At 38.1% G+C, this 119482-nt stretch overlaps 7 protein-coding genes, 4 long non-coding RNA genes and 1 pseudogene across 15 annotated transcripts; 7 read left to right on the top strand and 5 right to left on the bottom strand.

The window, feature by feature from the left end:
* Nucleotides 1–5723: 5723 nt before the first annotated feature.
* On the top strand, nt 5724–19104 carry LOC139194266 (uncharacterized). Its single transcript, XR_011579027.1, has 3 exons — nt 5724–5837; nt 5913–5992; nt 19001–19104. It is a non-coding gene; the product is annotated as an uncharacterized lncRNA (long non-coding RNA).
* LOC139194265 (uncharacterized) lies at nt 10157–10615 on the top strand. Its single transcript, XR_011579026.1, has 3 exons — nt 10157–10267; nt 10351–10448; nt 10532–10615. It is a non-coding gene; the product is annotated as an uncharacterized lncRNA (long non-coding RNA).
* Nucleotides 19105–19348: 244 nt separating the features above from the next.
* LOC103408012 ((-)-germacrene D synthase-like) lies at nt 19349–33554 on the top strand (annotated as a pseudogene).
* A 13121-nt stretch (nt 33555–46675) lies between these two features.
* LOC103430037 (double-strand break repair protein MRE11) lies at nt 46676–54916 on the bottom strand. Of its 5 annotated transcripts, XR_001789594.3 has the most exons (24): nt 54787–54916; nt 54230–54270; nt 54014–54149; nt 53652–53809; nt 53284–53374; nt 52480–52599; nt 52301–52369; nt 52125–52216; nt 51885–51987; nt 51610–51717; nt 51443–51505; nt 51297–51368; nt 51096–51173; nt 50838–50900; nt 50687–50747; nt 50176–50258; nt 49666–49779; nt 49499–49576; nt 49016–49087; nt 48650–48891; nt 47905–48022; nt 47445–47642; nt 47097–47316; nt 46676–47010 (listed from the first exon to the last, which is right to left on the bottom strand). XR_001789594.3 is itself a non-coding variant. In XM_017331316.3 (23 exons), exons 2-23 carry the CDS (start codon nt 54244–54246, stop codon nt 47284–47286), a joined length of 2169 nt encoding a protein of 722 aa, XP_017186805.1. In that variant the 5' UTR covers nt 54247–54270; nt 54787–54916; the 3' UTR covers nt 46676–47283. The 5 variants fall into 5 exon arrangements, 3 of the variants coding, with proteins under 3 accessions (XP_017186805.1, XP_070675393.1, XP_008366397.1); XR_011579446.1 differs by lacking the exon at nt 54230–54270 and having other exon boundaries at nt 54787–54901; XM_017331316.3 differs by having other exon boundaries at nt 46676–47316.
* Nucleotides 54917–59186: 4270 nt separating this feature from the next.
* Nucleotides 59187–67440, top strand: LOC103430048 (cyclic nucleotide-gated ion channel 4). Its single transcript, XM_008368183.4, has 7 exons — nt 59187–59999; nt 62979–63191; nt 65212–65525; nt 65649–65757; nt 65869–66105; nt 66298–66384; nt 66746–67440. The coding sequence occupies exons 1-7, from the start codon at nt 59406–59408 to the stop codon at nt 67262–67264; spliced, it is 2073 nt and encodes a 690-aa protein (XP_008366405.1). The 5' UTR covers nt 59187–59405; the 3' UTR covers nt 67265–67440.
* An 8142-nt stretch (nt 67441–75582) lies between these two features.
* LOC139194514 (uncharacterized) lies at nt 75583–77041 on the bottom strand. The gene is made up of 2 exons (XR_011579445.1): nt 76755–77041; nt 75583–76384 (listed from the first exon to the last, which is right to left on the bottom strand). It is a non-coding gene; the product is annotated as an uncharacterized lncRNA (long non-coding RNA).
* A 2192-nt stretch (nt 77042–79233) lies between these two features.
* On the top strand, nt 79234–81496 carry LOC103429950 (uncharacterized). Its single transcript, XM_008368083.4, has 2 exons — nt 79234–80015; nt 80911–81496. The coding sequence occupies exons 1-2, from the start codon at nt 79554–79556 to the stop codon at nt 81265–81267; spliced, it is 819 nt and encodes a 272-aa protein (XP_008366305.1). The 5' UTR covers nt 79234–79553; the 3' UTR covers nt 81268–81496.
* A 144-nt stretch (nt 81497–81640) lies between these two features.
* Nucleotides 81641–84315, bottom strand: LOC103429960 (vesicle-associated protein 4-1-like). The gene is made up of 7 exons (XM_008368094.4): nt 83623–84315; nt 83453–83523; nt 83158–83239; nt 82705–82823; nt 82305–82382; nt 82092–82214; nt 81641–81993 (listed from the first exon to the last, which is right to left on the bottom strand). Exons 1-7 carry the CDS (start codon nt 83861–83863, stop codon nt 81934–81936), a joined length of 774 nt encoding a protein of 257 aa, XP_008366316.1. The 5' UTR covers nt 83864–84315; the 3' UTR covers nt 81641–81933.
* A 12679-nt stretch (nt 84316–96994) lies between these two features.
* Nucleotides 96995–97929, bottom strand: LOC139194264 (uncharacterized). Its single transcript, XR_011579024.1, has 2 exons — nt 97630–97929; nt 96995–97497 (listed from the first exon to the last, which is right to left on the bottom strand). It is a non-coding gene; the product is annotated as an uncharacterized lncRNA (long non-coding RNA).
* A 214-nt stretch (nt 97930–98143) lies between these two features.
* Nucleotides 98144–99130, top strand: LOC114824215 (uncharacterized). The gene has a single exon (XM_029100649.2). The coding sequence runs from the start codon at nt 98144–98146 to the stop codon at nt 99128–99130; it is 987 nt and encodes a 328-aa protein (XP_028956482.2).
* On the top strand, nt 99023–100543 carry LOC103430918 (uncharacterized). Its single transcript, XM_008369064.3, has 3 exons — nt 99023–99222; nt 99297–99713; nt 99806–100543. Exons 1-3 carry the CDS (start codon nt 99149–99151, stop codon nt 100404–100406), a joined length of 1092 nt encoding a protein of 363 aa, XP_008367286.3. The 5' UTR covers nt 99023–99148; the 3' UTR covers nt 100407–100543.
* Nucleotides 100544–100737: 194 nt separating this feature from the next.
* On the bottom strand, nt 100738–102726 carry LOC103430927 (uncharacterized). The gene is made up of 2 exons (XM_029100209.2): nt 102688–102726; nt 100738–101106 (listed from the first exon to the last, which is right to left on the bottom strand). Exons 1-2 carry the CDS (start codon nt 102724–102726, stop codon nt 100840–100842), a joined length of 306 nt encoding a protein of 101 aa, XP_028956042.2. The 3' UTR covers nt 100738–100839.
* Nucleotides 102727–119482: the final 16756 nt, after the last annotated feature.

Raw genomic sequence — 119482 nt, 5'->3', positions numbered from 1 at the left:
GGGTGATTTAATTTGGTGATTTAATGGATTAATTGGGAATTAATCCATTAATTTGCCTAATTAATTTATATGGGAGGTTATGGAATAATTTCTTTGTAGAAGATATAGAGTAAAGATGGATGAGATAAATTTGAACTTGTTACCTATTTTTTGGTTGATTCTCCACTGCTTGCGTGTAGGAAACCTGGTATGTCTCAGGGGTAACTTTGTCCTTTTTTCCCAAAAATCCACGTGTCGCCTCTTGTTTATTTTTGGCTCCACAACATGGATATGCCATAATGCAAATCTAAAACTCAACCATATCATAGTATGTTTCCAATAATACATACATACATACATACATACATACATACATACATACATACATACATATATACATACATATATATATATATATATATATATATAACGTGGCGTAAAATGCACAATTTATAACGCCCTACTCCCGAATTATTTATTTTCAGAAATAATTATCGGGGATAAATCCAACTAAACACTAGTTTAATTAACTATCATTACTTACGTTTACTTATTTCAATTTCTTGATTCCTTCCACAGTGAATTATGACCAACATCCAATCACTAAAAACATAAGGTTAAATCTCATGTTTTCATCAATTTCCTTCACATTGCTCAATTCCCAAACAAGGTTTTTGTTTCAAATATTGTATGTCTGCATCTAACGTCTCGTTAGACTGCATACGTACCCTAAACAGGGATCAAGCCATTCGTAGTTCACATTAGTACTTCAAAGCATTCACAATAATTATACACAATAAGCAATTTTATAAACATTGTGGAATTGTCAATCACATATATATATAATGTATGATTAAAAAAAAAAGACCCACTTACCTAAGGTCCGCGCTACGACTCCCTAGCAAGCATATCGAGACATCACAAACCATCGTCGCATATGACCAATTATCAAATCACATCTCAGAGTTCGTACCGATAAAATACACAATTTACATAAAACACATCCCTACGTAATTCAATTCGGAAGATCTGTATCACGGATTTCCAATCCGTTGCTTCCAAAGATCCACATTATACTTCTAGAACAACATCCTAAAGTCCCATTACGATCTAACAGTCAGATCTCCGCCAATTGTCAAAACCAAGTGGCGGTTAACCTTATATTTTATGAACTTACAATTCCAATTTCGGGAAGATCCGTATATCGGATTCCCTATCCGTAAGTTCCAATGGTCCTCAAATATTATAACGTATTAAAGTTTGGTGACGATCCAACGGTCGAATCACTGATTCATACAATGACCTATTAACATAACGTAGAGAATTTAGATTCCAACAATCAACCTACGTCATGCAACTACCAAAACTGAACTCAAGGCATCTAATTAGCCTAAGAATAACATTGACGGTCCCCTGGCCACGCGCTGCCGCACCAGGCACCGAGGGTGGTGGTCGGCCGCCCCGGCTTGCCGGAAAACTCAACTCAAAAATGAAGATCTCAAAGAGTAGAGCAAACTTTATACCTGTGACTAAGGCTAATTTGGTCGAGAAACATCTCAAATCACCATGAACTGTACGGAACCCTTGAATTTAGGTGTGCTCCATTCGACCTCAAACGAACTTTGACGCCCCAAAAATTGTTTGGGCTTTATTCCAGACCTCATGAGGATGCTATAGGTGGTGGTAATTGGTGAAAATCATTTCAATAATAGAAGAATCGACGGTAAAGGTTTCCCGCACCCACCGGTGTGATTTTCATACCTTCATGGCTAAATTTCTACAATTTTGGGTTGTAATGGGTAGAGGGAAGGTCGTGGAACATTTTCCAGGGGGTTAGATAACGTGGTTTGTCGGAAAAACCGACGAAAAACCATCGGAGAAGATGAAAAGGACCGTGTCGGGTCAGAAAAATGGAACCAAGTCGACGGGATCCCCCGCTCCCCTCTTCTCTCATTTTTTCTCATTTCCTTTGTTTCTGATTGGGCCATCCTAACTCTCTCCACTCCCTATTAGTCACACACATCCTCTCATTTTTCTTTTATCTTCTTTCCTTTACATCCCCACCATCCATTCCTCATTTCCTTTATTCTGGGCCACCCACGTGGCACTCCAAATTTTCCCCTCAACAAGATATGAAATTAATTAATTTACTAAAATGTCCTTAACTTTAAATATTAATAACTTTTTCGTTATAGCTCCAAATCACATTTCGTTTGCGCCCACATGTCCGTAGTGACGAGTAAAACAAGAATACGCCAAGAAGATGAGTCTCACATGACACGACTTGATAGTCAACACAAGTCAACACTTTGCCTCGAAGGGCATCTTCATAACTCACATATTAAAATTATAAAATCACCATTTTTAGGGACGGGCTGTTACATTTCTTGTTACAAACGTTTAAAATTTGAAGTCTATGGGTCGATTATGTTGGGGATGGAAGAAGACTACACTAATACAATGCAGTTGTCATTCCTCTAGTAGGTGGCGCTTTGCTGCTTTCACAATCCTTACAAAGTTGCATTTGCTGTGGCATATTGCATTTTAGAACAATTATTTTCTTTGATTGGGTCCTCCTGTATGTTATGTTAGTTCCTGTGGAGTTCATATAATGCACACTGCACAACCAAATATTATAGCCTAAAAGCCGAAAAGCCCAAAAATATTTCGGGATTCCCAAAAATTTGGTTTGGGATCGATCTTGAAATTGGGAATACCGAAAATTTTAGTTTGGGAATCGGGACTAAGGTTTTGGTTTGGTATCCTATACCGAACCACCCTTAATGGTTTTTGGGCTTTGGTGGGATTGTGTAGTAAATTGTCTATTTTTTCCCTTTTTTCATTTTTGTTTGCAGCTGTTGCTTCCGTTTGAAAGGTGCTTTTTGGTGTTTTTGGTTGAGCTTTGGCCACGTTGCGTTTTGTAGGAAAGATACTGGAAACATCTTCCACCTTTACTTCCACCTCCAACATCTTCCACCTTTACTTCCACTTCCAGCATCTGGAGAAATTTTTCGGGGTGACGGGAACCTTACATCACCATGGACAGTTGGTGTACCCATCCAATTGGAGGATGCCACGTTTCCCATTAAAGAATCCATCTGATTTAGTTTTTAAGAAAATCAATTAAACTAAAACTAAAACATCTCCATGGCCTAGCCAAAACAACCCACAGCGCCCTTCCCAGGCGTCCGATCTGTCTTCCTCCCAAATTTTCATCCTTCTTTTGTAGAGACGGGAGAAGAAGAACTCAATTTTGGTCACATATTCTTGGAAAAAAAATTGAGTCATTCAACTCCCACTACAATCTCTAACTCGCGCCGCTATTAACTCAGTGAGTCAACTTCTGTGTTGGTTCGCCTCGCAGTTTCATGCCCTTCATAAAAAACCCAGCAAGGAGCAAAGATTGCCTGTTAAAGAAAAACTCGAACATCAAGCCGATGAAGATGACGACGAGGAAGATGGGTTCGGCACATAGCTTCGGCGGGTTATCAATTGGAGGAACTCCATCTGCCACTCTTGCATGTTGTTGTTTGTCTATAAGGAAGAGGAAGAGAGGGAGGTGGTGTGGTACCAAATTTCAACAGGATTAGGGTGGCGTGTTTTGCTGGAGTGGGGGTTGTATGGCCTGGAGAATTTGTATTTGAATTTTTCTGTTTTAGTTTTTATCTAATTAATTTTTTAAAAGATAAACCTTGTGGATTTATAAATAGAACAAGTGGAGTAACTTCATTGAAGAAGTATTCCAGCTGTCAGCTATCCATGGTGATGTTAGCTCGGTTGTCAAGATGTTCTACTTTTTGGGTTTAGTGTTTGTTTAATTGATTTTCTTAAAAACTAAATCAGAAATATTTTTTAATGGGGAATGTGGCATCCTCCCATTGGATGGGTACACCAACGTCCATGGTGATGTGGGGTTCCCGTCACCCTGAAAAATTTCTCCAGCATCTGCCACTTTTTCTTTTCCTCTTCTTTTCTTCTCTCTGTTTTTTCATCTCTCTTTGCGTTTCTCTCATTCTTTGTGTGTGTCTCGCTGTTTTCATCGCGATCTGATCGTTTAGAAGGGTGGTTGGCCTGTTTTTTCCAGCTGTTTTCTGCGAAGGAATCGAAATGGTTTGGGTGCTTTGGTTGCTGTGTGCCGTTATTTTGTGCTTGGTTGGTTAGAAATTTTTTTAATTGATTATTGTAAAATTTGATTCCTACTTAGGGTTGGGTTGTGGGAGTTTGCAAACCCTTTCTGGGCCAAGTATATAATTCGATACTTTGGATGCGGTTCCTAATTCTTAACATTCTTTGACTAAAACCTTAATGGTATTCAAAGTTTGATCAAAGTCCCTTGACTTTGTACACCTCATTATATTACAATTAATATTTATATTTTTATAGTTTTGACATTAATTGTTTGATATTTTATGAGATTTATAATCCTATAAATTTCAAACCCCTCATTATAATACTATTAGAAATAGTTACAATAAAAAAATTCAAATATTTTGATTGAATAAATGGATAAAAACTATGTAAAAATAATAAATAATAAATGGCAAAAGAATGTATCCATAGTGTTAAAAAAAATTGGTACATTTTACAAAAAATTGGTACATTTCACATGTAACAAAGTGGTACATTAATAAAGAAGAATAGGTAGATTATAAATAAATTAGGGTATAGATAAAAGATTAAAAAATTATGAGTACAAATGAATTTTTTAAAAATATAGGCGCTAAAAGAAATCAATACATGGGTACAAAATAAAACTAAAAAGAAAATACTACAAATTAAAAAAAAATGTTGCAAATTAAAAGTGGGTACAAACTAAAAATATAAATATATGAAACAAAGTTTAGGCATAAAACATAAATATACCATTGTAATTTTTTATCATTGATTAAATATACAATGTCACGTGATGATATACACATAGGTACAAACACAAATAAAACTTTAAAAAAAATATGGGCACAAAAAGAAACTAAATTATGGGTACAAATTAAAAATGAAAAGAAAATTGGTACAAATTAAAAATAGGTACAAACTAAAAATAAAAATATATGATAAAAAATTTAGCCATAAATATAAATATACTAATTGTAACATTTTTAACACTAAAGGAATATATTTAAAAATAAAAATATTTAATAATTAATGATATTATTAATACCTAAGGACTTTGATAAAAAATTAAAAATGAATAAGATTTTAATCAATGGAGTAGCAAAAACAAGAATGTAAACCTAATTTCTCTTTTATCTTTGCACTGTGCTTTTTTTGGGCTAATTTTTTTATTTGGGCCTTTTGATGGTTTGTGCTTTGATTTTTCTCTGAATGTTTAAAAAGTCAGAGATGACCATGGTTAGTTTTTGGGTTTCCTTTGCCGCCAGAAGCATTCGGCTCGACGATAAGGTCGTGAAGGCCGAGATTTGGGACACCACCAGCCAGGAAAGGTTCGGATCCACATTCTCTGTTTTTTTTTTTTTTTTTTTTTTAAATTTTTAATCTTGAGTTTTTTTATTAGATCTTGGAATTCACATTTTCGTTTTTTTTTTCTTGGGTTTTCTTGGTTTCCTGAGAAAATTGGGGTTGTTTGGCTTATATTATATTGCACGAATTTGAGCTGAATCTTACTGGGTTTGTATTTGTTTTTGGAATCGGTCTCGAACAATCTTCGTGACCTTCTCGTTTTTTTCTTTTTAAAGTAATTTTTCCACCCCTTAAGAATGTAAAATTTTATTTTCTTTTGTTCTTGATGGATATGCTTTTGTTTGTAGGTTGATCATGTTGTTTCATTTTGTGAAACAGTGTAGCCTTTGTCAATCAAATGCTTTGCTGAAACATCCAATAAGAAGAATAAAATAACTATGGTAAGAAGCAACCTAATTTCAGAAATTTTATGTGATTCAGCTTTTAAATTATAATCTTCTAAAAACCTTTTGTAGATTGCAGAGCCATTGGAGAGAGGACTTGCTGAGGACATTGAGAATGTATATAAGCTACAGTGTTCGTTTTTGCAATGCAGGTTGACTGGTTGAGTATAATTTCCTAGATTTGATTTATGCCTTCCATCGTGTTAAGTCGGTTAAATGTACTATTTGGTTTTTGGGGTTGAATAATGCGATTTGAATCTTGGGTTTTGTTGATGCACAAAATCTGCGAAGACTTTGGTACAACAGAAAGTGTCAGGTTTTGTGACCTTCGCTTGGTTGCTTGGTTGCTTGGTTGCTTCAGTCACTAGTGAGGATAAGTACGTAAATGAATAGAGACAGAGAAGCAAACACAGGATGTACGTGGTTCACCCAGATTGGCTACGTCCACGGAGTAGAGGAGTTCTTATTAGTAGTGAAGGGCTTACACAAGTACAAAGGATCAAGCTCTCAATTTAGTGAGTTCTTGTGAATGATTTAACACAAAATGGCATTTGGCAATATTGTGGGGGAATGACCCCTATTTATAGAAAAACTTGTAGCTTTGTCACATTGACATGTGTCATGTTATGATTGGTTCTTGATGTCGACACGTGCTGCGCTCTGATTGGCTTCTAATCTTGACACGTGTCGAGTAGTGATTGGCCTCCTGGTCGGAGGGGAACTCTTCTGGGTCCTTGACAGTATAGCGTTGGCCGGTGCTCGGTAGTTTCGGGATTGGTCAAGTATGGTACAAACAGTGCTCCCCTAAGTTCCCGAGTGAGGGAAACTCCTCGGTTGGGGACTTGCAAGATCCAATCCCTTGAGTAATCACGAAACTTCTAAGTACCGAAGTGTGGTCTGATCTTCATCTGCCCTTCTCTGGAAGTACCTTTCCTCCATCCGGGAATGGTGTACTTAGCTGATGTTGACGCACAAGGTAATGTATCAATTTCACTTGAAGCTTAGTTGTAGTTTCGGGCTTAGTCAAGTGTGATACAAACCCTATAGTAGGAGTCCCCCAAGTCGCCGAGCTAGGAGATCTGCCGAAAGAGGTGACAGACAAGGTAAGCAGTCAAACTTCCAAGTAAGCAACCCAGGATCAGAGGTTTGACGTCGGCTTCCGGTTGATTGTTCTCATTCTCCTTGTCTCTCATTCAACTGCCAGGATAAGGAGAAGCAAATGGATAAGAGATGATATGAGATACTTTTGCTTTTGAAGAAGTAACTTTCCACAGGCTTATTCTTGAACTGTGCTGGAGGGTTTTCTGGTGCCCTTCAGAGTATAAGGCCGACTCAAAAATTTGAGGGTCAAAACAAGTCCATCAAATCTAGAGTACGTTCGACCTTGATGATATGGGATACTTTTGCTGTTGACGGAATAATGAATGTGGTATGGAAAGGTGTCGTGCTGTAGTGATCTGTTTCAGCTCACCGTTGAACCTTCTGCTTCAATCTTTTGCATGGCAGAAGTGGTGTGCAACCTTTGCATTTAAATGGTCCTTCAGAACATTCCTTCATAGTGACTCATCCACGCTTGGCAGCTTCAGTGTAAAGAGCCAATATCTGATCAACTGTCATGAGGTATTTGCCGGTGGAATTCGTGACCTTGACAGCAGTTGAGGATGAGTACTCGAGAGCAATGCTAAGTAAGCAACCAGGCAAAGGCTCCAGGCAGTCAGTTCCAAATTGGAGGTTTGATTTCAGGTTCCGACTGACTGCTCTCTTTCTCCTTGTCCTGCAGGTGTGGACAAGGACAAAGACAAAGACAGGGAGAAAGCATGATATGGGATACTCTTGCTTTCGACCCTGATGATATGAGATACTCTTGTTCTTGGTGTGGCTTATTTGCTGAGGTATTATCGGGGGGAAATAAAGCTGAGTATTTCGAGAGGTTATGTTGAGGGTGCCTTTTCGAATGTGAGAAAGGGTTGAGCATTTTTGCAGGTTTGCCTGTCCGTTGAGGAGGGAGGTCAATGTATATAGGGATTTCCCAATAACAAGTAGTAATGCTATTCCTTTACCCTTCTTGGTCACAGCAATGTAGTGGGAGCTGCCAGCTTCACGTGTTTTAATTTTGTCAGAGCACTTTGAAAAAGTGGTATGTGGTATCTGGAAAGCTGATATTACGTGTGGAGATTACAGACAAGCTTTATCTAAGGAAATCTGGCTCTCGAAGTTCTGAGAGTTGTGCCTCTTCGGTTTTCGAACAAGCAATCCCGTCGAGGATCTGACTCTCGAGATTCGGAAAGCGGTGCTACTCCGGTTTTTGAGAAAGTAATTATGTTGGGAGTCTTTTCTCGAATGTGAGTAAAGGTTGGTCGTTCTTGCCAACCTGTCTTGCCACAAAACACGGAGGTCGACACACATAGGGACTTTCCAGTTGTCAAGCAGTGGTGCTGTTCCTTTACCCTTATGGGTAATAGTAGGGTAGCTGGCACTTCGAAATTCTCGTGCCTAAACTTTGTCAGAGATCTTTGACAAAGTTATATGTGGTACCCGAGGAGTTGATGGTGCATATGGAGAGCGATGATTGATCAGTAAGATTCACGTGCTTTCTACTTCACCAGAAATCTTCGACAGATTGCCCGTAATTTCCGCAAAGCTGATTGTGCATGTGACAGGTGCTGACGAGGCTGCAAAAGCAGGTGCTTCTTCGATTTCTGAGATCGGCCCTCGTGGTCTCTGAGCAGCCCAGCTTTTGAGAAAGCATTCGCCTCTTCGATTTCTGAGATCGGCCCTCGTGGTCTCTGAGCAGCCCAGCTTTTGAGAAAGCAAACGCCTCTTCGATTTCTGAAGCTCCGTCGAGTGCAGATTTTTATAGAGGCTGGCATTAAGTTCCACAGCACACTTGAATCTCTACCAGTAGAAGCTCATTTCTTGCACTTCTACGATCTTGATTTGTCTGACCTCTTCCTTCTTCAACACATTTGAAAATGTCTGGACCCTCCGACCGTCGTTTTGACTTGAACCTTGGAGAAGAGACAGCCACGCCTTCTCCAGACAACATATGGCGCCCATCCTTCATATCCCCTACTGGTCCTCTTACCGTTGGGGATTCTGTGATGAAGAATGATATGACCGCTGCAGTGGTGGCCAGGAACCTTCTCACTCCCAAAGATAACAGACTACTTTCCAAACGGTCTGATGAGTTGGCTGTTAAGGACTCTCTGGCTCTTAGTGTTCAGTGTGCAGGTTCTGTGTCTAATATGGCCCAACGCCTATTTGCTAGAACCCGCCAAGTTGAATCATTGGCTGCTGAAGTGATGAGTCTCAAACAGGAGATTAGAGGGCTCAAGCATGAGAATAAGCAGTTGCACCAGCTCGCCCATGACTATGCTACAAACATGAAGAGGAAGCTTGACCAGATGAAGGAATCTGATGGTAAGGTTTTACTTGATCATCAGCGGTTTGTGGGTTTGTTCCAAAGGCATTTATTGCCTTCGTCCTCTGGGGCTGTACCTGGTAATGAAGCTTCAAATGATGAACCTCAAATGCCTCATCCTTCTGGGGTTTTGTCAAGTACTGAGGTTCCGGATAACCATCCTCCGGTGCTTTCTCTTTCTGGGGCTCTACCGACTGCTGAGACTTCCCCTAAGCAACCTTTGTGAAGGCTCCCTTTTGTTTGTTTATTTTGACTCATGTATATGTACATATTTGTGGCTTATCGAAAATATTAATAAATAAGCTTTGCTTCATTTCAACATATTGTGTTAAATACACCAAAGCCTTCTTCATAAAGTTCTTTGAATTTTTGCTTTTGTTGAAACCTGTATTGTTGAAGCTTTGTGAGTGAAGCATGTAGTTTGAGGTAGTGTTCCCTTAATTTCCCGAGTGAGGAAAACTTCTCGGTTGGAGACTTGAAAAATCCAAGTCACTGAGTAGTCACGAACTTTTGAGTACCAAGGCGTAGTAGCATATGGTGGGAGTCCCCCAAGTCTCTAGTCGAGGGAGTTGACGAATGAGGTGTCTTGCTAATAGTCCATGTCGTAAGTACCAAAACTTCATTCTTTTGTTTTCTAAGTGGTAGCCCCGGACTTTTTCTTCATAGATTTTGTTGATGAAGGTTGCTAGGCCCGAATAAGTGGAATTGCAGAAGGTGTAACCGTTGGTGCATTAACATCATAATGGAAGCATCACAATGATGGAAGCATCACAATGATGAAAGCATCATAATGATGAAAACACCATAATGATGAAACATCATAATGATGTTTCTTTGGTGGAATTGTTTTTCATTTCCCCTAACAACCGGAATTGTTTTTCAACATAACACCATCATCTGTAGGTCGAATCACAAAGTTGTCTTCATAAAAGTTGTTCGTTAATTCCTTAACTACAACATATCCAAATTGGAGAGCCATCGGAGCAGTACAACTCCAGAAATCCAGGTATGATGAGTGACTGTTTATCATTTGTCTGTCAACCCGTCAGATTTGTTGTGAGCTTTGAAACTCTATTTTCTCTTGCTCAGATCAGCATGCTTTCTTCATTGAAGTTGTTCCTCAGCTTGTGAACTACAACATATCCAAATTTGAGATCCCTCGGAGCTGTATAACTCAAGAAACTCAGGTATGATGAATGACTGGTTATTATTTTTCTGTCAACCCGTCAGATTTGTTGTGAGCTTCGAAACTCCATTTTCTCTTGTTCAGATCGGTATGCTTTCTTCATTGAAGTTGTTCCTCAGCTTGTGAACTACAACATATCCAAATTTGAGATCCCTCGGAGCTGTATAACTCAATAAACTCAGGTATGATGAATGACTGGTTATTATTTTTCTGTCAACCCGTCAGATTTGTTGTGAGCTTCGAAACTCCATTTTCTCTTGTTCAGATCGGTATGCTTTCTTCATTGAAGTTGTTCCTCAGCTTGTGAACTACAACATATCCAAATTTGAGATCCCTCGGAGCTGTATAACTCAAGAAATTCAGGTATGATGAATGACTGGTTATTATTTGTCTGTCAACCCGTCAGATTTGTTGTGAGCTTCGAAACTCCATTTTCTCTTGTTCAGATCGGTATGCTTTCTTCATTGAAGTTGTTCCTCATCGACTCTTTCATAACATATCAAAAATGCAGGATGAACTAACGGTTAAATATTTCCAGATCTTCGAAACATCACAACAGCTTCGAAATCTGCAAGAAGCCGACTATCATGTTTGGAGCTTCAACACTTTAATTTCCGTCGCTCAAACAGAAATGGTTCCTTCTTGAAAGTTGTTCATATGCTCAAGAACTATAGGGTGTCCAAAATTCAGCTCCATTGGAGAAGAGAAGAGGTTGCAGAAATTTGATAGATGAAAGGAGGCGGAAGAGGGAGAGAGAGAAAAAGTCTCTTGGGTTGGATTTCTATTTTGGGGCAGATTCCAATTTTTGTAGCACCTTCATTATTGATGAATTGCTTGTACTTTTGTCCATTATGAAATTTGGGACTTTGGCTTGTTGTTGGATCTATTATAATATGTTTGGGAACATATATAAGTGAATAAATAAGAAGGAAAATTTTGGGCCCTTGTGGGTGTAAAACAAAAAATGTTTATGTTTACCCAAGTGTTTTTGTACAAGTTCAAGGGCATCTTGGGTTTTGTGAACAAAATTTGTTTATTTGGAGCAAGGTTTTGTGTTGAAGCTTTGTAGGTGAAGCTTTGGTGTTGAAGCTTTGTGGGTGAAGTTTTGGAGGTGAAGCTTTTCGGGTGAAGCTTGTTGGATGAAGCTTTTTAGGTGAAGCTTTGTGGGTGAAGCTTTTTAGGTGAAGCTTTTCGGGTGAAGCTTTTTGGGTGAAGCTTTTTAGGTGAAGCTTTTCAGGTGAAGCTTTTTGGGTGAAGCTTTTTTAGGTGAAGCTTTGATGGTGAAGCTTTGTGGGTGAAGCTTTTTAGGTGAAGCTTTTTGGGTGAAGCTTTTTAGGTGAAGCTTTGATGGTGAAGCTTTTTGGGTGAAGCTTTTTAGGTGAAGCTTTGTGGGTGAAGCTTTGGAGGTGAAGCTTTTCGGGTGAAGCTTTTTGGATGAAGTTGTTTTTTTTTTTTTTTTTGGCGCTTGACACGGTCTTCATTTGCTTGTTTTGTAGTGACTGTGGAAGACGGATTGCTTTCTGATTGAGAAGGGTTCCGGCATCGCTTGCTATGAATGTAAAAGAGTGAGGGCTGAGTTGGCTAAATTACCTCTTTATTGAATTCATTGCCAAATGGCCTTCATTACATAGGATGCCGAACGGCTATAGCTCAACACTTGTACATCGTGAGTCTATTTGTAGTAGTACTTCAAGTGATCAGCGTTCCATGGATGGCCAAGGGTCTTGCCATCGGAGCTTCTAAGTGTGTAAGAGCCAGGGCGACTGATGCCAATGACTTCATACGGTCCATCCCAGTTTGGACTAAGTGTGCCTTCACTCGGGACTCTGTCGCAGAGTAATCTTTTCTTTAAGACCCAGTCTCCTATTTTGAAAGAACGAGGCTTGACCCTAGAGTCATAATAGTTGGAGATGCGCTGCTTGTAGGCGACATTCCTCAAGTGAGCTTGGTTTCTGTGTTCCTCGACTAAATCCAAGTTGAGGGTGAGTTGTTTGTCATTTTCACTTTGAATGTAGTTCTGGACTCGGAATGTTGCTTGCTCGAGCTCAACAGGGACAACCGCCTCTGTGCCAAAGGCAAGTGAGAATGGAGTTTCTCCTGTTGAAGTCCGATATGAAGTGCGATATGACCAAAGAACTTGGGGTACAAATTCTGGCCAACAGCCTTTAGCTTTGTCCAAGCTGGTTTTCAAAGTGCGCTTGATTATTTTGTTGATGGCCTCAACTTGTCCATTAGACTGGGGATGAGCTGGAGAGGCAAAGCATAAGTTGATGTTGAACTTAGAGCAGAACAACCTGAACTTCTTGTTGTCAAACTGTCGCCCATTGTCAGTGACTATCGCATTGGGAATGCCGAATCTACAAAGGATGTTCTTCCACACGAAGTCTTCTATCTTTGCCTCAGTAATGGTTGCCAAGGGTTCTACTTCGGCCCACTTTGTGAAGTAGTCCACTGCAACGACTGCGTAACAGACTTTGCCCTTCCCTGCCGGCATTGGGCCGATCAAATCAAGTCCCCACTGGGCGAAGGGCCAAGGGCTGATCATAGGAGTAAGAGGCTCTGGAGGGGAATGAGGAATAGTTGCATATCGTTGACATTTGTCACATGAGCGGGATACTTTGATGGCATCCTGGTGGAGTGTTGGCCAGTAATATCCTTGGCGAAAAGTCTTGTGTGCTAGGGACCGAGATCCAGCATGATCTCCACAGACTCCCTCATGTATTTCCCGAAGGACGATTTCCGCCTCGGCAGGCGTAAGACACCTTAAGTATGGCAGGCTAAAACCTCGCTTATAGAGTTCATCATTGATGATCAGGTAGCGGGTAGACTTGTATCGAATTTGCTTAGCCTGGACTTTATCATTTGGGAGGGTGCCATGAGCAAGGAAATTATAGATCGGGGTGATCCAACTATCCCCCCGTTGTAAGTTGCATACTTCTGCGGCCATGGTGCTTGGTGTTGCCAACAGTTCGACATGAATTTTTCTTCCAATCTTGTCTTCCACAGCTGAGGCAAGGCGAGCCAGGGCGTCTGCATGACTGTTTGCCGCTCGAGGAACTTGGGTGATCTGGTAGTGGAAGTGCTTGAGCAAAAGTTGTGTTTGCGCAAGATATGCTGCCATGGAGCTGTCCTTAGCATCAAAGTTGTTGGTAACCTGGTTGACCACTAATTGGGAGTCACTGAAAATATCAATTTGTTTAACCCCGAGGTGTTTGGCCAAACGTAATCCTGCTAGAAGGGCTTCATACTCGGCCTCATTGTTTGATGCCTTGAATTTGAAACGAAGAGCATACTCCATTGCTACTTTGTCGGGCGTAGTCAAGACTAGTCCCGCTCCACAGCCCTGTTGGTTGGATGAGCCATCAACATACAGACTCCATGCTGGGGTTGTTGGTTCTATCTTCTGAGCTTCCGGGGGTAATGAAGCCACTGCTTCAGGTGTAGAAGCAATGTCAACCGGATATGTGAAGTCGGCAATGAAGTCTGCCACTGCTTGGCCCTTCTCAGCTGGCTTTGGTTGGTAGGAGATGTCAAACTCACCCAACGCTATTGCCCATTTGATCATTCGCCCTGAAGTGTCAGGACTTTGGAGTATCTGTCGAAGAGGATAATTGGTAAGCACAATGATGGAGTGTGCTTGGAAGTAAGGGCGGAGTTTTCGAGCAGACATGACCAATGCCAGAGCCAATTTCTCAATGTTAGAGTACCGTGTCTCCGCATCTTGTAAGGCTTTGCTAGCGTAGTAGACAGGTCGCTCAATATTCCCATCCTTTCGAATGAGAACGGAACTTACGGCTGAAGCTGATACCGATAGGTAGATAATGAGAATGTCTCCTACCTCGGGCTTGGAGAGTAGAGGGGCTTTACTCATGTACTCCTTGAGGTTTTTGAATGCCTCGGCACATTCATCAGTCCATGTAATGTACTTCCTACTTCCCTTAAGTGCTTTAAAAAAGGGAGCACATTTGTCTGTGGCCTTAGAAATGAACCTGGTTAAGGCTGCCACCTTGCCAGTAAGGTTCTGGATGTCCTTTGAAGTTACCGGTTCCTTCATGTCGAGGATTGCTTTGATCTTCTCGGGATTAGCTTCAATGCCTCGTTGGCTAATCATGAAACCTAAGAATTTGCCAGAGCCTACGCCGAAGGCACATTTGTTGGGGTTTAACCTCATTCGATACCTCTTCAAAATAGTGAAAGTTTCATATAGGTTGGTGATGTGTTGGTCAGCATGTTTGCTCTTGACTAACATATCATCAACGTAAACTTCCATGCTCTTCCCAATCTGCTCGGCGAACATTGAGTTGACTAGTCTCTGATAAGTCGCTCCTGCATTCTTTAGGCCGAAAGGCATGACTTTGTAGCAGTATAGTCCTCTGTCGGTAGTGAAGGCTGTGTGTTCTTGATCCGAAGGGTTCATGAGGATTTGGTTGTATCCTGAGTAAGCATCCATGAAGCTCAGGAGTTCACACCCGGCCGTAGAGTCTATAAGTCTGTCAATAAGAGGAAGAGGGAAGCTATCTTTCGGACACCCTTTGTTTAGGTCGGTGTAGTCAACACACATTCTCCACAAGACCTTTTGAAGCAAAAGACTTTCTTTGGTCGGATTTTTCTTAACAAGGACCACATTTGCTACCCATGTCGGGTAATTGACTTCGCGGACAAAGCCTATGCCTTTGAGTTTTTCAACTTCTGCTTTCATTGCCTCGTATCGTTCAGTGTCATAAGATCTTCGCTTCTGTCTCACCGGCTTGATCTTGGGGTCAATACTCAAACGATGACAGATGACATCGGGAGAAATGCCTGGCATGTCCTCGTATGACCAGGCGAAGACTTCAGTGTTCTCTTTCAAAAAAGATATCAATGCTAACCGAAGGGGTGGTGACAATGTGGTGCCAATCTTCACCATGCGATCTGGATAATCTCTTGAGATAGGTACCTTCTCCAACTCTTCAGCAGGTTGGGCTTGCTGGGTGAAAGAGTCATCTCGAGGATCATCGGGTTGATTGTTGCTATCAGGAAGATCCAAGTTCGCTTCATCTAGGCTGGTCTTTGTGACTTGGTCATGTACAGACAGGGTTTCCTTGGGTCCGGGCAAGTGTTGTTGCTTAACTGAAGTGTTGTAACATGATCGTGCACTAAGCTGATCTCCTCTGATGTAGCCGTTGCCATGGGGGGTTGGAAATTTCATCAACAGCATATGCGTGGATACCATAGCCTTGAGATCATTGATGCCTGTGCGCCCAAAGATGACATTGTATGCCGTTGGGCAGTCAACCACTAGGAAGTTAGTGGTAATGGTAGCCGTGTAAGGGCCTGTACCAATAGTAAAGGGTAAATGTATGCTCCCTAAGGGTTGCACGATATCACCGGAGAAGCTTATCAGAGGAGAAATCGAGCGATCGAGCAAGTGTTCAGCTACACTGAGTGCCCTGAAAGCTTCGGCAAACATGATATTGACCGAAGCCCCTGTGTCTACGAGGATTCGTCGAACATCAAAGTTGGCTATGTGAGCCTCCACGATCAATGGGTCGTTATGAGGGTAGATGATGCCTCTTTCTTCCTCAGGGTAGAAACATATCGGATCCCAGTTAGGCTTTTGATACTTCCCTCCCCTGATGTCTTCCACGTGAAACACTTGGTGACCAGGCCTCAGAATTCGTTCACTGTTTTTCATGGCCCTATTGGAAGATTCAGATATGGGTGTGCCGCCGCTTATGGAATATATGACATTCACCTGGCGTTGGTTACGGTTATCCCTTTGAGGGTGAAGGAGGAATTGATCAATTTTTCCTTCTCGTGCCAAAGCTTCAATACGATCACGGAGGATGATACATTTCTCGCTATCATGGCCGTTATGCTCATGGTAGCAACAAAGCATGCCCGCGTTATTCGGGGGCGTGTAATCTGGGTGCCTCGGCTTTGGCTTTGGTATCAGGTGAGCTATGCTGGGGTAAATGGCCGCGCATGTGGCATTCAAGGGCGTGTATGTCTCATACCTTGGGGTAGGGGGTATCTTGACGCGGGTTTGACCCACTGCATTGACTGCCTGGGGGCGAGCGTTATTGTGGCGATACCCTTGGTTATCGGGATAGTGTCCCTTACTCTTTTTACTGAAATGAGAGTGGTGAGGATGGAAATCCTTCCTCTTGCCTTGAAATTGATATGTCTGTTGATTCGGCGAAGCATTATGCAAGGCATGGGGAGGTGCCACTGCTGTTTGGAAAGTCGAGGTCTTCTCATTTAGGTGAGTCTGGCTTCCACCTCCCACTTGTTGATAAAGGATGGTTGTAGGGGGTTTCTCCTGATATGTCTTTGCCTCGGCGGAGGCATGGTTATAAGCCTGCGCCATCACCTCAGAGTAAGTCTTCCAAGTATTGGCATTGATCATGTATTTAAAGAAACAATCACGTAGGCCTGCCGTGAAGGCTTTGAGGGCAGTCTTGTCGTCTGCCTCGGCACACCGGGAGTATTCATGGCTGAAGCGGCCAGCATACATACGTAATGACTCGTCTGGCTTCTGGCGGATAGTGTACAGGTCATCTGCAGAGTGCAAGCGATCGGTTTGGAAAATGTGTTGGGAAACAAATAGTTTCCTCAATTCCTCAAATGAGTCTACCGTCTCAGGTGTAAGACGACAATACCAATTTAGAGCTCCGCCAGAGAGGGTGGAGGGGAAGAGAAGACATCGCTCTTCGTCGGTGTGCATCCGGTATGCCATGGTGGACTCAAAGAGGTTAAGGTGCTCAATCGGGTCCTCTTTTCCAGTATAAAGTTGCAAGCCAAGCTTCTGCTTTGTCTTTGCTTGAAGGGGGGTGTTGAGGATCCTCCTTGTAAGAGGGCCAGGCCTGGGTTGGTTCCAGTCAGGTATTTTAGCCTGACGTTCAGCCTTCAACTTGTTTACTTCCTCAAGAAGTTGTAGGACAAGGGGGTCCTGAGCGGAGTTATGTGCCACTGGAGCTTTCTTTCGTAAATCTCCATCTCCTCTTGGAATTAGGAAGGTTTGATCAAGGGCATGTGATTTTTCCCTGGACTCGCTGTACTGGCTTCCAGGGTATGTCTGTCGGAACACCTCTGAGTCCCCTGTACCCTCATGTCTCTCTAGGACTTGTTGCCCCTTCCCCAAATTGGTGGCCGGCTTGGGCCGTGGCAGGGGACCGAGTCTCTCAGAAATCCTTGGGTCATTAATCTTTGAGCTTATATGGATGGAATTCTCTCGACGTTGCTTCAGGAAATCCCGACAATCGCGAAAGACGGCTTTCGATCCTTCTGCCCCTTCAGCAAAGAGGTGTCTCCCTCCACTTCTCATGGTTCGGGTCGAAGCAACTGGGTTAAGAGAAGCCTCATGTTGATTATCAAGTCGAGGGGTAATCTGTTCCCTATCAGGGATATCTATGTCGAATGCATGTGACCCTCCATGTTGGAGGGCACCCAGTTGATGGTTGACTTCCACGGGGGCAACAAGCTCGCGTGTCTGAGCTTGCCTAGCTTCGTGGAGTGTCTCGAAGAGCTTCTCATATTGCTCCTGGAGGACCTCATTCCTCATTGCTATCTTGTTGTTCTGAGCTTCCAACTCATCGACTTTAGCTTGAAGAATAACTCGTTTTCCTTCCTTCTTTCGTTGTTTCGCACTATGTGCAAGGGGGGTGTCATTCTGTGTGCTGTGGCTTCCTTCGCTTCCCATGTTGGAGAGGGATGCCTGATCAAAAGAAAGTGTACGAATGATAGAAACCAGCTTGACACAGCTGAAGAGAGTAGGAATAAGTGTCGTTTCCCACAGACGGCGCCAAATGTTGATGCACAAAATCTGCGAAGACTTTGGTACAACAGAAAGTGTCAGGTTTTGTGACCTTCGCTTGGTTGCTTGGTTGCTTCAGTCACTAGTGAGGATAAGTACGTAAATGAATAGAGACAGAGAAGCAAACACAGGATGTACGTGGTTCACCCAGATTGGCTACGTCCACGGAGTAGAGGAGTTCTTATTAGTAGTGAAGGGCTTACACAAGTACAAAGGATCAAGCTCTCAATTTAGTGAGTTCTTGTGAATGATTTAACACAAAATGGCATTTGGCAATATTGTGGGGGAATGACCCCTATTTATAGAAAAACTTGTAGCTTTGTCACATTGACATGTGTCATGTTATGATTGGTTCTTGATGTCGACACGTGCTGCGCTCTGATTGGCTTCTAATCTTGACACGTGTCGAGTAGTGATTGGCCTCCTGGTCGGAGGGGAACTCTTCTGGGTCCTTGACAGTATAGCGTTGGCCGGTGCTCGGTAGTTTCGGGATTGGTCAAGTATGGTACAAACAGGTTTAAAATTTTTGTAGCCTTGAGTTGAACTTGATCCAGAGCTAATGCAAATGAATTTTTATTATTTCTATATATAAATGATGGTTGTTGAAATGTTTTTTCATTTATTGATATCATAGTTTGTCATCGTCTGTCTGATTCATTCATGTAAAGTATTACTGCTAATTAATTACAACTGTATTAACATTTTGTTTCAGTTGTAACTTTTTTTTTTCTTGATGATCCAAATTGTTTTATTTGCAGTGACTGCTTCAAGGAAAATGTGCTCCTATGGGATATTCTATGTTCAAGTAATTATACAAATGAAACACTAGGATGACTATCAATGGGGAATAACTAGACTAGCCATTTTTGTATATCAATGACAAGGCATTTGACAATGTCTTTTCTGTAAGTTACATAAACTTATACAACTTTGTAAAAATATTTGCTCCATTTTCAACTTAATGTTTATTTTAGTCTTTGGTTATTTATACGTTAAAAATATAGTCTATAGTTACATTTTCGCTCCAGCAACAACGTGCAGGTAAAATTTACTAGTATATAACTAAAATTGTAAGATTTTACCCTGCTCGACGGGCATTGGGAGCCATGCCGGCTGAGACTCCCTTGGCTTACGGGAGAGTAGACGTCAGGAGAAGTACTCCGCGGGGGAGCAATACTCCGTGGTCTCATTCACCTTGCCGTTAGTGGATCCGACGGAGAAGAAACGAGCGTCAATGAGCTTGTGGTTGCAGAGGTTGGCTTGAGAGTGGATTCGAAGCTGGCGGAGAAGAAACTTGGTGGCAACATCATAGGAGGGATGAAGCTATGAAGGCTAAAAAGGGGGCTGGGAATAGGGATGGGCAACGGTTATGACGGGCGGGTAACCGCGGTTATTTACCCATAACCGCATACCCATTTAACCGTAACCGTTTAATACCCGTTTACCCATTTATCCTTTTTAACCCGTTTATCTTTTTTTTTTTTTTTTTTTACCATTACCCCTTTTTCACCTGTCTACATGTTTTTTAACAACTTGAAAATTAAAAAAAAAAAATTGTCATAATTTTCTTTTTTTTTGACAATTAAACACCGTTATATGTACATTCATCATACATTTTCATATTTTAATTTTTTAAGTCCTTATACCATTCCAATAATTGAAATAATAGTTTACGGACGATATTTTTAACTGTTACCAATGAAGGTAAATATAATATTTGCTAAGTATTATTGGGTTACAAAAATTGTTTAGAAGACATTTCTGTCAAAGCATTTATGTCAATTTCACGGTTATCCGTAAGGAATTTAAATAAATTTGGCCAATTCCTTGATGATGAGAATCATCATTCCTGTAGCAGTGTTATTGAGAGAAGGACCGATGAATTCCTTGCTAATTTATTGGGTGCTAAGTATTATTGGATCAAGAACATGGTTTGTGTTAGTTTTACATATATAAAATAAATGGGTAAACGGTTACCCGTTTATAACCGCGGTTAATACCCATAACCACCCATTTAAATTTCGCTGGTAAATTGTTATACCCATAACCATTTATTTATCTAAACGGTTACCCATAACCGTAACCATTTAATTTAAATGGGCGGGTAACCGCGGTTATCCATAACCAATGGATATTTGCCCATCCCTAGCTGGGAATCATCGGGGAGGGAGGTGGTTATTAGGTTTTTTCTCAATTTTTATTTTCTTTTAAATTTTATTTTTTATATTAATTAAGCTTTTAAGTCCAACTGTATAATAATAGAAGATGTATCAAATTTGAAGTGGAAGTACTAAGGCAGATTGTCTGCCCTCTATTTTCCATACATTTCCCACCCCTTTTTATTTGTGCGGTCACAGTTAAGTTACATCAACATGTTATATTCCTATTACTTTTTGTTTTATTATCTTTATTAAAAAATTAATATAAAATGTTGATGTGTCTTAATCGTAACCGCACAAATATGAGGGGATAAGAAGGACATGGGAAAGAGGGGCAGACAATCTGCCTCCTAAACGCCATACCAATATGGTACAACTAATTAATATGACCAACTCTTATTTATATCAATTATTTTAATTTGGGGATGCTATGCCATGCTCCGGCCCACCCATTGTGCCACCCTTTGAACTGCCCCCTCGCAAGTCGCAACTGTATAAAAATATCAAAGAACCACACACCTTCAACTTCCGCCAGCCTTCTACAATTGAGGAAAATTAATTAGAATAGGCTTTTTAGCCAATATGGTCTTTGAGATTTGCTTAACTCATCATTTTGGTTTCTAAGATTTGAAATTGATAGAATTGGTCATTGAGTTTGTTCACAATCAATCATTTTGGTTATTATGTGAAAAATCTCCATAAAATAAGGGTCAAATGACAAAAATACCCTCAACTTTTGTCAAATCATTTTGGTTTATTGTTTATTATATTGAGGGCAGTTTTATTATTTGGTTTCTTGTTTAACATAATTTTTTTACGGAATGATCAAAATGATTGATAATGGACAATCTCAAGGACCACTTCCATTGATTTCAAATTTCAGGGACCAAAGTGAAGAGTTAGGCAAATCTCAAGAACCATTTAAGCTAAAAAGCCATTAGAATAAAGTGTACGCATCTCAAGCAAATCAAACCCCAAAAACTATTACTAATAATGTTAATCGGCGTTCAGCAAATTTCTCTCCTACTATTTGGGGCCATCATTTCTTATCTTATGCTTCTATCATACGAAATTCACTTAGACTGATAATTTGTCAAATATATGTGTTTGGGCCCAAAATATTGGTGTGGGCCGAGCTATGAGTTATTCTCGGGCATACAGTATGTTTCTAAAATCATTGCGAATTTTAGTTATTATCAGCCGCTTGGTTAAGTTCGGCCGAGTCCTAGTATGAGGCAGATTGCTGGGGTAAGTTGAATCCTAGTATAACAAGAAGTCTCAATGGGATGAGGATGCTGAGATTTGAGAAGTGAATGTGGCTGGATGAAGTGGTTGGTTCAAAGCCCTAATGCAGGCAGGATTGGTTGAGACCTGGTTGGATTAAGTTAAGGAATCCTAATCCGAGTATAGTTTTGGTTCGGCCATGATAAGATTGGCTACTATAAATAAGAAGGGGGTGCATCATTCTAAAGCCGTCAACTCAACACACAAACTGTCATGCGCAAACTCTCGCTCAACGCGAAACCTCTCAACAACCTTGAGATTTTTATTTTCTTTTTCGCCAACACATCTTTAATTTGGATAAATAGCACTGTGAAGGCAACCGGTGAACACCTTCAATTTGGATAAACAGCATTGTTGCCGTAGAATCAGTCGACCGTGGAGCACCTTTAGTTTGGATAAACAGCAATGCGTCGAGGATTATCTATCCAAGTCTCGGTCGAGAAGGATTTTCGAATCCTTATTGGCAGAGGTCATCTCATTAGCCTTCTCGGCAAAGTGAGGTGTTACAGATTATTGGGCTTGGCCCATTGAACGTCGATTTGTTTTATGATTGGATCTTCACAAGTAAGTTTTAGAGTTCGGCATTCTGACGGTCAAACCACATTCGCCATCAAGGCATATATCTCTTTTGAGTACTTGTGTCCGTATAGTTTGAAGCCAGTTCGGCGTACTTATACTCTTACAAATATAATCACCGTGATCGAACCAGGGGCCAATGATCTGTGAACTTTGTCAGACTAGCAACCTTGTCTTCAAGCTTTAAAACCCAAAGGCCGAGACATGTTCCTTCATTGGCCACAGTTGCAAGATCAAGAAGTCAGCAGCGCGCTCAAGGCAACATCAACAAATTTTACTCACCGGCCGAGCTCGGCCGTCGAGTTGGCACGCCTCGCACACAACCGAATAAACTCGACCTGCGTGCCACGTATGTTTGGTAGTTTTTAGGGTCAACAATATGTTACCAATTTTCCTTTCTTTCTAATTCCCTTGCATTTTGTCTTTTTAGGAAACAAATATAGAAAAAGAGCAACATGTTCAAGAACTGAAAGTGAAGAGGATGATATAATGGCTCAAATACCTAGTAATCCTTTGAAAAAAATGGAATTGATTAATGCCATTCAACGCTTAGGCATGTCCCGTCATTTCGAAAATGAGATTGATCAAGTTTTGCTCCAAATTCACAACAACTCTTATGAATGTTACCACCACAGAACTGAAGGACGTGATGACGATGATCTTCACATTGCTGCTCTCTATTTTCGATCGCTTAGACAACAAGGTTATTATATTTCATGTGGCAAGTTCTCAGTGTTCATGGCTTGTTGATAGCATTGTGTGGATTAAATTTCTTCCTCTAATTAAGCACGTAATGCATGCATTAATTAATTGTTTTTGAAGAAGACATGTTCAACAAGTTCAAGGACGTCAATGATGCGAAATTTAAGGAATCACTCACGAATGATGTCGTGGGACTACTAAGCTTGTACGAAGCTACACATCTGAGGGTACACGGAGAGGATATACTAGAAAAGGTATTAAGCTTTACCACCACTCATCTCGAGTTAGCAGCACATCGTTTAAGCCCCAGGCCACTTTTGAAAGAAGTAAAGCATGCATTGTACCAGCCATTCTGGAAGGGCAACCCAAGGCTAGAAGCAAGGCATTACGTGTCCATCTACCACGAACATAATTCACCTAATGAGACTCTCCTAACTTTTGCAAAGTTGGATTTCAACTTCTTGCAGAAAGTCCATCAGAAGGAACTAAGTGAAATTTCAAGGTTATTATATATATAATTGGTACCTAATATCATCAACTTCATGCAAAACTAATTAACTAATCAAATTCTACCTAAATTAATTAATGCATGTGATGGAAGGAGTTGGACTTTGTAAACAAGTTACCGTTTGCAAGGGACAGAGTAGTTGAGTGCTACCTTTGGGGTTTTGGGTGCTACTATGAACCTGAATACTCCTTTGCTAGAATGATATTTGGCAAAGTTACTGCCATCGCAGTCGTTATTGATGATATTTATGACGTGTACGGCACATTTGAAGAACTATAGCTGTTTACTGAAGTTGTTGAAAGGTTTGAAAAAAAACGTATTAATAATCCTTTAATTTGCACATCTCACAATTTACTGTAGTTAATTAGTGTTGGATTTTTGGATCGGTGGGCCCGTGGGGCCCACTCTAACAACACTACTAGAACTTGTGTAATTCGTCAAGTGTTGAGTTTTATCACAAAAAATCTTGATATTAGTGTTTGGACCCGATTTTACACCATTGGCCTGAGTAATCAAGGCCGTTGAGTGAGCATGGTTCTTAACCGTTGGATAAAAAAGTTAAGATAATTTTGTTATGGTTAAGAGATAATATTATTGTTTTTTAATCATAATAATTATCTTTTAATAATGAATTATCTTGACGCATTCAAACGTATGGATTGGAGCATCAGAGCATTATGTGAAGAGTCCTAACACGTGATGGCAAACGATTTTTATTGATTGGTGATTATTCATCTAAACCACACTGCAATCTTTATTGCAGGAAGATAAGGGGGAGTCCAATGTGAAGGATTAGCCATGTTTTTTTTGGATTAATTTGGTGCCAGCTATGTTGGTTGAAAAGAAAATGAGTTCTAGTTGGATTGTGTTTGGGCCATATACTCCCCTATCTAATTGTAAAGTCTGATGGATGGAGTTTGACAAGATATTTAATGGAAGACTACCTTCCATGCATGCCTACACGTGGACTTTCTGGATGCTGACGATGATAATGCAACTTGAAAGGTCTGGGAGGTCCACATGAAATTGTTGGGTGATTTGAATAACAAGATAAGTATCGAATCCAGCAACCAGATTAATGATGTCCTATTTAAAATAGGATTATACCGCAAGGGTTGACTGACGGGATAAGGAGATTTTCAAGCACAAAAGATGGGATTGCATGCAAATCGGATGGTCAGAAGATAATATTCATAAGAATATTATTGGCAATTTACACGGTGAATAGTTTTACAAAGCCATCAAACAGACTGCACTGCTATAAATACAAGAGCATCAGCAGCATGGAGGGGATTTTCAACACAACACACAAACTGCCTTGCGTAAACCCTCGCTCTACACGAAACCTCTCAAACATCTTGAGATTTTTTTATTTTCTTTTTCGCCAACACATCTTCAGTTTGGATAAACAGCACTGTGAAGGCAACCGGCGAACATCTTCAGTTTGGATAAACATCACTGTCGCCGTAGAATCAGCCAACCGCAGAGCACCTTCAGTTTGGATAAACAGCACTGCGTCGAGGCCGACTGGTTATCTATCCAAGTCTCGATCAGGAAAGACTTTTTCCTTATTGGTAGAGGTCATCTCATTAGTCTTTTCGGCGAAGTGATGTGTTACAAGTTATTATATTCACCACATTGAAAGCCAAATTTGATATTGAACTTCGCAGAACTAGCAGCTTTGTCTTCAAGCTTTAGAACCCGAAGGCCGAGAGTGTTCCTTCCTCGGCCGCAGTAGCGAGATTCAGAAGTCAGTAGCGCACCCAACGCAACGTCAACAAATTTACTCCTTGGCCGACGAGTTGGCACGCCCCGCATACAACCGAATGATGTAGTTAGCTTATTAATTACTCGGCCTGCGCGCCACGTAGGCTTGGTAGTTTTTAAGGTCAACAATTAGTTAAAGTGGAGTAACCATATTTAAATCCTATTATTTTCTTTTAAACCACCCACCGATGTGGGATTCCAACAATTAGCAAGTTTTTATTTTTTCTATTTTTTTCTTTCATTGGACGTCGACAGTACGTGATGAAGCAAGAAAAGAATTTATGCAGCTATTGGAGCTTTCCAAACTTAACAACAGCTATTGGCTAATATTGCATAGGGAGTTGGCGGAAGAAGAAATCTTGCAAATATTAATAAGGGCCCCGGGCCAGTTGCGAGTGATAGCTTACCTTATCACGGGTATTCTGCTAGCATGCAAAACTAAAAATTTAAATTATAAAATAAATTATAATTTGCACTCTTAAATTTTGGTGCAATTGTGAGCTCATACATCATCTTTCTATACAATTTCATACAAGGAATTACCCAAAATTGTAAAGATTTTACGCAGTGAGCCGGGCCTTGGAAGCCTTGCTGGTGGCGACTCCCTTGGCGTGCGAGAGAGTAGACGCCGGGAGAAATACCGTGCGAAAGAGTAGATCCCCGACAGTATTGCTTGTTCAAAAATCGAAGAGGCACCGCTCTCCGAATTTAAAGAGCCAGATTTCCTTGGATAAAGCTTATCTGCAATCTTCACACGCAACATCAGCTTTCCAGATACCACAAACCACTTTTTCAAAGTGCACTGACAAAGTTAAAACACTTGAATCTTGCAGCTCCCACTACATTGCTATGACCGAGAAGGGTAAAAGAATAGCGTTACTACTCACTGTTGGGACAATTCCTATATATGTCGACCTTCATCCTCCACAGCCAGGCAGACTTGCAAATAAAAAAAATGCTCAACTTTTCTTCATATCCGAGAGGGCACTCTCAGCAGAGTCTCTTGAAATACTTAGCTTCTTTTCCCCCCAATAATACCTCTGCAAACAAGCCACACTAGAGCAAGAGTATCTCATATCATTAGGGTTAAAAGCAAGAGTATCACATATCATGCTTTTTCCCTGTCTTTTCATTTGCCTTTACTCTTCATTGCAGGACAAAGAGAAAGAACGCAATAAGTCAGAACCTGAAATCAAACTTTCGATCTGGAACTGATTGCCCGGAACCTTTGCATGGTTGCTTACCTAACATTGCTCTCGAGTACTCCTCCTCAACTGTTGTCAAGGTCACGAAGTCCTTCGGCAAATACCTCAGAACAGTTGATACGATATTGATGCTTTACACTGAAGCTGCCACGCATGGATGAGTCGATGAGGGGTAGTGCTCTGAAGGACCATTTAAATGCAAAGGTAGCGCACCACTTCTATGATGCAAAAGATTGAAGCAGAAGGTTCAACGATGAGCAAAAACAGATCATTATAGCACGACACCCTCCTTGCAGAACCACATAATCCAGACGGAGGAGTCTAAGTCAAAGCCAAGCTCGACATCGTTGCCCTATCCGAATAGCTTGAAAAGCTTCAACAACCTTTCGCTGACACCATCACCAAAGAGCAAAGCATCGCCATGCCACATCCACTACTTTATTAACAGCAAAAGTATCCCATATCATTAGGGTCGAACGTACTCTAGATTTGATGGACTTGTTTTGACCCTCAAATTCTTGAGTCGGCCTTATACTTTGGAGGAAATCAAAAAACCCTCCAGCCCAGTTCAAGAATAAGTATGTGGAAAGTTACTTCTTCAAAATCAAAAGTATCTCATATCATATCTTCTCATTTTTCTTCTCTTTATCCTTCTTGCTGCCTGCAAGATATGGAGAATGAGAACAATCAGCCGGAGCTTGAAATCAAACTTTTGATTTGGGACTGATTGCTTGGAACTCTGATTGTTTACCTTATCTGTCACCTCTTTCGGCAGATCTTCTCGCTCAGTGACTCGAGGGACTCCTACTACATGGTTTGTATCGCGTTTGCCCAAGCCTGAAACTACAAGTAAGCTTCAAGTGAAATTGATACATTACCTTGTGCGTCTCCACCAGTTAAAGATACCACCCTTGGATAGAGGAAAAGTACTTCCAGAGAAGATGCCACATCTACCTATGAGACAGATAAGGTAAGTGAAAACGATACCACACTTCGGTACTTAGAAGTTTCGTGATTACTCAGCGGCTTAGATCTTGCAAGTCCCCAACCGAAGAGCTTCCATCACTCGGGAACTTAGGGCAGCACTGTTTGTACCATACTTGACCAATCACAAAACTACTGAGCACCGGTCAACGTTATACCGTCAAGGATCCAGAAGAGTTTCCCTCCAACCAGGAGGCCAATCACAGCGCGACACGTATCGACATCAGAAGCAATCATAGCGCGACACGTGTCAACATCAGAAGCCAATCACAGCATGACACGTGTCAATGTCAGAACAAAGCTAGAAACTCTCTTCTATAAAAAGAGATCATTCTCCCACAAAATTTCCGAATGTCATTTGTACTAAATCATTCACTATTACTCACTAAAAGAGAGCTTGAACCTATGTACTTGTGTAAACCCTTCATAATTAATGAGAACTCCTCTACTCCGGGAACGTAGCCAATCTGGGTGAACCATGTACATCTTGTGTTTGCTTCTCTGTCTCTATCCATTTACATACTTATCCATACTAGTGACCAGAGCAATCTAGCGAATGTCACAAACTTAACACTTTCTGTTGTACCAAAGTCCTCATCGATTTTGTGCATCAACAATAATTATTTGTTTGCATTATTTATTTGTTACCTACTTTCATTATAATTATTTGTCGTATTATTTATTTGTTACCTACTTTCATTATAATTATTTGTTTGTATTATTTATTTGTTACCTACTTTTATTAAAATTATTTCTTCTCCCGCATTGTGTAGGAACTTCAAGCACAAGCTTGGTATAATGCCAAAATAACCTACTTTCATTATAATTATTTATTTGTTACCTACTTTCATTATAATTATTTATTTGTTACCTACTTTCATTATAATTATTTGTTTGTATTATTTATTTGTTACCTACTTTCATTACAATTATTTCTTCTCCCGCATTGTGTAGGAACTTCAAGCACAAACTTGGTATAATGCCAAAACCAAAAGCAAAAACAAATCATTCAACCGGTGGGAGTGTTGGAATATTGTCAAAGATTGTCCTAAATTCAGAGTTGTGCATGTCGGTCCAGAAGTTTTCATGAACAGCACCCTTCTACACTCTACACCCGATCATGCCTCGCATGTTCATAAAGATGACACAGAAGAAGTACCCGAAACGCCCCTTGAACAAGCGTCAGGGTCGATCCGTTATCCAATTAGGCCTCAAGGTAAGAAGGTTTTAAAGAGAAAAAGGAGTGCTTCCAAGAATGATTATGCAAAGTATATGGAAGAACTTGCTCGCCAAGGTGAATTGACTTTGGCACGGGAAATGGCGAAATTTGAGGCTAATAAGGCTATAGAAGAGGCAAAAGCTACAGCTGTTGAGAAAGCATTTCAAGCTAATGAGAGAGAAAGAGAGCTACTTAGGCAATAAAGGGAATATCTTATAGAAGAAAGAATGGCTCAACGAGATTGTGACATTATGAACACGCCTTTATAAAGGAAGTCTCCAAATTCTAAATATTTTTGGAAGTCGGAGAAAACAGATGTGGTGCAAATAAGGAGTGCAAGAGAAGCGAGAGTAAGAGGAGATGGTCCTAACACGACAAGAGAAGATTATCCTAGCACCACAAATTGGTTAAGTGATGATGAATAAAATACTTTTTGTAATCGGAGCCCATAATTTTCCAATCATTTTGGGTTGTAATTTATTATTTATTGAATAGAGTACTTTATGTTGTTTCCAATTTATTGAATTTTTACTTTATTTAAAGTGAGAGTAAATTTATTTAATTTGGTAATTTATTTGTACTAAGAGAATCTTTATTCAAATGATATAGACACACCAAATCAAATTACATAAACATACCAAATAATAAAAAACTCACTAAATGAACTAAAAAAAACACACCAAATAAAATTACATAAACAAACCAAATAATAAAAAACTTACTAAATGAACTAAAAAAAACACACCAAATAAAATTAAATAAACACACCAAATAAAAACAAACACACTAAATGAACTTAAGTATCTTTAGCTTGTTTCAATTCCCACTGGTGCTATATCAAGTCATTTTGTCGGGCATTGTGCATATATGGCATTTGAAGTGCAGTATATCGTTGAATGAGCCTTTCATTGTAACGTTCATCCTTTTCTAATAGCTCGTGTTGCACGGGTTATTTGGTGGCGTCATGAGAACAATATATTTGTGTTCTAGAACTGTTCATCGTGTCTGGCTCATATTCATTAACGGCATCATAATCGTACTCATCTTCCACAATCATGTTGTGAAGAATGATACACGTCATCATGATGGATCGAGTCGACTCTAAATCAAACATTCTGGCAGCACCCCTGAAAATCGCCCAGCGAGCTTGAAGGATACCAAAACAACGCTCCACATCCTTCATGCGCCCCTCTTGTTAGCTTGCAAAGTGTTTTTCCTTTGCACTTCGCAGACGTGGCACTCTTTTGACAAACGATGACCACCTTAGGTAAATGCCTTCTGCTAGGTAGTATGACCTATCGTACTTATATCTGTTGACCCAGTACGTGATTTTTGGTGCCTTTCCTTGTAAGACATCGTTGAACACTGGGGATTAGGCAAGATCATCCCAAGAAAACCTCGCATCTCGCCCTTCTTCATAAGCCTTTGCAAGTCCATCTCAGTAAGTCTCCGGAGGTACTCTGCGGTGTATATAGATTTGATTGCTTCGCAAAATCTCATTAGGGACTTAAGAATGGTTGATTTCCCATCCTCGCTATCTCATCCACTTGGTCTGCAGCTGCTCCATATGCAAGCATCTGCAAGGCAGTAGTAATTTTTTGCTCGAGAAAGAGACTCATAACACCAAAAGCATCATTCTTTTGCACAAAGTAAGAATCATGGTTGCAAACAGCAATCATGATTTTGCTGAACAAATGTCGTTCCATTCTATAACGACGTCTAAAGTACGTATCAGGGAATGCATTATTACGGACAAAATAATCATCCAAGAGTTCTGTACCTCGTTGTTGCCTACTTCTATCAAGGTTTATGGAACGGCTGGGCCTGCAAATCTAAGCCACAGCTTGGATAACTCGACGAGAATGTGAGGGTCTGGCCATTCTTGCTTCATCATCTCTCCTTATATGCTCCTTATCATCTTCCATCTCATTTTGGGCCACCTGGAGATTGAACATTCCTTTTGATTGGTTAAACAATTCTTCCTCTTGCTGATCGATTTCCCACATCATCTTGAAGAAGAAGACATTGTAAGAAGGAAGCAGAAACTATGAATAATGATATAGATTTTGATTTTGGTGAAGAAAGAAGCAGAAACTATGAATAATGCTAAAGATCTTGAGAAAATTGGTGTGAGATTTTAGAGGATGGATGGTGGATTATATGGAGGATTCAGGAAGGACTAGGTTGTAGATAATGCCACGTGGCATGCCGTCATTCGTTAAAAATCTGACCAAAATATATCCTCAAATATTGTAAACAAATTGTGACATGTGACGTGACATGATTTGTTAAAAATCTTATCGGAATTCTATCCTCAACGATTCTGAAAATATAATAACACGTGGCACGACGACATTGGATAAAAAAGTTATCGAAATCCATCACCAATAATTGTCTTTTCGAAAAATGACACGTAGCGCAACAAGAACGATTAAAAATCTTATCTGAAATTCCAAATAAAATTATTTTGTATTATTTTATAAATAAAAAAATACTAATATTTTATTGCCTATTGCTAGAGCTATTCAGTGTAGGAGTGGAGATGCAAAAGGCTGTTACTGTTCATTAAGGACAATTATTGTTCACTGGGTGGATTAAATAGTGAATAGCCCTGGGGGGCCTTAGCAACGGTTGAGTTGCTCTAATAATTCTATGTAATAGACGAATATGATTGTCCAAAGAAACACTTATATGACTACCATTTAATCCAATGATCAAATATTCCAAATTTTGATGATTTATGCTAGAGATGATCTTTGAAGGAAGACCTAAAAGATGGACGGTTAAATCGTTGAACTACAATGTGAAGTGAGCCGTACAAATAATCTCTCGAAGAGAAAATGAAAGTCACTGGTGTGTGGTCTTGTGGCTTATACGGTAGAGAGAAAATGAGAGAGAGGATTGTTGATGCACAAAATCAACGAGGACTTTGGTACAACAGAAAGTATCAGGTTCGTGACCTTCGCTTGGTTGCTTCGATCACTAGTGAAGATAAGTACGTAAATGAATAGGGACAAGGAAGCAAACACAAGATGTATGTGGTTCACCCAGATTGGCTACGTCCACGGAGTAGATGAGTTCTCATTAATTGTGAAGGGTTTACACAAATACATAGGTTCAAGCTCTCCTTTTGTGAGTTCTAGTGAATAGTTTAGTACAAAATGACATTAGAGATTATTGTGGGAGAATGATCCCTATTTATAGAAGAGAGTTTCTAGTTTTGTTCTGACATTGACACGTGTCGTGTTGTGATTGGCTTCTGATGTTGACACGTGTCGCACTGTGATTGGCTTCTGATGTCGACACGTGTCGCATTGTGATTGGCCTCCTGGTTGAAGGGAAGCTCTTCTGGGTCCTTGACGGTATAAGATAGCGAAAAGCAGCTTGAGGCCCTAAGGCGATCATGTAGTATCCCCCGTAGTGTAGGAATATGTTTGGTGCGTTGTGAAGAATTGCCTTCTGAGCCGCCCACGGGTCATGTTATGTTCTATACCCAGACATTAGTGACCTTGGGGGTAAATTTACCTTTGCATCCGTGGTTGCAACGGATGTTGTCTTTTATTGGTTATGCACCGGGGCAACTCAACCCTGGTTTCTGGGATACCTTGATCGGGTTTTATAGTATTTGGATGGAGTGTGGATTAGGTGAACCTTCCTTCCATCAGTGGCGCTACTGTTATAAGATGCGCCCGGTGAAAGCATGTACTGGTTATGCCAAATATGCATGTCGGAGTGAGAGAGCGCGTGTTGTCTTTGATAAGAGAAAGGCGTACTGCACATAGAAGAAACATTGGTGCTTTCTTTATAATGATTGGGAGCATGCTAAGGGTGTCACGCCTGAGCAACGTGTTCCTACTCACTTCCAGACTGTAGGTTGTAATGTATCCATTTTCTCATTATTTGCTATTGTTGTGATTTTCTCTTGCTTCTAAGATTTTTCTTCATGCAGTGACACGAGGCACCATCAAACTCTCCGGACAGGAGCTAGCTGATGTAGAGAAAGTGCTGAGGGTGCCTAAAGAAGATAGACATTTGGGTAAGCTACGACCCTTGTTTCGAAAGTACGGTTTCCAGCCCTTAGTTTCCGAGTGCCAGAGATGAGCGAGTAAGTTGTATCCTCACTTGATCCTTGTTCTTCCCTCTTTTTTTTTTTATATATATGGATATATAATGTGGTATTCCTTACTTTGATTTTCCTTGTTCAGTGGAGAAGGTGGGCAAGAAAGTGGAGACTAGCACCAAGAAAATGAGAGTGCCCATGTTAGTTCCTTCATAAGACATCCTGTTTCACAAGGAAGCTCGCAAGCACCGAGTGAGACCAATCATTAAAACTAAGTCTCGAGAAGAAGTCCTCAAGGTTGCTGCCTCGAAGAAAGCTGAAGCTGATGCCATTGGATGTGCTGCTGCCATAGTTGCCGGGGAAGATAGGCGATTGTTGCCTCCTCTTCCTACTATCAATTTTATCTTTCCTCCAGTTAGGGAGCACATTGGGCAGAAAGGTGATCCTAGTTCTAGCAGCAAGGGTAAAGATAAAGAAGAGGTTGGCAGTGTCCCTTGGAAGGATTTGAAGGTTGCCATGCGGCCAAAGGACTTTGGGTATATCAACAATTGCCTGGCAGGGCATCGATTCACTTTCGATGAGCTCGGAGAGCCTTTAGCTAAAGATGAATCGGATTGTGACCGGATGTTGAAGCTGTCTTCATATGTGAGTGTTACTTTGTCATTTCCTTGTTTTCTCCTCTTTATTAGCATTATTTTGGTAGCGATGATCGTCTTGTCATGCAGGTCATGGCTGAGTATCACGACAGACTGCGAAAGGCTGAGCGGTGCAAGCTGAAACTGAAAGAGAATAAGCAGCTTGTGAATGATGCCAGGAAGACGAGCAAAGCTTTGGCTGAGGCCATCTAAGTCAGGGATCAACATTTTGAGAGTTTGAAGAGGCGGAATGGTGAGAACTTGAGACTCAAAATACAGTTAGAGGCGACTAAGAAACAGTTGGAGACAACTATGCTCGAGGTTTCCAAGGTTAAAGGGGAGTTGGATAGTGCCTTGGTTGAGGTTTCTGAGCTGAAGAGTAGTATCCCGACTGAGAAGGAAACTGATGTGAAGGAGTTCTTGGGTTCCCCGGCCTTTCTCCATGTCCTTAGACCTCGCTGTACCCGGGAAGTTCACTTTGAAAAAAAGAAATGGATGGCTGTCCTTGATCGTTATGATGATGGAAGCGTTCTTCGAAAATACCGTGAAGAAATAGATGAGCATCATCGAAAAGGTGAAATCTTCGACCTTGCCGTTTATTCTAGCAGTGCAGATGAGTCTGGTGATGAGGCTAGTGTTGATGAGCAGAGTCATCAGGGTGATGATGAGTTTGGAAATGCAGAAAATGGCGGTAGGACTCATAGTGATATAATCAGGGGTTCAACCTCAGATGAGGATGACTAGAAGTGCTTTCATTTTCTGCATGTACTCTACCTGCACTAGTTTGTTGTTTGTATGGCATGTGCCATGTTATAAGCTTGAGAGTTTTTTTGTTTTGTATGTTTATGAGTGTTTGCATTATCAAGCAAGTGTTTGTATTGTCAAGCTTCAAGTGTTTGCATTATCAAGCTTCAAGTGTTTGCCCTATCATTGATGAATGTTTGGCTATGTTTGCATAGATCCTTTGTATAGTCTTGTTGACACATACTTAGATTTGATTTTGTATTGGAAACATTTGCGTTGAAGCTTCAACACTTGAGTGTTTCATTGCTCAGAATGTAAAAGAGTTTAGGGCCGAGTTGGCTAAATCACCTCTTTATTGAATTCATACTAAATGGTCTTTGTTACATAAGATGCCGAACGGCTGTAGCTTAACACTTGTACAATGTGAGTCTATTTGTAATAGTACTTCAAGTGGTCAGCATTCCATGGATGGCCAAGGGTCTTGCCGTCGGAGCTTCTGAGCTTGTAGGAGCTAGGGCGGCTAATGCCGACGACCTCGAACGGTCCGTCCCAGTTAGGACTGAGTGTTCATTCACTCGGGACCCTATCACAGAGTAATCTTTTCTTCAGTACCCAGTCTCCCACTTTGAAAGAGCGAGGTTTGACCCTTGAGTCGTAGTAGTTGGAAATGCGCTGCTTGTAGGCGACATTCCTCAGGTGAGCCTGATTTATGTGTTCCTCGACTAGATCCAGGTCGAGGGTGAGTTGTTTGTCGTTCTTACTCTGCATGTAATTCTGGATTCGGTATGTTGCTTGCTCAAGCTCAACCGAGACAACTGCTTCTGTACCAAAAGCAAGTGAGAATGGAGTTTCTCCTGTGGAAGTCGGATATGAAGTGCAGTATGACCAAAGAACTTGGGGTACGAATTCTGGCCAACAACCTTTAGCTTTGTCCAAGCTAGTTTTCAGAGTGCGCTTGATTATTTTGTTAACGGCCTCAACTTGTCCATTAGACTGGGGATGGGCTGGAGAGGCAAAACATAAGTTGATGTTGAACTTAGAGCAAAACATCTTGAACTTCTTGTTGTCGAACTGCCGCCCATTATCCGTGACTATCGCATTGGGAATGCCGAATCTGCAGAGGATGTTCTTCCATACGAAGTCTTCTATTTTTCCCTCAGTAATGGTTGCCAAGGGTTCTACTTCAGCCCACTTTGTGAAGTAGTCAACTACAACGATTGCATAGCGGACCTTGCCCTTCCCTGCAGGCATTGGGCCGATCAAATCAAGTCCCCATTGGGCGAAGGGCGAAGGGCTGATCATAGGAGTGAGCGACTCGGGATGGGAGTGAGGGATAGTTGCGTAGCGTTGACACTTATCACATGAGCGAGATATTCTGATGGCATCTTGGTGGAGTGTTGGCCAATAGTATCCTTGGCGAAAAGTCTTGTATGCTAGGGATCGAGACCTAGCATGATCTCCGCAGACTCCTTCATGTATTTCCCGAAGGACAATTTCCACCTCCGCAGGTGTAAGGCATCTTAGGTATGGTAGGGTAAAACCGCGCTTGTAGAGTTGGTCGTTAATGATCAGGTAGCGGGCAGACTTGTATCGAATCTGCTTAGCTTGGACTTTGTCAATTGGGAGGGTGCCATGAGCAAGGAATTTATAAATTGGGGTGATCCAACTATCACCTTGTTGTAAATTGCACACTTCCGCGACCATGGTGCTTGGTACTGCCAACAATTCGACATGAATTTTTCTCCCAATCTTGTCTTCCACTGCCGAGGCGAGGCGAGCCAAAGCGTCTGCATGACTGTTTGCCGCTCGAGGAACTTGGGTGATCTGGTAGTGGAAGTGCTTGAGCAAAAGTCGCGTTTGCACAAGATATGTTGCCATGGAGCTATCCTTAGCATCAAAGTTGTTTGTGACTTGGTTGACCACTAATTAGGAGTCACTGAAGATATCAATTCGTTTAACCCCAAGATGCTTGGCCAAACGTAAGCCTGCTAGAAGGGCTTCGTATTCGGCTTTGTTGTTCGATGCCTTGAATTTGAAACGAAGAGCGTATTCTATCGCCACTTTGTCGGGGGTAGTGAGGACTAATCCTGCTCCACAGCCCTGTTGGTTGGATGAGCCATCAACATACAGACTCCATGCTGGGGTTGTTGGTTCTATCTTCTGAGCTTCCGATGGTAATGAAGCTACTGCTTCAAGTGTAGAAGCAATGTCAACAGGATATGTGAAGTCGGCGATGAAATCTGCTACTGCTTGACCTTTTTCGGCTGGTTTTGGTTGGTAGGAGATGTCAAACTCACCCATTGCTATCGCCCATTTGATCATTCGCCTAGACGTGTCAGGACTCTGGAGTATCTGTCGAAGAGGGTGATTAGTAAGCACAATGATGGTGTGTGCTTGGAAATAAGGGCGAAGTTTTCGAGCAGATATGACCAATGCTAGAGCTAATTTCTCAATGTTGGAGTATCGTGTCTCCGCATCTTGTAGGGCCTTGCTAGCATAGTAGACGGGCCGTTCGACACCACTGTCCTTTCGAATAAGAACAGAACTGACTGCTGAAGCTGAAACCGATAGATAGATAATGAGAGTGTCACCAACTTCTGGTTTGGAGAGCAGAGGGGCTTTACTCATGTACTCTTTGAGGTTCCTGAATGCCTTGGCACATTCCTCCGTCCATGTAATGTACTTCTTATTTCCCTTAAGTGCTTTGAAGAAAGGAGCACATCTGTCTGTGGCCTTAGAGATGAATCTGGTTAAGGCTGCCACCTTGCCAGTAAGGCTTTGGATGTCTTTTGAAGTTACTGGCTCTTTCATGTCGAGGATTGCTTTGATCTTTTCGGGGTTAGCTTCAATGCCTCGTTGGCTAATCATGAAGCCTAAGAATTTGCCAGAGCCTACGCCGAAGGCACATTTGTTGGGGTTTAACCTCATTCGATACCTCTTTAGAATGGTGAAAGTTTCAGATAGGTTGGTGATGTGTTGGTCAGCATGTTTGCTCTTGACTAACATATCATCAACGTAAACTTCCATGCTCTTCCCAATCTGTTCGGCGAACATTGAATTGACCAGTCTCTGATAAGTTGCTCCTGCATTCTTTAGACCGAAGGGCATGACTTTGTAGTAATATAGTCCCCTGTCAGTAGTGAAGGCTGTGTGTTCTTGGTCTGAGGGGTTCACGAGGATTTGGTTGTATCCTGAATAAGCGTCCATGAAGCTCAAGAGCTCACACCCTGCCGTAGAGTCTATAAGTCTATCAATGAGAGGAAGGGGGAAACTATCATTTGGGCATCCTTTGTTTAGGTCGGTGTAGTCGACACATATTCTTCACAAGACCTTTTGAAGCAGGAGACTTTCCTTGGTCGGATTTTTCTTAACAAGGACAACATTTGCTACCCATGTTGGGTAATTGACTTCACGGACGAAGCCTATGTCCTTGAGTTTTTCAACTTCTGCTTTCATCACCTCGTATCGTTCAACATCATAAGATCTTCGCTTCTGTTTTACTGGTTTGGTCTTGGGATCAATACTTAAGTGGTGACAGATGATATCGGGAGAGATGCCTGGCATATCTTTATATGACCAAGCGAAGACCTCGGCGTTCTCTTGCAAAAATGAGATCAGCGACAACCGAAGGGGTGGTGACAAAGTGGTGCCAATCTTCACCATGCGATCTGGATGGTCTTTGGAGATAGAGACATTCTCTAACTCTTCAGCGGGTTGTGCTTGCTAGGTGAAGGAGTCATCTCGAGGGTCATCGGGTTGACTGTTGCCATTATGAAGATCCGAGTTGGCTTCATCTGGACTGGTCTTTACTACTTGGTTATGTATTGAGAGGGTCTCCTTGTGGACAGGCAGGTGTTGTTGCTTAACTGAAGTGTTGTAACATGATCGAGCACTAAGTTGATCTCCCCTGATGTATCCATTGCCGAAAGGGGTTGGAAACTTCATCAACAACATATGTGTGGATACCATGGCCTTGAGATCATTGATGCATGTGCGCCCAAAGATGACATTGTATGCCGTCGGGCAATTGACCACTAGGAAGTTAGTGGTAATAGTAGCTGTGTAGGGGCATGTACCAATGGTGAGGGGTAAGTGTATACTCCCTAAAGGTTGCACGATATCGCCAGAGAAGCTTATCAGAGGAGAAATCGAGCGATCGAGCAAGTGTTCAGCTATATTAAGTGCCTTGAAAGCTTCAGTAAACATGATATTGACTGAAGCACCTGTGTCTATCAGGATTCGTTTCACATCAAAATTTGCTATGTGAGCCTCCACGATCAGCGGGTCGTTGTGAGGGTAGATGATACCTCTTTCTTCCTCAGGGTATAAACATATTGGATCCCAGTTAGGCTTTTGATACTTGCCTCCCCTGATGTCTTCCACGTGAAACACTTGATGGCCAGGTCTTAAAGTTCTTTCACTGTTTTTCATGGCCCTATTGGAAGATTCAGACATAGGTGTGCCGCCGCTTATAGAATATATCACATTCACCTGGCGTTGGTTACGGTTATCCTTTGGAGGGTGAATGAGGAACTGATCAATTTTTCCTTCACGTGCCAAAGCTTCAATATGATCACGGAGGATGACGCGCTTCTCGCCATCATGGCCATTATACTCGTGGTAACAGCAAAACATGCCCGTGTTTTTCGTGGACTTGTAATCTGGCTGTCTTGGCTTTGGCTTTGGTATCAGATGAGCTATACTGGGGTAGATGGCCGCGCATGTAGCGTTTAAAAATGTGTATGTCTCATACCTCGGGGCAGGGCGTGTCTTGACACGTGATTGGCCCATTGCATTGACTGCCTGGGGACGGGCGTTATTGTGACGATATCCTGAGTTATCGCGATAGTGCCCCTTATTCTTTTTATTAAAATGAGATTGGTGAGGATGGAAATCTTTCCTTTTGCCCTAGGATTGATATGTCTGCTGACTTGGCGAAGCATTAAATGAGGCAGAGGGTGTGCTGCTACCGTTTGGAAGGTTGAGGTCTTCTCATTCGGTTGGATTTGGCCTCCACTCCCTACTTGCTGATAAGGGGTGACTATAGGGGGTTTCCCTTGATATGTCATTGCCTCGGCGGAGGCATGGTTGTAAGCTTGTGCCATCACCTCAGAGTAAGTCTTCCAAGTGTTGGCATTGATCATGTACTTGAAGAAACAGTCACGTAAGCCTGCCGTGAAGGCCTTGAAGGCGGTCTTGTCATCTGCCTCAGCGCAACGAGAATACTCATGGCTGAAGCGGCCAGTATACTTTCGTAATGATTCGTCCGGCTTCTGGCAAATAGTGTACAAGTCATCTGCGGAATGCAAGCGATTGGTCTAGAAGATGTGTTGAGAGACAAACAGCTTCCTCAACTCTTCAAATGAGTCTACTGTCTCAGGTGGAAGACGGCAATACCAGTTTAAAGCTCTGCCAGAGAGGGTAGAGGGGAAGAGAAGGCACCGTTCTTCGTCGGTGTGTCTCCGGTATACCATGGTGGACTCAAAGAGGTTAAGGTGTTCAATCGGGTCTTCCTTTCCAATATAGAGTTGTAAGCCAAGCTTCTGCTTTGTCTTTGCTTAGAGGGGGTGTTGAGGATCCTTCTTGTGATGGGGCCAGGCCTGGGTTGGTTCCAATCAGGTATCTCGGCTTGACGTTCAGCCTTCAACTTGTTTACTTCCTCCAGGAGCTGTAGGACAAGGGGGTCCTGAGTAGAGTCGTGCACCACTGAAGTTTTCTTTCGTAAGTCCCCATCGCCTCTTGTAAGTAGGAAAGTTTGATCAAGATAGCGTGATTTTTCCTTGGACTCGCCACACTGACTCCTAGAGTGAGTATGTCGGAATATTTCCAAGTCCCATGTACCTTCATGTTCTTCTAGGACTTGTTGCCCATTCCCTAGATTGGCCGCTGGCCTGGGTCGTGGAAGAAGACCGAGTCTTTCAGAAACTCTTGGGTCATTGATCTTCGAGCTTATGTGGATGAGATTCTCTCGACGTTGCTTTAGGAAGTCTCGACAATCGCGATAGACGGCTTTTGATCCTTCCACTCCCTCTGTGAAGAGGTGCTTTCCTCTACTTCTTCTACTTCGGGTTGAAGCAGCTGGGTTGAGAGAAGTCTCATATTGATTATCACATTGATGTGTAGATCGATCCCTATCAGGGATGTCCGTGTTGGATATCGGTGACCCTCCGTGTTGGGGGGCATTCAGATGATTGTTAACCTCAACAGGGGCGACGAGCTTGTGTGTTTGAGCATGCCTAGCCTCGTGAAGCATCTCGAAAAGTTTTTCATATTGTTCCTGGAATACCTCATTCTTCATCGCTATCTTGTTGTTCTGAACCTCTAGCTCATCGACTTTAGCTTGAAGAGTAACTCTATTTCCCTCCTGCTTTCATTGCTTCATACTAGGTCCAAGGGGGGTGTCATTCTGTGTGCTATGGCTTCTTTCGCTCCCCATGTCGGAGAGAGATGCTTGGCCAAAAGAGAGTGTACGAGCGGTGGAAACCAGCTTGACAAAGCTGAAGAGAGTGGGAATAAATGTCGTTTCCCACAGACGGCGCCAAATGTTGATGCACAAAATCAGCGAGGACTTTGGTACAACAGAAAGTATCAGGTTCGTGACCTTCGCTTGGTTGCTTCGATCACTAGTGAAGATAAGTACGTAAATGAATAGGGACAGGGAAGCAAACACAAGATGTACGTGGTTCAACCAGATTGGCTACGTCCACGGAGTAGATGAGTTCTCATTAATTGTGAAGGGTTTACACAAATACATAGGTTCAAGCTCTCCTTTTGTGAGTTCTAGTGAATAGTTTAGTACAAAATGACATTAGAAATTATTGTGGGATAATGGATCCCTATTTATAGAAGAGAGTTTCTAGTTTTGTTCTGACATTGACACGTGTCGTGTTGTGATTGGCTTCTGATGTTGACACGTGTCGCGCTGTGATTGGCTTCTGATGTCGACACGTGTCGCATTGTGATTGGCCTCCTAGTTAAAGGGAAGCTCTTTTGGGTCCTTGACGGTATAACGTCGACCGGTGCTCAGTAGTTTCGGGATTGGTCAAGTATGGTACAAACAAGGATCATTGTTTGTCCTTATATTATGTAAAAGTCAATTATGTTAACCTTATATGGTTATATAATTAAAACACAAACGAATGAGTGACTAACCTGATTTTCATGGTAACCATGGAAGTCGAACATGGAAAGATGAAGGCTGCGACAACATCAAAGTCTTCTACAAAAACCTAACTGGATACAACTACTTTATGAAAAGCATTTTCTTGTGTTGCCTAGGATTGGCTTACTGGCTAAGATATTAGGGTTCTCAGCTTATATATCTGTAGTTACTTACAACTACGTACAATATATCCACACCATGGTGAGCAGGGGCGGATCCACCAAGGAATTAGGGTAGTCCCCGGCCCATCCTAACTTCATATGAGGTGTGAACCTCATGGAAGAAGATGAAGCAAACGACGTCGTTAAGCTGTTTTGATTTTAAATCTTTTCGGCTGTTTAATGAAACGATAAGTTTGGCAGGAGAGTTTTAAAAGAGATGTGCAATTTTAAATGGAAAAAGCAACACCACTTCTAGTTCGATTCTCTCACCTAACAGTAATATACACCCTATAATTTTCTAAAGCAACCCACCTTCTTTATTTGCAGACCTCTCCCCCCTTGTCCTTCTTTTTCTACTTCTTTGTATTTTCTTTAGCCTTCCACAACCTACCTCTTACTTGGTTGTCTGGGTTTTTACATTTTTTTCTTCTTAGTATTGAATTTAAGAGATTTTTTTTTCAGTTTTGTGAGGATTACACAAATTGCATATGTCAACATGTTATGAATTCAACTTTTTACACACACTCATATATATAGATATATATATATATATATATATACACACACATAAATATATATATACACATATTTGTGAAAGGCCCCTTCTTATTCAGAATTTTAGCTCCGCCACTGATGGTGAGTATAACTATAGTTATCAGAATTGGTAGAAAACACCCGTAGTCCATTAGATCTGGTAAACAGTCCAAAGTGGGAGATACATCGATCGGACAACATGGTTATTGACAACTAGAGAAAATAAAAATTCATCTAATTAAAAAGAAAAGATAAATAGATATAATATAGGCAAATTATGATGATTCGGCCTCTTTTCATTGACGACTTATTTCAATATTTTTCACCGAGTTGCTTCTTTTGATTTGATTTCAAGAACATGATTTTAGTGTAACTTCTACGTCAATCTAAAAACGGATCACACGTATGACGTGTCGCCAGCTTAAATAAGGGTCAAGTAGACGGAAAATTAAACCCAACGCCGCGGCCCATAACCAATACGAGACCAATGACCTTCCATTTCTTTTCCTGGATCAAATTTGAATCCACCAAGTACCAACGGTCAAATGGTTTGAGCTCGCCCTCTCCATTCGCAATAATAAACAACGGTCCGCATCCGGGACCTGCTGCTCAATCCCAGCCGTCCAAACAAAACGACGACGCTGGGCGCTCGCAGCGGTGAAAGCTCCAACGGTATACGTACTGTTCCTCTCAAATTAGCAAAATAGAAGCACAAATGGAGGATGGATGATAGAAGAAGAAGAAGAAGAAAAGCCCATTCGTCTGCGGCTTTTGAAGAGGACAAGAACATGGCTCTAAAGAATAGCAACGATCACTGGGCATTTCTGGTACAAATCATCTTCCTTGAACTTGTTTTCTCCCTCTCTCTCTCTCCCTCTCCTCGGATTAAGGGTTTTTTTTGGGTTGGAATTTGGGTTTCTTGGATTTAATTTTTTTTTTTTTTTTTTTGTTTAATTTTGAGATCTAATTGAAATTGGATTTATTGTGTTTAGGAATCTCGTTTGCTTGAAATGTGGGTCGTCTTGTTATTAATGTGGGTTTCTGAATTTGATATCTTTAATCTTGTGGGTTTTGATTTGAGCTTATGACAGTTTTCGATTTCTGGGTTTTTTTGTTTTTGTGAATTTTTGTGGGTTCTGGCAATTCCTGAGTTCCGAGTTCTCGTATTGGATGGATGTTTGCATTCTTATTCATGTTCATGTTTACAACCTTCTATTTCTTTTTCTTAGTCTACATTTTCTCAGCAACCAAACATATCCTAACCAACTCTGAAGGTGCATTTTGTTCTTGTGAATCAATTGCGTTCGGTTCTTTCTTTACACTGTGTGGAATAGAAAAAGGAGTTGGAGTTTTAAATATTTACAGAACCCCATTATTACATTAGGATTAGCTTGCAATCTCTTTTATTTCATACAATTTCTTTTATTTCATACAATTTCTCTGGACCTTTAATTTACTTGTTTACTTCTTTCTTTGCTGATCGATACAGGAAGAAATTGAAGCGCCTATGTGGGTTGATCTCACATTAGAAGCCAACTCAACAAACCAACATATGTGGGTTTCTACTATGCTCAGTAACAAATATCGTCACGTTCCCACTCGTTTTTTTCTCTTTAGTTTTCAGAAATGGTTTATAATTCAGTAAGTATATGTGATGCCAATTTTTAATTCTTCTTTATTTGGATACATTGCAGTGATGATGACTGGTTTTATAGAAGCCATCTGTAAGTAATTATTCGGTATTATTCATTTTGTCTTTTGGATTCATGTTGTCCAAGAAGAATGCTGAGTTCTGGTAATTTGATGGAATTATTAGGTTCCACCAATGCTCTTCACGCCAGTTGAAGGCTGCATTTTCGACTTCCGGTGAGGATAGTATAGGCCTAAACTTTGACTTTGTAGGACCATCTTCACCACAACTTCCATCTTCTGTCTCTAAGTCAAGAGGCAAAGACTTCGTAAGCAAGAAATGGAGAGGGGGAAACCAGGATTTTGCAGATAAGCGGCACCTAGACAAAGTTCTGAGTGGGACATCTTCCTGTGGGAATTCAGGGTCCAGTGATAAGATGAAACCCAAATCAAGCTTTATACAGTTGAAAGGAACATCCAGTTCCAAATCAAGTTCAGTTTGCAAAAGCAGTTTAACTACAAATCACATACCCAGTTGCTCTAAGCCAACGTCTTCTGGTGGGGATCCAACATGTAGTTTGAATTCTGGGACAAACAAGGCAGATGAAAGCAGTACAACAAGCACCATAACATCAGAGATTGGTCAGCAGCAGCAACAACAAAAGTTTATGGAGAAATCAAATCCAGTATTGAGTCAAGCAAATGGGATATTTTCAGTCATAAAGGCTGGTTTCAGGAAAAGTGGTATTACAAGGCCAGCTGCCAGAGTGGAGATTCATGGTGATAGAAGGCAATCAAGAGTCCATAAATCTTCATCCAGTAAGTCGAGTGTGGGATCATCATCAAATCCTCGTTCTGAGGGCAGGGCCTCAACTTCTACATCAATACAGTACAAAGAAAGAACCCCAGATAGCAGAAATGTGGCAAGAATGAGTTATGCAACCAAGAACAGAATAAGACCTTCCAAAGTATCCAAGCCGTCTACTCATAAGATTGAGAGAGGGACTGCAAACAACAGAATGGGACCTAATGTTTCAAATTCAGTCCACGTGGAAGCAGCAAAACCAAAGGTGAGATGTCGTAAAACTAGTAATTGCCATTAGTAAGGGACTTCTCTGTACTCTATCTAAAATCTTTAGGCTGATGGGAAATTTATCTCATTCTCTCCCTGTTTTCGTAACACGTGTTAAAAATTACTCGCCTCTATGAAAAGCAATTTTAGGGCTGCCATATTTGCTCATGGTTTTCTTGCAATTTATTTTGTACATTCTATTCATTTTGATTTTGGTCTTGCTTCATAGTATTCTGTTGTGATGGACCATGAGATTGATGTTAACGAGAATCAGTGTTTGTACAGGTTCAATATCAGATTCAGAGAAGGAAACCTCTGGAATCACTTAGAGTTAATGAAAATAAATCAACTACTGCTACTGTAAAATCCAAGGAGAAACCAGTAGTTGGTGGATCTAACAGAATGGCTGCCTCAGGAAAAGAGAATGTGAAAGGGAAAATGGCTGGGAGTCAGAAATGCAGTAACAAAGGCATTGCTCCAGTAACCATGGCTTGGAGTCCGAAAGGGACAAAACAGAGCATTTTGCAAAGGACTGACAGAACAGGACTGGCTGGAAAGGTACAGTTAATACTTAACAGTCAACTAATTAGTTCTTTGTTATCTTTTGTCTTTGTCTAATAGGACTATAGAATTAGAAAAAAATTCCATCATTCTCTCCACTTATAACCTTTAGAGTAAAAACAACTCTTTCGCAGCGTTATTAAAAATTAGACCGAGTTTAGCTATCCAAGTAGAGAAGCTAATGTTGACAAAAAAAGAAAGAAAAAAAAACTTGATTTTGGGAGTAAATACCAAAGAATTCAGATGATTAGTAGCCCAATAGGAGTTATTGATTATAATGCCACCTACATCTTCAAATAAGGTGCATTCATTTTCATTTGTTGAAACCAGTTTTACATGCAACGATAATGCACTCAAGACAGGGAAGCGATTTTCACTGGAACTCTATTTGATTTAGATAATTGCTAAAGAAAAAGAGTATAATTCTTCCATGTTCTAGGCTCGGTTGGTCAGTGAAAGCATTGAGTGGTATATAAGATGAGGCAGTGGGGGGAAAGAGGCTTTCTGCTTACAAGTGTGGGTTGGGAGTGGAGGCTACATTTATCGTTGAGGGCTAACCTTGATGTACTTAGGATTCTTAGGTGTTTCCTCCTTTACTTGATGCTGCCAAAAGAATAGGAATCCATAATTTCGGTTCCTTTAATTTTGGTTCTTTAGAGAAGCCAAAGCCAGGGTTTTAAGGTGCATCCCTTCCCAATAAATACTATTCCATGTATAAATCCACAGTTTCCTCCTCTTTCTGCACAGTTCTTAGTATTTCTTTTGAATTATAGATAAACCTCGTCGTCAACCCAAAAAAAAGGACAAACCTCATTAGGCGTTTGTATGTGCTGCAATAGACCGAGCATCATTCCTTGGGCAGTGACTTAGTTGATATTGGTAGGCTACTTGTTATATGAATATGTGCAATCTCTCTAATTAAATATGTGTTCCATAATCCCATTACGATGTCTGATTAGTAGAGTGTACGGCTAATGAATTGCAGACGTTTTCGCTTAATAATCTGTGATAACATCGAGCTTATTTTGAGCAGGGAAAAGTGGGCGGTCAAAGCCATTTGGTAAGCCTGAAGGATATTCCAAAAAGACCCCATTTCAGATGAGAGACAGAGACCAGTGCATCCTAACCGGATTTGTATGTAGAGTGTAAACCTAACGTCAGTTGTAACACTGGAGGCAAAGTAGAGTGAAACAAAGTTCGGCCCCGGTATGTCCCACATTTTGGTGGTATCATTTTGTTCTTGTGGCGTCAAACTGTTCCAAAAATTTCTCACCCAGAGAATCCTTCAGTATGTCTATGGAAGTTTATCTTCTGATTGTCATATAAGTTGTGTTCTTATGTGCACATTTTTGAGGTGATCTTTTGTCCGAGTTGCGATGCTTTTGTCTCTTCGGTGGCGCTAATATCATCCCTCGCACATAATTCTCTCACCGAAATCCTTTCACTGTGACGAATTGAAAGAGAAAGGGAGTGTGAATCTGTAATTTATATAAGCACAGTATAGATTGCTTGCTTCAAAAGCGTAAATCGTTTGCTTTGATGAAATGTTAAACGTAGAAATCGCTTGCTTCGAATGTGTAATACAGATCCATGTTTTCTTGACTTCCAAAACTATATGCACCATATAGATTACAAGTCATCTCAGACAGCAGGGTTGCTTCCAAGCTAAAACAAATCAGATGGATGTTGCGACCGCAAGCACCAGCCAACCTGCCTGTTGATACCATGGTTGCTTTGTTTGGTGGCCGGAAAGCATGGCCGTCACCATGCTCACATCATGTATCACTCAACACAGATTTACAGTACCTGGAAAAAACACATAAACTCGATTTGGAACAAAATCAACTGAAGCGGGCATCCACTCGTATAACGATCAAATTACATTCTGCAACCTTCGGAAGGAACATTCAAACAGCTTGAATGTAGACTTCAATCCTAAGCCTCTGGATGAATTGTCGTTGCCCCAGCTCTGTACTATTTAGCTCCAACGTCATTATGCACCGAAGAGGAGATACATAAAGTGGAAACCAACATCAGGTTGGATTGCCTCGTCGAAGCACGGGTGAACTTTACTGATTGTTACCTTCTAAGAGAGCCATAATTTCTCGTGACCTACAAAAAAGGAGAATAAAAGGTCAGTACTACAGAAATCTCACAAGAACAAAAGCAGGCAGTCCTATATATTGCCATACTGATTTTAAAGAATACAAGTAAAACGAAATAGAAGAAAGAAGAACAACCTGAGGCAGAGGCTTGTTTACTCTCTTTGTCACATCGTCATCATCATCATCATCATCATCTTTGTTCATAAACATTCGGTTAACTGCAGAGCTATCTGATTTCTTTCCACGTTTAGATGGTTGTGTAGAGCCTCTACCTCTCCCCCTTGGAGCAGCCCTTTTCCGTCCTCTACTTGGTGGAAGAATTTCATCATTTTCCTTCAATGATTAAAACCATATTATCTTATCAAATGAATATCACAAACCCACATTGCTTCTGTTTATGGAACGTGTAGACGTGCAAAATTATATAATGGCTGACACAAGGCAAATGAAGGTTGTGTATTGGTAGCTTGGAAAAAAAAAATCATATGAAAGAGACGCAGGCAACTGACACTAACATAAGACCAGGTGTTCAACTTTTCATTAGCTACCACTGATTTAATGCCCTAACTCAGTTAAGCAAGAAGGTAATCCATACCGAACTGTTGTCAACCTCATCAATTCCAAGTTTCCCCGACCCTTCATTTGGAGAATCCACATCATCTCCATCATCCGCAATACTTTGAACAGCGGCAGTTGCAGCAACTGATGCAGATCTGCAGCACCTATATTAGCTAAGATATCTAATTGGGAAGATGAATGCAATAACTTATAAAAGCAATATAAACCAAATGCGCAGCAGACTTTTCACTGCATGCAGTTCACTACTGAGAAAAATTCCTCACGAGTCATGATTTTGCATTTTCAATGTCAGAACCTGTTTTCTTGTCTAATTCAAGTCTTAAAACAAAAGTTTGTTTCTTAATAAGACTGCATAAGCGTGACATTAGTTCTTTTTCATCCCAATTGCCTCTCATATTGAGGTTTTTTTTTTTTCACTTCATTCTCGACAACTATATAACATAAATGAAATTGAACCCCAGTTAGCATCACCAACTGTAAGGGTGAAAAGGATATGATATTGATCTTTTATAACAGAAAAAGTAACAAATATAGAAAACAATAAATGAACTTGCTATGGAAAAGCTAAAGTTGTATAATGGTTACGGGTACTAGTTGAATCAAAACGTACTTGAAGAACCTCTTTTCATCTTGTTTTCTACTTCCCTTTTGTGCTAGATTTTAATGCTGAATCCCACACGGTGGGAGCTTATCTTACAACTATATTTGTTTTTACACATTTCTCTGTTAGCCCTATAATGTGGTCAGTTTCAATGAAAAACCTCTGAGAATGCCGAAATCCAAGAGATGCATCGAGAGTCAACTGCTTCAAGGTACTGGTGCCCCTGCCCCTGCCCCTTCCTCTTCCTCTTCTTGTAGTTTTACCCTTACCAACTTCTGAGGTAGACATCCTGCCGTTGCGGCCTCTGGCAGTTGATGTGGAGCCAGTCATCTGCATTGCATCTTCATCGTCACTGAAGGAAACTGCACTTGCAGTTCCAGCAGCACTTGTACCTCTGAAATCCTACACGTGGGAAAAAGTTTAAAAAGGAAAATAGTAGGCACATGTATCAGCCAAAAGATTCTGAAATGGATGCAACACAGAAAACCGATGCAAATTCTCGAAAGCATACTAAAATCAGAATTACCTCCCAAGGAGGGGCAGTGGAGGAGAATGGAGAGTTTTTCTTAGACTGCGTAGGCCTTTCCTTGACACGTTCCTGCACATATAATATAAATGTCTGGTCAATGTAAATTGGAAACAAGCCCTCAATTGCCATTGTGATGCTTAGGCCACATCAGGGTGAGATGCTTGACGAAAAGTAGCTCCTTAGAACCTAACACGAATTCCAGACTTCTATGTTTTCTCTTTTATGTCAAAGCTGCCTCCTATTATGATCAGATTACAAACCTTGAACCACCTATATATTACTAAAGCCAAACTAAATGAAATTAGCACAAGAGGTCTCAAGAGACTAAAAGTTAACTACTATGCATTTGGGAACTGATTGCCTCCTTTCAAACCCCAAAGACTGCTATGCAGGGCAAAATAATTGTCCATGAAACTGACTAGAATAGTGTAATACTTGATCACAAATGAAAGAAAATATTTGAAATTTAATCATTCTTGCCTGCAAACACTCTCCGACTTTAACGATTAAATCTTCCTCTTCAAATGTTACATTATCTGGATCCTTAGCAATTTTCTTCTGTAGAAGTAGAAAAAGGAATTGTCATAGCATACTTCAAAAAAAGAATACAACAAATTGTTGAAACTTTAAAGAAAGCAAGTACTCACTTGAGTTTCTTCAAGATTGTATTTCACGCAAGAATAAAAAGCCATTTTGTCATCCTTACTAACAAAATTGTGTAATGCAACGTCCAAATCATTGACAGGAAGGATCTCCATTTTCTGCATCATCAAATATCACCATGAGGGTTTTAACCATAAAATATAATCTACATGCTGTAAGCCCATTAGTAATTGTTTTATCATTTTCAATATTTTCCACGACTTCCATTTTAGCAGTAATCCAAAAAAGAAATCATTTCCTGGAATCATAAACTGTTGCTTATGATAGAAAAGGACAAAAGGAGCCAAGTTCCAATCACATTCAGTATTCCAGTGAAAATATTTTCCAGAGGGAAGTTGAGGTGTGTGTTTCTGAGCCCTTGTGGAACTGTTTATTCGCAAGAAACTTACAAAACTATATTCTGTAAATAAACAAATCCAGTGTTCCACTGGATGAGAAGTACAAGATGGCATGATATACTGAGTACAGGAAAGAACAAATATGACGGCTGATACCAGATTATTTTCAGCAACCAAAGCCTCTATGTTTTGCTGATTTAGTTCTTCCGGGCGAAGCCGTTCAGAATCATCAATTTTAGCTACAAAAAAGATAAGAAATAAGTAACTGAAAATCTGTGAATATATGAATGCTAACAATTAATGGACTTCAGTAATAGCTCTGATTGAAACGAAATCCCCGAGTAACAGGTTCTACTGTAATAGTGATGTTGAACAGAACTTCTCTAACATGGAGAGAATTTCATTTAGTCACATCAAATTTATTACCATCACTTTCATTCGAGATATAACGTAACTGTGTGAAAGTCTAGACCAATGCCAGCACTAAGATTTAACTTGTGGCAGTCTGTTAACATAATGGACCTATGAGGTTAATATGAAGAAAATCTCATAGGCCTTAGCGCACCAAGCTTCTTGTTACTCAAAAGTTAAATAAGGAAATGGAACTTATAAGATAATATAAAAATAAAGAATCAACCAATGCAAAATCTACAAGTGTGATAAGTACCTTCACTCCGGCCCTTTGTTGAAGCCTTGGAAAATATAAGAATGTCTTGTGGGTTTGCAACCTTAGAGTCATTACAATAGCAGTTATTTATTTCCAAAATGTGATACTAGAAAAATCAATTAGATTACTGATCTAGGATGAGTGAATGTACCTTCCCCACATACTTCTGCCCAAATCTTTGAGGATTTATTGTCATAAATCCAGAATAGTCCACCTGCCAATTGATTGAGAGAAGTTAAAATGTCACTCGGACGGGGGGGTTAGGGTTACACTGGGAAAAAAAGAGAGAGCATACATATGTGCACAAATACTTGTAGGTCTGAAGGCAAGACATGGGACAGAAAAAAGGCCTAGAGATATGAGGATCACATCACAATACCAACATCTTAAGTTAAATTGGAAATATTACCTTTATTCGGACCAATGGAAGTTGGATCGGTGATCCGCTAACAACATTTTTCCTAGATTTCTCTATCAGAGAGTTGACCTATAGAAATTCAAATCTAAATTATTAATATACAGCATATGCATCAGAGGATATAATAATACATGGAAAAGGAAAGGCAAGGGAAAGTAAAACAGTCAAATATTACTTGTAAATTACACTCACCACTTTGTCCAAGTGTTCAAGAATTGAGTTTGGATCATTGGGATCAATTTCAGGTTCATCTTTTAATACAATCTGTAACAGAAAAAAAAAATAAAAAAAGGTATTCAAAAGTTATTATGTAGACAAAAAGGTAAACACTGAATCACCTCTGTGTACTCAAACGGCCTCACAGACGTCAAAGGAATCTTGGTTGGACGGTATTGATTCCCCTGCATAAAAGTCTATCAGTATCCAACTCAGCGTGGGAATAGAAAGCATCAAAAGATGCTGCTTTCTGGAAAAAATACATCTAACATTGACTTATGTGTGCAACCTTAATTTCTAAAAGGAGCACATGCTTTGGCTTTGATTCTCCATCGATCAGTGATGTTGCAACTGAAGAACCAGGTTGTGTAATGTGAAATCCCATCCCTGGAACTTCCTGTCAAAAACAAAATCCATGTAAAGTCCTGTAAGCCACCCTCCTAAACAAGACCAAAACTATGCACCCAGAGACAAACACAATCACGCACATACACACTCAAACTTGTACGACAAGCATGCACATGTGCAAACTGCATATATTGATAAAGCAGTATTCATTGGCACCTGAGGATCCACAAGGCATTCATGTTCATGCCCCCACACTACGAAGTCTAGGAAGCGTGGTAAAAAGTGCTCATTTATGGCATTTTTTGGATTTGTCTTCACTCTGCAGAAAAAATTATATAACTTCATGACTAGGAACATTGACAACTTAATGTTAAACCACAACCGAATGAAATTCTGATATTAAGTCAGGAGTCCTCGATCATGATCAATCCAATCTCTCACACACACACACCAAACCTGTTCTGATGAAGCACTAGAATGTTGAACCAGTCTGATACTTCCAACCCTTCTTGAGATTCAGGTCTCATCCATTGTACAGCATGTGGTGTCTGAAATATGAATAATATGTCCAACACATATGTATTTAGAAGCCTGCAAATAAAAGTCGAAAGCGAATTCTCAACATAAAATACCTGAAACATTCTATTGAGCCGCTCATCTCTAATATTTCCGAGACCATAGAGAGCCACTGATGTTGCACCCTGCAATTCAGGAGTTATGAGCCATGCAACATAAAGACAAAATATTCCATTCACCAAAAGAAGACATTAGATCCTCTCAACCCTACTATTTATTAAATCCATTTGCTAACCTTCCTCATGAGAATAGGATACACAGTGATCTGACCAACACCAGAACCCCCAAGACCCATTTTCCCAAAATAGTTTACAAGGTTGCACGCTGAGAGAATATCGACAGCAGAAAGATTATCCTGTCAATAACCACAATGTTAAGAAGTACCAATACATGGCACTTAAAACAGCTGTAGCAAACACATTTCAGAAAGTCAATAAATATCATATAAGTGTGCGAAAGAGGGGGTCCTTGCTCCTTTTTTGGGTAATAACATAATTTTTATTAAAAAAAAACCTACTCTTCAATATAGAGATAACCATTAGCCTATTGGTACCCTCCCTCTCCATCTTTTAAACATCCGCTCTCTCTCTCTCTCTCTCTCTCACAGTAATTGGATATAGAATAACAGAACTGGTCACATCCAAAATGCAGCTTATTCCAAAATATGAACATATTTTTCTTGATATTTTGACAAGACCATCCAAATCCTTTACTAACTGTAAATCTACACTTGGAAAACACATCACTGGAGCAAAGGTATGTCTCAATTTGCTGACAAGCCTAACAAGTTATAAGTTTCTTTCTTGTGAGATAGAAGGTTGATGAGGCTCGTAAGTTGAATCCTGTGGAAACTTGAACCCTCTTATTACAACCAATGAACTTGACCAGTAAGCTATATAGGATAACAAACTTGTGTAAAAAACTCTCAAACCATGGTGCTAAAAGTGATTTCTGATGAGAAACATTGATAATGTTAAAAACAGAAATGAAAAGGCAAATACACAGTTACACACACAACTTCACCAGATAGAATCCATACCACTCCAGCAGGGTCGTCATGATTTCCATGAATACTAAATACTGGCAATCCAACATTGAAGTGAGGATCTTCATAATTTACATGACCAAATCTGTTAGAACAAGCATGTTATTATTAACCCAAGGGCCTACATACTTACCATATATCCCTAAATTTTTACAGAAAGGCAAGGTTTCTGATGCAAAATTGAATGCAAAAACACATCAGCGTGAAAAGATAGATGTTTGTAGTCCTAAATCTTAATAGTGCAGGGAAATTTTTTTCCTTTTGCTCAACTAGTGGCATATGAACCAAAGGTCAACTTAGACATATCATTGCAGTAAAATTTCCAAGGAAACAACAAATGTGCAGTTGATTCAATAACATACGTATTTGGAAAATTCATAGTCTGGTCACTAACAACTTGGAACTGCACTGGCTGATCATTGAGGCAATGACGACGGAGAATCTCAATGACCTTAACTAGTGTTGACCTTGAAGGCTTATTCTCATGGAACAGATCACCACCAAGAAGCAAAAAATCCACCTGATAGTAGATAAATGTCAAAATGTGGTAGTTCACAGAAAGTATAAGGAAACAGTTTCAATTGAACAGAGCTTTGCAATACGATATTTCTCCAAATGACACAAATTGAAAAGAAATAAGGAAAGGGAATCAAACCACACTAGCAAACTGGTATTCCATGGTGTGAGACTACAAATACAGCTAGAAGAAAAAATTAGCTATTACATTTTTTCGTTCCGCTATTGAGCATATCTCATCAAATGCCTGGAATGAATCATGCCGCCGTATTTCATCCTTCTCCATATAACCCAGATGGCAATCCGTAGCAACAAGTATTCGAAGCGTATCATTGAAATCCTCCCTGAAATTAGTTCACTGAAGCTAAAAATAGAAAATAACATTTGTCCAGAAAATCTAGAAACATATTGCACTGAAATTTACCCTGACAAGTCACCCATACTGATAGTCGATACTCTTTAAGCCTACAACATGTCGAAACCACAGAACAGTTATGATCTTAAAACGCCCCGATTTCGACTAGAATTTTATTTTACCAACACCGGCATTTCCACCACATTATTTTAACTCAAAACCCAAATAATTGAAAGGAAAAATATTCAGATATTCCAGTTTCAAGAAACGAATTTGCTAAAAGGTTGCAGTAAATGAAAAACCCCAACATGCAACTTTCGGTATCGAAAAAATCAAAAATCTCAAGTCGAATACTGAAAACCGAAATCCAAAAACCCCCAAAACGCAGGGTTTTAGCAGCACAAGAACATAATCAAACAGAGTAAATACGGAAAAGGAAGAACAAATAATCAGAGTGAAAGTTCAATTCTCTAGTTGCTGATGAATTCTGTGGAAACAAAGTTGGAAGCAAAAATTAAAGTAGTATAGTAAGCGATTCAACGGATTCGGTAGTCAAGTACCGAGTTCTTTTCTCTTTCCTGCGTTTTCTCGGGAAACAAACAGTCGACAGAGCGAGAGATGATTACCTGCGTTATAGTGTTGCGAAGACGACTGTGAGTGCGAATGTAGAAGCTGATTCGGCGAAGCTTGGCAGCCGGGGAAAAGGAACGGTGGCGGGGAATTTTGAAAGGGCGATGACAGTGGAAACAGACAGAGAAGAAAGGTCCGTTGGCACTGTTTTCAGCAGTTTAAGTACCAAATTACCCCTGTAGATTTCAACTATTAACAATTGTGGCCTAACTTTGGTTTTGTATATTGGGCCGGGGCCTCTGGTTCTGGGTTGGGCCAAGTCAATGGCAAGAGAGCAGGCGTGAAGAGTGACTATCGTCACCACTAGGATGGTGCATAGGCCATTGGAGAATATTCAAGAAATTGCTGGGCAAACAGGGTTTAATTTTTTGGCTGGAAAAATGGGGCTTTATTCTAACATTGAAGAGCTCTCGTTCCCTTCAATCTGAGCTACGGGTAGAGGGCTGGTTTGGTATTGTTGTGCTTTGAAAAAAAGCTGTTGTGAGAATAAGCGGCTGTGAAATAAATCAGCAGAGTGTTTGGTAAATTTTTTTGTAAAAGTGCTTTTGGAAAAAAAAAACAGTCTAATAGTGGGTCTTTTCATTAAAGAAGCACTGTAGCTCCGTGTGCTTTGAAAAAAGCCAGTTTTCCAAAGCTGCAAATAGCAGCTTCAGCTTTTTTTTTTTATTTCAGCTTATTCTCACAGCAGCTTCCAAAATAAGCCATTTTTTTTTCAGTTTACCAAACACCTAAAACCCTCATAGCTTTTTTTCATTGGTGCTTTTTTTTTAAGCACCTCACTCCCAAACTAGGTCAGAGAACTGAATTTAGATGCAGAAGCGAGAGCACATCAGAAAAAATAATTAAGTTTCTAAACTCATTAAAAAGGTCAATATGCCTTCCAAAATGTATCACAAGCAAGTCGAGTGACTTAAATTGACAAAAAATTCAATAGAATAGCTTTAGATCTAATAGGGATTGATTGCATGAATTTTCATGTTTACATAGCATTCGTTAAAGTAATTACCCCCCACTATTAGCACTTATGCCGGCTTATAATTTGTGGTTATTATGAAGGCATTGGAACTTCTTCTTTTTTAATGCATTCTATTTTACTTACACTAAGGGGTGGGGAGTAGACTAAACCACACAATGGACTAGCCATAAATGGTTTGAATTCGCCATTGGCGTGACTCAAATCTAAACCTAAGATCTCTCACTTACAAAGTTATAAGTGAATAAAATACCACTAGACCATAATACTAAATGACTAGACAGGTGAGAACTTTAGTAAATAGTAGTACTCCTTAGTAGTCACATGACAATTAACTATTCCATGCATGCAGAGGTCAGGAATGCGTTTCCTAATTCTCAGTTATCATCGTGCACACAGACAAAAGTATATAGTGCCAGCCGGGGAGATCACTGTAATGCAAATGGACAGATTATTCAGAGATACATACAGCCAGATGAAAAAAAGAGAGTTTGTTTTGACCATTGTCCAGAATTTCGAAATGTGACCATTGTCCAAGGAGGTTGCTGTACAAGCAACGGTCTTCACATATGCTTTGACAGATAGCGATAAAATATAATTATGAGGAAACAGACAAAGAGACGAAGCTGCATGGAACCTAGCTTCTTCGAACTTTTGTGTGGCTGCTACCACTTCCCTCCCCAGTCCCTTTCCTTTCATTTCCCCCGCAAGACTCCTCTTTGCCCCCACCCCTCTTCTTTTGTCCCACCTCTATATCTAACTTAATTAGCTCTACGTCTAGAACACTTTTTTTTTCATTTCCCAAATTACCCTTTACTGTGTTACAGACATACAGTGTTACGGATTTACTGTGAATACATATATATATATATGTATGTATGTATATATATATGTATGTATATATATTTGAGGGGTCAATTTTGTTTCAGCATCCAATCTTTCAATATCAAATCCACAGTTTGAAAATTATTCGTTTGAACATATTTAACTAAAGAAAGTTGATGTTTTATTATATAACCAATTCTACGAATACTGACCATTTCTCTTGATAAATTTCCGATGTAGGACGTACATTTCTTCACATCCTCGCAATAAACGAAAATATATTTCGTGAAACCATGCCAATAGAAAGACTTCTATTATGTGGAGAACCAGAGATGAGTGGATATAAGGTGCAGTCTAACCAAGCTTAGTAGTTAACCCTATCACAGCATAGGATTTGTGAACATGCTAAACAATCTTCGCTTCACTTCACCTCTGGAATTTTGGAAGATTATAACCACAGACAACTGCCAGGTTGATTAATTAGATCTCAAAAATATTCAGAATTTATATATTGGAAGAATTTTGCTTTTTCGTTGTAGTAAAAACTAATAAATAAACAATTATATTTTCAGCTCTTGATCCAACAATTGAACCAAAATTCTTCTCTCTCCTTTACATGGAACCAATTATATGATCCCCACACAACTGAAACAAGACATACGCATAGAATTGTGGACCATTCCATGCATTTATCACATGCTGTGTTTGAAACTAAATGAGAGCCAGATCAGAATGTTCATCTCTTTCCAACGAGTTGTGAGTGAGACATATATACCCCCACGACCAAAACAGAAAACAAACGAGAGAAGATAAATTGATTCACTCAACTGATTAAAACAAAAACAAAGCTTGCAGGAATCCATGATTCAACCAATACATAAACTGAAACCTAAAACTTTATGATTTTCCCAATAACATGCGCGAAAGGAAATTCAGTAAAACACATTTGATAATTAATCTTCAAATCAACAAAGATATAATAAGTGTATAGATCATTATTTAGGCGAACCTTTAGTGTCGAGAAATAGGTTTTTCTCTCGGTCTTTTGCACATTACGCTCTAATACACGTAACGTTAGTAACACAAATGATGTAGAGTAATACTAGGTAGACTAAATTTGTAAATTAAATGATGTGTCTAATGAGAATAAGTACGTTAATCAGTAATTAAAGTAATAATCTAATTATCAACTTATATGTCATTTAGTATGCAAAATTTGGTCTACAAATTTAACCTCCCTATCCTTACCCTATGATATATACGATGATTAATTTCCTTAAAAAGCTCTAATTAATTACTCACCCATCGTTAGGAAAGATGACTACTCCTCTCGATTTGATGAATAGGAATTTTTGAATAATAAATACATATTAAATCACTTTAATTATACACAATTGTTTTTCATATAGGAGAATCTATAATCCTGCCTTTCATATGGCTACATAATACCACTTTTAACTAATCTACATTAATAAGTAACAAAATCCATTTCATGTACCACAATATTCACTAGCAAATCACGTAAAGCAGTCCATACGTGATGAGATTTTATATAACGAATCAGCTATATTTAACGTTAAAGATTATTTTTATTTGGTCTGCCATTTATGTGAAATGAGATAGTTCCCTTAGTTTAAAAAATAAAATAAAATATTTCTAAAACATGTTGCAATTCATTTTGGGCAGGATAATGTTAATTAAATTCGTCCATGTGACCCAGTCTTGAGTATTTCAATTCTTATCACAAATATGGGCTCATCCTTAGTGAGTAAACATCTCATTAAATGCTCTTAGCTGCTCATGGAGTGACCACAGACAACATCGTTTATATGCTCCCGTGTGTCTTTCTCTTTTTCTCTTTTTTTTTTTCGCTTTTTGCATTTCAAGTGACCAAAGCGACTAAAGGTCGTCTACAATCGAATGTCAAATGAAAGGATATAGTCTTTTTGATTAAAAACTCATCACCAATGGAGGGCAAAAAAATCTCCAAAAAGGATTCCGCGCCCAAAGGCGTTTTCATTCGTAGTCCGATTGTTAGTCCAGGCCATTACTATCATGTGGAACGGCTGCCACGTCCAAATAAGAGCTGAGATGTGGTTGGAGTTCATTCTATGTAGCGCACTGCGCACCATCTGTGATGCACTCGTGCGTAATAAAAGACCAAAATTCCTCGGATCCAACGGTTGATGTGGTTGGATTATGATTATTTTTATAAATTGAGAAGAAAAAAAACCATGAATTACACTAATTTATGAAAGAAAATGAATGAGTCAGGTTTACTCAATTGAAATTGGAAATAAAATTAACAAATACAATCACTAATTCACCTAATTATCGAAACAAAGAAGACACAAACAAAGGTATAAGCACCTAGGATTTTTCCTTATTTAGTGAGAATATAATTGTGATGTCTGCAACTTGTGCTTGTAGGTGTTCAAGAAATTGAGCAAATATCCCCATTTGGATGCTTGGAATTCTTGAAATTTTGGCTCAACTCGAATTTTGTAAAGCAACATCAATGACAGTGTCCGGTCCGACTTGATGCATATATGGTTTTGGGGTAATTGGTGAACTGTCAAACAAGCACACATCGCCCTGTACTATTCAGTAACCAAAAATTCCAGAGTGGATATAACCGGAGGGCAAGCTGGTAAGTTCGCAATCAAATTTGTCATCACCCTCTCTTCCCCCTGCCTATTTCACTGGTTCCTTTCCATCTCTCCAATTATTGTTGTCCTTTACGCGAACGCATATATTCTTTCAAAGCTGCTCATCAGAACTCATACCTTAATTCCTCCCATCCCATTACTCATAACCATGCCTGGTGAGCAAGAAATTTCTCAGACTTCTTCACGCATGCATAACTACATCTCCGAGGATGAATCCGAAACTGAAGATCACGAAGACCACGAGGTACAAGAAGACGACGCAGAGAGTGATGGAAGTACTACATCTCATGGAGGAAATTTTGAGAACTGCTTGTACAACATGTGTTCGTCGCGGCAGAGGAGGAGGCCCGGTTGGTCACTCGGCCAAGTTCTCGACCCGAGAGCAAAATGGGTTCAAGAATGGAACAGGGTTTTCCTCCTTGTGTGTGCAACGGGGCTCATCATAGACCCTCTCTTCTTCTACGCCTTATCCATTAGCCAGAGCTGTATGTGTCTGTTTGTGGACGGGTGGTTCGCCATCACGGTGACGGTGCTCCGCTGCATGACGGACGTGTTGCACTTGTGGAACATGTGGTTGCAGCTGAAGATGGCCAAACGCTACTCCTTCACGGCCATGGTTGGCGGGGATGGTGGAGGAGCCAATGGGCTGCGCGACACTAGTCCAAGGTCTGTGGCTCTCAAGTACTTGAAGTCGAAGAAGGGGTTTTTGTTTGACCTCTTTGTTATTATCCCCATACCCCAGGTCAGAATTCACTAATTAATTTTAGTTGATGCTATTACAACACACAAAACTAACATAGTTACTTTCGCATGTATGACTAATATTGATGGTCCCACATGACGGTAAAATTTATCTCCATGACAATGCGTGTGTGAGCTTAAGTGAAGTTGTGTGAATTTAGCATGTCTAAATATAATTAATATTGTCACTTAGTACTACGTTCTGATTATATTCTTCTTCACTTATAAGTGAGAAGTTTTACGTTCGATTCTCGCTAAAAGGAAATTTGAACTACATTATTGCTTGTTCATTATGAGGCTTAGCTCACTTCTCATCCCCTTAGTTTGTTCAAAAATTTTGTGGTGGATTATTAAAGGTAAGTCGTTTATTAATCATCATCACTATGTTTATTAATCATCATCACTATGTTTATTAATCATCATCATTATCTTTTGTCCTTATTTCTATTTTTTTTTTCCTTTTGCTGTCCTTATTGTGATAATTGCCGTGGGCGCTCTCTATATTTGTAATTATCAAAGATATGCGGTCCGTTTGTTTAAGGTTTGCTGTCTTTATGCATACAGAACACTGCATACGTATTTTGCAGAGAAGAGAGGTTGTAACATGTGAGCTATGTAATCTCTACGTATTCATCCAGAAAAAAGATAGGGTGGTGTTATCCACACACTCATCTTTACAATCTGCGTACACTTCTCAACCTTCGACCATCGGACAAAATGAATTAAAGATAATCAAATGATAGAAATTAACAAGAAATATGTGAAAGGTAAAAAAATGTGTATGAATAGCAACACTCAAAAGGGTATAGAGTAAAGACAACGTAAAACATAAAACGGTTTGTTTTTATTTGCACTATAATTTTGAGCCCCAATATCTTTTTATTTAAATCCTAATATGTGGTGCTATATACACCCTCCTTTTAGTTTTCTTGTGAGTAATACGCAGTGAAAAAATGAATGAGGGTGTGATGGAAAAATTCTTGTCTAAAGCATTTGGTTTGCTTAAGAAATATAGGGTCCTTGTTTTTCTTTATTTGTTTTGATTTTTTTTAAAAGGTATGATTATGGCATTTAATCATTAATTAATTTTCTTTTTTTCTTTTTTAATTATTAATTAATTATTTATTTATTTATTTATTTTTTAACAAGTAGTGAATTGCCTTAGTGGTTAGAACTTTTCTCATTAAGCCACTAACTCTCCCACATCATTTTTAGTGTAGAATGTGACTCGTATTATTTATTTTGGAACAAATCAACACGAATATGTTCATTTTCCAATACTGATAAAACATTTTAAGTAGACCAAATTTGCCATGCTGCTCTTACAAAAAGGAGACATTTTTTTTTTTATATTGAAACTAGAGTAAACTTGATATAAGTTCGATTTGTGAGTTATTATTGAGCAGGGGTGGGCATTTAGAACCGAAAACCAAAACCAAAACACGAACCAAATCGAACCACACCGAACGGTTTGGTTTTATGGTTTTAAAACAGTTTCGGTTTTGAAACCGAACCGCAACATAGAAAACAATTTGGTTTTAGTTTTAGCTTTTGAAAACTGCACCGAAATCTAACCGCACTGTAAATATTAATAAACATTTAATTAAATGTTCATATTAGATTTCATGTTTCAAATGGTTGTTTATTAGAATCTATACACTTAATATGGACTCAACCACACTAGAATATCATCATTCATCACTTTCTTTCGTTCATTAACTTGAAGGACCTTTGTTATTTTATACCATCATACCACACACACACACATATGTACAAGAGTGGACTAATCTTGTTATCAAGAGTCAAACAATGATCTAATGAAGTCTACTCATTTGAAGCATGATATCACATATTCTAGTATGAAAGTTTCGCTCACGTTTAATGAATTCAAAGTTATTCAACTTGTTTTATGTTATACCTTGAACAGGACACCCTTTTGTTGCACAAACATGTTTTAACATCACAATTACATGCAACATGCTAATTGTTTACATAACAAATGTCTTTTTCCTATTGCTACTAGTAAATGCTTATTAATATGTTAAATTACAAATTGTACATTTTTTCTTAAAAACCAAACTAAAACCGTTTGAAACCGTATCGAACCGAACCAAACAATTTGATTTCATTTCGGTTTTGGCTTCAAAACCGTACCGAACCGAACTGCAAAATAATTCGGTTTCAGTTTTGATTTCATTCAAAACCGCACTGAATTAATCAAACCGTGCCCACCCCTATTATTGAGTTTGGTCCACTTTGTTGGGTTAGGTTTACTGGTTATCCGCATCAACTTTTTTTTATCTATTATCTTTTTGTTAAATTGTGATAAATGTCATCCCTTATTTATAGGTTTATCTTTTACCCAATTTTAAGATTAAATATAAGAATTAAATATTGTTTCTCCTTTTTCCTGCTCCTAATTCATATCTCATTTTTTCTACCTCTATGACATGTGTTAACTAGTCGACATTGTAGATTAGATATATATATCAACCTATATACTAGTATGGATTTATAAATCTATGGAAGATGAAATTTTTTTAAGGGAATTGTTATTAGCACTCCAAAAATCTCATTCTACACTCCAAACTTTTGATACTTGTAAAAAAAAATACACTTGTGAGGAGTGTATAATGAGATTTTTGAAGTGCCAATAACACTTCCTTTTTTAAAAACTACTTTCATGGATGATAGGTAGATTAATTTTTATTTATTTTCATAGATATTTATATCACAGGTTAAATGTATTTTATCAATCTATTGGTAAAGGTATCATATATGATGACATATCAATTTTATTCTAACTATTTTACATAAAATTGGTTAGATTTTTATATTTATATATTCAAATTAAAATTTTAAGAGAATATGCATAAATTAAAATTAAGGAACTGGACTAAATTCAGCAACAGCTCAAATTTTTTGGACCTGAATTAAAGTACCCCTTGAAACGAAGTGTTTTAGCTAATTTGTATTTCAGATAATATTGTGGGTGGTAATTCCTTCGCTATTGGAGAGAGGATCGGTGACCGTAGTGATGACAGTGTTCTTGATGTTTTTCTTCCAATATCTCCCAAAGATCTATCACTCTGTCTGCCTCCTGCGTCGGATGCAAAATCTCTCTGGCTACATTTTTGGAACTGTTTGGTGGGGGATAGCCCTCAACTTGATTGCATATTTTGTCGCTGCCCATGTAAGTATTCATCTTCCATAAATCCCACCGTCTCTCACACTCGATAGTTTGTTTTATATATATAGGGAGTCTAACTATAATTTAAGATGGTAATTTATTCATATGATTTGATATGTTATATTGTTAGATTTTTAATTAGGTAAACTAATGCTTAGAGGTTTTAATATTGACAGTTTATTAATATAACATACTAAAATAAGGGAGAGTTTGCAATCCTGGAAATCAATTTGAGTGACAGTCGCATAATGTCTTACAAAAATAATAGGTGATATAGTTGATATTTCATGAACATAAGTTATAATAATAATAAATAAATATAGGTATTGTAATATGAGTAATTTGCTAATATTAGGTGGCAGTTTGAAGAAGGGATTTTTTTTCTTTCACAAAAAATAATATTGAGCCCACAATATATATCTGACAAAACAAAATACAAGGTCTATAACATGGAGGCAGATTCTCTGCCCTCTCACTTCCCGTGCCCTCCCGTAATATAAAATGTTGACGTGGCTTAACTGTGACCATATAAACAGGAGAGCACGGGAGGGCACGGGAAATGGGAGGGCAGAGAATCTGCCTCCCTATAACATTCTCTTTTTTATGTAAAAAGGTGTTGAATTTTCGATCCATGCAGGTAGCCCATGCGTCTAGGGTTTTCGATGGGTGAAAATTAGTCCACTTATAAAGAGAAAGATAAGATCAGGAGGATTAACAAAATGTACCCAAGTGATTAATCATGAATTGCAACACAAGAAGAACTTGTCCAATCGTGATGCATGTGATTGGAAATCGTTCTCAAATATTTTTTAGTGTGATCGGCACACAAGATGGTATACCATGTGTCATTATACAAATAGTGGAATATGTGTGTTAAAAAATTAATAACTTAAAAAATAAAATTTTCTATTACCTACATAAAAACACGTAAAAGTATACTGCCGATTTGCCCCCTGAACTATCACCCAACTTTCGATTTTCCCCCTGAACTTTTTAATTGGAAAATTAAGGACTTAAACTATTTTTTTTGGCCGATTTGCCCCCTGCTGTTAATTTTTCATTCATTCCATCCAAATTTTTGTTAAATAGAAGCATATGCACAACATGTGTGGGTAGTTCGGTCGCTTCATTCTTTAAAATAATTGAAAACCTTAGATTTCTAAAATATAAACCTATGCAAATATGTGTGATTCTATAGCTTTTGTATCTAAAGGTCTAGTGAAATGACACTTTTGTCCACAAATGAGAGTTACGTGGTTTGCACATGATAAGAGTTAACGTTAATTTGGATGAAATCTATGAAAAACTAACTGTAGGGGGGAAATTGGCCAAAAAAATTAGTTTAAGTCCTTAATTTTCCAATTAAAAAGTTCAGGGGGGAAATTGAAAGTTGGGTGATAGTTCAGGGGGCAAATCGACAGTTTACTCAAACACGTAATGTACCACTGTGTTCCCATCACAATCAAAAATTTCTCCTCAATGTCAAGAATGAGGGCAAAAACTTGGACCTTCTTTTTAAGCATTGTCTCACCGACTCGTACTTCACATTTTGTATCCGATTTTTACAACTAGCAAAATAATAATCAAACACATTTGCTCTCATCTTAAAAACCTTTTATTTCTGATCATCATCATATTGTATAATCAAACAAAAGTAACGAATAAAATTAAATATAAACATGAGAGAAATTCACTTCAAATGTAGATTAAGAAACTTTAAGGTTCTCTAATTATATTTTCTGAGCTAATACTGTTTCCAAAGACAGCCTCTTCAAAACTCTAAACATAATTTGTTTTTATAGTCATCCAAATTAAGTACCATTGTTTAGGGTTTATAGCTTAGAGACTTAATTAAGTTTAGGGTGGTATCTCATTGATGGCTCGAGCCCTTCCCAGAAGGGAGCCTTCTTTGCCTTCCACCTAAGTTGCGCAGGAAAGGCCCAAAGCTGTGACACGGGACACACTTGACTTAAACACGTTTAATTATATTTCTCTATTTCTATAATCTGATGTTAATTTGCAGGCTGCAGGAGCATGTTGGTACTTGTTAGGAATCCAAAGGGCAGAGAAATGCTTGAAAGAGCAATGCAGAGAAACAAGTGGTTGTGGCCTCAGAATATTAGCTTGCGAGGACACTATTTACTATGGAGCGACAAACACTCTAAGAGAAGCAGCGAGACTAGCCTGGGCGGAGAACAGAAAAGCACGGTCGACGTGCTTAGACAATGCCGATCATTACGATTATGGAGCTTATTCATGGACTGTTCAGCTTGTCACAAATGATAGCCGATTGGAGAAGATCCTTTTTCCCATCTTTTGGGGCCTAATGACTCTCAGGCACTATTCATTTTCACCTCCTTAGTTCCCAACCTTTCTTAATTATTTTTATTGGTATTTTTTTAGCTTTATTAACCTTTGTGTTAAGTGTTAAATGATCGAATTATATTTAATTATGTGCAGCACCTTTGGAAACTTGGAAAGCTCAACCGAGTGGTTAGAGGTTGTTTTCAACATCATTGTTCTAACCAGTGGGCTGCTTTTGGTCACCATGTTGATAGGAAACATAAAGGTAATTTTAGGATTTATCATTGTCGATCTATGAACTAGGACTCATTTAGACATGATATCGTCTTGTCAAGAGTCTTTCTTCATATTTTGATAACATGATATGTACGCACAGGTGTTTTTGCATGCCACAACATCCAAGAAACAAGCAATGCAATTGAAGATGAGAAACATAGAGTGGTGGATGAGGAAGAGGCAGTTGCCTCAAGGGTTTAGACAGCGGGTGCGAAACTACGAGCGTCAGAGATGGGCCGCCATGCGTGGCGTAGATGAATGTGAGATGATCAGAAATCTCCCTGAGGGCCTCAGGAGGGACATCAAATACCATCTTTGCTTGGACTTAGTGAGACAGGTACGTTTCTGTACACACTGCTAATCTAGATTGACTTTAGTCAAATAATGGTTAGCGCCAGCCTCCATATAACTAAAGTTGAGCACCTCTAAGTACAAACATTACTACATGGGTGCATGCATGGTAGTTATTTTTTTATAATATCAATAGAATATATAGATATAATTCCATAGTTTTTGAAACTTGTTTCAGGTGCCATTGTTCCAACACATGGATGATCTGGTTCTTGAGAATATTTGTGATCGCGTGAAGTCTCTTATATTCCCGAAAGGAGAAACTGTAAGTTATACCAATATGACTATTCTTTAATATAACCGTGCCTGTGGCATATGACAATTTATCTAGCAAAACTCATTCTTCATTTTGTTAGATTTGAGGTTCTAAGTTCAAATCTCATAGATGATAATTGTTGGTTAAAAATAACTGTGACCATACTCGTGGACCTTATAGTTTTATGTGCAACTTAGGCCACACTCACAGCAAGAGACGTTCAATTCTAGTTTAACTCTATTACACGCTCATTGAATAATAACTTTCAAAGTAAAATGTGGTAGCATTAGTACATAGAATAAAATGGTTAGTCCTGCCTTTTCTTTACGCAATTCAAATTTTAGCAGTAAACTTTATGAGCTTCATTCAGATAACTAGAGAAGGAGATCCAGTTCAAAGAATGTTGTTTGTAGTAAGGGGTCACCTTCAAAGCAGCCAAGTTCTCAGAGATGGTGTGAAAAGTTGCTGCATGTTAGGCCCTGGCAACTTCAGCGGCGATGAGCTTTTGTCATGGTGTCTCAGAAGGCCCTTTATAGAAAGACTACCACCATCTTCCTCCACATTAGTCACTCTTGAAACCACAGAGGCATTTAGCCTTGAAGCTGAGGATGTGAAATACGTGACACAACATTTCCGTTACACATTCGTGAACGAAAAGGTTAAGAGAAGTGCAAGGTACTACTCGCCTGGTTGGAGGACTTGGGCTGCTGTGGCGATTCAGTTGGCTTGGAGGAGGTACAAGCACCGTTTAACGCTAACTTCTTTGTCCTTTATAAGGCCTAGGAGACCTGTGTCAAGGTGTTCTTCAATGGGAGAGGACAGGCTCAGATTGTATACGGCCTTGTTGACGTCTCCAAAGCCAAATGATCAAGATGATTTTTTTGATTGATTATAGAGATCAGTCAAAGGCTGTGTGCATTGTAAGTTTGGTTATGTATTAATGTCTCAATTTTGTATAAATAGAACAAAGGGAGGCCATGATATTAATGGTGTCTTGGGTAATAATTAAGTAAGTACAATTATGAGAATGTAAGGGGCAGTAATAATTAAGTAGAATTATTAAAATCTCTATTAGCACCTAAATTTTCTTCAACCAAAACCATATAAACAACATCCTTCAGTCTCTAGCTATTACTGTAGACCACGTGCAGGCATCGTTAGTTTTAGTTTCCCTCTAGCATGCACACTTATAGTTAACTAGTGCTGCCTCTCGCTTACTAAGGCCCTTCATTTTGGCATACGTGTATAGGGTTGGTTTCAATTGAATTTCTCACTATATTCAATGCATGCATGTAAGAAGAAACGGATGCCAACTTTCAAATTATGAAGTTAAAGGTGGAGACGGATCAGTCATCACGAGGGAAAGTAGGATCATAAGCGATAAGTTTCCTTCACACTACAAGAAAAACATAATTTGACAACAGGCAATGAACGTTGTGAAAGACCTTCGACAACGCGCATCAGGATGTTATATATCTTGATGTTGTGAACAGTTTGGAACTCTTAACAACATTTACCAGACGTTGTGGTACATATCTTATTAAAGTTTATTTTTGGCACGTTCAGAAAAGGTTGTCGAAAACATCCACGTACAACGACTTAAGAACGTTGTGGATGCATTTTCCACAAACCTATTAATTTGGACGTTCTCATTTTAGGTAGGGTTCCACAAACCTGTTTGGACGCGTTGTCATTTTAGGTAGGGCTCCACAACGTGTTTATGATATAGGGAACGAGTCATAAATGGGGGTAAGGCTAGCCGACATTCACCTCTCCCAGACCCTGCGTAAAGCGGGAGCCTTGTGCACTGGGTACGACCTTTTTACACAATTTTTTACACTCGTTTTTGGTGATCACTATTCATCCAAGACATAAATTCAAATAGTAATCCCACAAAGTACTATTCATCTACAGTGCCGTAGTGATGCCAATGATCATTCAACGTTAAACCGACAAGATACCATTCATCCAGAGTGTTGTCGTACCAAGAATATTTACTCCACATGCAAGATCAACAGGCAAAATACAAATCATTTAGACATACCACTATTCATGAATGAACCAACAGTCATCCAGCTCGTGCTTCCACAGTCACTTCGTGATTCTAAATATATGAGTAATGCAAACAACCAATGTCATGAAACTAATCTCAATGTAAGAAATCATTCATTGTTTCTAAAGCTCTGCGGTTAAAACTCCAAAAAGATTAGTATTCTCCAAAACAAGAAATTGGTATCTAATTATATATCTAAAAGAACCGAAAAGAACCTAAAAGAGTAAATCTAAAATTGGTATCTAATTATATATCTAAAAGAACCGAAAAGAACCTAAAAGAGTAAATCTAAAATTGGTATCTAATTATATATCTAAAAAAACCGAAAAGAACCTATAAAGGAGAAAATCTAGGTAACAAAATTATGGATATATAAATTAAAATTACCATATTCTGGATACGTTGTCAAAGCATGTTTTCGACTACAAGGAAAAATGTACGTTGCGCTGGTAGTGTTGTTATTGTTGTGCTAAGATAGCACCAAACCCGTTGGAACCAACTCAAGCTAACCCACAGGAAATTTATCAAATGAAATGCAAGAACAAAATATTAAAGACACCAAGATTTTAACGAGGTTCCTCAACAGTCAGTGTAACTGGAGTACGTCCTCGGAGCAGTAGGAGCTCACCCAATAATCCACTATCAACCAAATGGGAGTTTACAAAGAGTTGACAATCTCACAACCCAAAAGCCCAATACACCCAATAGCTCTCACACACCAAAGAAACAAATAGAGAGGGAAATATAGTGAATAATTTCCTCTCTATACAAAGCTCAAAGCTAATACACAAATACAACTTTGATTGAGTGAGTACCAACAAAGAAAGAAAATCACCTTTCTTTCTTCTCTTCAAAATGGGGCTGCAGCACCTCTGTTTTTGCTCTCATTTTCTGCTACGTTTTTTCCTCTCTTATGGCTTCATTACTACACTTCATCAAAAATAGCAATTCTTTCTCTTTCAAAGAACTCATCCGTGACTTCCCATGGACCAAGACAACTTTAGACCAATTCCCTTTTCTTTTCCCCAAAACAAGGAAGAGACATAATTATTTTGTCTTTTTTTTTCTTTTTGATTTGTTTAATTAAAAGGTGGCCACTTGGCCACATACTCCAACAATCTCCACCTTGGCCAAGTTCCGAAAAACGTCATGATAAGCCAACCAACACAATTAACACACAACATCACTCCCAAACACTAGCAAGAGAACAACTCATGCCGAGCCAAATACTCCAAAACTCCTACTGCTCAACGCCTTCTTTATATAGGTATAATGTGAGCCAAGTTCAAACAGTGAACAAACTTGGCTACACCAACAACCTTAGTCAACATATCAGCGGGGTTGTCTTTCGTTGGAATCTTCTGGAGAATGATTTCCCCTTCACCAACAATTTCACGAACAAAGTGATAACGCACATCTATGTGCTTGGTCCTCGCATGATGAACCTGATACTTAGCCAAATAAATGGCACTCTGACTATCACAATGTACCTCCACCTGCTTCTGATCAACCCCCAAATCTCTAATAAGCCCATGTATCCAAATGGCCTCCTTTATAGCTTCAGCAACTGCCATATATTCAGCCTCTGTAGTAGACAAGGCAACAGACGACTGCAAAATGGACCTCCAACAAACTGGTCCTTTAGCCATAGTAAACACATAGCCTGTAGTAGACTTTCTTCCATCCAGATCACCTGCATAATCTGAATCAACATAACCAAATGCAAAATGACCAATACCAGAGTCATCCCTCTCAAAGCATAAACCAACATCTCGAGTACCATGGAGATATCTCAATATCCACTTAGCTGCTTGCCAATGCTCTTTACTTGGATTATGCATATATCGACTCACCATGCCAACTGCATGAGCAATATCCGGTCTAGAGCATACCATTGCATACATCAAACTACCAACCAAATTAGCATATGGTATATTTTTCATTTGCAGCTTCTCTTTATCAGTTTTAGGACATTGTAGAGAACTCAATTTAAAATGAGGAGCCAAAGGGGTACTAACCGGTTTGGTTGAATCATGAACTCCAAACTTCCGAATCAACTTCTCAAGGTATTGTCTTTGATTCAAACTGACCAAACCTTTCTCTCTATCTCTAGTGATCTCCATGCCAAGGATCTTCTTCGCTTCACCAAGATCCTTCATCTCGAACTCGTTCTTCATTTGTTTCTTCAATTTCTCAATCTCTTCAACATTCTTTGAGGCAATCAACATATCATCAACATATATCAATAAATAAATGAAAGACCCATCTTGCAACTTCTTGAAGTACACACAATGATCATATTGACTTCTAGAATAATTTTGGCCTCTCATAAATTTATCAAACCTCAAATACCATTGCCTTGGAGATTGCTTCAAGCCATAAAGTGATTTCTTCAATTTGCAAAACAAATTTTCCTTCCCTTTCACTATATACCCATCCGGTTGACACATATAGATCTCTTCATTCAAATCACCATGTAGGAAAGCCGTCTTCACATCGAGTTGCACAAGCTCAAGATCATATTGTGCAACAAGAGCTAACATAATACGAATTGAGGAGTGCTTCACAACCGGAGAAAAGATTTCATTGTAGTCAATGCCCTCCTTTTGTGCATACCCTTTAGCAACTAATCTTGCTTTAAATCTCACATTGCTTTTCTCATCAGCATCTTCCTTCTTGGCATACACCCATTTGCAACCAATAGCTTTCTTGCCCTTAGGCAATTTAGCTAACTCCCAAGTCTTGTTCTTCAAGAGAGAATTCATCTCATCACCCATGGCATTGCACCACCTTTTCTTCTCCTCACTCTCAATAGCTTCCTCAAAATTGGATGGAATCTCATCAGTGATAATAGGAAGAGCAAAAGCAACATAGTCACTGTACCGAGCTGGCTTGGTAATTTGTCTCTTTCCTCTGTTCTTAGCAATAGACTCTTGAGGTGAAACTTGCTCTTCAACTTGAATAGAATCTTCAAGTTCAACTTCTTCAACATCCTCATGGTCTCCAACTTCTTCACTTGTAGTGGCTTCGACATCAGCGGAAATAAGATTTGAAGTATCAGAGGCAACTTTCTCAAGCTCCACCTGTTGGACATCTTTCACATTCTTCTTAGAGACTTTGTACATACTTTCTTCATCAAATGTCACATCTCTACTGATTACAAGTTTTTTCATCTCTGGGCACCACAACCTGTAACCTTTAACACCACTACTAAAACCAAGAAAGATAGCCTTTTTGGCTCTAGGATCAAGTTTATTTTCAGTCACATGAAAATAAGCAGGTGAACCAAAAATACGGATATAGTCATAATCAGAAGAAGGTTTTCCAGTCCATACCTCCATTGGTGTCTTACCCTGAACAGCAGCTGAGGGTAACCGGTTGATGATGTGACATGCATAATTAACTGCCTCTGCCCAAAATGACTTGCTTAAACTCGACTGAGACAACATACATCTAACCTTCTCAAGTAAGGTTCGATTCAATCTTTCTACAACTCCATTTTGTTGTGGAGTTCCCCGAACACTGAAATGTCTCACAATTCCTTCCTCTTTGCAAACTTTAGAGAAAGGATCGGATGTGTATTCACCACCATTATCCGATCTCAAAATCTTAATCTTTCTCCCAGTCTGGTTCTCAACCATTTTCTTCCAACCCAAGAAAATGCTTAACACCTCACTCTTGTGCTTCATAGTGTAGACCCAAGACCTTCTTGAATAATCATCAACAAAGGTCACGAACCAATGTCTACCACTCAAAGAGGGAGTCGTTGTAGGACCCCAAACATCCGAATGCACATAATCAAGAATGCCCTTCGTCTGATGTACAGCAGTACCAAACTTCACTCTAGTTTGCTTCCCCAAGACACAATGCTCGCAGAAATCAAGCTTACAAGTCGTGGCACCTTTTAGAAGACCTTTTTTCACAAGCCCTTGTAGAGCTTTCTCACCGGCATGGCCTAATCTCATATGCCACAGTCTAGTAGTATCTGAATCAGATGTGCCCATATTTTCAGAAACTACAGATGCTTCACCTGTCACAGTGCTTCCCTGCAATAAATACAAATGGCCACATCTAGGAGCTTTCATCACAACAAGTGCACCATAAGTAACTTTTAATGTCTGCCCATCTGAATGAAACCTGAAACCCTTGGATTCCAAAGTACCCAAAGAAATAAGATTTTTCTTCAAATTCGGTACATACCGAACACCTGTCAACTCTTTAACCATGCCATCATGCAACTTCAACCGAACTGTACCAATCCCTTTTGTTGTGCAAGGATTGTCATCTCCCATGAACACAACGCCACCATCAAACTCTTTCAAGCTTGAAAACCAATCCTTGTGAGGAGTCATATGATGAGTACAACCCGTATCCAACACCCACTTAGTAGCACAATCAAATGACGAGGAAGTGGTTAAAGCAAAATCAAAAAAATCTGTTTCAACCTCAGCAACATTAGCTTCAGAACTTTCTTTGCCTTTGGTCTTCAATTTTGGACAATCTTTCTTCCAATGGCCCTTATTACGACAAAAGGCACATTCGTCCCTTTCCAAAGGTTTTCTACCTTTAGAGTTTCCTCTAGGTCGAGACTGTGATTTTTTCCTGCTAGAAGATGATCTTCTCTCCGATGATCTACCTCTAACAAATAAAGCTTCAGAGGTACTATCATGATTTTTATCTCTATGCCTCATTTCATAATTCATCAAGGCATTTGACACATCTTCAAATTTCACAGTTTCTTTACCATGCATAATAGTGGTAACAAAATGCTCATAAGAGTCCGGCAATGAATTCAACAATATTAAGGCCTTATCTTCATCCTTAATATCCTCATCTAAATTTAACAAGTCGGCAATCAACTTATTAAAAGCATCAAGGTGTCTAATCATTTTTGTACCTTCTTTGTATTGGAAGCGGTAGAGCTTTTTCTTCAAGTGTAGCCGGTTCTCTGCACTCTTTGTCATATACTTGTCTTCCAATTTTTGCCACAACACACTTGCTAATGTCTCCCGCATCACAAAATACTTCTGAGTTTTTGCAAGGCACAACCGAATTGAAGAGCAAGCCCACAAATTTAATTTTTCCCATTCCGGCTTTGACATAGTTTCCGGCTTCTCTCCCAACGCGGCAAGTAGATCTTGTTGAGCCAACACATCTTTGACCTCACATTGCCACATCCCGAAGTTGTTTGTGCCATCAAACTTTTCCACTTCGAACTTTGCATTTTGCACCGTAGTTCTTGCAAACCCGGAGCTGCTTCCAAAAGGATTTTCATCTTGCCCGTCTGACATCTTTGGCAACTAGACAGTACCCAAGAGCAACCAGTGCTCTGATACCAATTGTTGTGCTAAGATAGCACCAAACCCGTTGGAACCAACTCAAGCTAACCCACAGGAAATTTATCAAATGAAATGCAAGAACAAAATATTAAAGACACCAAGATTTTAACGAGGTTCCTCAACAGTCAGTGTAACTGGAGTACGTCCTCGGAGCAGTAGGAGCTCACCCAATAATCCACTATCAACCAAATGGGAGTTTACAAAGAGTTGACAATCTCACAACCCAAAAGCCCAATACACCCAATAGCTCTCACACACCAAAGAAACAAATAGAGAGGGAAATATAGTGAATAATTTCCTCTCTATACAAAGCTCAAAGCTAATACACAAATACAACTTTGATTGAGTGAGTACCAACAAAGAAAGAAAATCACCTTTCTTTCTTCTCTTCAAAATGGGGCTGCAGCACCTCTGTTTTTGCTCTCATTTTCTGCTACGTTTTTTCCTCTCTTATGGCTTCATTACTACACTTCATCAAAAATAGCAATTCTTTCTCTTTCAAAGAACTCATCCGTGACTTCCCATGGACCAAGACAACTTTAGACCAATTCCCTTTTCTTTTCCCCAAAACAAGGAAGAGACATAATTATTTTGTCTTTTTTTTTCTTTTTGATTTGTTTAATTAAAAGGTGGCCACTTGGCCACATACTCCAACAGTTATATCCTATTTTCTTGTAGTGTCATGACTAATCATTCTTTTATCTTTAGCTTAGACAAGTTAATGCTAACTTCACTACGACACAATATGTAATTAATAGCATTGCACGATAGCATTTCTCCACAATTGTTATTGATCAATGGCTTAAAAAATTCCAGCTCTTTTTAAAACGCTATTGTAGGCTTTAAAATTTTAATATTTTGAAGTTGGTACTAACTTTTTCCTTCCAACATAAATTGAATCAGTTGAGCTGTCCAATCCAATTATGTACACCAAACGAGGCCTAAAGATTTACAGGACTTACTACTTACAAAGATAAACTGATAAACAAATTAAATGAATTTGGTTTAATTTACTACAAATTATCATTTGTCGGTCCTGTGTCTATTTATTTTGTGGTAATTGCAAATAATCAAATTAGTTGCTTGGTACATGTTATTGGTTGTTGCCTGGGAATTATTCCAATGTGTTACTTCTTTATGTGCTATCATTTCAGATGAATAATGTAATTCCATTTCCTTTTCTTGGAACTTAAATTCTTTAATTTAACTATCTGATGTATATCACAGGTCGCTTTGGGTAAGAAAAAACCGTTGAATTTTTTTGGATCAACGGGTCCGGGGGCCCTACTCTAACGACACCGATACTGTTCTCAATTTTACCATCTGCCCAATCCGTCAAGTGTGGGGTTTTACCACAAAATGTCTTGGTATTAGTTAGAGTAGGGTAATCCTAATTAAAGTCATTGCTTTTCTTTACTTCCACCGATGTGGGACTGCTAACACGCCCCCTCACGTGTAACTTCATTTAGTGGTTCACACATGGAGATCCACACATCAGCAATTGAAACTCAGAGGTTGGCTCCAATGAAGTCTAGACTTGTTTTCAATCTTTTCAGGAAATGGCTCTTAAGAACTCAGATGTTAGCTCTATGTTAAGAGTCCAAGCTTGTTTCTGAACCCACACTTCCTGGTGACAAGCCCTTAGCTTGTACGGCCTGTAACTGTGGGCTCTGATACCATGTTGAAATTTTTTAGATCGACGGACCCGGGGGGCCCACTCTAATGATACCGATATTGTCCCCAAATTTACCACATGCCCAATCCATCAGGTGTGGGGTTTTACCATAAAAAATCTCGATATTAGTTAGAGTGGGGTAATCCTACTTAAAGTCATTGCTTTTCTTTATCCCCACCGATATGGGACTGCTAACATAAACACCCAAATGGTTGTAACATAACCAAACAGAAAATTACATAGCTAGGGATAGGCCCTAACTCTAGCAGTGCCAAGCTTATCAGCAACCATTAAACGAATGCATAGCAGTCCTTTGAAACATGATGAAAATGTATATAAACAGCTAGCTCGATCGTTGAATCTAAAATTCGAACCCTAGAATTTCTTCTTCAGTCCTAATGCCTAGCCTACACTACTACAAAGGCAGGGTACAGACTTAAAGCACAAAGTGATGAAGAGAATAAGAACTTCATGCTTGTATTGCCTCCAAGGCCGCTGCACACGGCTGCTTTGCCTCAGCTTCTGGACCTGCAGCTCCCCTGAACAGCAAAACTGCAAGGCTGCCCACGCAAAAATAGATGAAACAGCCGTGGCAACGTGTAACAAATGAACCAAAATCTGTTCCTACAATGCACTCCATCCAGGTCCATATGGGTGCGTTTGGTACGTGGGACGGGACGGGACGGAACGGGACGAGGCGTTCCGTCCCGCGTTTGGTACGCCAAAAATGGGTGGAACGGGCTGTTCCACGGGACAGATTTTGGGTGTTTTTGCGTCCCACCTCCCCCCTGGAACGGGTTTGTTCCACGTCTGTGGAACACACTGTTTTACCATTTTAAGACAAATATACCCTATGTATTTTTCAAAAATTACACCTTCGTTCCGTCCCGTTCCGTTCCGTCCCGTCTGCGTACCAAACGCACCCTATGTCCTGTCAAACTCCTGCAGAAACAAAAAAAAATTTAAGTTTATAAAAATTGTCAATATAATTCATGTCGTATTGTTGATAATTAAGCAAGCCAGCACTCGTCAAATAAATTTTGAAGTGAACAAATGTAATATGAGCATCTAATAAGTGGCCATTTGATAATCATTTCGTTTTTAGTTTTCACCTTTGATAATCATGTAATATGAAGACCTCACCCTTATTTTGAAAACCACTGAAAGCTACTTTTCTAAGTTTTAAAACATTGTCTTGATTTTTGTTTTAAAATTTCAATTTTTTTGAAAACTAAAAACTAAAAGCTAAAATCTAAAATCTAAAAACTGAAATAAATGTTGTATCAAGTGGTCCTAACTCCTAAGTGATTACCTTTTTAATGAAGCGGCCTATCTCAGTCGCTTCAGTGATATCATCAAATAAATCAAGGGCTTTGGAAGTTAAGTCAAGTGCCTTCTGCTGCATGGTTTGAAGCATGTCAGTCTCAACGATGACTGCTTTACCCTCCAGCATGGTTATTAACAAGATGGAGATCGGAAATTTACAAGCAAAATCTTTGTTGGAAAAGAGGTGTGATGCAAATTTGTTAGACTAAGTAGTTGTGGATAGAAAAGGTGGTAGTGGTGCAGCTTATATTGAGCTCGGAACCAAGGGGATATATAGCTGGTGCTACTCACTCATCAGCCACATAATATGTGGATATTTTTCCTTTGTGGCCAGCACACCAGCATGTGCTGTGCAATGTGCCAAATTAGTAACTACAATTCTTTTTTGACGTGGATGAGCCTATTGGCGAGAAAAATCTTAAATGTAACTGAGGTATATACATTTTTTTTTGTCTCTTATCACATGACTAGGTCATGTGATATGAGAAATATGTAGAGAGAACAGCCGGTTACATAGAAAAATATCTTGTGAAGTGTTTGGAAGGTTGAAAAAATTTCAATCAGTTGTTGGTCACGATCAAATTTGGGACAGGTGGCTTGATAATTGGGTTTTGGACATGTGGTCCACCGGCTATATATGATTGCATGGTTATGTTTGTCCAGTTACGGCCATGGTTTGGAACAATATGAAATGCATTGAGGGGCCAATATTCAAGCATTCCAGAGATTTGAAGAAACTGGAAAGATCAAGTGGTTGCAGTTGGATGGTGCATTTCTTTGTGCAAGCTAATTTCTAAACTGTTTATTTTTCTTTTTCTGGTCAGTATAAAAAGATGAAAAATGGTTTGAAATCCAAATCTTTTTGTGATTTTTTTTTCCAACGTCATATAAATCATACCACACGATGATCTACGAATTTAGGTTAGTTTGTTCTTAAAGAATTATCTACTACATTTATCTTGTCACCAATCATCATATATAGTGAACCACTATGCACGCAAAAGAATGGAACAGTTTTACAGATTTCTAAAATTCATGGAGAGATTATTTGTGTTTTGATATAGAATAAAATATAAGTAATGAAACCTAAATTATTGAACATCCCACTCATTTGATTCTCTCCTTTTGGCTGGGGAAAACCCACTTGTCTAAACCAATTGGTAGAGCTACAACATCAACATGGCAGTTGAAAGAGTTTTTTCACAAGAAATCTCGATGTGACCAGAAGTGAAACCACATAATATCAGTCATATGAAACTTTTCTTGTATTTTTGAATCGTAATAAATACAAGTTTCCTTTATATATGTTAATGTTAACCTAACTAGGGCTAGAAAATGAGAACTAGCTCGGCCTTTCTTCTTCAGAATCAAGGCCCTGCCTTGGGTGATGAACCATTTTGGATCACGGAAGCTGTTGGATTAGGCCCTTGCTCAATTTTGTTTGGTTCGCCTATATCCATGGGCCAATTTATTATGTTTTTTTTTTTGTCAAAAAATTATTATGTATTTATTTAAGGTCTAATCCCTTTGAAGTTGGCTCTGATTTGGAAGTTTTAAAATAATAGTTTTGAATGCCCAATGTGGGGTGTAGCTCAAATGATAGAGCGCTCGCTTTGCATGCGAGAGGTACAGGGTTTGATCTCCTGCATCTCCATCATATTTTTATATTTCTTTAACCACATGTCCACTACTTGCAAAATTCCTGGCTACAAATTATAGTTCAAGCCTGTTCTAAAAGATCTCAAACAAATCTAAATCTGTTATATTTTCAACTATTTTTGCTCACTGAGTGTTATTTTTTCTTTTTGTTGCAACCTAAACCGATTTCTAGGTTTTAACCTGCAAACTTTCATGAAGCTTCGTAGTACATAATATTTTAGATTTTTTAACCGTTAGGTTAGATTTTAGTTTTGTGTTTTGACCAAAAAATTTATGGTTAAAAAATATAGGGTATCCACTAAAACGACTTGATGACCAATCATTACATTATATGGGGGTCGACATGGTCTCAAAACACCAGCTGGATTAGATCATGGATTCTATTAATTAAACCCAATTAAAAAGGTAACAAAAAAAAAAAAAAACGTAGCCAGAAGGTTGTGCAACTTCCATCTAAACCTCACGCTAAAACGACAGCTTTCCTAATTTGTTTATTGTCTAGATTTCCACCCCACAAGCTCAAATCTCTTCCTCCTCCCACCTCATATGTCGCTGGTGGAACTGTTTGTTTTCTTGACATTCAACCCAACCTGACAAACAACGCGTCAACCACATACCCTGTATCCCAAACGAATTTTTTTTTCAGTGTGTACGAAATACCGTCTCGTTATTGTAATCTCACGTCAAATAACAAGTAAACAGATATACAACCTGACAAGTATTTTAAATTACATAAAAATTTCTCGACGTAACGTTTCATTCAACACCCCCCAACCATATCACACAACACCACCTGTCCCATTGCTCATCCCCCAACATGTCTGTTCTTCAAATAACAAATTAAATAGAATATCTTCGCTACCTTTCCCTCCCAACCATCCACCCAACTCCTCTCCCTTCTCATCCCCATAATATTACACATCTCTCCCTCTCATTTCATCCCCCATTACCAAAAAAAATTCTTCCATTCTCTCTCTACGTTAATCCCACACCAAACATCTACATTTACTAGTTTCTTTTATTCTCTCTCCCTTTTTCTTGAGCTGAATTATCGACCAGCGTCGTTGCTGCCACCACCACCGTCACTACCACCAATTAGGAGACGAGACACTACATAAATAACATTATGGCACGTGGTCTCCTCTCCTGCTTTGGATCAAAGGGGGGCTCGGGCACGTCCCACGAAAAGCACGCAGCCGGGGCGACCGCGCATGTTTCGGCAGAGGAGCAGCAGCGGAGCGGACCGGTGCTGGTGGAGCTGTTCTCGTCGCAGGGCTGCACCACCTCGCCGGTCGCGGAGCTGCTAGTGTCGAGGCTTGGGAGGGGGGATTTTGATGGGACGGACCTGCCTCCTGTGGTTGTACTGGCCTTCCACGTGGATTACTGGGACTACATGGGCTGGAAGGACCCTTATGGGTCCAGCCAGTGGACTGTACGGCAGAAGGCCTATGTCGAGGCCTTGGGTCTGGACACCATGTTCACCCCCCAGATTGTGCTTCAAGGTAGGGCCCAATGTGTTGGCAACGATGAGAGTGCTTTGCTAACGTCGATCAAGGATGCACCTAGATATCCTGCACCGGCGTTCCAGGTTCGCATTCTCATCTGCTCTCAATATTATTTTTATATATTTTAATATACTCGATATTTTACACTAACTTAAGTTATAAGAAAATAAAGAATTTGAACTCCGAATACAATAGTTTAAAGAAAAGACTCTAATCACCTACCAGTTGCAAATAATTTTTTTTTTTTGTTTTTTTGTTTTTTTGTATAAACGATATTAAAAAAGAGAAATTAAACTCGTAACTTTATATACAGTAATGAATGTTCTTCACGTTGATGCATAAAAGTAAAACGCTCTTTTAATACAATTATATTTGCAAGTGCTTACATTCAATGATTGTCACCCCAATCATTGATATACTCAAAAGGTACATTCATCTTTATTTAATCATATTTTAACCTTAAAGCATGACTGCTAGAATATCTCGTAGCAAAGTGGAAATAGATTAGAGAAAATATTACATGACATGCACACTTTCTGGTACACCTAAAAGCAATGTCAACTTTTGACGCTTTTACAAATGGTGGAAGATAACTTTCTAAGTGTCAACTATTGTTGAAAGCTAAAGGCTAAAGTTAAGCAATTATGTCTTTTAAAGCCTATATTTCATTGATACATGTAACGTTATATTTCAAATTTAATATTGTTAGACTTTGAATTTGAACTAGTTCATTAAACATGAAATGATATATTTGAGATGTTATGTTGTTAGACTTTGAATTTGAACTACGCATTTAAATCAAAAACCATTTAATTATTCGTAAATCTAACAAAGATTTGGACATTAAAAAATGTTACCATTAGAAGGATTTTGGTTAGAGTAATTTTATCTGTTGTGGCTAGTAACACTTGGCTAATTACCGTTCACAAAATAGTGAAGGATAAATACTAGCAACTTGGTTTTGTTGTGGATGAACAGGCAACATTCCAAAGGCCATCACTGGCCTCCTTGCAAGTATCCCTAACAGGATCATTGAGGTCGAAGGTGGACAGCTACGGTGCCAATGTGATGGTGGCGCTGTACGAGAACGGGCTGATTACCGACTGCCCCAAGGGAGAGAACCAAGGACGTGTCCTGTCCAATGACTTCGTCGTCCGACGACTTGAAAAGCTCTGCACTGTGAAAGACATTGCTGCAAAGAAGACCATTTCTGGAACCATCAACTTCTCCTTGTGGGACGGTTACAATCCAGCCAAATGTGGCATGGCCCTCTTTGTTCAGAACCCTTCCCATCAAATTTTTGGTTTGCAGGACTTTCAGCTGCCGGACAATTGATACGGCTATACGTTTCCGCTGGCTGGACGGCCGGTATTGGAGGACGATTATGTACAGGATGTGTTCATAGTAGGGTTACTGATTTCTTTTTCTTATTTCAGTTTGTGTTTTTCCTTGCTTGTTGGGATTTGACATTTAGAATATGGGAGAGAAATTTGCGTTCAGGATTATAACTATTATTTTCGCATTTCGAATTTAATTCTTTGAATCACAATTTACCCGTTTGAAAGATGATGCTGGACAGTTTACATGCTAAACATTCAAACCCATTTCTTACTAGCACCGAAGTTCGAATCCTCCTCCATGTAGATTAGAATAGTTTAAAATATCACCTTGTCAAAGAACGAAAGTTCTTACTACGATAATACCAAACTTCCAAGAACACTAGGGCACCTCAACATTGAAAATATACAAGTACAAGCACGCTGATTACTATAGCGTCGTTCACTTATTTTCAACCTAAAACAAAACTTATTATCTACAAGAGGGCAGCTCAACCCGGAGCCTGTCTACTTCCACGCTAATTCGGAGTACCAACTACTTCCTCACAATATGAGAACCTCCCTACCACTTACCCGAAGATCGATGAGCAAAAAGAATACAACATTGCCATTTGAGAACCTCCCTTCCAATCCAAAAGCACTTACAGAAAAAGGTAATCACAGTTTACACTGAATCTACTGCTTCAACCTGTTGCCGAGCCAAGTATTTCTCCCTCCGCTCCTTCTGAAAAAACAGAACAAACCAAAATGTTACGCATAAGCACATAAGACTAAAAATTTAGCCCATTGTACTACGGATCAGATGTTTGGTAAAACTCATACCCATTCATCTATTACAAGACCTTCCCCAACATCCCGAGGGCCTGAGTCCACTGGAGGCGGCTTCTTACGCACTTCAAGTGCAGCCTCAGCTTCAGCCAATTGTCTGTTCAGTTTTTCCAGAGCCTATAAACCACAATGTCAAATACCGGAAAGAAAGGTATTTTCTAAGAGATGCAAACACAAGTACCATTAAGTAAGTCACATTCAACTTACAGGACTAGGGTGCTCTGCATCCAAAAATACAACACGCAAAATTCGCTCGACTGTCACTTGATCCTTTTGTTCCTCAAACTGGATGAAAAGAAAAGGTCAGTTAACAAAACTAAGGTCATCAATTGCATGATCCAATTCCATCGGATGTCTCCAAAGGGTTGTCATCAATTGTAAGATCATAAAAGCAACAAAACACTAAAATTGACAGTACTAATTTCCGACCGAAAAACACAATGCAAGCGAGCAACAAAATCAAATTCCACAAAGGCTCAATATAAGGTAAAATAAGCATAATACGAACAACTGGAAACAAGCACTCAAACATCCTGGCAATGTATGCATAAAATACAAAATGTGCTATGACCATGAACATTAAGTCTGCGAAAGAGCACTATATTACCAGCTCAGGCACATAGTCGATCCCTGCGTTCACCTTGAGACTCATAATCTTGAACTTAACCTTGTTCTTCTGATCCAAATGTTTCTCATTGTTCTCGGGTTGCTCCACAAACCTAAACACTGTCCATCATCAAATCCAAAGTCAATAAAAGAATTTACAACAATGATTAAGTATAAAGGTTTTTTTTTTTTTTTGGGTTGAGCGATAGTGTTAGTAGGTTAGAAATTGATTGTTAGGGGAAGGAAAGTCGGTGGGGATCAAACCCGCACCAAGGTGCATAGGCGTGAATGTTTTCCACCACTGTGGTAAAGTGTCGTCTGCAAAAAAGCGTTTGCATACAATGTGCGGGCATATACTAGTTTTTATCAAAAGTAAGTAAATTATCCACCAATGGAGCATCCAAATCATAAAGATTTGTTATTTGTAGCAACAGAGCAAGTGCAAGGGCATTACCTGTCGCAATTAAGCTTTCTCCCGGAGCAAGTATTCCTCCCGGAGGACGCATATAGCAACTTTTCGGCGCAGTAGTTTGAAACTAAACCAGCAAAAACAAAACCAATTTAAATAGTCAATGAAGCTAAATAAAAAATAATCACAGAGAAAAAAAAATAACAATTAAATAAATAAATGCAACATAAACCCACATGAGAAATAAATAAATAAATGCATTCTAAATTTTTGCTTAAAATACAAGTAATTATAACAACACAACTCTTAAGGTTGATGTCAGAGAGGAATTAGAAAATACCTTAAAAGCTACATGTGACCTGCTACTGTTCTTCAATCGGATCGCACTTTTCACCTGTTTCCCAGGTTCATCTACAAAATTAAACCCACAAATACATCATCCGTCAGCTACAGTAATAAGTGCTTTTAGAAAAAGCAGCGAGGGCGTTTAAATGAGAAACGAAGACGTACAAGGGAAGTAGAGTTTGTTGGCGGGGTCGAGTCGGAGTCGACGACGAGGAGGGAGAAGGGATCTCGCGACGGACGATACCGTTTTGGGCTTGGATTTGAATCCATCGCCGTGGAGGTTCTGCGTGGAAGAGGAAGACGACGACGTTTGGCCCCCCGACTGCCAGAACGGGCAGAGGGTGAAGAGCTTCGTGTCGGAGTGCGACTTGTGCCGGTGGTGGTGGTGGCTGTCGACGATGGCCATGCTTTCTTCACCGGAATCGGACACGTGGCATGCAATCAGAAGCTCGGTGATTGAATTCGCGTGTTTTCGTGTGTCGGTTTAGAAATTTCTCTACCTAGAATCGTCGGGAGCTCTTCTCTCTCTCTCTCAGTCCATCTGTGATTTTTGGAGTGGAAGTTTGCCAGGGTGTGAGACATAAAGCGGATGGGAGGAAATGATCACCTGCCACTCAACTCCGCGAATTCACCTGCACCCGCCGCGTGTAATTTTTTTATTCGCAACCTTAGGCGTCGTTTTCTTGCAATGAAGATACGTTTCGGATAGACGTCCGGATCAGCCACGTGTCGGTTATTTATGTCCGCGATGATATTTTGGTGGCTTTGCAAGTTGCGCCTGCCGTGCTTAAAAGGATAAATCGGCTCGCAGTGGCGACGACGAGCGAAAGATACTGAGTTTGTGAGTGAGCTTTTCATAAAGGATATTGTTTGTGTCCTTTTATGTAGGGATTTATTTGTCTCCGAATTACATATAACGAATTTTTAGTTTCAAACTATTATAATCAGAATCGTTCATTTATACGTGTGTAAGTCAATTAACAGTTTTGATAACAAGTAACATCCTTATGTTAAGTTCATTTGTTTTTATGCATATTTCTAAATTGGATATTTTTTTTTTCATTTATGATCTATAGATGATGATAAAGAGAATAAATAATTTGATTATAATATTCGGATAATAAATGTTTGATAATTGTAAGTGAAAGACAAATAAGTCCCCGCATAAACACAAGCATTATCCTTTGATAAATACATGTAGTGTCATTTCTGCCAAGGATGGGACGCGTCCTTTAGTTTATTTCTTGAACATCAATTTCTATATATAATGTGTCAAAGATTCCTCACCCTTGTTAATTTGAGCTAGAATCTAAGAAATTTTTATGTTTTGTAGCATTTGTTTGTAACTAAACAAGATATTTTGAGAACTGGAAATAGAATAACCAGGGCCAAAGCCAAAGGAACACAAAGCAAAAAAAAAAAAAAAAACAAGATATTTTGATGATTAGATTTATAAAATATAAGTGGGTAAGAGATTCAATTACCTCAGGCTAAGGATATATTAAGTACGCCCTAAATTCTCAAATTAGCATGATAGATTATGCCTCATAAGTGGCTAGCGTATCATCTTCAAGGTCAATGAAATAAATTTTTTTGTTTTGTTTATGTGACTTGAAGATACAGTGATATCAAATCATTTAGTATTACGATTTCGTGGTATTTTTCTTCACCTGTGAGTGAGAAGTCTTAAGTTCAATTCTCGTAAAAGACGAATTCAAACCAAATTAGTATAGCTAAACTATTGTTTTAACCTCTTCTCTCATCACACTTAGTGTAGATAATATTGAATGTATTAAAAAAAGATAGAGTTATATCAAACTTTTTGGTAATTTACTTATTACTACTAGCAAGCAAAGTAAATTAACAATTTCAAATAAATAGTAAAGTTTTGTGCTGAAACTAAAGAAGCTGCTCAAACGACAAGGAGTAATACATTTTCTAAACTCTGGCGGTTTTGTAGAATTTTGTGCTTATGATTAAAATAATTCATTTTACAAGTCACTCTGTAAAGTTATTTTTGTAAAAAATCAATAAAATATGATATTGCTTAATCATTGAATTTTATAAATATATATAACATATGAGCGAATGGAGTGTATGAATTTACTGGAATGTATATAGACCAATAGAGAGAATGCAGGTAAAAGTATTAGGAACCGTAGATCTATTTGTTACATTTAATTGACTAAATGGTCTTTATTGTAATTGAATTTTGTATAGATGATCTTTACATAATGACTTACAATATTAACTGTTCTAATCATTAACATGAATGTTTGTAAATCAATCACAAAGTGTTCTGAAGAAAAATTCCTCCTCATTCTTGAATAACAAAGTATGAATCGTTGTTTGAAACTAAATGCTAGTACAAGTTCCCACAATAACGGGCAAACCTTTTGGGTCCTATCAACTTGAAGGAATTAACTCAAGTGAAGGGTGCATTTTTGTTCACGATCCTAAGTAGTGGTATGATCATCTTCATATTGATCACTGTATGATAAGTTTAAATCTTGAGACTTGTGTTTATACAATTTTTAAAATTTAAACTCATATAATGATAATAAATAAGGTAACAACTATCACTATCACCTTAAGTGTGGTAAACAAAAATATTCTCCTAAGAGAAAAGGTAATAGGAATTATTAATGAATTCAGTTGAGGTGGGTATGGGTACTTAATGATGGTATGAAAATTAGGTGTGTGTGTTTTTTTTTTTTGGTCGGGCAATTGAGAATGGGAGAAATTAGGTGTGGATTTGTTTATTGCATTTACAAGATTAGTTGGCTAAGGTTGTCGGTGAGTAAAGCATTTAGTGTGGAGGTTAGGAATTGATTAGGTGAATAATGAAGTTTCTTGTGTGTATAAAGTTGTTGGCTAACCAATTATGGCTGAATGGGACATAACGATGCTTATCCTTTTCCTTGCTCTTCACAGGGAAAAAAAAATTATTCTATGGCCTCATCAAACCCTGCATCATGACCCAAATCCAATATTGGGTGTGTCACAATAGAAGTGTAATAGTGTAATTGACTGAATTGAGAATTTCTTTCTTTATTAGGTTTCTTAACTGTGAATAGAATTGTACACCCATGTATCTTTCCTTTAAGTGAGAATTAGATTTGTCAACCAGTTACAATTAGATTTGTCAACCTATAATCCGATAGTATAGTTGATTGACATGTCACGAAACAAATTTCGCCTCCACCATGATACCTCTTACATAACCCTTAACTTAATTATGACTTATATTTAGTTTACAGTCAACAATAAAATTAAAAGTGTTTTCATTTGGCACCTTAATAAACAAAGATAATATGTGACATTATTTTCTTCTTTTTTCTGTTAGATAGATTTTTTAACAAACGATATTATATATATTAGGTGGTAAGGAGTAGGTTAATTAAGGTTCACAATTGGCTAGAAGTAATGTGGTTCAAATTCGTATTTGGCGAGAATCGAACCTAAGATCTCTCACTTACAAATGCAGAAGAATATCACTAGACTGTAATATTAAGCAACCACTAGATATATATTATATATAATAAAATGTACTACTTGAGAACAATTAGTTCGAAAAGACAAAAAAAAACATTAAATAGTGATACTTACAATTACTCAATAGAACTCAATGGTCATGATTCCTTCTAAAATTATAAGGAATTCGATCATTAAATGCATTAATTAAATTCTTTTAAAGAGTAATAATGCGAATACTAACTAATTTCCCAACCATTACACTCGCTATTTTACATAAAATGAATCTTACATAGGTCCCACATGATTTTATAATCTATTGAATTTCACATCATGTAACATAATCTATAAAAAGTTGATATATCATGTTATTTTTTCAGTAAAAAGCACGCAATACAAGGGAAAATTGTTATTCGCATGTCTACTTAGATTTCGTTTGCAGTTGAAAATAAATTCTAGTGAAATGTGAATTAAGTGGCATTAGATTCCAAAGTTTACATTTATACCCTTGGTTTCTCTACATTTGAACATTTAAACTAATGTTTACTCTCCTTGGTCTTTAAGTGTCTCAACTGGCAACTGCACCAATGCTTGCTGCCACTATCCAAGCCCTTGTTGGTGCACTCATGATTTTCTTTTTCGTCTCTATTTTTGTATGTTTGAGTTGCAAGGCTAGCTTAATTTCTGGTATATGTGTTTTGGTTGGGAGATAGTGTACGTTTGTTTGGTGTAAAGAGAGATGTGTAGATGGATTTACATAAGTTATAAGGCTAGTTAGGGTGGTCGTGGGGACCCGGATTTGAGATATATTGAAGATACAAGGGGCGGTTCCACCGAGTTTCTGGAGAAAACAGCCCCCAGGTTGGGATATGGTTAACCATGGGACGGGTTTGCGTAGCGACCAGCCCAGCAAAGCTTATGATAGCAACATCACGCATTTCTGGTCTCAATAGTACTCCCTTGTGTGCGTGTGTGTGAAGCCGTCAGCCGTTTGTGGGTTGTGAGACCTACTTCCGTCAACGGTTGATAGCAAAACACGTAACACAATAACATTTCTTGTGCTTTTTGTTTATTACATTGACAATTAATCAACTGTTAACACATTTCTCATATATTCTAGTACCTTTTGAGGGTTTTAACCTGGACTTATAATTTAGGGAATTTTAACGAAAAGCATCCGGTACTGTTCATTTTAACGAAAAACCACATTTTTACACTAAAAAGTCAATCCTGGTACTATTCACTTTACCCTTTATTTTGTCCTTATTATTAAAACTCAAAGTTTTCAAGTCATTTTCATTAGTTTTCCTTATAATTTAATCATAATCTCCAACCCAAACATCAAATCCAAGAGTAGCGGCAATTTCGTGGTAAAAATCTGGAGACGTACATAATGCAGTTAACATCAGAAAGTGTTGTTCAAATAATAATAATAATAATAATAATAAATAAAATCAGAAAGTGACCCCAAAATTAGCAATATTCACCACAATAAGTTGAACATTATTTATTATTTTTGGTCGAAGGTTGAACTTTTTGAAATTAAGCAAGTACGAGATTCATTGATTGAGAGGAAATGAGACCTTAAATTTAATCTCTCCTATTGGAGAAGAACTTTCATTTAGATTTGGCAGAAATGTAAATTGGGATGTAAATTTAGTTTTTGGGTTAATTATGCTAACACCCCTTGAAGTTTTCACAAAAGCCTCTCACATTGGAGACATTACACAAACACCCCTCAAGTTTTAATTCCCTTTCATATAACCACTTCAGTCAAAATTTCGCTTATGAAAATTACTAATTTACCCTTATTAATTACTTGAAACTAATAAAGAAAAAAATTATAATTATATAAAAAATTATAAATCATTTAACACTTAAAAAAAGGACAAGAAGAAGACAATGCGGACAAAAACAAATTAAGAAAAATTTAATTATTACTTCAATAATAATATTTTGTTAAAAAAAAAGGAGTTGTTCATCTTCTTCTTCCCCTCCCACCCCATGTCCTTCTTTCTCCATCACCACCATCCATTCAAACTTTGAACAAACCAAAAACGATCTCTCCATCTTCGATCATGTGTAAAATATTAATAATTTTACACAAACAAAAATGAGATTAGCAATAATAATTAAGAAAAAATTAGTCCCTCATATGTGGGTGTGTCAGCATCGATGGCGTGAAAAAAAACATTGTACAAGGTTAGTGAAGCAGCTTAATTCACAAGAGCGGACAAATTCGCACCGGCAATATTCGCGGTGGCGGGTAACTTCTCTTAAAATCACTCTAAACTTCTCATTTCTTCCAAACAAAAAGCCCTAATAAACCAAACAAAATAATAATTAAATTTTTCGAAGAAGACGGCCATCGCTTTCTTCTTCCTCAGTAAAACATTTTCGACACTCGACTTCTAGTCCATGGTTTTCTTCTGCCGCCCTAAAGGATAATTCAATTTGCTGTTATTTTATTTTATTTTTTTGCTCAATTTTGCTGGAATTTTTGGTTCATTGGGATTAGGCCCCAAATCCTCTTTCTAAACCCCAATAATGAAGAAAAAAAAAATTATCGCCTCCAAATTAAGTTCACTTGTTGTTTACTTTATCAGCATCTCTATTTTCATAAAATATTTTATTTTTCAAAGTAATAATTAATTTTTTTTTCTTAATTTGTGTTCGTGAATGGTCTTCTTCTTGTCTTTTTTTTAATGGTCTTCTTCTTGTCTTTTTTTAAGTGTTTAATGAATATAATTTTTATATAATTATATAGTTTTTCTTTATTAGTTTCAAGTAATTAATAAGGGTAAATTAGTAAAATCATAAGATTTTTTTTGACTTAGGGGGTTATATGAAAGGTAATTAAAATCTGAGGGGATTTTTGTGTAATATTCAAACATGAGACGATTTTGTGAAAACTCAATAAACCTCAGAAGGTATTACTGTAATTAATCATATAGTTTTTTGCATCTCAAATTTGCACTTTCTCATTGGAAATGCCCCATGAGCATCTCTAACCAGCTTCCTAACTGAGCTCCTAACCCAAAATATTGGGAGAAGTAAAGAAAATTTGATCTCCAATCACACTCCTTTTTTATATTTTTTTAACCTTATGAGGTTAAAATTGTCATTGCATATAGGGTATACATCATTTAACATTAGATTTTAATATGAATTGTATTCTATATTATGTGGTGTGCTAATAAAAAAGGTCATACAAAACAAAATAGAAAAAACAAACCAATATATCTCAAAATATCTATATTTAGGGAGGCAGCATTTAAAGTATTTGACGAATCCGCAAGTTAACTTTAGGCCCAAGTTACTTTGTTCTTACTTTCAAAAAAATTTAATTCTGCAAATATTTAAAAACAAAATATAAAACATTGCATTAACAAACATGGTAAATAAGAGAAAAGGTAGTGAAAAAAGATTCAACGAGTAAATCATGAATTAAGCAAAGTAATTCATGAAAAAAGGATGACAGATACGTAACCATAAACCTAAAATCGAAAAAAATACCTAATTAACTGCTAAATTCTAACAGTATTGGGACCCCAGCAAACCAACTCCATGACTTTTTTCACCTTCAACTCCTGTGATCTCTGCATCGTCATAGAAGTTGCAGAAGACGATGAGTAGGAGAGGTTTTTGGCTTGGGAATAGGATCTGATGTTGTACTTGGCATGCTGGTGGACCGATCTCAGAACCCCATTCCACCTGCAGACTCCTTGGTCTTTCAGTGCCTCCACTGCTCCAATACTTACTGCCACCACCCAAGCTCTGCAGGCTGCACTCATTTTTTTTTTCCTTATTTTTTGTGATTCTTTTTGTTAGAGTATGAAATGAGATTTTGGGGTTTTCTTGAATTTTAATTGTGGTTATATATATATATATATATATGGTCAGCTGATATGGTAAAAAAGTGAGATTCAAGACAGTGGCGCCAGTTTAGGAAAACTGTTGGGAGTGTTGACGAGAAAATAAAGGTTTGGGCCATAAACCTGTGGCAAGAGGGTATCAAAACCGCGTGCTGATGCTTGTTTTCTTGGGATGAGGCCCAAAGGAAAAGGCAAAAGTTCCCAAAGAAACAAAGTTCTCGAATTTGAATATTGCGATAAATTTCACGAAATGTTGGTCACATCGCACAATGAGCAAATAATAATTTGGTATCAAATTCATTATGGGAACATAAAACATCACGAAAAATGGGACCACATCTCGTGTACAACTTATCAAATTGACTACTCTGCCCTTGACTAAATATGCGGACTATTAATCAAACTCTAACATGCTGACGGGTCACATTCTTTAAGAAATTAAAAAAAATCAAGCATCTAGATCAAATGCCCCTTAAGAAAAATATATTTTCTAGAATTTTCACATACCACATTGCCACATAAATATATTTTATAGTATGTTTTTTTATTAGTTTAAAATTTATTAAATTAATATTTTCTTATCGTGTAACAGGTTATCCACTTGCACATCTGGACTGACTTGTTATCTTAATAGATGCTCATTGGGTTACTGATAATGATCCGATTTGTTAACATGCCGACCTGAAACATGTTAGTTTCGTGTCGGGTTAATGGGTAACATTAGAAATTGCCAGACCTACCTATAAATAATTGAGTTACTCTCCATAGTACTAATTAGTTTTGTTGTGAAACCTCAACTTCTTCACTTACACTAGTTTGATATATATTTACCAGCCAAAAGGATCACATCCTTTGATCAAAAAGAAGGAATTGTAAGAGTATGAGTATGATTCTTACAAGTCTTGGGATAATTGATATTATGAAGAAGTCTAAATCATGTTGACAAGAGTTAATCCAATCATATTGGTATATTGAGGACTCTTGTGTTTGCTCGTTTATAGGACTCATATTGATATAAGGAATGCAGTCTTGTATTTATAGGGCGATCCAGGTCTTGTAGTATAAAACCACAAGCCCCTGCTCTCACAAAAATACGCTCTTATTGTTCCAATTACCAATAACTTGGAGAGCATTGAGTTTTGCAGAAAGGAGAAGGTTGTGTGTAGATTTCTCTAATGGCTCTTAATCCTAATTAGTTGAACATAATTCTATTCTTTCATGTGATCAATGTCGTGAAGAACATGTGTGTTGCTGTGGGAGATATTCATCAACCAATGCATGTCGGGTTCTATCAGATGAGGGAGGAAACTCAATAGCCTTGAGTTGGTACAGACACAAATCCAATCTTCACCATGTGTGGGATAGGGAGATCATACAACAAGCTATAAAGGACTATTATGATAGAACACACGGGAAAGACTTCGGCAAACAGTTTGCATGTATGTGTTGCAGATATTACTTTAGTATTTGCATATACAGAATATATTTGGAGTGATGATTGTGATTTAGTTGGCTAAATCTTATGTTCTTGGCTAGTTTATTATAGAGCTTATATGGTTGCTCTTACATGTGGTATCAGAGCCTGTGAATTTAACAACTAAATTCGATCAAAAAATTGGTTCCTAAAAATCTGCAATGTTGTAGCAAACTAAATCTTTTATATCAAGTTTGTCTATTTGGTTTTCGAAGAACAACTAATACAACATTGTTTGCAGCATACCCTTTAAGTTTAATTTTATGAGCGTTGACTGCTTAAAAGACAAAGAATAGGGTTTTGTCTTTTCAAATTTTTTTACCGTTAGCAGTCTGAACAAGGTGAGAACTTGCGATTCTCGATATGGGTTGGAGATTTTCTTCCCACGCCTGCATAATTGAAGATGTATGTATCAAATTAGTAAATTATATCTTATTTAAACATCATAATTTTGATTTTGAATACATTGCTTCTGCTGCAGTTGGTTATGATGTTTGTAGGTTGAGATAATTTTGGTTTATTAATTCCCCTTGTATTATTAGTGGAAATGAATAAATTTGTATTCTAATATGCTAATTGTGTTATTAAGAACCATTGAACAAAGTTCATCTTGTTTCTCTTGTTTTATTGAAATTTGAATGAGAGTTGTCTTTTTTTTCTGGGAATTAGTGCCAACGAGATTCTGGCCAATAACTTTGGCGATGATTTTTGTTCCACGTGTCTGTAACAATGGCGATTGACTTCGATAATCTGCAATGGTACGAGGTCCACAGGAATTAGGAGTAATGGCAATCCGCATGGATGAGTCTTGAGCATTGAAGGATAATTCGGAGTTGAGGAAGTGCAATCGGGTTGACGAATATAGGTCCAGTGATACATTCGGGTAATTCAGTCCACTATTTCACGCATGATTAATTGTTCTCTTATATGCATGATTATAGTGTGATGAGTTAGAGCATGATGAATTAGGGCTTTTGTTATTTCGAGTATGCTTGTTTATATATATATATATATATATATATATATATATATATATATATATTGTGAACACATGATTAAACTCGAAATCCTATATAGATGCCAACTTGTGATTTATGTGAGATGTTTGAAATCATCTTTTGCTGCATAATAATAATAATAATAATAATAATAATAAGGGAGACTTTGGATGCGGTCCCTAGTTATGAATAGTCTTTGACTGAAACCTTGTTGGTTTTCAATTTTTGATCCAAGTCCCTGAAATTAATTGATAATTTATTTCTATGTACGTTACTATATTTTTTAAATTAAAAATTAAAATTTATAGTTGTTTATAGTAATGAGATTTTAAATAAAAAACCATAATTTGTGGTATTAAAAATATTAAAATATAAATATACTATTGTGTGTGTGTGTGTGTGTAAACATGGGTACATTCATAAAAAATAACCAAAAAATTATTGTATCAAAACATGGGTACATTCTTCAAAATGGGTACATTTAGCAAAAATAAAAATGGGTACAAATAAATAAAAAATTATGGGTACAATACAAATAAAACTTTAAAAAATATGGGCACAAAAAGAAATTAATATATGGGTACAAATTAAAACTGAAAGGAAATTTGGTACAAATTAAAAAAGGGTTGCAAATTAAAAACGGGTACAAACTAAAAATAAAAATATATGATAAAAAATTTAGCCATAAATATAAATATACTAATTGTAATATTTTTAATATTAAATGAATATATTTAGAAATAAAAAATATTTTATTATTGAAATAATTAATGATATTATTAATACAAAGGACCTTGATCAAAAATTGAAAAGTAATAAGGTTTTAATCAATAGAGTAGTAAAAATAAGGATGAAAACCTAATTACTCCTAATAATAATTGGTGTAGCATTTGATCTACATATGCTCTTCTATTTTAAAGAGTCTATGGTTATATTAAAAATTGGTCATGGTGGAGGATAAAACTTGTTCATATACAGCACCTATTGTCTCTTTTGTCTGTTTGGTGTTGGGACATATACGATGAATATCAATTTGGGATGGAATCATTTTGACTGCACGTGTACTCCATAAAATGATATTGTCTGAATGAATTTTGGCAAGTATATATGCTTAATGACTAAGTGGTTCTAAATATTAAACTAATGGAATTTGGATGGCATTGTTCCTATTTATGATACATAAACTAAATGCATCAGTTTTGGTTCGAGTATCATGTAGGGAATTTTTTTGCTAATTGAATATGTATATAGAGATAGCATTCGTGCATAGACATTGCATATTGATGCATGCATACAAGAAAATATATGAACAGATGAATGAACATATATATGTGAAATATGTTTTGGGTAGAATCGTTATTGTCCATATATGGCAGATCTGTATACATTGGTGTAATTTGGGTTTTATTTTGTAATGATCTTATTTTCTTTAGTTGACCCAATTTAGATTTTGTGGCGATATATATTAATCTTAACCTTAAAAAAAATTTTACTTGTATGATTATATAGGTCAAGCTATAAATTTAGAGAATTAGCTTGTGTGATCCATATACAAGGATGATAAACAAATTAGCTTATGTGAGCTGTTGTCTATATTTTTGTACAACACAAATTGACATTGTCGAAAACATATTGATTTAATTTATGAATTCATAAGGAAGCCTGTGCTTATTATATTATGAAAATCATGGAGTTTAAGATGCATGCTTATTGTATATATATATTTGTGATTTCATTTATGATGCATGTTTTTGTTATTATGTTTTGGTTGAAATCGCAAATAGAGAGGAAGATGAATTTGGAATTCTCCAAAAGAAATAGTGGTCTTGATTAGCTCGTTTTAATCAAGAAATATTGTTGTGATATATATCCAGACATTATCAAGATTTGGTTGATCTTGCTCAATGGATATGAAACTAGTTAGGATCAAATTGAATGCAAGAATATTGTGCTTGCTATTCTAATTTTGATCATTGTTGAAACTGGTGATTTTGAGTTTATCTGAGATAAGTTTTTCCGAATGGATTGTGACTATCTTTTGATACATAGACTGTTTGCATAATGATTTAGGTGTATATGACTAAACTGAGATTATGCAATTGGTGAAGAATAGGGAACCAATTGGTTCATATCTCCGGTTTCTTTATCGGATGTGCATCACATTCTGCTTATGCTTAAGTGGGAGAATCGTATGTTGGAATGTAAGCATAAGGCTAAGAGTATTTAGGCCGGCCATTATAATTCATTTGGATGCTTAAAAACCAGTTTATGGTTTTATTGGGAGAATCATATGTTGGAATGTAAGCATAAGGCTAAGAGTATTTAGGCTCGCCATTATAATTCATTTGGATGCTTAAAAACCAGTTTATGGTTTTATTGAAGCAATTGGTTGAATTATTTGTGTTACTTAATTTTTTTAAGTAATGAGAAGGATCATATTATGTTAGCATTCAAAAGGAAATGGATTTGGTTTCCATATGGATTCTGATTAGTCATTCATTGTATTGGAATGATTTTAGTTAATTTAGTTGATATTAACTTGTACTTAACTTGGTTGTGTTAAGTATGACCTAGATAAGTGGGAGCAAATTGGTTTGGTTTTGCTATATTGGTTCACATAATTACAAAGTGCAAATTAAGTATGTTGTGACTTTTGAGTTAATTCTGCGATGTAACAGAAAAGATTCTTAAGTTCAATACTTTAAAATGCATAGGTAAGTTGTATGTGAGATCCAAAAGATTTGGTGATATGATAAAGCTGTTGATTGATATAACTGTGCTATTCATACAATTATGAATAATTTTAAATTGATAGCCTACTGTCAAGAATGTTTGGTATTTTTATATCAATTTTGGGCTATATGAGTGGGAGTAGACATCTTGGTTTACTCTTGAACTTAGATACATTGCTATGAACATGAACTGGACATTGTGATTTGTAAGTTAAATCTGTATTTTGTGTTGCAGAGGCAATTATAAATTCATTGTTTTGGCTTATGTAAGCTGGTTGTGTCTATGTACTAGTGTGTTGATGAATGACTTATGTGATCACCTTTATAATAATTTGATATGATTATCTGTTGTGATGAATCATACTCAAGTGGGAGAATGTAAGGGTATGAGTATGATTCTTACAAGTCTTGGGATAATTGAAGTATGATTCTTACAAGTCTTGGGATAATTGATATTATGAAGAAGTCTAAATCATGTTGACAAGAGTTAATCCAATCATATTGGTATACTGAGGACTCTTGTGTTTGCTCGTTTATAGGACTCATATTGATATAAGGAATGCAGTCTTGTATTTCTTATGGGATTGTTATAGGGCGATCCAGGTCTTGTAGTATAAAATCACAAGCCTCTGCTCTCACAAAAATACGCTCTTATTGTTCCAATTACCTATAACTTGGAGAGCATTGAGTTTTGCAGAGAGGAGAAGGTTGTGTGTAGATTTCTCTAATGGCTCTTAATCCTAATTAGTTGAACATAGTTCTATTCTTTCATGTGATCAATGTCGTGAAGAACATGTGTGTTGCTGTGAGAGATATTCATCAGCCAATGCATGTCGAGTTCTATCAGATGAGGGAGGAAACTCAATAGCCTTGCGTTGGTACAGACACAAATCCAATCTTCACCATGTGTGGGATAGGGAGATCATACAACAAACTATGAAGGACTATTATGATAGAACACACGGGAAAGACTTCGGCAAACAGTTTGCAGATATGTGTTGCAGATATTACTTCAGTATTTGCATATACAGAATATATTTGGAGTGATGATTGTGATTTAGTTGGTTAAATCTTATGTTCTTGGCTAGTTTATTATAGAGCTTATATGGTTGCTCTTATAGGGATCACATCCATCTCATCTGTAGGTTGATTGCAATTGCAGCAAAATTTAATCTGAAATTGGATAACCTCTTAAAATTGATCAAATCCACGTTAAGATTGCTTTTATGATATGGATCTACCAGAATACACTTCATACGTCCTGTCCATGAACAAATAATGAGGGTAGACTAGTTAAATAAGTTTAGGGTTGAAACCTACGATGCATGGACACGCAAGAAAGCAACCGTATCCCGTATCTGACACGCTGAGGATACGGATACGCAGATGATACGCGTATTGGAGTGAAAGGATACGTTTGAGACTGATGAGATACGCGTATTGTATTGTCCAGATACATGTATCCTACTTTTCGGATACATTTGAAACTGAAATAGGAGGATAATCAGAAAAAAAAAATCACAAAAAATCCGCATAGAATCGTGATTGATCGAACTTAGTTAACTGAAATCACTCTAAAATCAAAGGATAATCAGAAAAAAAATAAAATTCGGATTTACCTCTAAGAAATCACTCTGCTTGGGAGACTTTCACAAATCCCCATTGACCGTCATCTGCAACTGTTCCGTGACCCGTCGTCTCCATCTGCAACTGCGCCATCGTCTCCCTCTTCTTCGTCTACAACTGCTCCGTCGTCTCCTTCATTTGTCTGCAACTCTTGGTGAGTCGTAACCGGTGAGCTTTAGTTGTTTTTTCACCAGTCTCTCAGCTTTACTGATTCTACCCATTCGAAGACAATAATATTATAATACCAATTGGAAGACAATCTGATTCCCCTAGGAAAAGAATATAATATTATAGTACCCACTACCCATCCATTCCACTACCCGCATAGTCCATTCAAATTTGACAACTTTGGCTTTTCTGTTTTTAACTTTTTCTGTTATTATAATATTATTGTATTTTGCATATTATAGTATATTATTGTGTAGTGGTATGGATATTTAGATTATAATAACTTTTTCTTTACAGTGGATTAACTCTTACTTTTTATATGTTTGTTGATTTAGGAAAATGAATCACCCTAATAATCATGCAAATGATATTGCTAATCCGGATGATAATGCTAATCTGGATGAGATTGTTGAAAATGATCATACTCCGTTGTGGAAGTATGTCAAAACTTACAAAGGATCATACTCTAGGGTCAGGTTTCATTTGTTAAAAATGGCTGGAAATGGGGTCGCACCTTGCAGTAAGGTTACTGATGAAAATCTTGCAGAAATGAAAAAGTTAATTCGGGAGTGTGAATATAAGCTGAAGAGTTCTGCTCCTAAGAATGTTTCTTTGCCCAACACTGGTTCTTTTTGTTATGATCAACTTGAAGTGAATCTTGATCCAAAGAAGAGAAAAGGAACAAGTAGGCCTCTTAGTAAAGCTTTTAACAAGGAAGCTCGAGATCAATGTGATGCTGAAGTCGCAAGGATGTTTTATACAGGTGGCTTATCATTTAACCTTGCAAGAAATCCGCATTATCGAAACTCATATGTTCGAGCTTCTACACTTCCAGGGTATGTTCCACCAGGTTACAATGCACTAAGAACTACTTTTCTGCAACAAGAGAAGAGTCACATTAAGCAATGCCTCCAGCCAATCAAGCGCACATGGAGCACTAAAGGTGTAAGTTTGTGCAGTGATGGGTGGACAGATGCACAAAGGAGACCACTTATTAATATTATGGCAACTTGTGAAAGTGGGCCTATGTTCTTGAGGGCAATTAATTGTGAAGGTGAATATAAAGACAAGTATTGTATTGCCAACTTCCTTACAGAAGCTATTAAAGAAATTGGTCATGAAAATGTTGTTCAAGTGATCACTAACAATGCTCCTGTCTGTAGAGTTGCTGAGTTACTTATTGAGGCCCACTATCCCCATATCTTTTGGACACCCTGTGTTGTTCACACTCTTAATCTTGCTTTGAAGAGTATATGCTCTCCGAAACAAACAGATGTTTCGTATGATGACTGCAATTGGATTTCAACTATTGCAAGTGATGTTTAGTCCATAAAATTTTTTATTATGAACCATAGCATGAGATTGTCTATGTTTAATGAACATTGCAAACTAAAGTTGCTCTCCATTGCCGAAACAAGGTTTGTTTTCTCCAATTTTTTTCCTTTTTTTTTCTTATTCAATTATGAGCTATCCTAATTATTAAATTTTTCAGATTTGCTTCCACACTTGTGATGCTTAGAAGATTTAAGGAAGTAAAGGAAGGTTTACAACAAATGGTGATTAGCCCGAATTGGGCTTTGTACAAAGAAGATGATTTGGTTAAAGCAATGACGGTGAAGCAAAAAATATTGGATGAGTACTTTTGGGAGAAGATTGATTATATTCTTTTCTTTACAGCTCCAATATATGAGGTTATTAGAATGGCTGACACAGATAAACCTTGTCTTCATTTGGTGTATGAGTGGTGGGATGCTATGATTGAAAAGGTGAAAGCTGCTATCTACAGGAATGAGCGCAAGGCATTACATGAAAAAAGCAGCTTTTTTGATGCGGTGTATCGCATTTTATTAGAGCGATGGACTAAAAGTAGCACACCACTTCATTGTTTGGCGCATTCATTAAATCCAAGGTAATGATTTTGCTAATATCCTTATAAACTCTTCCAAAATTAATCTTTAGCTTTATGATTATATTTTTAAAGTGCTATTTCTTTTATTTTAGGTATTATAGTTCAGAATGGCTCCAAGAAGACCCTAGTCGGGTTGCTCCACACCGAGATGTTGAGCTTACAACTGAAAGGAAAAAGTGTTTTGAGAGATACTTTTCCAATGAGGAAATTAGAAGAAGTATCAATGTGGAGTATGCCTCTTTCTCTATGTGCTTGAATGACTTTGGAGCTATTGATTCTATGAATGATAGGTTTCATTTGGAACCAGTAATGTGGTGGATTGTCCATGGAGCTTCTACACCTAGTCTCCAATCCATAGCGTTGAAGCTAATTGGACAACCTTGTTCCTCCTCTTGTTGTGAAAGAAATTGGAGCACTTACAGTTTTATTCACTCTCTAAGAAGGAACAAGATTACACCACAAAGAGCCGAGGATTTGGTATTTGTGCATAATAATCTTCGTCTTTTATCAAGGAATAACGCAACCTACAAAGAAGGTATTAGTCAATTGTGGGATGTTGGAGGAGATGGCTTTGAAAACTTGGGTGAAGAAAGTGTCGGGATGCTTGATATTGCTAACCTTTCACTTGATGAACCGTCATTGGAGACTACTTTGATTACTGGAGGAGACATCATGAACGTGGAAGTTGAATGAGACTTTTTTTTTTTGTTAATTTCATTTGGATGTTCTTTTTACTTTTTCAAGTTTTAAGACTAATTGCTTGTTGGATGGACTATCTTTCTAACAGTTTAGAGTTTATTGAATAATAAATTTGAATGCTTATTTTATAATGTTTTAGATATATTTTTATTTATTTATTTATTTATTTATACATATTTTTAATTGCCGTATCCTTGACGTATCGTATCCTTGTTTTTTGAAATTTGACGTATCCCCGTGTCGTATCGTGTCGTATCCCCGTATCCGTGTCCGTGTCCATGCATCATAGGTTTAAACAATGATACCAAAATTTGACAACGCCATGTTTGCCCAATGAGCAAATGAAATTATGTCATTTAATTCTCATGGAAAAAGGGATGACATGATGCATACTCATAATCTAAAATCTAAATTACATAATTACAATCTAAAATCTTAGGTTATTAGGACCCCAGCAGTTCAATTCCATGACTTTTCTCAACTTCTCCTCCTGTGATCTCTGCATCGTCATAGAAATCGCCAAGGAAGATGAGTCGTAGAACAGTTTCTTGGCTTGGGAATAGGATCTGATGTTGTTCTTGGCATGTTGGTGGACTGATCTCAGAACCCCATTCCACCTGCAGATTCCTTGGTCTTTGAGTGCTTCCACTGCTCCTGTACTGGCTGCCACAACCCAAGCCCTGCACCCTGCACGCTGCACTCATTTTTTCTGATTTATTTTTTTTGTTGCTGATTTTGCAATGATCAAAGATCTTGATCGGTGAAACTGGTGAAAGTTTGAGAGGGAGAGTATGAAATGAAAAATCTGAATTGGTGTTTTCTTTGAATATATTTATGCATGCATATATATAGGAAGCAAATAGGAGGAGGGGTCAAGGCACGGCCACCAGTATGAGGGAAGTGGAAATCGGTGGTGGTAATAGGTGAAGAAAACAATGTGCAAAGCTCGTGTTTTGATTTTTAGATGACTTTTAGATTAAAATGATAAGTAAGATTAAAATTTAATTTTAGTCATTTGATACATTAATAATCTTATTTATTAATTATATTTTTATTTTTTAATTATTTCTCTTTTTCTTCCTATTTTTTAATGTATTAATTTTATTTCATTAGAATTATAATTTTCATTTCATTTTTCGTAATATATTTTTTTGGTGACCACTATTCATCCAAGACATAAATTCAAACAGTAATCCGACAGTACTATTCATCTACAGTGTCGTAGTGATGCCAGTGATCATTCTACATGCAAGTTCAACATTAAACCGACAAGATACCATTCATCCACAGTGTTGTCGTACCAATAATATTTACTACATGTGCAAAATCAACAGGCAAAATACAGATCATTTAGACATACCACTATTCACGAATGAACCAACAGTCATTCAGCTTGTGTTTCCACAGTCACTTCGTGATTCTAAATATATGAGTAATGCAAACAACCAATTTCATGAAACTAATCTCAATGTAAGAAATCATTCATTGTTTCTAAAGCTCTGCGGTCAAAACTCCAAAAAGATTAGTCTTCTCCAAAACAAGAAATTGGTATCTAATTATATATCTAAAAGAACCGAAAAGAACCTAAAAGAGTAAATCTAAAATTGTTATCTAAATATATATCTAAAAAAACCGAAAAGAACCTAAAAGAGCAAATCTAGGTAACAAAATTATGGATATATAAATTAAAATTACCATATTCTGGATACGTTGTCAAAGCATGTTTTCGACAACAAGGAAAAATGCACGTTGTGCTGGTAGTGTTGTTATATCCTATTTTCTTGTAGTGTTGCTAGCATTCTTCATTTTTACTTTTTGAATTAAGTCGTGAAAGAAAACTCACAATTCATACATGCGCACAATTTAATTGGCAAAAACAATGTGCTTATTTTTTATGAGATTGCATCCAATTTCTAATTCTCTTCTTATAGTTTTTGCTAACTTAAATATGCTGTCTCAATCCATTAAATATCGAATGATTTTAACCCAAATTTCTATAGAAACTTGAGTAGTCCATATCAGTTCATCCGATGCATGATACTCATAATTAGCAAGATCGTCGGAAACAAAATTCACAAACCGACAGAATTGAGAATATAAAGTTGATACACAAGGCAGAAATGAATTGAAAAAATACCAAGGGCTAACCCCACGTAATACGCACCTCTCAAGACTCTCATTCTTGACCCATTATTATTATTAAGCCTAAAGTTGGTCTATGAATTGCACTACTTATGTTGGATATGAATTAGGGTTTCGATTTTGACTTATTCACCATTTTGCCACTGGCCATTCCCGAAAACCTGGCTGTCATCTCCTCATAACCTCACCCAAACTTTGGCAGGCCACCTTTCTTCTGCCATCTTCAACTACTTCCTAGCACTTTTTTCAAATTGTTCTTTTGATACGGGTTATGTTTGTGAAGTTTGTCTGCTGGCGAAACAAACTTGTCAACTTTTGTTACTAGTTCTATTTCAACGTGGAGTCCTTTTTTCCTTTTTTTTTTATTGTGATGTCCTAAAAAACATCTCTCTCTTGATGGGGCTTATTATTGTTTATCCATCGTTGATGACTTTTCTTGATTTACTTGGGTTTTTTTTATGCGCCAAAAACATGAAACACAAAAGATCTTTGCAAGGTTTTTTTTTTTTTTACTTGCATTGAAACACAATTCCAAACAAAAGTCCAACAAATATGAGTCGATAATGGGTGAAATTTTTTTTCTATGCGGGATTTATTTGCCTTTCATGGTATCATTTACCAATGCACTTGTGTCTACACACTACAACAAAATGGTGTTGTAAAAAGAAAACATCGGCATCTTCTTGAGGTAGCTACAACCCTCTGTTTTCAATCCAATCTAGCTCCTAAATTTTAAGGGGATGGTTATAAATCATATCCCTACACCTTCTATTTTTTTGAATAAACGAAATTATATACACTAAAAGGGGTTAGGGAGTGGGCTAAGCCACATAATGGGCTAGCAATAATGTGGTTCGAATTCGCCTTTGGCGAGAATCAAATATAAGACATAAGACCTCTTACTTGTCACTTAGTACTACGGTCTAGTGATATTCATCTTTATGTTGCCCTAAAAACTACTTAGCCTACGTGGTGCGCATGCCAAATAGCTAATAAGCTAACTACGTCCTTCGGTCGAATGCAGGGTGTGTCAACTTGTCGGCCGAGCTCGGTTAGGGACTAAAAGAATGTTGATGTGGCGTTGGACGCACTGAAGACTTCTGAATCTTGCGACTGCGGCCAATGAAGGAACACGTCTCGGCCTTCAGGTTCTAAAGCCTAAAGACAAGGCTGCTAGTTTTTGCGAAGTTCAATATCAAATTTAGTTTTTCAGTGTGCCGAATGCTAAGTAACCTAGTAACACCTCACATCGCCGAGAAGGCTGATAAGATGACACCTTCCAACAAGGATTCAGAGACTCTTTGTTGACCGAGACTTGGATAGATAACCAGTCAGTCTTGAAGCAGTGTTGTTTATCCAAACTGAAGGTGTGTTGGCGGAAAAAGTGTAAAATTAAAAGATCTCAAGATGTTTGAGAGCGACGGTTCGCATAGAGTAAGAGTTTGCACATGACAAATTTGTATGTTGATTTGGAAGGGCCTTTAATGTTGCTAATACTACGATACTTATAATGCTAGTACACTTGATTGCATGTTGTAAAACTGCTTGCCATGAGTATCCCGCGTGTAGAAGTAATATTCCTAAGAATATTGGATAATCTCGCGTGAAGGAACTCCCACTTTTTTGGAATGTGATAATGCATGAAATCCCATCAATTTGGAATTTTAAAGATGTGATAATGCAACTCTAGTGGATATAATGCATGCAATTGCATTAAAACCAATCAATGCCTACCATTTCAACAAAAAAATAAAAAATAAAAAATAAAAAATAAATCAATGCCTACCATTATTTGGTGGCAATCCAAACTAATGGTCCAATCCAAGTGCCATGCATAATAATAGTGAATTATCATGTTGTGATCTAATCCAAACAAATTTGATGTTATCTTGATAGTAGTCATTACGATGCACGACTCTTCACTTGTGGCTTTTCCTGATGTGGTATATCCCAAGTAGACCCGCATAAAGAGATTAAAGAGAGAAGTCCTCCTTCATTTCAACTCTTCATCAAACATTAAACTTTTGGAATAATCTCATAGGATTTATACTGATAATAATATACCATAAACCCCACTTAAATTATTTCATTCCAATTGTAACACCTTATTGCATCTCATCCAACAGTCTAGAACTATGCTCATTCAACAGCCTCGATTGCTCGGGTTGATGGTGTAAAATCAGGTACAAACAAAATTTATAATAAAAATCTGTATAAATTTGCTGAAATCCATACAATTGTAGAGTCTATTAAAATTCTTCGACGATCGTACCTTACATTCTCTGTGACCAATCGATTGACCGGTCTAAGGTTTGAAACCGTCGAGAGGTGTTGGAACATCCATTGTCCCACATCGGCCAGGAGGGAAGAAGGAAAGCAGTTTAAATAGAAATACCCCTCTCTAACTAATACCGAGGCATTTTGTGATAAAACTCTACACCTGAGGATTGTGTAGGTGATTAAGTGGGGACAATATCGGTGTTGTTTGAGTGGGCCCTCGGCATGTCAACTTGAAAAATTTCACATGGTATCAGAGCCAGTGGATGGGCTCGTACGTGATTGGGTGGGTCACCTTTGGCCTCGCGTGATGTCCACATAGGCCAAAGATGCCACATGATTGAGTGGGTCTCCGTTCGGCCCTCCGCGATAGGTGAGCCCCCACTGGCTCCATGTGGTTGCCGATATGGATTTCCATGTGTGACCCATAAAATGGGGTCTCACGTGCGAGGGAGTGTTGGAACCTCCATTTGTCCCACATCGGACAAAGTGAGAAGAGAATAGTACTTTAAATAGAATTACCCAACTCTAACTAACACCGAGATCTTTTGTGATAAAACCCTATACGCCTAATGCAATGGTGCCTGCACATCACATAGAGTTTCCCACTGCAACTGACCAACCAGCTTCAAGTGATGGCATCAACACTTATGTTGAATATGAATCTCTCCACAGTGTTGCACCTGAGGAATCTCCATATGAGTCTCATTTTATTGCTCCTCGATGAAATCCCATTTGTGAAAGACATCCTCCAACAAGGTTGCAAGCCTTTGTCACTTACAAGCCAAGGCATCCACTGTCCAACTATGTGTCCTATAAAAAACTATCATCTAAATACACTGTTTTTCTTTGTAATGTATCTGAGCATGTTGAGCCTCAGTCGTTTCAAAAAGCAAATCAATCACAAGTTTGGCAGTAAGCTATGCAAGATGAATTGCATGCACACAAGGTTAAATTCAACATAGATGGGTTTATAGAAAGACACAAGGCAAGATTAGTGGCTCGTGGCTTTACTCAAACATTTGATGTGGACTAGAAGGAAACCTTTGCTCCTGTTGCAAAGATGAACTCAGTGAAAGTACTCATTTTAGTTGTTGTTAACAAAGGATGGCCTATGTATCAAATGGATGTAAAGAACGCCTTCTTACATGGTGATCTCGAAGAAGTCTACATGAGATTACCCCTAGGTCATCCTCAAAGTCATGAACCTAATGTTGTGTGTAAATTGCACAAATCAATTTATGGTCTTAAACAGTCATCTAGAGTTTGGTATGCCAAGCTCAGTTCAGTCTTTACAATTGTTGGTTTTAAAAAAGCAACACAGACTCCTCACTGTTTGTGCGTATAGGAACTGCTGGGAAATTGGTAGTCCTTGTATATGTAGATGACTATCATTAAAGGAAACAACCCTAAAGACATAAAGGAGCTCAAACATTCACTACAACAATGTTTTGCAATCAAAGATCTTGGAATACTGAGATATTTTCTTAGCATAGAAATGGCAACCTCTCACAAGGGTTTCTTTCTCAACCAGCGGAAATATGTTCTGGACCTTCTTAAGGAAGCAAACATGACCTCTTGGCATCAAGCTCAAACTCAGCTTGGAGGGGCAACCACTTCCAAACATAAGCTATTATCAGTGACTTGTTGGTAAGTTGATATATATTACTATTACAAGGTCTAACATAGCTTATTCAGTGAGCATTGTTAGCCAATTTATGCACTCTCCCATGATGGTGCATTTTAATCTTGTCAATACTTTATCACCTAAAAGGTTCAGTGGGTCGTGGCATAATCATGAAGAAGAATGCGAGCACTCAAATAACAGGTTATTGTGATGCTGATTGGGCTAGTAACTCTATTGATTGTAAGTCTACAACGGGGTATTGCACATTTGTGGGAGGCAACCTTGTTACATGGAAAATTAAAAAGCCAGCAGTTGTTGCAAGATCAAGTGCAGAGGCTGAATATTGAGCCATGGCATCTATTGCGTGTAAACTAATATGGCTGAAAAGTCTAGTATGTGACTTAGGTGTCTTCACTCCTTAGTCCATGTCTCTTTTCTATGACAACCAGGCAGCAATGCACATTGTTGCCAACCACGTCTTCCACGAGAGAACTAAGCACATTGTAGCTGACTGTCACTATGTTCGTGCACAAATACAATCATAAGTCATCAAAACTCATTTTGTCAGGAGCTACGATTAACTTGCAGATTTATTCACTAAACCATTAGCCTCTCATTAGTTTCAAAAGCTTCTCGGCAAGCTTGGATCCAGCTTGAGGGGGAGTATTGAAAGACCTCTGGTTACTTAGGGTTCTTCATGATTAGGGTTTCTCGGTATTATCTGGGTAATAGGGTTTGTGTTAACCCTATTAGTGTTTTACCTAGTTAATAGCCGTTTATTTTCTTCTTGTTTTTATCAACTTGTATAACGGTCTTATCTTATTGTCAACTCCTTAATCTAATGAGCTTAGTTATGTTCCCTATGCTGGCTGTTTAGCTTGATCCAAGGAGATTTGGGATAGATAACTTTGAGTGTTGAGTGTAGTTTGCAACTCACTCAAACTTTCCTATATATTTGTAACCTATGTATGCTCTCATTACGATTTCAATAATACAAAATCAGAAACTTCAAAAGTCTACATGGTATTAGAGTCAGGGGACGGAGCCGGTACTGCCACATGATTGAGTGGGTCCTTGTTTGGCCCCAGGCTATGGGTGAGTCCCGACATGGCTCCACGTAGGCCAAAGATGCCACGTGATTGGGTGGGTCCCCATTGACCCTGCGCGATGGGTGAGCTCTGACTTGGCTCAACATGGTTGCCAATGTGTGGATCTCCATGTGTGACCATAAAATGGGGTCTCACATGCGGGGGAGTGTTGGAACATCCATTGTCCCACATCGGCCAGAAGGGAAAAAGGAAAGCAGTTTAAATAGAAATACCTCTCTCTAACTAATATCGAGGCATTTTGTAAAACCCTACACTTGAGGATTGTGCAGGTGGTTAAGTGGGGACAATATCGATGTTGTTGGAGTGGGCCCTCAACTCGTCGACCTAAAAAATTCTATAAGAGGTGACGGTGGGGTGGAGCAGAAAAACTTCCCCATCTGTTACATGCGCATCCATGGATGTTCACTGTGAGCTCCTCCAAACCCAGCTCAATGGCCTTAGCCATGTGGTGGCTGGGTTGAGAACCTGTTTAAGCAACCATAAAGATCATCTACTCGTCACCGCCACCGAAAATCAAACATTTCTAAAAAAAAAAACCATCACACATCTAGTCACCGGGACCAAATTCTGCGATTTCTTTACCCCACTCACCACAACAGATGACGATCCAATCGAAGATTGCATGAGCAGATATGGTAAGCCTCCAAGCGAACGAGCCACATATACAAATGAATTCATGGAAGAAACCAATTGTATGATCATCTCTTCTCCTTGTACGTATTTTTTTTTCTCGATAGCGTAGGGGTTAGGCTAACAACAAATTCACAGCTTTATGTTTTGATTTTCTCAATTCATCTACATTGTATTCTGTTTGCTTTGACTGTCTCACTTTATCTCCATTGTATTGTATTTTGTTTGTTTTGTGCGCAGTGGAATGGTATAAGACCTTGCCCATCCTTCCGAAGTTTGGTACATTCCTCTCTTATGCTTTTTCTTTATTATAATTTAGAATTACTTCTTTTTTCCTTTTTTTTTTTTCAAATATTAGGTATATGAGTATGAGCCAACTGCTTCCAATTCAATGTCTTCCTCTCTTAATCTTCTTGCAAATAGGCAGTCTCTAATCGATGGCTTCACCGGCAGTAGTTGGATGGTCAACACCATAGGTCATCTTGTCATTCTTGAAAATAACCAAACAGTTGTCTGGTCTGCAAATTCGTCGAAACAAGCCTAAAGCCAGAGCCCTGTCCTGCAGCTGGACAATGGCAACCTTGTCCTAAGGGATGAGAAAGATACCAACTCAGAAAACTACTTGTTACAAAGCTTTGACTACCCTTTTGATACCTTGCTTCCGGCATTTAACAACATGGAAAAGTCTAGACAACCCTTCTCCGGGAGACTTTATATGGGAGACAAAGCTGCTCAACCATTTTGAGCCTGTCATGTGGAAAGAGATCTAATGAGTACTGGAGAAGCAGTTCATGGAACAACCTTTTGTTCAGTGGAAAAACTTCCGGCTTTGAACTTCCCTTTTGTCAATAGAGAGGAGGATACCTGACAATTCACATGATGAACATGTTGTTACTTGGGCAGATGACGATGATAAACCAAACTACGACGTTTCGCTAGGAGTGGATTTAATCACAAGCAGATCAGAATTGGACATTCTACGCAGCATTTCTGAGAGACCCTTGTGACAACTATGTCCACTGTGGTGACAACGACAACTGTGTTCTTAATTTATCGCCAATTTGTCAATATTTGGAGAGGTTCATTCCTGCGTCCCTGGAGAATTGGAACTTGAAGGATTTTTCAAAAGGTTGCGTGAGGAGAAAACCGTTGAGCTACATGAATGATGGATTTGCTAAGTATCTGCGGTTGAGCTGGATATTACACACAGTGGGATAAATAAAAGCAAGAAACTCATTGAATGTAAGGCTAAATGCTTATCGAATTGTTCATGTTTTGCTTATGCATACATAGATGTTAGATGAGGAGGTAGCAATTGCGTTATCTGGTTTGACGATCTTGTCGATATTAAGCAAAAGCTTTTTAGCCAAAATGGTCTTTGAGATTTGCATAACACGTCACTTTGGTCCCTGAGATTGAAAATCAATAGAAATGGTTAGTCAGTTAAAAACTCCGTTAAGTATCCTGAAGCTCTTAGCCAAAAGTTTGGGTACTTTACAAAGCTTCGTAACTCAATCATTTCTTAACCAAATTTGACCCATAATATATTAAAATGAATATAGGAAAGTGTAGAACAAGATTATACCTATTTGGAAGCTAAATGGTTCCCGGAGATGGCCGGAAAATAGCCTGAAAGGTAAATGGTCCGCGGGAAAATTGGATAAATTTTAAACGTTCATAACTTCTTCAATACTCAACGAAATTGAGTGATTCAAAAATGAAAATCATACTCCTCGACGATATGAAGAGAATGGTACCTTTCTCAATGGCTAAATCACTGTGGTTGGGCCGGAAAATGGCTCGAAAGTGGCTATCTTAGTCTCAAGTTAGCCACTTTTGAGCCGTTTTCCGGCCAAACCACGGAAAATTAGCCATCTAGAAAGATACCATTCTCTTCTTCTCATTGATAAGTATGATTTTTGTTTTTGAATCACTCGATTTTGTTGAGTATTGAAGAAGTTATGAACGTTTAAAATTTACCTAGTTTTCGACGAGTTTTCCAGTTTTCCCCACGGACCAATCACCTTTCAAGCTATTTTCCAACCATCTTCGGCAACCATTGGGATTCCAAATAGTTATAATCTTGTTCTACACTTTCCTATCTGCATTTTGATATATTATGGATCAAATTTGATTAAGAAACGATTGAGTTACGAAGCTTTGAAAATTGCCTAAACTTCCTTCCCAGAGCTTCGGGACACTTAACGGAGTTTTTAACGGAAGGACAAAAATAATGGATGATGGACAATCTCAGGGACCAAAATGATGTGTTATGCAAATCTCAGAGACCATTTTCGGCTAAAAAGCCTTAAGCAAATGCCGGGTGGTGATCGGAATGTATGCATACATCAAGATATCTGCTTCAGATCTAGGTACGAATTATGTCCACTTTGTTCTTTAGGAATTTAAAGGTCCCCTTTTCAATTATATGTATAAATTGTGTGGTGTTTAACTACGTATGTTATTCCATCTCGAATAATCTATGACGAAGAGAAAGGCGAGAAGTGGAAGATAGGAATGATACCGGCATCTGCCTTTGCTGTAATTGTTGGGATGCTCTTAGTTGGCTATTGTTACATTCAAAGATTTAGAGGCAAGAAAGATGTCAACGGTATAATTACTAGTTTAGTATCACTAATTGTTACTTTCTAACGATTAACAAGGTGAAGGCATTGAAGAACAGAAGGAAGATGATCTGAAGTTACACGAATTAAATAGGATAGTATAGTTGTAAGCAAAGATCGATCCTCCAAAGACGAGATTAATTTAAGCAAAAATAATAACTAACAAGCATGCAAACAATGACTCTTTTTATTTTATTTTCTTGACTCAACTTAACACTAAAGCAATAAAATAAGGATGATGATATGATTGAAGATAAGCTAATAAGAAAAGCCAACCAAAAATGAAAATTAGTAAAAGAAAAAGAAATAAAATACGACAACCAATAACTGCTGTACTCTATGGATATGGTGAGCCTAAGGTTCATACAATTCTAAATTCGGTTCTTGAAGTGTAGGTCCAACTCAATATGTAATTGTTTCCTTTAAATATGATTTCTCTTGATGGTTCTGGTGAGAGTCAAGTATTTTCATATGCTATTAGTTTATGGTCAAGGTCCAATTTAACATACAACAACTCGTTAACCTCTTTGGAAACGATAAATTTACACACCATAAGTCTAGGTCTAGCTCATATGCATATGTAATCCCCAAATAGTTGTGCTTATATGTAATGTAAAATGGTCACTCAAAACAAACAAATACAACTCCATCAAAGGAATAATGGTATCTAAGCATCAAACCATAAATAATAAATGATAAATCATGTGTGGAGATTTAAGAACACAAATATGGAAATTGCATCAAGATCGCATTGAAATTAAGAAACTAAATCAAGCGTTTCATCCTAGCCTTAGGATGATAAGTTTAGTTAGACATGAAAAAAATATACAAAAGAAAATTATTCAGCAACATAAGCAAAAACCAAGTAATAAAAGCATATGGAGCGATGATGATTACAAGGCACGGCAAAAAGTGATGTTGGTGAAAATTTAGACCGCTAACAAATAACGAATTTAAACCTTGCCAGTACACAAATTAAATAAGATAGTATAGTGAAAAGCAAAAGATCGATTGCACAAAGACAAGATTAATTTAAGCAAAAATAATAACTAACAACTTCAGCATGCAAACCATGACTTTTTTTATTTTATGTTCTTGAATCAACTAAACACTAAAACAATAAAACAAGGATCACGATTTAGTAAGAAAACCCAATGGAAAAAAATAGTAAAAGAAAGGAATAAAACACGACAACGAACAAGTAATTTTTACGAATTATGGTTGTACTCTATCTATATGGTGAGCCTAAGGTTTTGGAATCCACACTCAACCATACCCTTCTCAATCAATGCACCGTTCATACAATTTTAACTTCGGTTCTTGAAGTGTACCTACATAAAGGTCTTGGTCTAACTCAATATGCAATTGTTTCCTTTAGATATGATTTCTCCCAATGGTCCTGGTGAGAGTCAAGTATTTTCATATGCTACTATCCCACTAGTCTATGGTCAAGGTACAAATTAACATACAACAGTCCATTAAACTCTTTGGAAACGATAAACTGACACCATAAGTCTAGGCCTAGCTCATATGCATACGTAATTCCTAAATGGGGGCTTATATGTAAGGTAAGTTGGTCACTCAACACCAATAAATACAATTCTATCTACGGAACATGGTATCTAAGCATCAAACAATAAATAATAAATGATAAAACATTTTAGAGATTCAAGAATACAAATATGGAAATTGCATCAAGTTCGCATTGAAATTGAGAAACTAAATCAAGTTTTGCACCCTAACCTTAGGAAGATAGGTTTAGCTAAACTAGGAAAAAAAATACAAAAGAAAATTGTTCAACAACATAAGCAAAATACCAAGTGATACAAGCATAGGGATGAGATGATGATAAGTCACCGGCAAAAAGTGATGTTGGTGAAGATGGAGATATGCTTGATACTTGATGAAGAACTAATGTCTTGTAGAAAGTTGAATGGAATAAAGAGCAGCCTTTTGCAAGATGTGGAATTGCAGCCCCCTTCTGTTCACAATCAGCCGTCCTCTTGATTCATCATAAGCTGTTCTCGACAAATTGTTCTATTTGACGTATCTACACGACCATATTCCCGCACTTGACATGAATTGCATCCAATTTATTCAAAAATTCTTCCTTTATGTCCTTTTGCACCAATTGACCTACAAAATACAAAAACAAAGTAAATGACTCAATAAAGAAACCAAGCAACAAATGTGAGGAAAATAATAAAAATATTTATCAATTAAACTTTTATCAGTCGCATTCAGGAAGAGGAGATATTGTTGATTTATGAATACATGCTCAACAAAAGCTTAGACTACTTCCTTTTCAAGTTGTTCCCTTAAAATCCTCTTGAAGCCTTTGGATAAATCCAAGAGGTGAAAGCTCAGAGTGGCTTCATTTGTAACAGAAGTCTGAGAATGTATTTGAAGACAATCCCATAAAGCATGGGACGTAGCACAACCAACAGTAAGATAAAGTAAACACTCAAAAATTATACTCATGGGATAGCTAATCACCAGTTGGTCCTGTTGATACCAACTGAGATACTCAAGATTAGGAACTTTGGGAGCCATCTACATAATTTCAGAGATCATGATCAAAGGCTTTGAGTTGACGAACCCAAACAAAATAATTGGCGGTAGAAAGTTTAAAGAAGAATGCATAGTTTTGGTCAAGGAGAGAGGAAGAAGATGACGCTATTGACAGAGGAAATTCTTGAATTGTGGACGGCAAAGGAACGTGAAAGAGGAAATAAACCCTAAGACCCAAGAAAAACATATACTTTGTAAAATTATGACTCATTGTATTAATGAGTGAAAAATATTACAATATATATGGGGGTATATTAATCACTATTAAGGTAGGAATCATAGAGTAATTATAAATGAAATTACATTCTTATATTACATACTATAATCAAGTAAACGGAATTAGTTAATTATATTCTAATAGTAGGCTTATAGAAGACTATTCAAAAGGAGGTGCCTAAGAGCAACTCCACCCATTCCCTAATTGATAGGGCAATTGGGTTGACTTGCCCTTGCTCCCAAAAAAAAACTCCTCCAACATCCAAAAAGAAAAGGCAATTGGAAGCAGCCCATTGGGCTGCCTTTGCAACTGAAGCCTGGGCTCGTGTCCCTTGGAGTGATCGACGCCGGCGTGGATGTTTGCAAAAATTGGCAGATCCTTTGTAGTGATTGACGCCGGCGTGGATGTCAGCAAAAATTGGCGGACCCCGCGCCTATTTGCAGCCGACACAAAAAGGCCCCATGCCTGACAAGCGTTGCAGACGGTTGGATTTCCAACTATTTTTCATCTGGGCTGTTGGATTTTAATGTTAAAAAAGATTGCACTTTTTTTTTGCAACTGTCACGTGGCGAAATCATGGGTATCCGACTGTGATAATTTTGACAATCAATGGTCATGATTATTCTTACAATAAAAAATAAACAAAAATTACTAAAAATCCAAAGACATCCCAAAATAAAAATACTTAATTGTTTTTCTATAAATACCTAACTATATTGTTCATTCTCCACACCACAACTCAATATTTATTTTTACTGCATATCCTATCTATTCTTTCTTCATCCCAAATCCTTTTGTTACCAAGAAAAATGAATGAGAAGTCAAATTGGTCAAATGGGGAAGACGTTGCTTTGCTTCAGGCTTGGGTGCTTGTTACTCATGACCCGATCATGGAAAATGAGATGATAGTGCAACACATGTAGAATAAGATTATGCACAATTTGTCGAGCATGTGTAAGGCACACCCAGAATGAGCAATCTATGTCAAGTAGGTACAGGCATCTGCATAAAGCTTGACAAGAAGCCCTTGCAAAAACGGAAGGAATTTATTGAAGTGTCAATAATCTAGCCAATGTGGTAATATTATTTTATTATTAATAAATTAAAATGTAATTAATTTGTTATTATTTTGACTTTTGTTTTGTAAAATTTTATATTGTTTCACAATTTTTTTCAATAACTACAAGCACAAATGTGGTTCAACTTTGATAACAAGAAATTATTCACAAGGCAGAATGTTGGAACATTGTGAAGCATACTCCGAAGTACAAATTTCTGCCTAGTGGTTCATAAGTTAAGTTGAATGGGACTCCATTGCACGAATTAACTACTGAAGAGTCACCATTGAAGACATCATTGAATAAATCGCACAAACTGAAGAAACCTCGAGGCCTATTGGTACATAATTAAGAAGGCAGCTAAAAAAAGATGCAATATGGAGCTAGTTCTTTGAATAATGATTATTCAAAATTAGTTGACGAAGACTCGCCAACATGCACTAAATATGAAACGAGATAGGTTAACATATGAGCAAGACACGGCTAGAGATGAAGTAAAGGCGAGAGAAAGAGAGTTAAATAAGCAAGAAAGGTAGGAGGAGAAGGATTAGGAGATCATGTCCCAATGCCTCAATAATGAGTCTCCTAATTCAAAACATTTTTTAAGAAGTGAAAAAAAATTGCGTCATGAGAAGAATGTATCTGAGGAAGATGAGGAAGTTCCATACACTCCAAGAGAAGATAGACCGAGCTACACTGATTTTACCCTCTAGGTTAAAATTAATTAAGTTTGTTGTAATGCTATGCTTTTTTCCCTTGTATTTGAAATAGTTTATTGGAAATAGACTTTATTGAGAAATAACAACATATATATATATATATATATATATATATGTGGAGGAAAAGGCCAAGAAAACATAAAGAAAAAATATATATGTGTGTGTGTGTGTGTGAATAGTAATTGCATTTGCCCTTGTCTTCCATCTTCCAAACGAGTGGACTTGCACAAAAGCAATAAGGACAATTTCATTGCCCTTGCCCTTGTCTTGTCCTTACCCTCCTAAACTGGGTAGACTTTCTTTAAATACAACCAATCTAACCCAAGCCAACCCAGTTCATGTTAATTCTTATAATTAAGGGAGTTTTAATGAAAAGTCTGCGGTACTGTTTACTTTAACAAAAAACCACATTTTTACACTAAAAATTCAATCATGGTACTATTCACTTTACCCTTTATTTTGTCCTTATAGTTAAAACTCAAAGTTTTTGAGCTTTTTTCATTAGTTTTCCTTATAATTAATTAGTTCAAATCAAATCACTCTTATGTAACAGACGTGTCCTTCTAGGGCTGGGTTCGGTTCAAAACGGTTCGATTTTTTGCCGAAATCGAACCGAAATTTCACTTCGGTTCAATTTTTTTTCGATTTTTTTTGTTTGGTTTCGGCCCGGTTCGGGTTTTTTTTTTCCCACATATTTTGTTTTTCTTCAATAGAAAAAAAAATCCTTAAGAAAACAAAGCTTGCAGCCATTTTGTAATACATCTTCCAGTGGAGTATAAATAAATTCCAAAGGATTAAATTAAGATCTTAAGGTCCTTTCCCATAGTTGCTACTTCCCTCAGATTCACTACCTCTGCTTCAATAGCTCCGAACATAACAAGCTTGAACAATCAGCCCCAAAGCTCGCAATCACTAAAGTATTATCAATCTTTTCAAAAGCCTCTGCAAGCACATTCAATGTTTTTAGGAAATGGAAAAAATGTTTATTAGGAATCCAAATATTGGTTATTCAAAATGTCAATTCTATGACTAGATAAAACTTCATTCTCCTGGAATAAAGCAGGATTCAATAAAAGAAAATAAATATCATAACCCAGATTTTAGAGACAACTACCTAACAATTCAAAGAAGAATGTCTTACTGACAAAGACTGAGAAATTGATGTGTTTGACAAATACTAGGAATTCATTTGTAAAAACATGTCAATTCAAATGTGTCTAAGAAATCATACCTCTTCTTTATTCCCCCAACTATCATAAGTAATGAAGTACCCATCCATCGGCAAGCCTCAAGCCTCATCTCAGGGTGCCGATCCACTGGCGAGCCTCGAGCTCCTTCTCCTCCAGTTCCGCCAATGAGATTAAAGACGAAATTAACTGATGCCTCATAGTCTCGACAAAGTTATTGTAATCTAATGGAGTAGTAGGAGCTTCAAATCTTACAAAACAAGGGAAAAAAATTAGGATAGAAGGAGAAAAGATGAAAACTGAGGAAGCAGAGGGGAAGAAAGCAGCTGAGGGGAGAGAGAGAGTGTGTGTTTGAGAAGAGATGAAAACTAAAATAGGAGTGACGACTAGGGTTTGTAAACTTTAGAAATTTTATAAAGTATTAAAGATTAGAATGCGTATAAATGTTTTACTGGTACAAATATATCAACACAAAGTCGACAATCAAGTTGGCATGAAGCAACAATTCCCAACTTGGAAGGAAGGTTCGAACCCTTAAGCCACCAAGTTTTCAGCATTTATATATGATTTTCATAATTTGGTTTGGTTTCCGAACCTCAAAAACCGAAATAGAACCGAGGTTTTTTTTTTCGGTTCGGTTTTTTTTTGTCTCGGTTCAATTTTCGGCCCGGTTTTTTTTCGGTTTTCGGTTTTTCCAACCCACCCCTATGTCCTTCTAGTCATATATAAATGAGCCACCTAGAATGAGGATCCTCTTTGTAAGGATTCAGGGGATCTTTTAATTTTGTCCGTTCATCGTAAATTGTGTGGTCCGTTTTTCGTCAAGTACTATTTATATTCAATTTTAAATAAAAAGTTTAAAATAAGTTCTAACAACACAATTTACGTTGAACGGACACGATTAAATGATATATGGGATCCTCACAAAGAGGATTTGGAGAGAATCCTCATGGACCTAAGATATCCAGAAAGTTCCTAACTGATGTTTATTATAGCCAAATATATATACGTTTTCGTTTCCAAAAAAGGTAAGTAATCATAAGTTAATTGTGACGTCTTGACCAGAAGCAAGGAGAAAAAATTGTATAACTTAGTGTGAGCTGACGCATGCAAAACTCAATTACACTCAGCATGATTACTTGAGGACCATATATATGGATATTACTTCATAATTGTGGACGAAGGAACACCGAAAGTTGAAGATTTGCATGCACTGTCACTTTAAACCAAACGTCGACCACAAATGCATAGATCTCTTATGATCTATTATAAAACAAATAACAATATTGTTCAATACTTAATCCATGCACGGTATGTAGAAACTAATCAGAAATTATATCCGCACGATTGAGGTTAGTTGGAGCTAAATTATGAATACATCATAGCGGAAATTTCATAATACATGTTCAGGTACGAAGTCGATTCACCAAATAAAAATTAAGATGGTGAGTCAAAGCCTACAACAAAATGGCAATTGATCTATTAGTATAAATTCTCCACAAGCAAACCTGCCTTATAGTTATGACAAGTGTATGGTAACCATATTAAGTATAAGAGATGTAGGCCTACTACGATTTAAGTGATAAGTGAAGGAATATTAGTGTACAAATGTCACAATTGTATTGAACATTGTCCATGTCAGCTAAAAGTTGTTGGATTGGCTGAAGTTTGTTAGGAGTCAATTAGTTTGTTAGTTGGTTGTAACGGCTAATAAGCCTTGGGTTTGCTGCTATATATAGCAGTGTGTAATCTCTCTCTCTCTCTCAATGAATTGAAAGCTCAACAGTTTATTCTTCTTTTTCTCTCTCTTTCTACTGCTAAAGTTCCCTCTCTAAAGCTTCAATCTTGATATCTTCTTCTTCCTTCATCTTTTATTTTTTCATCTATTATTATGGTATCGAGCCAGTGATTTTGCTATGGTTAGTTGGTTTTTGAGGCTCTTTGATTGGCTTCTAGGATCTCTTCTTGGAGTCTGAAAGCTGTGATTTGCATCAATAGTGATGGGCGATTGGCGGTTGACAATTTGAGATCTATCTTTTGGAGAATTAAAGCTTCGATCAAGTGATATAGCTCTTATGTTTCTTGATTCATCCATTTCTCAAGTATTTCTCTGTGCTATATGGAATTTTGGTTGTGCTATGATGAAGTAAATCTTGTAGTGTAGTCTATGATTTTTGTGTATCGTTCAATAGTTAAAGTTTGAGGCACGAAGCCATTAGTAGTTAAAGATTTGTGGGCATGAAGCCATTGATTGATAATCTTGAAGTTCTTGTAGTTGTTTGGTTGAAGGCACGAAGCCATTTCTGTGATTTTCTGTTCTTTGTGAAGATTTGTTGGCACGAAGCCGTTTCTGAATATTTCTTGATAGTTTGAGTTTTTCTGGTTGTATAAAGATGGCATCATCATCATCAGTGAAAATAGAAAGGCTGCTGAGAATGAATGTTAACCATAAAGTTGACTGATAAGAACTTTTCTAAGTGGGTTTTTCAATTGAAGTCTATTCTAAAAAAAGGTCGTACCCAGTGCACAAGGCTCCCGCTTTACGCAGGGTCTGGGAGAGGTGTAAAGGATGATACATTCCTGATCTCTTGGGATTGTTTCCTGTTTCATCATGATTTCCAGATTTCCCTGTTTTATTAAAACATTCCCTTTATGTATTCTTTGTAGATTAATTATACTTGTAAATCAAGTCATTGTACACTATTTAAATCAATGATAATGCACCCTCTAAGGTATCGAGGGATTGAGCCAAAATACCTTCTTTTACTTTTGCTGTCTTGTCTGCAATTCCTCCTTTGAGTTATCTTTTATGGTACTCAAAGCCAGTGACTAACGTCGTTTTTTTTTCGGATTCTTACTACTCTTCTCCATGGCTGCCTCAACAAGTTCGACTACTCCTTCCTCCGACA

This window comes from Malus domestica, chromosome 03 (assembly GCF_042453785.1).
Source record: "Malus domestica chromosome 03, GDT2T_hap1".
Classification (NCBI taxonomy): Eukaryota; Viridiplantae; Streptophyta; class Magnoliopsida; order Rosales; family Rosaceae; genus Malus; species Malus domestica.
This window is presented reverse-complemented; position numbering and strand designations above follow the sequence as displayed.

Bases quoted from the DNA above. Each gene is read 5' to 3' on its own strand.
- LOC103430037 (XM_017331316.3), bottom strand. The intron at 50,901-51,095 runs GTAATATTTCCA...ATCAATTGGCAG, and splicing joins TTCCATTGGTCCGAATAAAG to GTGGACTATTCTGGATTTAT. The intron at 48,892-49,015 runs GTAATTCTGATT...TCCCACGTGTAG, and splicing joins CCACTGCCCCTCCTTGGGAG to GATTTCAGAGGTACAAGTGC.
- LOC103430048 (XM_008368183.4), top strand. From the start codon at position 59,406: ATGCCTGGTGAGCAAGAAATTTCTCAGACTTCTTCACGCATGCATAAC. The intron at 65,526-65,648 runs GCACTATTCATT...AATTATGTGCAG, and splicing joins TGGGGCCTAATGACTCTCAG to CACCTTTGGAAACTTGGAAA. The intron at 66,106-66,297 runs GTACGTTTCTGT...AACTTGTTTCAG, and splicing joins GCTTGGACTTAGTGAGACAG to GTGCCATTGTTCCAACACAT.
- LOC103429950 (XM_008368083.4), top strand. From the start codon at position 79,554: ATGGCACGTGGTCTCCTCTCCTGCTTTGGATCAAAGGGGGGCTCGGGC. The intron at 80,016-80,910 runs GTTCGCATTCTC...GTGGATGAACAG, and splicing joins ATCCTGCACCGGCGTTCCAG to GCAACATTCCAAAGGCCATC.
- LOC103429960 (XM_008368094.4), bottom strand. From the start codon at position 83,863: ATGGCCATCGTCGACAGCCACCACCACCACCGGCACAAGTCGCACTCC. The intron at 83,240-83,452 runs GTATTTTCTAAT...TTGCTGGTTTAG, and splicing joins GGTCACATGTAGCTTTTAAG to TTTCAAACTACTGCGCCGAA. The intron at 82,215-82,304 runs GTAAGTTGAATG...TGTGGTTTATAG, and splicing joins ATGCAGAGCACCCTAGTCCT to GCTCTGGAAAAACTGAACAG.
- LOC114824215 (XM_029100649.2), top strand. From the start codon at position 98,144: ATGAATCACCCTAATAATCATGCAAATGATATTGCTAATCCGGATGAT.
- LOC103430918 (XM_008369064.3), top strand. From the start codon at position 99,149: ATGAACCATAGCATGAGATTGTCTATGTTTAATGAACATTGCAAACTA. The intron at 99,223-99,296 runs GTTTGTTTTCTC...TAAATTTTTCAG, and splicing joins CTCTCCATTGCCGAAACAAG to ATTTGCTTCCACACTTGTGA. The intron at 99,714-99,805 runs GTAATGATTTTG...CTTTTATTTTAG, and splicing joins GCGCATTCATTAAATCCAAG to GTATTATAGTTCAGAATGGC.
- LOC103430927 (XM_029100209.2), bottom strand. From the start codon at position 102,726: ATGACAGCCAGGTTTTCGGGAATGGCCAGTGGCAAAATG. The intron at 101,107-102,687 runs GTGAATAAGTCA...AAATGAGTGCAG, and splicing joins GAATGGCCAGTGGCAAAATG to CGTGCAGGGTGCAGGGCTTG.